The sequence below is a fragment of the Lygodium microphyllum genome, chromosome 20, assembly GCF_053477565.2.
Source record: "Lygodium microphyllum isolate KBCC chromosome 20, Lygodium_microphyllum_v1.1.10, whole genome shotgun sequence".
In the NCBI taxonomy this organism is placed as follows: Eukaryota; Viridiplantae; Streptophyta; class Polypodiopsida; order Schizaeales; family Lygodiaceae; genus Lygodium; species Lygodium microphyllum.
The window spans coordinates 129,701,628-129,845,806 of NC_141154.1; the positions used below are offsets into that span (position 1 = coordinate 129,701,628).

The following is a 144,179-nucleotide window of genomic DNA, read 5'->3' on the forward strand; positions in this document are numbered from 1 at the left end:
CGGTCATTCCCTTTTTCCCTTTTTTACATGGCCGGTCATAGCCCAGGCCCTGTTTCCCATTGTTATTTTCTCTTCCTTGCTTTCTTTTCACTACCCTTCTATCTTTACAAATAGCACGGGTGAGAGCCCGGCACTCTTTTACAAGATTTTAGAGTGCGCTTTTTATGCGTCTTTCCTTTTTATGGTTGCCTTGGTCTTTGACGGTTGTCCTTGCGCTTTTGGGCTTTTCTCCTTCTTTTCATTCCGTCGGGCTACCTTCTTTTCGCCTTTGCACTGCGTCTTCTCTGTCTTCTTTCGCTCTTGTCGTATTTGAGGTTAACATTGCCCCCCTCCTAGACGAGTGCCAGTCCCATAGCACTTACTGGCGGAGGGAGCAAGTGGTGGTAGGCGCTGAGGACTTCGGGGGGACCGGGGCTTGGGGTCTGCAGTGGCGACTGGGTATGCGGGGGTCGGTTGGGGATGCCACGTTGGTTGAGTTTGCCAGCTCGCTGGATGCCGGGTGGGCAATTAGCATGGGAGGTTGATGAAGAGTGAATGCCACTTGGGTTGTGGGTGTCGATACCTACAATTGAAAAACCTGTCAGGTGGTCTCTCCCTAGGGGGGGTGCTAGTCTCTGTATTGTGCGCAAGACTTAGTTTGGGAGACAGGTCGAACTCTGACCAAGCTGAGAGTGTTGTCCTGCACTTGAGGACCCAAACTGTGAATTAGTTCTGTGTAGGTATTATATGAGTGTCGTGCGTGTGCATACTTAATTATTACGTAGTTAGGAGACTGGGTGACGGGGGCCGCGTGGAGCAGGAGGGTGGTAATGGGGAGACAAAGTACACCCCAGTTTTTTTTTTTTTCTATGGTTACATGGGAGCAACAATACAAGGGATAATGGGAGTTCTACCCCTCATCATCCGAATTATGGGGGAGTGTGGGTGGAGGCCGGGGGGCCTTGTTGAGGAACTTCCGGCTTAGCAAGTAGCCTTTAGTATGGAGGCGGGTTTTAAGGGTGGTGGTGGAGAGAAAGGGGTGATTGCACTATGTGAACTTGCTGTCATTCATCTCCTCCAGCAGTGCAACACAAAAGGATGGCAAAAGGACAGCGCGCATCATGAAACGAGTCATGGTGGTGCTATCTATGGCATTGGGATCAAAATAAAGGGGCGGAAGATGGCGCTCTTGGGGTGCAGGTTCTTGGTGTACTAGTATTCTAATTAATCTGAGGTAGTTACAGGTGGTGATGAAGGCTGGGTCAGGACAAGAAGAGAATTCAGTAAGGAATTTATTTATGGAGCTGTACAAATCAGGCAGGGTGAAGAGAAGGGCGCTCCTATGGGAAGTGGAGTTGACATTGTAAATAATGGGAAAGTCAAACCTGCCGTGGATGGACGGGTTAAAATCCACTCCTACCCTTCGAGGAAACGGCATAAAGGTGGGATCGTTCCTTTCCGAAGGGAGGGTGTTGCAAAATGCCATCCACGCATCCAGGTTGACGTCAAAAATGTGCTGCCTCCAGGTAGGTTGGGAACTATATCCTTCCACGGTGCGGGGTACCTGGAGGACTTTGTCCTGCCAAAATTCGCGGTCCTCGGTCCCCCAAGCAGTTGGGTGGGCCTCACGCTCTTCTAACCATCTAGCCTTGAGCCGGGCCCCCATGGCGATGACATCCTCCACCAACTGAATGGGCAGCACCCTATTCAGAGCAGTGGGCAACTCGAAGCGTAGGTCGAAGGGGTCCCGGCTATACTCCTGCTGCTCCAAGATGATCATCTCAGCACGATACTCAGCGGGTGAGTCTTGGGTGCGCAGCGGGAACGGCACGGGCTGTTTCAGGGCGGGTCTGGCGTTGAGTTTTCTTCTTGCCTTCTCCACTAGTTCCTTCCTTCGAGTGGTGTGGGCGGCTCTTCGTTCGGCGGGTGCGTCATGGGGTGGCACTTCGGTTTGTTGGGGTTGAGGGGGTGGCGGGGCATATTCCTCGTCCTGAGGCCCTAATTCAAGCTCGGGCTCACCCCCTTCCGCTTGCTCCTCCTCCTGTGTTTTTTCTTCAGTGAACCCCAGATCATCCATTTCCTGTGTTGTGAGTCCTGCTTGTGCCAGACATTTCCTTTGTTCCTCCAGGCTCTGCGGAGGGCCTCCCAGTTGCAGTGGTACGTGCAGGCCTGCCGTAAGGGCCTTGCGTGCAGTGGTTAGCTTTCTCTGCAACTGATCATTGGTCTCTCCTGTTTTTGAGTGGGTGGTGTGGAGTAGCGTGTTGATGAAAGTGTGCTGCTGAGCCATCATAGCAAGTTGGGCTGCCTATGCTTGGTTTTCAGCCATCACTTTGTCGCCCTCAGCCTTGGCCAGCCGGCGCGCTAGGTCTCGCACTCTCTGCTCGTTGTGAATTGCCCACTCCTTTGCCCGCTTCTCCATGTCTTCCAGGCTCTCTCCTTATCGGAGGGTCATTGCCCTGAGCTATTGTTGTTGGGCTTCGAGCTCCTGGTGCAAACGGGACTGCTCTCGGTGCTATTCTCCAATCTGCTCGTTGAGTTGGTCCCGCATCGCCTGTAACCGGCGCACCTGTTCTGCCCGCAATTAATCCAGCTCTGCAACGTCTTCTCTGATTTTTTCGAGTTGGCTCTGCGCTTCCAAGTTAGTTGCAAATAGCTGGTCATTTCTGTGCTGAAGGTGGGCATTTGTCTCCCTTTCCCTGGTGAGACGTTCCATCAGAATTTTCCTTCGTCCTTCCCAAGTAGCATCGCGCTCCTTCAGGGTTTTCAGCTCCTCCACCTCCTTGGTGCTGGCTTCCTCCTTAAGCACAGCAATTTCTTTTTGATATTCTGTTATTTGTCTTACTCTGTCTAGTTGGAGGGCAGCTTGCAATTCACGCTCCGCTGCCAGCTCTTCCACCGCTACCCTCCTTTCCTGCCTGGCTGTTTGCAACTGCGTGAGCAGCTCCTTTACATAGTCATCATAGTGGCCTGCTGGGGGTGGAGAGTAGGGCCTGATCGTAGTAGTGGCAATCTCCTCCACCTTTAGTCTTTTCTTATCTGGCCCCTGCTCTAGCTCGGTCGCCGCTGCCCTTTTGGCCCCTGAGACTGGGGTGGCCTTGGCTGCTTCCTTTGACAATTCTTGTTCCACTAAGAATTGTAGCCAGGTAACTATATTGCTTTCATCTACCTTTGCGGTGTGCACCAGGGCGGCCGTGTCAGGGGGCGTCACCTTGAGGGGAGTGGCTTGTGCGGCTGGTGTGGGGGAAGGGGAGGCGGGTCTGATCGGTTCTTTTCCCTTCCCTTCTGTAGGAGGCGGCGGCACGGGTTCCGGTGCACCAGTGCTGAGGCTGGGCGTTTCAGATTCGGATTGGTATGCCCTGCCCGCTCCCTCTAGTTCTTCCCTACGCTGTTCCTCGATGGAGCGACGCGTTGCCAGCTCCAATTCTTCTTCTTCTCTCCTCCTTAGCTCTTCCTCAACTCTTTTTCTTCTTTCCTCTTCTTCTCTCACCGACTCTCTTCGGGCCCATTCGAGCTCCTCATGCTCTTTCCTCCTTCACTCCTCCTCTCTCTTTCCATGTAGGGCTTTGGTTCGTTGCTCCGCTTCCCTTTCTGGTGCCGCCTGGTGCTCTTCCTCCTTGTCGGTGTCCGTCTCTGTTTCATCCGACTGTTCGTCCGGCCGGGGCTGGGACTGCGACGGCGATTCGCCTCCTTTTCGCCGCCTCCCTGTTTGTCCTCTTCAGCACGTCCCTGCCCTATTGCCTCGTGGAGGATTGCAGTGAGGACACCTCCAAACCCTACGGTGGAGGCCTTGGAGGACGAGGCCTTGTGGGTCAATCGAGGCGAGAGGGATTCTCCTGCCCCGGCCCTTCCTCCTGTTGCCAGGGCCTTTGCTGAGGCCTCGATCGTCCTTCTCACGAAGCCATTGAGGTTTACCTCATCCAGTGCCTGAGCTGCGATGCTTTCGAGTAAAGGTACATTTATCCTGGACATGATGCTATTGTACCGTTGACTCGAAAATAGGGCATGCATCATTTTTGCCTGCAGCTGGATCTCTGGATCAGGGATGTCTGCCAAGTTGACTCCGTCGTTGGTGTGGACTTTCACCTTGTCCATTCCCAACATGGCGTAGACGTCCCTTTTCTGCTTCTTCTCCACCTTGTTCGGAAGTTCCAGAGCTCGTTCTACCAGTTCCAGGGTCAGCTCAACCTGCACCTGTTTGGTGGCTCCTGCGTCCCGTACTGTGATGGTGCCTCTGTTTTTGTTGAAGGTGCATAGGAACTCTGCGCACAGGGCATAGTCTATTCTCCGACCTACTGCTTCCAGGTACCGTTGCAAGTGGCATTGCTCCATGATCCGTCGCACTGCTGGCTCCTCAATAACCACATCTTTCAAATTGAATATATGGCGGAACTTCAGCTGATTGAATGCTCTGGTTTCCACTGTGAGGCCATATCGTGCCTGTTCCTCCTCCGAAAAAGGGAGTTTGCCCACTTTGTCTTGGCCTGCCATGGTCGCTACCTGTACATCCAGTCAACTCGCTCCTTAGTATTTTTGGCAACCAATTTGTGGGACAACCATAACAGATTTCATAATTTATAATCATGATTTAATTTTTTAAAATTATTATTATTATTATTTATTAATATTAATTATTAATTTTTTTTTCAACTTCTATCACCTGTTCCTGCATGGCATTTTAATTTGGAGCTTTTTCATGCGTGGTTCACTTTTAGTTTTAACTTTCATGCTTGGTTTGCTTTTTAGATTTGTTGATTTACTGCCCCACTATTCCTGCCCTTTCCCTGGAGGAAAAGAAAAATCCGTCCCAGGATTGGGGTGTGGGCTGCAGGTGGTCAGGTTGTTTTGAGGAGGAGCCAATGGTAGAAGTTGGGGTTATATTCGAGGTGTGCAGCGTGGTCCAGGTCACAGGGTCGGATGCCTACGTGGGTGATGTATGTGAGGACATCGGTAAGGAAATCTCCAGAGTTGATCCGACTTGCGATGTGGAGCTCTTCTTCCGTCAGGATACGATCGAGATAGGGGTGTCCTAAGATATGATCGTCCATGGTTCGACCTCGAAGAGTGGTTAACACTCGATACGAGGTGGGCGCGACGTATGTGGGATCATACTCGGCCGTCTTGATGGCTCGGCGTTGTTCGGCGTTGGTCATTGTGCGGCATCCTTCTGTTGCCCACTTTAATCGAAGAGTGTACCATTGCTTCAAGAAGGGAGATTTGGTGTCCACGAGGTGGGACAACCTTGCTGTTTCTTGGTTGATGAGGCTGGACACTGTGCGCGGGTCAAACGATGGGATGAGGCGTTGCCTAATGGCTTGCTCTTCGGAGACCTCGCGAGCGAGTAGCTCAGTGGCAGAGCGTGAAGCTTGTGCGAAGGCGAATTCGAAAGTCTCCCAAGAGCAAGGCATAGTGCGTACGTCCGTTGCAAGGGGTTCTGCTAACAGTCCCAAGTCTAGGTGGTCATAGTTAAGGGCCAGTGCCACAAAAGTGGCGTCGAGTTGTTTGATGCAGTCCACAACGTCAATCCATGTGTCCTCGGCGAGGTCCGCGGCCAGCGTTAGGAATGACTTCCGTTCATAGGAAGGCTTAAGGCCGTCGGGTGGTTGAGGTTTGTTGGGGCTAGAGGTTCGGTCGGCACAGAGCTGCCGGTGGGGGCCTGTTTAAGTCAGCGGCTCGGCCAACAATTGAATGGACGGGTCGAGGTTGGTCAGAGGGACTGTGCTAGGGCGGTCGGCAGGGCTGCTGGGCTGCGGGCCAGGGTGGTTGGGTGAGACCGCCGGCAGTAGTGGCCGGTGCTTGGGCCGTTGGGCGTGTATGACACCTGTGGAATGACTCTCAAGGGAGTCGGATGACTGGGATGGATTGCACGATTCATGGTCTTGAAGTGTCTGAGGACCGGACTTTGTGATTGGCGTAGGAGCAGGACCTGTGTCAATTGGGATCTTGGGGATCCACAGCAAGGCATTCCCTTCATAGTAGCCTTGTGCACGCAGCAGGGTTTTAGGGACCCATATTTTCTTAACCACGCGGCACTTGTGATGATGGCGTTTTGGTCTTCTAGGTTTAGGTTTGTATGTGTTTCGCGGATCTGCACGTCTAGTTGTAGAGACTGATCCCGCGGCTTTTTCGGCACCCAGTGCAAGCGAGTCTGTTGGGGTTTTGCCTTAGGTTTGGTGGGTTGCGGTGCATGGGGATCTGGGTGTAGTAGATATGCACGGCCTTCTTTCTTAGTCCTTTGTGCAACTATTTCTAACGGTGGTTCGTTGAGCAAGGCTGGGGTTACGAGGCGCTGGTTGAAAGTCGTGGTAATTGCCACATTTCCGATTGTTAGGTGGATGCGTTGTAACTCATAATCAACATTGTAGCGGGTCTGCTTTTTAAAAGTTCGCCCGAGCAGTGACTCTGCCCCTGCCTCCCTGGCATCGGGTAGGACATAGAACAACATGGGGATAGTTTCAGTCTCGATAGAAACTACAATCCTGCATGTGCCAAGGAGCGGGTAGGATTGGGCCCCATATGGGTTCAATCTGGCTGTTGTGGGGTGAAGTGTTGGAGCGCCCAGTTGGGTCCAATGCTCGTGTGTTAAGATGTTAAAATCCGCCCCCTCGTCGATTAGGGCGTTGAAGGAGCACGTTTGCTTGGCCGTGATCGTGATGCGGAGGTAGGCGGGTTCGACAAGCTCGTCCTCATCCTCTTCGATTTCTGTAAGTGTGGCTACTCGTATTTTAACGAGCGGTTCCACCATTGGTTGTTCATGCAGTGGGTGCATGGGCGGATAATACTTTTTGATTCGACTGCCGTTAAAGAAGCCGATGCCCTCTCCATCCAGGGTTTCCAGCTCGACATTACTAGTATGGCTGATTGCGTGGACCTTAAAGGGCCCAAGACCTCTGAATTTCATCTTCTGTTTGTGTCCTTTAACTGAATAGAGGAGTACTAGGTCACCCTGCTCAAACTCTCGTTGCTTGACGTGCTTGTTAAACCAGGTTTTGCGTCTAGCTTTCTCACAAATAAGCACATGGGTGGCTAGCAGACGTACCTCCGACAGGCGTTCTAGCTCTACTAAGCATTGCGTCCATGCCTCCCTACCCTCCCATCTTTCTTGTAGTACTATCCGCAGGCTGGGGACAAAGAATTCTAGGGGGAGAATAGCTTCGGTCCCATAGGTTAGCCTGAAAGGCGTTTGTCCGACGGCCATCTTATAAGCTGTTCGGTAGGCCCACAGGGCCGCCATCAACTTGTTATCCCAGTCACTTCGTGAGGTTGAGACAACCTTGGTCAGGACGGTGATGAGAATTTTGTTGGTTGACTCAGCCTGGCCATTAGCCTGAGGGTAATATGGTGAGGATTTGCGATGGATGATGAGGAATGTGGATAGGAGATAGGCTATCACTTCATTGATGAAGTGTGTTCCCTGGTCGCTGACCAATTCGATGGGGCACCCAAAACGCGAGATCACTTGTTCCCATAAAAACTTGGTAGTTGTCCTAGCGTCGTTTTTCCGCGTGGCTCTCGCCTCCGCCCATTTGGTGAGGTAGTCGGTGGCTACCACTATATATCTAGCCTGTGAATATTGTGCTGCAGGGCTGATGGGTCCTATGAAGTCAATACCCCACTTTTCGAAAGGTTGGCGAGCGATGACCGGGGTTAACTCCATCTGATCTTTACGGATTGGGACCCTCGTTCGTTAGCACGCATCGCAGTGTTTGACAAATTGTGAGGCATCCCGAAAGAGCGTGGGCCACCATAGCTGGGACTGCAACACCTTCCGTGCTGTCGTATCCCCGCTAAAGTGTCCTCCTACAATGCCGCTGTGCGCCTCTGAGAGCACATCGTGCATCTCATGCTCACATATGCATCTACGTAGTAGACCGTCTTGCCCCAGCCTATAGAGCTGGCCTGCAATCAACTGATAAGGCTAGATTTTCAGGATTAATCGCCTAAGTCGTGCCCGTTCCATTGGTCGTTCGGGCAGCCCATGCTCGAGTACTTGGACTATGTCGTCTGCCCAATATGGTGTCAGGTCGGCCCTGAATAGGTCTTTTTCGCTGGATATGCGGAATAAGTGGCTGTCTGTTAAATCGTCCACTATGCCTTGTCCAGCAGCTTCTCCTGTGGGTATTCGGGACAAATGGTCAGCCATATAGTGTTGCTTTCCCTTCCGTACTACCATTGAGAAGTCGAACTCTAGGAGCAGGAGAAGCCATCGTGCTATACACCCGGTAGCGCAAGGTTTGTTGACTAGGTAGAGCAGGGCTTGATGGTCGACAAAGAAGGTGAAGGGGGTGGCAAGCAGGTAATGCCGGAACTTCTTCACGGCGAACACCATAGCTAATCCTTCCCTTTCCGTTGTTGAATAGTTCATCTCTGTTTCGGTGAGCTGCCTACTTGCAAAACTTACTGGGTAATCTAAGTTATGCTCACTTGGTTGGCACAGCACCGCCCCCACGGCGAACTTAGAAGCGTCGATGTGTACGTGGAATGGCATGGTCCAATCTGGGGGTCGTAGGACAGGTGCTGTCATTAGGGCTTTTTTCAGTTCCTCGTAGGCTCGCTGGCAGGTCTCGGTCCACTCGAAGGCAACTAGCAGTTTGTACAATGGCCTAGCGATCAACGCGTAGTTTAGTACAAACCGCCTGTAGTATCCTGTGTGACCTAAGAAGCATTGAACCCCCTATAATTGCTTGGCGGTGGGAGGTCCACGATAACCCTGACCTTTGAGAAGTCTGTGGCAATGCCGTTCTTGGACACCACGTGTCCCAGGATGCAACCGTGTTTTACCCAAAATTGACATTTCAGGGGGTTGAGGGAGAGACGGTATAAACGGCACCATTCAAAGACCGCGAGGAGTTTTTCAAGATGCTGGTTCCAAGCTGAATGGACACACAGGTCATCGACGAAGACCTCCAACTCCTTGCGAAGCATGTCCTTGAATATGGTGCACATGAGGCGCTGAAAGGTGGCGGGGGCATTGGTTAGCCCGAATGGCATGACTACATAGGCAAAGACGCCCGCTTTAGTGGCGAAGGCGGTCTTGTGCCTATCTGCAGGGTGCACTTGCACCTGATTGTATCCCGAGAAGCCATCCAGGAAATTGTAGGCTTCCTCACCGGCCACCCTCTCAAGCATGTGCTCGGTGTATGGTAAGGGGTAGTTGTCTCTCTTTGTCGCTGCGTTTACTTTCTTATAATTGACGCACACTCGAATCTTGCCGTTTTTCTTCATCACAATGACTATGGGTGATACCCAGTCCGTGTGCTCAATTTCGTAAATGAACCCGGCTCGCATTAACTTGTCAATTTCCTCCTTGACAGCATGGGCGTGCTTGGGATTCATGGGGTATGGTCGCTGCTTGACCGGCATTGCATCCGTCGTCATGGGTATGTTGTGAGTCACAACGCTCGGGTCCACCCCTCATAGCTCGTCTAGGGACCAAGCAAACACATCCCAGTACTCCCGCAAAAGAGTGATGAGGTTGGATTCCTCCTCCGTGGTCAGGTCCTCGGCAATGAACACCGGTCGGGGTGTTTCCCGTTCCAGGGCTAGGTTTATCTCCTTGACCTTGGCTGGCCCTTCGATGGGCTCGTGGACTTGCCCTTGGCGTTTGGCACTTAGCAGAACCACCACCCTATCCCCTTTTTTGAATTTCGAAAAGCGCTTAGGGAGGTCCCGCGGCTTTCGTTGTTCTTCCGATCGCACGCCGTTGGAGCGCTCTGTTTTATCCTGTCGTAGTCGTCGACGCCTCAGGTGGATGGGCAAATCTCCCCTGGTGCGTCTGGCCGTGGGTGGCCTAGGGATTTTCGGGTCATCCTCCGAAGTAACTTCAGATTCAGAGTCGAATTCCTCATTTTCACTAGGGGAGGTGGTCTCTCCTGGCGGCCTTAGTTCGGAGGGCGACTCGATTCTAAGCAGGGCTGCCGCTCTTGGTTGGGTCAGGCCGGCCTGCTTAAAATCCACACCCCCATTTGTTCCAACCACGCACGATCGCATTTCGCACACATGACCCCTTGGTCCATCCAAATGGCCGGCCTCGGCTGTGGTTTTGCATCCGCTCGGATTTGTTCAATCTCTTGCCCTTCGGTATCATATTCTACCGTGTCCATCTCACCCTCACTTTCTTCATCGAAGGATTGGCAGTCTTCGTATTCATCGCTGGAATTCGCCTCGCTGGACTGCGCATCATTCTCCAGGGCCTGTTTTGCCTCATTTCGTTGGTCGGAGACCAATGCCCAGTTGTATCTGAGATTTAGTTCGTGCACTCTGGTCCACTTCCATTCGGGTTGTTCCAAGAGGTCTTGGAGCGGCTTGAGATTGACGGCTGCGTTGCACTCCAGTCGGTTCGTTAGGTGTCCCAGTATCCCTTGAAGTTGTCTCCTATTGGTTGGCACTTGGAAGGCGACAGGTTTAGGTCCGTCATGGAGGCTTGCTGCCATCATGTAGACAGGCGCGGGCTGTGTTTCTCTTGCCTTGCCAACTGTTTGGACAGCCTGCTTGTACACTTCCTGATCTGAGAATGGCAAATCAAGCGTAGCGAGAACGTGCATCCAATCCCGCTCGTCCTCCGGGCAAGGGATATACCTCATCAAGGACCCACGGGATTCCTTGTTCTGGTCGGTTCCTTTGAGTAGAGTGGAGATGGTATCTAGGTCGACTGGTGAGGTCTTCCAAGTGTCCATCTCTATTCTCACAGCGTCAGCTCGGTTGCCCAAGAAGATCAGGTTGTTACCCCAGTCTTCGATAACTCTGGCATTGCGCATCCAGGGTCGGCCCAATATGATGTCATAGTCTACTCCCTTCATGATGATGAAGTCGACAGAGAACGGGATTCCTGCAATCTTCACTGGCCAATTCTTCAAGACCCCGAATGGTCTCACTCGCATGCCATTTGCTAGTGTGACGTTAAACCGGGCAGTTTCGACGGGTGGGTTTTCCCACTTCTGTAGCACTGCATGGTTGAGCACACTGACCCCTACGCCTGTGTCCACGATCCCCCTTCTCATTGTGTCCCCTAGGGCTAGGACTGGCAAGACTGCGTGCATTTCTGAGCCCTCCCAGAAGGCGTTGATGTGCAAGGACTTAGGGCTTGAGTGTAGCGTCAAACTTGGCAAATGCGTTTCCGCATCCTGGTCTTGAGCATTTCCTGGCGCTTGCTCGTGCGGTCTGTTGATCCATCGCTTGAGATCCTGCCACAGGGTCGAGTGCTGCCTGAGCAGTTCTCCCAGCGCAACCGTTACAGGGGTGGTTACTAATGTGGTTAGGAGATTGCTAAACCCCTGTCCTGGTCCATGTTCAAACTGTCCGGGCCAACGGCCAAGGCTGTCCTGTGGTTCTGTTACGTCCAGGCCTGGCCTTGCCCTCGTCGGTATTGCTTGTGGCGTAGCCGCCTCGGCAGACTTAGGGTGGGGTAGCGATGAGGGTGCACTCATGCTGGAGAGGTCCTCAATCTCATCCTCCGTGATAGGCTCGACGTCCTTGAGGTGCTGTTGAGCCTCCCTCACCCATTCCTTTACCTTTTCCATGGCTTCCAATTGCCGCTGGGGTGTGGGTATTCCCCCACCTTAGCGCTCTCCAGTTGCACAGTTCTAGGGGCTGAAGTTTCTGCCTCTGCGTCTGAGACCTTCTTGCCGTGGGGCAAGGTTGTGATGCTGTCGATTTTTAGTGCGACCTTAGCCTCTGACCTCTTCTTTTTCCGCCTACGGCTTTTCTTTCCTACAGAGACAGCGTCGAGGTTGCTAGGTCCTGGCAGAGAGACGTCGGCCTGCTTCGTTTATGCTCGGGTCATCACTCGTAGAGGGATAGGTGTGGCCTCCCCATCGGGGTTTTCAACCCCAAACAGTCCCAGCGGGATGGACGGCAAATTGGCCCATCCCAGAAGGTGGCTTCCGCTTTAGGCAATCTATAAAAAGATGAGTGATTCCGCACTCCGCACACCTTTGGTCGGCTTTGTCCCTATTTTGCTGCTCTCTTTCTGGGCACCTTGACGAGACGTGGCCGGGATGCCCACATGTCCAACAAGTGACTGGATCCGGTGGCTGCCCTCCCAGGCCTCTACCCCGTCCTCGTCCTAGTGCCATCACCGGTACTGGTCGATAATCCATGAGGATTGCATTGCCCTCATCGTCGTGCGAGACGTACGGGTACATGTAGGTTTCTTCGTCACTGGGCTCCTCTACGTAATGCACAGGAGCATCGCTCGACAGGTGGGTCACATAGGGACTAGGCGGCCTAGGGATACCGGTAGGGTTTATGTCGAGCCTAGGGACCGCTGGCTTCGCATCGTTAGGTGCTGGTAGGGCAAGAGGAGCTCCCCTTCCGTAGAATGGCTGTGGCCTGTTAGCCGGATAGAGCTGGCCATAGGGCTGCGTGTACGGCAGTCGCCGTGGTAGTCTGCAGTGTGCGGCATCATGGCCGAACCTTCCACAGTTGGTGCAGGGTCTCGACCTAGGGTCCTGACATTCTGCTGGCAGGTGGTTTCCTCCGCAGTACACGCACTGGGTATGCTGTCGCGCAGGTCGCCTTAACATGTCCTATATTTTGGCCAGTTCTGTCTTGACGTCGGCCAAGCCATGGTCTGCCTCGGCGGACTTCCCCTTATCGTGGGATGACGTGTTGGGTCGTTCGCTAGAGGTTGGTGTTCGTTCTAAACTCCATGGGTTGAGTTCTTCCGGGTTCGAGCTCCTGGAGCTCCGCTCCCTCAACTAGTCATCGACCCTAATGGCCTCCTCGAAAACTCTAGCCACCACGTCCCTTTGCAAGCTCGAGTTGCCCGCTAGTGCTTTGTACAATTCTTCATCCCGAATCCCGCTGATGAACACGGTTGACACCGCCCTGTCGGTCGGTCTTTCGCCCAAGGGAATTCTCTTAAGGAGACTTCTAACATGGGTGACGTAGTCGCGGATGCCCTCCTTCTCCTTCTGCTTGACGTTCATCAGACGCACTAGCAAGTTGTCAGAGTATCCGGGTTCGGCAAATCTCTTAACGAAGAGATCCTTGAGGTTATTGAAATTGGCCCGTTCTACATTATCTAGACTTGTATACCACGTCCTACCCTTATCGCTTAAGCAAAGTCCGAATGCTTGCGAACGCTGGGTTTGGTCATTGAGGCCATTGGCTTCGCAGACCTGCTCGAACTGCTCGACAAAGCTGTACGGGTCGTTCGGTGGTTGGTACTTGTCGAGTTGCTTAGCGACAATAGGTATTTTGGCCTGGCTCTTTGAGCCTTGGGTTGCCCCTAGTCCTGCAAGTAGCGAGGTTGCTAGCACAACGGCATTTTGCTCCGCCGTGGTGTTATCGAACAGCCGTTTCATGAGGAGCTCGCCTAGCGTTAGGTCTCCCTCGAGTGCTCTCTCCTGGTCTGTTCAGTTTCGGCCAGCCAAGTTCAGCACTCGCTGCACCTCATGCAGCTCCATGCTTTGCCTTAGGCTCCTGGCTTGTTGGTCCCTATTATAGTCTGCTATGCCCTGCAATGCCTTGCGGGCTAGCCTCCTCTCCTCCTCTAGGTCTGCAATAATTGCCTCCGCTGTCCTGCCATGGTGTTCGTACCGGGCGTGTGCATCGTAACTGCTCAACATTTGCTGTATGGCTTCCGGAAACGTGCTAACGTCTAGCTCCCCCGCAAACCAATGATCTGGAACTCCCTCTGTCATGGTGAAATCCTCACGCCTGGTTGTCCGTCAAATCCTTGTCGTTGTTGCTCCTTGCTTGATCCTACCTTGCGCTCTGTGCGTCTATCACGCTTGGGTTTTCTCCTAGTGGTAGGTTTTTTTGGCAATTTATCTGAGTGAGTTCCTTTTTAATTTTTGAATGCAGCGCTCAACTTAGGGCCACTCGTAATTGTGTTATCCTTGTGCACTTGTGCTCAAACAGGCTTTCGACTTTCCTAAGTGTTCTTCAAGTGCGGAAATTCAATCAAAGTGCTGTGAGTGCTCTCCCTGTGTCTTGCCCACTCTTGTTCGTTTTGGGCCTATCAGGCTTTACTACTCTATTCCTAGCCGCCTCATGGGTTGCAGGGCCTCATGCTGCTTCCTGTTGCGCACATGGGGGGGTCGACCACCGGGGGAGTGCCCCAGTGTGCTCCTAAATGGGTCAGGTTTTGTTCTGGGTTGACTCTGGGAATCGGACGTCCGATTTACCAGTGGTCCGATTGTGGGGATCGGACCATGTATGTCAGGGCGAAGAGGGGGTCTTAGGGTCCGCGTGTCCGATTCTCAAGAATCGAACGGGCAGGTGTACGAGGAATCGGTCTGATTCTAGGAGGTCCGAGTGGTGACGTGTATTACTCCGTCCGATCGGACCGGTGGGTCCGAGTCGGGGCGTCCGAGTGGTCCGAGCGGTTGAGTCGGACGAGTTGGTCCGAGCGTCCGATTTTAACAAAAGGGACTGGTCGGTCCGAGTGCCACGTGGCACGTCCGATCGGACTAGTTAGTCCGAGTTAGTGATTGAGTGGGAGGTCCGATCGGACGATTGTCCGAATGTCCGATTCTGGGAATCGGACACTAGGCCGGCCGTCCGATTCCGCGGTCCAATGGGTCGCGCACACCGATTTGCTCGATTTTCACTAGGTGTATTATCCTATTGGTTGTGCGATTACCCCGCGGCAGAGTTGGAGTGGGGTGGACAAGATCGATTACCTGAAGTCGCCGAATGCAATGTCCTCCTAGCTCCAGTCGATCGGACAGGTGCCCAACTTGCTCACTCTCTCCCTCTCTGTCTCTTTCGCTCTCTATTGGTTGAAAATGGGGTTCTCCTGCCCCCCCCCCCCCCCCCCCCCAAGAGTTTTATACTCTGCTAGTTCTGCCCTACACCCTCCAGGTTCTTCCCTTGGTGTTCCTTATGCCGTTACCTTGCATCTACTCCATTTTTTCCCTTTGTTCCTGTGATTTCTCCCTTGTTTCACAGCAGCAGCCCTCAGCCTCTTCGTGTGTGATTTCCTACTACTAATCTATCCTAAACACATCCTGAATCGAAAACATAACACTAAACCAATTTCTCCATGTTTTCCAGTCATTATTAACTAGATTGTTCAAAAACACTTACCTGTTCTGAAGATCAAAAACGCCAGATTTCCTGCCTATCTCAAGCTCCGTTTCAGGGTGAATGCCCTACTTCAGTGCTCGATATGGGGCGCGCGAGTGCTCGAGCTTGAATCCGTTGGTCCCGGCAACGGAACCAAAATGTGGGAGCTTTCGCTCAACCTCCAAGACCCACGGACCGCTTATTGTTCAAGCGTTCCAAGCGAGCTCTCATGGCCATCTCTCACCTAGCCGACGCGCCGTCGATCCTACGAATGCAGTGAACTTACCTTGATGCTTGATCGAGTGCCCTCCTCTCTCTCACACTTTGGTAGCTCCACGATTCTTGATGCTAGCTCAAGCATCCTCAAGCTTCCTCCTTCTCCATGCCTCATCCTCCATAGCCGCGCGCGCAAGAGGAAAGAAGGAAGGAGAAGAGGAAAAGGTGGAGGAGATGGTGGAGAGCTTCACCCTCTCGATTCCTCACTCTCTCACGTGCTCACTCCCTCACACTCTCACACTCCCTCTCTCAAGAGCACACACAAGCAAGAAGAAGGAGAGAAGAAGAAGACTAGTTTTGCCACACCAAAGAATGAGCTCTTCATTCACTTTTCAACTTTTTATACAAAACCCTACTTCCCTTTTGGGTGGTCATTCCCTTTTTCCCTTTTTTACATGGCCGGTCATAGCCCAGGCCCTGTTTCCCATTGTTCTTTTCTCTTCCTTGCTTTCTTTTCACTACCCTTTTATCTTTACAAATAGCACGGGTGAGAGCCCGGCACTCTTTTACAAGATTTTAGAGTGCGCTTTTTATGCGCCTTTCCTTTTTATGGTTGCCTTGGTCTTTGACGGTTGTCCTTGCGCTTTTGGGCTTTTCTCCTTCTTTTCGTTCCATCGGGCTACCTTCTTTTCGCCTTTGCCCTGCGTCTTCTCTGCCTTCTTTCGCTCTTGTCGTGTTTGAGGTTAACAATGTTGATGATTTGATTATCACAGGTGATAGTGATGAAGATATCCTTCATGTGAAAATGCTATTGAAGCAGAAGTTTAAGATGAAGGATTTGGGAGAGCTGCGTTATTTCTTGGGCATTGAGGTGATTAGATCACCAAGTGGGATATGGCTCTTGCAAAGGCAGTATGGATTGGACATGCTGTCCAAATATGGGATGACAGGCTGTAAGCCTATTTCAATTCCTTTGGAGCAGAATGTGAAGCTGAGCACAGATGCAGGTGAGCTTCTAGAAGACCCTACTATGTACAGACGCATAGTAGAAAGTTTGATTTATATGACTATTACCAGGCCAGATTTGAGCTATGCTGTTGGATTGGTAAGTCAGTTTATGCAGGCTCTAAGGAAACCGCATTTGGATGCGGCTAGACACATACTCAGGTATGTGAAGTCCACATTGCAGTATGGACTACTTTATGAGATTGGGGTTCAGATACAGTTGTATGGATACACTGATGCTGATTGGGCTGGTAGTATTTCTGATAGACGATCTACCAGTGGATATGTGTTCTCTTTTGGAAGTGTTACAGTCACTTGGAGCAACAAGAAACAGCCTACAGTTGCCTTGTCAAGCACAGAGGCTGAGTACAGGGGTGCAGCAATGGCTGCATGTGAGGTAGCTTGGTTGCATAAGCTACTTTATGATATGCATCAACCTACAGATGGGCAGGTTGTCATTTATTGTGACAACATGAGTAGTATACACTTGGCAAATAACCCAGTCTATCATGCTAGAACAAAGCACATTGAGGTGCATTATCACTATGTGCGAGAGAGGGTTTTACTAGGTCTTATTGATCTAGTTTATGTCAGCACAGAGGATCAGGTAGCTGACATATTCACGAAGGCATTGGGCGCAGAGAAGCTGCGCAAGTTCAGAGACCTGCTTGGTGTGCAGGAATTGGGATTGAGCTCGAGGGGGAGTGTTGAAATATCGAGCTCCACTCGTGATATGCCAGGGTGACCGTTGTGCGTTTATGTCACCGACTTGTTAGTTGCAGATGTGGTTGGTACACTGCCCATGAATAATAGCTAGATGACAGCAATCCTTATCTACTCTAGTTCGTGGTTCAATTAGTACGCTACCTTAGTTAGTTGAGTTTGGTTTGAGACCCATATATAGGGTTCTTCTATTTCTTTGTATGTGAGTTCTTTTTGGCTTACACAACTAAGAAGAGGAAAACTGTTTTCAGCCTCCACCTTTGTGTGTATTCCCCCATTGTGCAAGCAAGAAAGCTACAAGTGAGACTCCTTCCTTCTCTCCCACAATCTTGACAGTAAATCAGGTGGTAAGGATGTTGAATGCCATCATTGTGGTAAGAAGGATCACTTCAAACGTGATTGCTATAAATGGAAGAAAGAGAAACGGAAGGGCAAGAAGACAGATGACAATAAGGAAGAGAAGAAAGAGAGTCAGCCTACTAAGAAGAGTAATGTAAAGATCGAAGTGGTGAATGTAGTTAGCCATGAGAGCAACAGTGGGAATGAGGTACTCTTTGTCTCTTCATGTTTCAATGCACATGCTTTGATAGTCGATATGGATTATGACATGCACACTTGGATTTGGGATTCAGGTGCCTCCTTTCATGTCACCCCTCACCGTGAGTGGTTTACAAACTATACAGGAGGTCGAGATGGTGTTGTCCTTATGCATGTGACATTGCAGGCATTGGTAGTGTGGGACTACAGTTTCAACATGGATCCGTCTTCACTCTTTAGAATGTACGGCATGTACCTTAGCTCAAGAAGAACTTGATTAGTACTGGACAGCTAGATGATGATGGATTTCATACCACCTTTGGCGATGGAAAATGGGAGATATGCAGAGGATCTAGGGTTATTGCTAGAGGCTCAAAGAGCGATACTTTGTATCCTCTCCATGTATCTTGTGTGTGTGACCATGTTGTTACTGTGACTGAGGAGCCAAGTGTTTCCTTGTGGCATGGCCGGTTGGGACACGTGAATCAATCATCAATGAAAGCACTTTCTTGTTTGGGTTACTTACCTAGTCTTCGTTATGCTGATTTTGAGCACTGTGATAATTGGGTTTATGGTAAGCATTCGCATACATCTCATAAAAAGTCTATTTCACTGAAATCTTTGCCTCTAGAATTAGTACATTCCGATGTATGTCAGATGCTAGGGTTATCTCTAGGAGAAAATAAATACTTTGTCACATTTATCGATGATGCTACTTGGAAGGTATGGCTTTACCCTATTCATAGAAAGGACGAAGTGCTTGACAAGTTTCAGAAATTTGTGGCATTGGGTTGAGAACCAGAGTGATAAGACACTTAAGTGTCTTCGCTTTGACAACGGTGGGGAGTATGTGTCCAAAGCCTTTCAGGCATTTTGTGACAGCAAGGGGATAAAGAGGGAGCTCACTGCCCCTCATAATCCACCCCAAAATGGAATTGCAAAGCACATGAATCAGACCATATAAGATAAGGTCCGTACGATGCTATCTCATGCTGAATTACCCCATGGCTTTTAGGCAGAGGCTGTTATGACAGTTGTTCGTCTGATTAACAGGTCACCAAACAAGTCTTTGGGGGGGAGAGTCCATTACGAAGAGTGGTTTGGCAAGCCACCTACTTATGCTCATTTGCAAGTGTTTGGCTACAAGGCTTTGTGCACATATGGAAAGAAGAACGCAGCAAATAGGAACCAAAGTCCTGTAAATGCATATTTCTAGGATACGGTGATGAGGGTGAGATGGGGTATAGACTTTGGGATCTCGAGAAAAGAAAGATAGTACGCATCAATGATGTCATCTTCCATGATTGAAGATCGTATGCATAAGCAGGCCAAGAAGACTAAGGAAGTCAAGAGGGTTGTTTTCAAGAGGATGTACCTTTTAGACAAGCATTTGCACCCAGTGGAGACATCAGCATATACTTGTTGTAAATACTCTTGAATTGTAAGAAATGGTGCTGAAAATGACTAGCAAGGTATTGCCCATGATACACCACAGTTTCAGCCTGAAAACATGTAGTTAGGACAACCTGAACGGTCAAGACAGCATGCTGGAATTTTAGGACAGCAACCTCTACATGCAAAATTGCAGGCCCGTATTTCAGGACAACAACTTGTACATGTAGAATTACATGCCCATATTTCAGGACAACAAGCTGTAAATACAGATTTGCAAGCCCAATAGCCAAAGAATACAGAACCTTTGCTATGTATGTTAACTTGACCTTCAAGGCAGTCAAATAGGTTTATTCCTAGCACGCAGTATGCTGCAAACTATGTCATGGTTAGTGACTGTGGTGAGCCGTCATGCTTCAAGGAAGCAATGACTAGACTGGATAGCAAAAAGTGGTTCAAGGCCATGCTATTGGAAATGGAATCACTTGATCATAATGGTACTTGGGACTTGGTGCCGCTGTCTAAAGGGCAGAAAATTCTTCCATGCAAGTGGGTTTACAAGATGAAGGTCACTTTTGGTTCTTTGCCAAAGTACAAAGCACAGTTAGTGCAAAGAGATACAAGTAGGAACATGGAATTGACTTTGACAAGATCTTCTCTCGCGTAGTTAAGATGACTACTCTAAGAACCATTTTGGGCTTGGTTGTAGCTGAAGATATGGAGCTCATAGAGATGGATGTAAAGACTACATTCTTACATGGTGATCTGCATGAGGACATATATATGCAGCAGCTTGAAGGTTTTGTTACTAGAGGCAAAGAGACGATGATCTGTAAACTGAAACAGAGTTTGTATGGGCTGCTGAAACAGGCATTGAGGGAATGGTATCATAAGTTTGATACTTTCATGCAATCTCATGGATTTTAGCTTTCAGAGAAGTCAAGTTGATCACTGCTTGTACACTAAGAAGGCAGGAGATGGCAGTCTGATTATCTTGGTTCTGTATGTTGATGACATGTTGATTGCTAGTAGGGATACTTATGCCTTGGATTCATTAAAGCAAAGTCTTTATGGCAACTTTGACATGAAGGATCTTGGTGATGCTAATCATATTCTTGGGATGTGGATACTCAAAGATAGATTGAAGGGGTTACTCTATTTATCTTAGCAGGAGTATGTATCCGAGATTTTGTAGCATTTCAATATGGAGGGGGGGGGGGGGGGGGGGAAAGCAATCGAAGTTCCATTGCCTCCATATGTGAAACTTAGTGCAAAGGATAGCCCTGCATCTGATCATGAGAAGGCTGAAATGGCCAAGATTTTGTATGCTTCAACCGTTAGCAGTTTGATGTATGCTATGGTTGCTACACGTCCTGACATTGCCTTTGCAGTGGGAGTGGTTAGCGAGTACATGGCAAACCCTAGCAAGAAGCATTGGGAAGTAGTGAAAGGTATTATGAGATAGCTCAAGGGCACAAAGGATTTGTGCATCTACTTTGGTAAGTAGAAGACCTCTGTCATTAGCTAAATAAATATAGTTTTACGGAATCCACCACAAAACCTCACGAAATCCACCGTGGAATATGCCTCCTGGCATCAATTTGAGATTGCAAGCTCTTCATCTTTTGCTCATAGTAGTTTTTCATTAATAATGATGAAGCTCAATGACCACTTAGTAACATGATTTATGTTATAGAGTAAGCATAATGACTTTGAGCCCAATGGCCCCAATGATCCATATGTAAGTGTGCTCTATGATCACACACACACCCATACACACACAGAAGTAGCAAGGTTGAAGCAAAAGTAAAGCATTGTTTATTTAAAAAGAAAGGCATGCCTTATCAAAGAAACTATAAAGGTGGTTTGTGCAAGTGGATTTGAGGGGTGTATTGCACCTAATGGTGAGTAGGCAAATCTCCTAAACTTGGATTAAGTGGTTGGTGCTAAGCTGTATTCTTACATGTGTAGATTTATACAAGAGGAGACTCCCTTTATTGATGAACACAAAATAAGGATAGGAATAAAATAGTCCTAACTTAGTGTGCCTCTTGTATAAGTCCCCAATACATATGTTATATAAGTTAATAACTTCTACTTAATCTATGCCTCTCTCTTATTAAGTTCCAAAATAGCTTTATGCAAATATTGTTGTGTTAGTGGCACGAGTCTTTGCAAATTTAGCATTATTCAAGTAAGGGAGAAAATCTTATGGTATAGGTCTAACATGGAAACCTTGCTTGGATATGCCATAATGAATTGATTATACTAAATATTCGTCGAGAAAGGGAGAGAATCTAGCTTGTATAATTAACTTCAATACCATTGACATCAAATAGCTCCACCACAGTATGCAATTGCTTACAATAATCTCATAGGACACATGCCCATGTTTCCAATGCTTCCATGACCTCAAGCACTTCTTATAGCAATCCCATAGGATACATGCTCCAATGATTGCTTAAGTGATGTGGATACATATAAGCCACCTAATCACTTTTGCAAAACTATTAAAAATTTCCACTTAGTTAAAATATATATTGTTGAGAATACATGGCTTGTCTATTCTATATATTATTAGAGGCTTGCCTATTTATTATTATTATTATTATTCTCTCTCTATCTCTCTCAATTAATAATTAATAGCATATATGCATAATTTTATATAATACATTAATTAAAATATAATTATACATCTTTTATTAATAATTAATTGATGTATTAGTAATCAGTTATTAATACCTAATCAATTATATTGTTGTAAATTTACACATATTAATTATTATACATGTAAATAAGTATATATATATATCAAGTATAATTAATATGGATAATACATAAAATATAATTAAAAATAACATTAATTAGTTAAAATAATAGTATATTATTTAACATTATAAATTATAGTTATATATTAACATATATACATGATATGCTCGCCATTGTAACATTTAACCAAAAAGTCAAAAGTACAAATGCACAGACTATGTAAAGTGTTTAGCTCTTGTCTACAGAAATAAGTTCTATCTCGTTTTTAACAATCCTAAGATATTTAAAGCACTCTCTATTACTATAAACACATTTGAGTTACGCTTAGGCCTCGTGAGTTCACTGAAAGCACATTCTGTCTATAGATGTATTGGTTGAGAAGTTAAATAACATGTATGTTGTCAAATTAATATATAATTATATCATAATAATTATTAAATATTATATGTATTAAATATAATAATACATTACTTATAATCATATATGTTATTATGATATATTTTATAGATAGCATGACAACATATTCTAATGGGGTGGATGTGTGTGTGTGTGTAAATGAATGACACACACATTTTTTTCTTTTTTTCTCTTCTTGTTTTTTATATGTGATGTGTGTGTGTGTGTGTATGTATGTAATATGTGTGCATCTATTTGTGTGGTCTCATAAATGTATATCTCCTCTCTTGCTCTCATCATTTTTATTTTTCTCTCATTTCATTTTTTCCTCTTATACACATATGTGTATATATACATACACATGTATGTACACATCACATGTATATACTTCTGCGTAGACGTGTGTGCGTCTTATTAGAGTGTCGGAGATTTCTTAACTTACTTAAAAAATAAAAAAAGGCAACTATACTAAAGCAAAGAGGTAATGGGGCCATGGTGAGTTCAATTGATGGGTTTAGAGCGATTTTTTTTTTACAACAAAGATTGCTATGGCGCAACCCGTTTGGATTGTGCTTTGAAATCTCGATAGATTTCAAACTTAAAGAATCTATCCAAGTACGTTATCTCTTCCTCTTTTTGTTCATAACTTTAAATATACAAAATAATGCATGTCTACATATATGAGTGTGTGCATATTTGCAAGTGTGTATTTTACAAATGCGTATCTATTCTCTCTTTTGCTCTTTTTCTCTCTCATATATATGTTTAGATGCACTAGTGCGTGTCTTATACATGAATGTCCATTTGTGTGGTCTCATAAGAATGTGTACTCTCCTCTTTTTAGTTTCTCTATCTTGTCTCTCCTTTCTTTTCCCCTCTCTTACCTCTCATTTTCTTCTTCTTCTCCTCCTCTCTCTCGTTTTCTTTCTTCATTTTTATTTTCTCTCCTTTCTTTTTCCTTGTCTTTCATATTTCTTCCCTTCAAATGTGTGCATGGTTATATATGTGTATACATTGCATGCATATGTACATAATATATATTTATGTGTAGATGTGCATATTTGCATATGTGAGTGTGTGGATGTTTTATAAGCGTGTATCCATTGTCTTCTCTCTCTCTCTCTCTCATCAATGCAAGACCGTCCATTAAAATTGTATGTATATTTGTGGATGTTTTTAGAATATATACACATTGCAAGAACGTGTTATGTCATATGACTAATTAAAAAAGAAATAAAAAAGAGAGACAAAGAAAGAGACAGAGCCAAAGCTACATACAATCTTTCAAAGACTCACCTTTCTCCTTTCCATGATCATAACCTATGTTCAATTAAAACACACACACACACACACACACACACACACACACACACACACACACACACACACACACACACACACACACGTGTGTGAAACTAATTATAACCCCCACTCACCCTTCAAGAAAAAGCCCTCTCTATTCCTTGAATACCAAACTTTTCCTCCTGGTGCCACATAGGCTTGGGAGCGTTCTCACCATTAAATATTTATATATTTGAGAAATGGCTACAAGGGTTTTTTGGCGATATAGTTTAGGTTTGATCCTATTAACATTGGTGTTCCACTCCCTATATATCATTGAATGCCACATCCTCACATACTACATTTTTGTGTATTCAACATTATATTTGTCTAAGTTGCCAAAGCTTTCATATTTCAGATTATGTTGCTTATATCAACCTTACAATGTAGCTATGTGAAACATGCTTTCAAACCCTGTATGAAGCATTGAAATAACATTGAAGTGAAGCGCCAAGAAAATGTATGTGCAGAGTGCCTAGTTTTAACTAAAAAACACTCATCGACTGAACACAAGGATTGCAAAGGTCAAGATGGAGGGCATGAGCTTGAGTACCTTTAGCTAGTGTTTACGAAAAACATTTCAATAGTAGACATAAAAATCTTTAACTCAATAGTAGATATAAAAACGTTAAACTTAATTTTTTTTTGGGAGAAATCTTTAAATTAAATTACATATATTTTCCATTTTGGTAATTAAAATTTTTGTAAAGTTCAAGGTCTTCAATCGTCTCTTGAAAAATTTGAAGGTTTTTTTCTTGAAATTTGTGTTGCTCTTTTCTCAATAAACCTTGGTTTCTTGTGATCAATGGCTTTGGCACTCTATTTGTGAAAAATATTTTTTGGTAGTAGATACGAAAACCTTTAACTCGAAAATTTATAGGGATTTTGGAATAAAATTATACTTTTTTTTTTTTGGCAAATAAATTTGTAATGTGCCTCAAGAGATGCGAGGTGCAGTGATTAAACATCGGCCGTCGGTTATTTTTGTGAGCTCTGCTTCAGCAGAGCTTGGAGGCTGGCATGGCGTTGAGGTGCAGTTCCAGGCTGGTGTTTACGGGCTCGGCGGCTTCCCTGCCTCCTCTGCCGACGTTGGGAGCATCACTGCCCTCTCTTCCTTCTCGTTCTCGCCGCTGGTGTTGCTTCTCCTCTTCCTCCTCGTCGACTACTTCTGCACGCGCTCTTCCGTCCAACATTGAACCTCCCGACGTGCTTCAGCTTGCCGAAAAAGCTCGCATCATTCTTACGCCCGAAGAGGTACCTGACCAGAACTTGTCTTCCCGAGACGAAGATTTCAAACTTTTATCAATGAAATTTTTTTCTATCGGGCCGAAAAGTATTTGTTGATAGCACAGATATACAGAAGGAAATACATTTTGATGCTCTTTACTGGAGTTATGAGCCAACGAACGTACAAGAAGTCAATGTCCCCAGTCACACCTAAACACTCTGAAGGAATTAGCTCCGATTAAATGCTTCTCGTGTCAGTCTGCTCCCTAACTACCATGCACACATGCAGACATAGTATCGAACTGGATACCAAAATAGTAGTGCAAGTGGCTAAAATCTCTCATGGCAAATGCTTGCTGTAAATTGGCCTTCAATTCTGAAATTATCTGCTCATCAGCCCTAGGCCTAGGGCACACAAGTAAGAATGAATCTCCTCTCACCATGCCTTTGGTGCTTGCTTCAGCCCATATGAGGCTTTCTGCAATCGGTAGACTTTCTTTCTAGTAGTTGGCTAACATAGACTTCCTCATTCAAGTCATCATGTAAGAAAGTAGTCATGATGTCAAACTGATGTGCATTGCAGCTATGATGTGTAGCCAAAGCAATGACTGAATGGATGGTTGTCATACATGACATCGGTGCAAAGGTCTCCTTATAATCAATGCCTCGTCTGTGAGCATAACCCTTTGCTACAAGTCTAGCTCTGTAGCGATCAATGCTACCATCTGCATGACGTTTAAGCTTAAAGACCCTCTTGGTGCTATTGGTATGCTTGCCTTTAGACAAGTCACATAACTCCCGAGTATTCATCTTCAATGCTTTGTAACTCTGATTGCATAGCATCTAGTCAATGTGTATCCTCCAAAGCATCCTCAACACAAAGAGGCTCTTCACCACGAGGAGTGGCCAATAAAGCGCAGCATGTAAAGTTCCTTGATGCTTGATGAGAGCCTGTTCTAGTATGTTCCGGAAGAGGGACAGCTTGTCTATTGTCTCATAAGGTATCCAACTGCCATCTAGGCAGTATCTTTGCTTCTCGAATAGCAGCTTTCTCTACGGTCCTTGCATCATCATGATTTGTTACCTCAATGGATGGAAAATTAGGCTGAAAATCAGCGTGGACAGGTTGCTGAATTTGCTGCAATGGTACATGAGATGGAGTGGGTGCATGCTCAATAATCTTTGGCAATGACCTCAATAATGACATATTTCAATTAAACATATCTTCAGGTGAATACTTGGCTGATTTTTGCAATCACCCAAGGTATTTCTGAATTATCAGCAAAGACAATGTCTCTATTGGCATCCAAAAGTATACATGTGTGCAATCATTGGCTTTCTGCCATTCCATGCCTCATAAGTTGTGATAGCCTTTAATGCTTAAGTAGGGTGAATTATTCAGTACATAGCAAGCTATATTAATAAAGATTGATATCCTAAGGCTCCTCTTGCTTGTTCGGTATCAACCTCGAGGTTGAGAGGGGGATCCTACCCTTGTTGGTATTCTACAAGTTTCGGCACTTATCTTTGACATTGGACTTTCCCACCTTGTTGTACCTTTCCCCATGCATTGCATGATTACATCATCTTTGTACTTGGGTGTTTAGGTAAGTGAACAATTTTCCCACGAGAGACACTTTTCAAGTGACACTTGTTGCATGAACATTCTTCAACATGTAGCATACTATGTATCCCATTGTGCAAAGTACCACTAGACAAGTCCTAAGCTATTTCCACTAGCGGATTACACCACCTTTTTTCTTCACATGATACTTCGTTACCTTTCCCTTATCCTCGAGTGGTTGGATAAGCTTGTATATTTTTGTGATGTGTTGGGTGTACCATCCCTACTCCTGTCTTTTGGGTCACTGTTACTTAATCGGTTGCTACCGCTAAAATTAACCTTCTACCACCCCTCTTCTCCTAAAAAAAAAAGAAGTTTAATGTGGTTCCATTTGCCTTTGTAGGGCTTGATAGGCCACTGTGTAGTCGACAAGCACCCTTTGTCCGATGCCTTGTTCTCTCTGGGGTGACTACTTGGACTTCCTTGGTAAGATAACCATCCCCTTTGTAGTCTTGGTAGACCACTGGGCAGCTGACGTGCACCCTTTGTCTGATACCCTTGGTTGCTTTGGGGTGGGATGCCTTAGGGTAAACATTGCAGGCATTTCCTTTGAGGATGAATTTTGGGCCTGAGAGGGTGTCTTGAGCTAAAACACAATTTACAGTTAACTAACATTTTTAAACAACCCCAAAACACACTTAGTTAATGAAAAATGCAAAGTTGGTGCGCCGTTCGAGAGAGTTTCAGTGGTCCCACAAAACCTTAATTTTTGGGGACACCCTTCAATATTTATAAATAAACAAGTTGCCTACCATTCAGCCTTATCCTTTTGTGCAAGTTTCTCAGTTGACTGAGCAAATTTCAGCAATTAGCCATCTATCATCTGCTATCCACAGCCATCATCGACCGTAGCCCATCACTATCTAGCCCTAGGTACCTTGTTGTTTTCAATTATCACCTTGCTGTTTGGAGGTCTCCATTTGTTGCGTTATCATAGCACTTGATCGGCCTATGTTTTCAGCATCTTCTGCCAGGCGACAAGCTGCTATAATCTCTCTCTCGCAATAGGCGATTGCTGTGGTACTTGCGTTTTTACCGTGCAGCAGGCCATCTACATCAGTAAACACCTCTCCTATTATCGCCTTAGTTCCTTGACACTTTGGTGATTGGTGTTTGGTGTTTTCCGCACTCCGATACTTCGATTGGTAGTCACAGTACTTGGGATTCGTCTTCGGTGGATATCACTCTTCGAAGCTACATTGCTCTATCCTTGGGTATACTTTTTTTTTTTTGCAAAGTAAAATGTGGCTAATTATGTTACTCTAAAGATTGATTACAACAGAGTGCTCATGCTCAACAAACTAGCTGGAGTTGATGCAAAGTCACAAATATATTATGTATACAAGTCTCTCAAGGCGGCTTGGGGAGAATGGGGACAAGAAGCCATGGAGAGGGGGTGTATCGATCTGGGGCTGCCTGCCTGCATCATGAAGAACAGGTCCTAGCCGCCCTAGGTGTGCAGAAAGTGAAAATGGAGCTCCTGACGAGCTCGAGACTTGCCTTGCACCTGGTTCCATCGGCCATGGAGGGAGTGGATGATGGAAGTTCAAAGCTCTGCTAAGGTCACATGTACTGAAAGACACTCCCTGCCAAAAACCTCATGACAGCGTGCCTTCTAGATGTGCCATCCTATAAGACTCCCTACGATCTCCCATACCTAAGAGTGGTCTGCTGTGGGCTCTAGTACTTGGTGGCTGGGTAAAGCTTTCAAGCTGACTACTGCGCAAGACCCAGCCTCAATGATGAAAATCGTGTCTTGCATCCCGGCCTCATATAAAAGGTGATGGCCTCGACTGACTGTCTGCCAGCAGAAAGCTCTCCACGAGATATATCCAAGGCTGGGTGCCACGCGGAGGAGAATGCGGCAGACCCCTCTCCACACGAGCTGTGTCGCCTCGCAAGACCAAAGGCAGTGCTTTAGAGTTTCCAAAAGCTATTGTGGGCAACGTTTACACCCTCCATCCTACTGCGTCTGGGCTAGCCAACTCCCAACCGCCAGCCCTCCATGTGCCAAAAGCTATAGCAAATACGACACTCTCCTCAACTTCCAGTTGTCCCATAGGCGGCGCCAAAAAGTCCGACGGAAGGCATCTGTGATGTTGTGCTCCGCCCAATATCTGCTACGCGAAGGCGCCTAGTCCATGTCATCCTGCATGAGTACATGTCTACTGATCCTGGCTATGTACTCCAAGAACCTCAGTGGGTTCTTGGTGACCGTAGTAGCTGGCCATAGCCACTCTCCAGGGTTCCACTCTAGCTCATTAAGTGGCCTGCTCTCCCATATCCAGAGGCGACACTCTCGGAATTCCTCCCAGAACACATAAGGGTCCAGACGCCAGGTCTTCCCCTGGAGACCAACCACACGAATTCTCCTCCAATGAAGGACAACAATCTTCTCGTCTTGCTCCCCTCTGTCAAGGACCATACGCCCCCTATCGTGCACGGTGAAGAAAATCCCGTAGGGGGCGCCGCCCACTCTACTTGTCACCTGTAGGGGGATACCTGCTGATGAGAATCTGGCGGCCCATACCTCGCTAGGCTCCATTGGCTCTCAGATCGGGGGGTCAAGCCACTCTTGAGGGGTCACTGTGCCAATCTCCCTTCTCCTCAACTTAGCTCCTCGTTGACAACTTGATGCCTGCTGCAACATCTCCTGATCCACCATCCTGTATACCTCTTGCCACGTCCTGATAATATGAGCAGGGCCAATCTTCCATCCAACCCACTGGATGTGGGGGCACTCGCCAATTTGTATCCCGTCCCGATCTCTGACCTAGGGGTTCGAGACCACCGGCTAGCGGTCCATCTTCTCTTGGCATCTTGGAGGCTTTGAATTAGGGCCTTGCGAAGGCCTTGCCACACACGAAGTAGGCTGCGGAGAAAGAAGGATTTAGGTGGTGTGATTTGGGCCATCGTGAAGAACCATCTCAAGGATGGCCTCTAATCACCACCAAGCCTCGGTCTATACTCTTGGAGACCCTCTTGTAGAAGGGCCTTCCAAGTTTGCCCTCCTTGTGTGAGCCCATGGACTACTAGCTTGCCCAAAAGGGCCAGGCTCTGGAACTCTGGGTCTATGATCCCAAGCCCTCTCTCAGATTGATGTCGAATTTTGGTTGTCCACGCCACCTTGGCTTGAGAATCCCTTGAACCGTTTGAGCCGGCCTAGAGAAAATTCCGCACTAGGTGGCGAAGTTGAACTACGTAAGATGAGGAGAAGCACCAACACGAGACAATTTACCAAGCTGTCGCTAGGAGGACCTAGTTGACCACCAGGGCTCGGCCCGCTAAGGAGAGGTAGGCAGTACTCTAGTAGGTCAGCTTCTGCCTGCTAGAGTTGAGAATTGGAAGAAACCGCAGGGCAGGAGTGATGTCGAGTTCCACCTGGAACCCTAGGTATCGGACAATTTGCCCTTTGCACACCCATCTGAATCCCACGTGTACGCCTCACTCAGTGCTAGAGTCGGGGTCCATAAGAAAACCAACCGACTTTTGCCAATTGATTTTTGCTCCAGCTACAGTGCAAAACATCTTCAAAGCTAGTCTTACTCTCTTCAACATCAACTCATCATCCTCTATATAAAGGGCGGTATCATCTGCATACTCTGAATCTAAGAGCTTCGTCTCCTCCCTCATCGGAAGTTGAAGGCCACGTTCTTGGGGTGCGATGGCAGGGCAACAGTGCAACGGGCAGGAGCTAGGAGCGAGCAGACACTCTGTAGTCTACTAGTGGATATAGGCATACCCCTTGGGCATTCTTTGCACTCTTATATTCATTCACAGCATTCATTCACTTCAGAGTTTCTTCTCTCTGTGTTTATCTATGTGTTTGAGTTTTGAGTTTTTGGGTTTTGCGTTTTGCATTTAGGGTTTGTGTATTACTTGTTTATGTTTGAGTCTTTGTGTTTCAGTCTTGGTCGTACATGTGTTTTCTTAGTACAAACCCTTGCATATCTTCGCATGGGTCTCGTGTGACATAGATAAATCAAGCATTCAATAGCTTGCTGATATGAAGTGTTAGAAGTGGAGTAGCAATGGAGGCCTAAACATATGTTGTAATAAACTGCTGAAACACAAGACAAAAGAGAAAGGGAAAGAAAGAATACAATACAGGGAGAACTCAGATGTATGCTCGGGAAATGGAATCCATATATCAGACACGAGACTGTCACATACAATAGTGAGTCATTGGCTGCGTGGGCACTGGCACCGGCTTCTCTCTCCACGAGATCTCCAAGTGGTGAACTGACTGATTGAGGGGGAGGAGCGTGAATAAATAGGACAAAAATATGTCCTCAATATGATCAGGTTGGCTAGCAATAAATGCCCAATATGACCATAAAATGACACATAAAAAATGCCTAAATATCCGAAATAATCTCCCTAGCCTTTGCATGCATAGACTCACACATGAGCTAACATATCTACTAACACCCTCTCTCAGATCATGGGTGATCTGATACAATACAATGATACAATGATAAATGACTCATCATAGTCCATACAACATAGAACCACCATGCATACCCAAGCAGTGGGTGATCAAGCCACCACTAAGGTGCCTTGAAGAGAACCTGATGTCAATGTCGATTGTACCAGCTCTTGAAGATAGAGAAGATTATAGCAGCTCTCAATGTTTGTCAACAATGCCTCTGATGTAGCACACGTGACCATCTTGTCTCTAATGCCGTAGCGCATGAATGACCATGGATTCCCCTCCTTTGGCCAGACTGTCAAAATGTCCCCTTGTGAGCTCTAGACGAAAGCCACCCGCTCTTTGTCTAGTAACCAACCCATCATGAACATGGATGTCAATCCCAACTCAAGGATTTGAACTTGCAGACTTCGGTCGATGCGGGCATGGCTGCCCTATCTCACCACCCTCTCACACTCTTTCTAGCATTGGAGAGTCCTGAGGGATGACCTCATAACCACCACTAGAGAGTAGTTGAGGAAGGGGCCACCAAGCCCTTTCCACGATTCGAAGAAGAGGATCCCTTCTATGCCTTGGACTTCGCCTTGGCCGGAGGATTTGAGTCGGAATGAGGCAGATGATGACTCATTGGAGGAGTCTGCATCCCGCTTCATCTTCTGCTCCTTTTTCTTCTTGGAAGTTGCTAACTCTTTGCAGTCCTTCCGTAAACGGCCCTTCTTGCCACAATGGTAACACTGGGCCTTCGACTTCTTCGTATTCGAACCCCTCTCTGAAGCAACAAGAGCCTCACTTGAACCTCCAGAATGTGACGGAAGGTGCCTCGGTAGTCGCATGTGCATAAACAAAGACTTCATCACAGCACTCCATGTAAGATAATCAGGTCCATGGAGCTTGTCATCAGTGGATGTGCATGGAGTCGTCGTTTGTAGAGGATTAGAAGAGAAGTAGGGAAAAGAAGGTATTTGGAGAGGGAATGCAGCTAAAACATGAGCACAGATTGCAAAAAACGAGAGTTCACATATAGTATAACCCAAAATCTCACCAAAATAAGATAAAAGCTGCTGCAAAAAGTCAAAAAATCAGTTAAAAACTGCCGAAAATAGAAAAAACAGCTTGAAGTTACAGTTGCCCAGTCAGGAAGGAGTCAGGAATACCAAAACGCAGGCTGAGTACTGACACAAATAGGCTGAAAGACTTGCAGCAAACTGAAAACCTAAAATGCAGGCAATAGAGGGGAAGTAGACAGTAGGCGATGACAAATCTACAGGAAACGCAAGTAAAATAGGTCACCTGGTTGGAGCAGTAGTCACCTGATCAGCAAGGGTGGAAACAGTCCTGAAATCAGCAAGAAAACATAGCAAGAGCACAAATCGTGAAATCTGATACCATGTCAGAAGTGGAGCAACAATGGAAGTGTAAATATATGCTGTAATAAACTGTTGAAACACAAGACAAAAGAGAAAGGGAAAGAAATAACACAATATAGATGAGAACTCAGATGTATGCTCGGGAAATGGAGTCCATATATCAGACACGAGATTGTCGCATACAACAGTGAATCACTGGCTGCATGGGCACTGGCACCGGCTCCTCTCTCCATGGAATCTCTAGGTGGTGAACTGACTGACTGAGGAGCAGTAGGCTGAATAAATAGGACAAAAATATGTCCTCAATACGATTAGGTCGGCTAGCATTTAATGCTGGTCGACCAGCAATAAATGCCCAATATGACCCTAAAATGACACAAATAAAAAATGCCTAAATATCCAAAATAATCTCCCTAGCCTCTACATGCACAGACTCTCACATGAGCTGACCTATTTGCTAACAGAAGGTGTATCAAAGGATTTGCTACCATCACCAAAAGTGAGTCTGAATCTAGGCACCAGAATGAAACTAGGCTCCAAGGGAGTAGACATGGGCTTGTAATCCTCAAATTGAAAGCGTTGAAGAAGCTGTCCAATCAACTTGGATTGTGTCATAATGATGCCCCCTCAATGGTGGCAAATTGGATACCCAAATAATAGTGAAGTAGACTAAGATCTGTCATCTCAAAGGGTTACTATAAATCAGCCTTAAAATGCTGCAATTTGATCAGCATTGGTCCCAGTGACAAGCATGTCTTTAACATAAAGCACAATAATAAAAAAATTAGATCCTTTGATGTCGAATGTAAAGAGTAGCCTTGGTAGGGCTATTTTGAAACCCTAGATGCAATAAATGAGAATGTATGCGGGTATACCAAGCTTGTGGAGCTTGCTTTAAACCATACAAAGCCTTCTTGAGATGATAGACTTTGTGCTTAGAGCCTTTGACTACAAATCTTGGAGGTTGAGAAATATATACCTCTTTAGTGAGATATTTATGGAGAAGTGCTGTCTTGATGCCCAGCTAATGCACCTCGCAATGAAAGTGGGCATCAAGGGCGATAATAATACTCCTAATGGTAGTAATGCGAGAGGTAGGGGCAAACGTCTCCCCAAAGGCGATTCCTTGCTGTTAGGCGTAGCCCTTGGCAATAGGGCAGCGGGCTTTGTACTTGTCAATAGAACCATTTGACTTTCTCTTAATTTTATAAACTAATTTGGTACCTATTGCACGCTTGCCGTGAGGCAAGTCACATAGCTCCCAAGTGTCATTTTGATGGATGGAATCAATCTCTCCCTTCATTGCTTCCACCCAACAATCATATGAAAAAGCATCTTAATAACATAGAGGTTATTCATTGCATGTTGTAGCCCTTCAATGCACATGCAAGAAGATTACCTTGTTCCTTACAAGTGGAGGCCCAGGTGCAGTCAGCCAAAGAAAGAGGTTGGTTGCTATTTTGAAGAGTGTCTAGCAGTCAGCAAGGGACTCTTTTAGGCTGCTGAATTTCAGCCCTTGTATGCTCCAACTTATCAAGAATAGGGGATTGCTCTTCGGACAAGGTATCATGATGTTGTTGTGGCTGTAAATTAGGTTGAATAGGCTATTGTAATGTATTTGAATATGGTGGAAATAAAGGTTGAGATCGGCCATAGAACCATTATGGAAAAGTCGTAGTAGGTTGTCAAAGATACTGAAAATTCACCCAATAATACGTTAAAATAATAAAATTTTTCTTCAATGTTAGGAAAAAACAGGGCTAGCAGCCAAATAATATGATTTTTGAGCACATTGAGGACCAAGAAAATGAATTGAGGCGAAAGCTCTAAATTTCAGGTGCCTTTGTGGTGCAATTGGGTAAAAGCCCCAATTGGGACATCCTCTTGATGAGGGGATTATTCGTTATGATTTTTGGTTTATGAGCAATGAAGAAGACATATGTTTCTTTCTAAACTCAAACAAAGGTAAGAAATTGTAGCACCTTCCTTTGAGTCTCCATTAAGTGCACCATGTGTTTCACCACATACCATCTTCGGGGGTTTTGCACCCTTAGGCATAGCCTTTAGGATATATCCTTGCACCTATTTGGGTAGCGTATCGGTGATGGAGGCTTGGCCTTCCTCACACACTTTTGGACTATCCATTTGGGAGTGTATTGCAAACACACCGAAGTGTGTCCTAGTTGGTACTGCAATTTGTCTCCATGGCATTACCTAGTGGACTGATTGGTCTTTCTTCTATTCCCCAACTGACATTTAGATAGGTTTAACATGTCCAGTGTTGAGAAACCCTTCACCCTTCACCTGTAGTTTGCGTTTTTGCGTTTTTGCGTTTTGCGTTTAGGGTTTGCAGCCCCAAAAAGAGGTGCCATCCTAGACTGACTGTGCCTATTTATAGGCCGCTCTCTCATTCATTCCTCACGGCTGATTCATTCAGTCCGGTCACCTCCTCTCTAGTCTCTCCACTACCCTCACACCCCTTTAGGAGGGAATTGCGGTTCATGGTTCGTGGCTGTCTTCATCATCTTCCTTGTGCTACGGCACCCTTGTTTCTTTGTATCACATTCACTCCATGATTCAGAACTCATCATTCCATTCATCAGAGTTTCTTCTCTCTTCTCTTCTCTACATGTTTATCGAGTTTACTTTGTGTTCCTCCTCGCCAACCCTACTGTCTTGCTGGTATGCCATCTTTTGATATCTAGTTCCTTCACCTCGTTCATGGGCACCTTATGGAAAGATTTATATTTTAGTGTCTTTGCATCAATTGGTACTTCTTTTGCACTCAAGGCCTATTTTTGCCTACCCACCTACTTCATTTCTCTTATCCACCACTACGAAATCCACCTTATCTACCTCCATATCCTACACCACTTGCCTATCCCCTTGCAGCATCCCATTTATCCACATTAGCCAAGTATATGTTTTCAGACAAGACTTGTTTTAATAGGTCGAATTTTACCACTTGGTCCAATTTGATGAGGTATGTTTTGGATTCCCAAGGTTTGTGGGAACTTGTTCTTGGACAAGAAACCTAGCTTGATCCCCGTTGGTTTCCATATGAGGTTTGTAGCTCTTGGAAGAGTTGATATCAGGGAGACGTGAAATTTTAAGATACTTTAATCTTGCTGATAACATTTGAAAAAGAGTTTAATCAATGTGCAAGGTTGTTTAGCACATGTGATACACATGGTAGTCATTTCATGGTAAATAGGCTAAGGATCTCAAGGATGTAGTAGGTGTCAAAGACAAAAGTTGTGATAAGTTATACTAGTTGGGCTTTGGGGGTCAGTTGGTGTTAGTTTTAACCCTATCATAGTTGTTTGGCTAATAAGTGTCAGTGGGTGGCCAATAAGTGTCAGTGGTGGTGACACTAGGGATTAGTATTGATTAATTAATTAATGCCAGTCTAAGGGTCAATAGAGGCTGGGGACCACTCCAAGTTGCAAATGGCTTGGCCAATTTAATTATGGACGGACACATTTAATTTTGGGTAGGGTCAGAAGGGCTGAAATTAATTTTCAGGATGATTTAATTCTGAAAATTAATTAAATAGCTGGATAATGCCGAAAAATGGCTTTAGAAGGTTGCCCTTGCCAAAAATGCCCATGTAAACTGAGAAAACGTTTTTTGGGGCTAGGTCTCAACCATTCAGTTAGTTTATAACCCGGGGGAGAGAGAAAGAGAGGGAGCTTCTAGCTCAGTTTCTGATCAGAGAACAGCAATTTGCTGCAGAAGACAGCCATTTGAGGGCCTTAGTAGGTAGTGGATAGCATGGAGACACCTTCTAGGGGCTGGCAACAACATTACTGATTAGGTGGCAGCATTTTGGAGGTGCTTTCCAATAGGCGAGTGGAGCAGACATTAGGCAGATTTTGGGTGAAGAAAATCAAACTTCTCGCTCATCTTGGCTTTCTCTCACCTTCTCTAGTAATTTCTCAAAATATCTTAGCATTCTTAGCCATTTAGAGACCCTAAATTTATGCAAAAATTTGGATTTGACAGCCACCTCAGGACTCGTGCCAATAGGCAAAGGCATCGTATATTGAATTCAGCACTTGAAATTTGTGTAATTGTCATGGAATTTAGATGCCAGTCCATTCATTGTAAATTGGGGCAACATTTGGCCAGTTTGTGGTTCCAATTGTGCAAGTCCTGGGTGAAAAGTCAAGGGGCAAATGGCCCAAATTGCTCGTCAATTGTTATTACAGCAAGGGTCTTTTGGAATAGCAAAGGAAATTGTGGAACCTCAGCTTGTACTTATTCCATTGGCAATTAAAGTTAAAGAAATACCGAAAGGGGCATCGGTTTTGGGGTCAATAGGGTGTTCAATGTCCAAGATCATTAAGGCAAATTGTGCATTTCAATTTATGTTTATCTGTTGATTGCTGTAGTTAAGTGCTTAATCAGGGAATTATCACCCTCTCTAATAAGGAATGTTGGTTTTAGTCGAAATATTATAGCCATAGTAGAGTTGATGCAAGGTCTCCTTCTTGAATTCCTTTCTTAGCTCCAGCACTTTGACCTTGCCTTTGAGTGTTGGGTCCATCTCCTTGAGCGCTATGTGGTGTAGGATCAGAATCGTTGCATCAATTTAGACCATGAGATGTGAAATTTCACAATCACTGATAAGGATGACTTGAAAGTCAAGTTGGCTAAGTATTGTTGTCTCCTTGCTGCTGAGTTTTCAACCATTGGGGTCCCTAAGTCCCCCAATGATCAGGTTATATTGTTCATTACTAAGCTATTGGGGAAATATTTCCATTTAGTGCAGCAAGTGATCTCATAGCCTTAGATGCCTAGAGTCTATGAATTTGAGTGTCAACTATTGTGCTACGATGAACTCTTCGATCAATTTTATGGGACACCCTCCACAAAGGGGGTCTTTGTTGCATCTTCTTAAAAGGGGCAGCAAAGGAATGGCAAGGAAACTCAAACTTTCAATCAAAATCCAAATCAAACCCAAGCTAGTGAGTCACAAGGAACCTCTTAGCCAAAACTCAAACGCAGGTAGTAGAATGTACCAAAAGAAAATTGGTAGTGTCAATATTGTCAAAAGATCGATGATGAGTGTCGTTTAAAGGCTAAGGGTAGTCCGCCCAAGACTCGCATCTCGAACACATTTGGTAAGGGCACTCCTGCCTCATGTCCACAATCAAGACAGTAGGGTAGACCCATTGTTCACATGGCAATTGGTTCTTTTGCTCCCTCTTCACTTGAGTTATTAGAAATGTTTGCTTATCCTATTGCCGTGGACTTAAGTTATTCTCAGGCATGTGCTGTTTCTCTTGAGGATAGACTTGATGAGTCCCCTTCCCACTCTTTGAATACACAGCCAGAAGCACTTGAGTCCACTTTCTCTAGAGATCCTTTGTCCCAATAGATTGTGGAGCCTTCTTCGGGGTTTAGCTCTTTGTGATGGTGCTCGCGATCCCTTTTTACTTCCCACCTATACATCCCTTGATCCTTGTAGGGCACGCTCTCGCTTGTCTTCTCTTTTTCACTGTACATTTCTCCTTTACTTTCTTACATTCTTAATGTGCCTACCCTTTGGTAGTGGGAGTCTTTTTACATTTCTACATCACACCCACTTGCACTTTCTATTGAAGTTGAGGTCTGCATGTTTTATGATCTTATATCATTGTTTTTGCTTTCTTTTACAGGTTGACATTTGCTTTCGCAAGGTCTACCCTCTAGCTTGGAGCGAAGACTTGGATCGTTTGGCACTTCTTCTATTGGTTGCACCTTTTGGTGACGCTTTTTTCCCAGGATTTGTCATTGCCTCTTTGGAGGCCACCTTGGAAGCTATTCATTTCACAAGTTTTCAGCTGGACATGTATCTAACTCTTCTTTGGATGCTACTCCTTTTCCTTATTGACATCAATATCTTGGGGATAGAGGGGGTGCTTACTTCTCCTTTCACTGTCTAATGGTGAGGAGTGGTCTACAACTTTGCCTTTCACTTTGAGAGGAGGCGGCTTCTTCTCTCGATAGTGACAGTGATGATGCTTACAGATTTTTATTTAGACATTGTATTTATTGTACATTTTTGAATATTGTATCTTTATTTGCATTGTCAAGATGACCTAATTGTAAAAGGGCACTTTCCTTGTGAGGGCACTGTCCAAGTGGCACCATTGCACAATATTTTGCATAAGCATGATATCTTGTATCTCCCTTTGCATAATTCCAATGCATTGGTATTATGTTCATGTAAACATGCATCTGTGCGTATTTATCCCTTTTTGGTCACCTTGTAATGGTTGACTCTAGATCCACTATATTTGTGGTATTCCCATGGTAGTCTCCAAAGGCAGTTTCCTTTGCTTGCTTGCTTGCTTGCTTTGCTTATCTTACTAGCTTACAGTCCTCTTTTTTATCTTTCCACATATCCCCCCATATTTGCTATAGACTACACTAGCATATTCCTTTGTCATCACCATCCAGTTGTAGTAGGGATTGCTTATTTTATGAAAGTCTTTGGGTCTAGCTACTAATCTCCCGTCGTTACTTAATCGACTGCTACCTCCCTTTTTGAAACAATCCTTACCACCCAAAAAAAAGAAAAAGGAGTTCATTGTGGTTCATTGGGCAACCGATGTGTATCCTTTATTTGATGGCGTGGTCTCTCTGTGGTGACCACTGTGGTTTCATCTGGCTTTATAGGACTTAGTAGGCCATTGGGCAGCCGACGTGTATCCTTTGTTTGATTGTGTAGCCTCTTTGGGGTGACCATTGGGACTCTCTTGGTAAGATAACCATCGCCTTTGTAGCCTTGGTAGGCCATTGGATAGCCACTATGCATCCTTTGTTCAATGCCTTGGCTGCTTTGAGGTGGGACGCCTTGGGGTAAAACATATCAAAACTGAAAATACTCAAAATTTGGATTGGCTTTCCTTTCTAGCTCAGTTTTTGGCTTGAAAGGGGGTGTTGAGCTAACATAAGCATTACATGTTGAAGTAGTGACTTAAACAACCCAAAAAATGCTTAATTAATCAAAAGCCTAAATTGGCGCGTTGTTTGAGAGAGTTTTAAAATGGTGTGCAATACAAGGTTACAAAACTGTCTATAAATAGGTAGGATGCTCTCCATTCAATCCCAATGTTGTTTTTGCAAGTTTTAGGTGCTGTAGCTTTGCTGCCTATGCTTTGTTCACAGAGGACATCTTAGTTCAAGCTATCCCTTGCGGATTGTATCCATTTGGCACTTGTTTTTAGCCTCCATCTCCTTCATCTAGCTATTGTTTGTTGATCTTGTCACCTTCCACACTGCGTTTGTTACCAGGTCATCTCCAACTGTCTGGTGTTAGTATCTATGTTGTGTTTGTATCATCTGGGCCATTTGAGTAGTTGCTTTCAACCAAGAGCTGCGTTTGATCTTCTCTCTTCTCCTAGAGCTGTTCTACATTGTCATCCTTCATCCTAATACTTGTGTTTGCATTCCACTCAGTTGCCTAGTTTTTCTCTCTCCTTAGGTACTTGCATTTTTCAGTCTTTTTTTCTTCTCATTGCGTGTCCGCATTAGATCCAACTTCCATAGCTGCATTTGCTAGTGTTTAACCCTTGGAGGTTGCCTTGCTGCATTTTGGGATTCGTTCAGAGTATGATACACTCTCTGGCTCATTATCTTTGCCTTGGTCCTTGGAGCACAGGAGTTTGAGGTTCAGTATTCATTCACTGCATAGTGTGTTTGTTATACGAGCACTATATTTTTAGTAGATGTTCACTTCAGTATTCTCTGTGTTCTTTGTCTTTGAGTTGCCCTAACCCTAATTGTGTTGTATCAGTTTGTGCTTTGTCATACGATTGGTCTTGTGCTTTTTGTATTTAGAGCATTGCTTCACTTGGTTTTGGAGCTAAGTTCTCTTTGAGATACCTAGTACTTTGATTGGAAAGCTCATTTGCAGAAGTAGGAATGATAGAAGGGTTAGATGACTTGGAATACTCTCACACTGCATTAGTCTCCACAGCCAAACATGTCTAGAAACAATCAAGAGTGGGCCTCCCAGCTTACCACTCGTAGATTTGGCATGATTGGAGAGATTTCAAACTACCATGGAGTCCATTGACTATACAAGATTTCAGCTACAGAGTATGATCTATCCTTATGCATATGGTTCATCAACAGATTGGAGGTAAGATTGAGTTTTTCCTTTCAGATTCGATGCATAGAACTAGTGATCATGTAGGAAAGATGGAATCTCCATCACGAACTTGCCATCTGCCAGTGGAAACTGGCACAGACTATACACCACTTCCATCATTCATCTTTACTCTAGTGTCAGGTACGAACACATGTTTCTGATTCTATTCAAGTTGATTCCTCTTTTTCTCAATGGTTGGAACATCCTCTTGATGAAGGGATTATTCGTAAAGATTTTTGGTCTATGAGCAACGAAGAAGATAGATTTTTCTTTCTAAACTCAAACAAAGGTAAGAAATTGAAGCAAGAAGTTATAATTATCTCTTCACTTTCTTTTCCTTCAAATGATTTCGTTTCTCATGGTCAAGTGGAGTAGATGCATCCACATCAGGATTATCTTTTTAATTTAATGCATTTAATGGACAAAAGGAAACCCTATCATTTTCCATTTCCACACTAATCACAAATCCTTTTGGGCTCCCATCCATCCGACCCTCATATTCTAGTATATTCCTTTTAGCCTCCATTAAGTGCACTATATGTTTCATTGCACACCACCTTGGGGGGTTTCACACCCTTAGGCTTTGTCTCTGGATAGAGTGGATTGCGAAGCCGAAGGAGAGGAAGGATTTGAACAATCACACTGTCGCTCGACGAAGCGGACTGACGAGACGATATCCAACAACGATTGTCTGTTGCTAGAGCAGACTATAAAGCCGGCGGCCGGGAAAGCTACTACACTTGAAAATGGGTGAAAAACCTTTGTAGAGCATCGTGGCGGTCTCCAAGAGGGCTTATCACCTTGTGGGATCTTAGAGCCTCTATTTGCTTGCAAGGGCTTAGTGCATATCAGATGCATCTTATTTTTGGCAATGTATATATGCAGCTCACTATGTTTGGGACTCCTGGTATTATTGCTAGTCATACAAATGCTTCGTATAGTGCTAGTCATGAGGAAAAATGCAGCTACTAATGTATGCAATGTATGGGAAAATGTATCTTGGTATGATTGGTAGTATGCAAATTTCCATGCACAGTCTCATTGCAATGGTCCAAAGTATGCAAACAAGAATGTAGCATTTCCAAACAAGAATGTAGCATTTCCACTTCGCTAGTTGTGGACATCTCTCGTATGTAGTGGATCTTAGATGTATTTAGCATGCATCCAAAGTATTGTGCTAATAGTATTTTTGCCATGAGCCCACTACTCAGTGTACTAGTGATTGTGAGATGTATACAGATGAGCATGGTTGTACTGTGGCTCTGAGACTATACTTTTGCGTCAGTTCATGATCAGTTGGGCATGAGTTTTTACCTCGGTTTTGAGACAAAACTTCTGATCAGTTTCAGCTCAGTTTTTGATCAGTTTGAGAACTGTTCATGGTTACCTTTGGGATTAGTTTTGCATCAATTTTTGGCATCAATTGTTGATCAGTTTTTGCTATAAGTTTGTGGTCAGTTTGCGTCACATTTGCAGTAGTTTGTGATCAGTTCTTAGATTAGCAAATGATCAGTTTATGCTTAGATTATGCTCAGTTTTCAATAGTTTACAGCTGGTTTCATGGACAGTAGCATGCTAGTAAATGCTATTGACAATTTCAGCCATGGTTTATGCTGAGAATATACTTTCCTATGGTTTTGAAGTCAGAGCAGTTGAGAAACATGCGTTATGAATGTATCCAATGGGTTTCTAGCAATAGTTTTGGACTGATTTTTAGTTTTATGTTATATATATGTTGGCTGGAAATTTTCAGTAGGTTTGGGGCATATGGCATGGTTGGACAACAATGGCCAATGATATGGCTATGATGCCTTATGGAAATTCTAGTGCAGTATGCTTTTCCTTTGGCACAATGCATGCAATCGAGGATGATTGCAAAGATTTCAAGGGGATGATTTGTCATGAGAACGTGGAATTTTATTACTTTGCTTAGCATTTGATTAAAAGTTAATCAAATGTGCTAATGTGACTTGCAAATGTGAAGTGTAAGTCAATTATTTCACAGTGTGGGACCTAGGACCCCAAGATATTAGTTGGTATCAAAGGCAAAAGTTGAAGTTATTAGGTGATACTCAAGTGTTAGATTTTGGCCTAGACCAATTGATTGGGCATTAATATTAGTGGGTAACATTAGAGACTAGGTTTTAATTAATTAATTAATGCTGGTGTAAGGGCTAATAACTGCTCAATGATACTTGGAAGACAAATTGACGTAGCCAATTTTATTATTGGTTGGTAAAATTAATTTTTAAATCACTAGAAGAACTATTAAATTGCTTTTTAAAATTAATATTGTAAAAACTAATTTCATAAGCTGAAAAATGGGATTATAAGATTGCCACTTGGCAAAACTTGCCCATGCAAGTGGGAAAACGTTTTTAGGGGTTGGTGGAAATCTATTTCAGTCATTGTGAGACAGAAAGAGGTTGTTAGAGAGTAAGGAGAGGTTGCTGATGTGATTTATAGCCAGTGGGGATTAATTCTATAGCATGTGACTGTAGTTTGGAGTCCTCTAAGAATAGATGACAGTAGCCCAAGGTCCTTTTGGTGCAGGTGACAACACACAAGAGGGGACAAGAGTGTTTCTAGTGGCCCTAAGTTATAGGTGATAGTTTCCATGGCTGTTTGAACAAGGTAACAATAGTTTTTTCAGTGTTTCTCGTGATGGAACTCTGAAATTTCTCTCTCCATAGCATTCTCTCTCGTCCCTTAACTATCTCTCAAGTCATCTTAGCATTTTCTAACAATTTGTGTCATCAAAGGAAGAGATTTCAGTCAATCTCTATTGTAAACCCTAATTTACAGTAGAAATTAGGGTTTCACAGCCAAATGCATACTTAGAATTGAGGGCGTAGGACTTGAATTCCAATAGCTGAAATTGAGGAATTTTAGGAAGATTCAAGAGGCCAATCAATCAGTATCAGATTTGGGGTTGAATTTGTATTTCAAGGAGCAGGGTGAAGGCCAATCCTCGAGCAAACCAAGGAGTAAATTAGTTTGGAGGTTTGGTGGTTAGTTTTGAGAGCAAGAGGCACTTAGATTAGTGGAGGAGATTGGAGGATCTCAATTACACTCTTTTCATTTGCAATATAAGATAAGGAAATACCGCAAGGGTGCTAGTTTTGGGGCCAACAAGGTGTTCAATGTCCAAGTGGAAAGTGATAAATTGTGCATTTTCAGTTTACGTGAATATGCTTGTTGTAATTTGTGCTCAATTAGGTTGTTTACCACCCTATACGAGGAGGAAGGTTGGTTTCAATTACCACATTTGGCAGATAATGATGCTTGCTATCCTAGAGTCATATGATTTGGTGGAGCTCGTGACCAAGGCTATAGACCATCCTACAGCCCGTGATGCCTCTAAGCTTCTATTGATGAGAAAGCTGAGTTGATTAAGGTGCAGGCAAATCGGGACAAGTTGAATGCTTGTATTAGTTCTCTCTCTTTCACTTTGGCATTCTAGCTATTATTACTCACATTGAGCACTTGATCGTGGCTCAAGAGATATGGTTGGAGCTAGATCAAGTGTACAATTGGATGACTGTAATGAAGCGGGTGTCTTTGGAGGTTCAAATGAGGACTTTGAATCCCAAGAGGTCTTGTTCTATGTGGGAGCATGTCAATAGGCTTCGGCAATCGCAAATGTAGGTTCAAAGTGTAGGGAAGGTGATTACCTCAGAGGACATGATAGTAACTCTTCTTTCATGGTTACCATCTGATTCTTTGTAGCTGGTTGCCTTGATTGAGATGCACCTTCCTCCGGCCTTGACTCAGGTGTGTGGACAGGGATGGGCATTGTAGCTGAAAATCCATTTGATGGTGATAACTAGCCTAACATAAATGATGATAACCGTTCAGATGTATAATCATGCATCCCAAAAGGTCTTCTTTCCTTGAAGCTGCATGCTTCAGATGCATAATCCTCTATCCAGTCCCAACACTTGGTCATAGGCTAACCACACTTCTTGTGTATCCATTGGATGAAGGTCCATCAATACTCATCCTTATGATCAAACATACTGAATACTAAAAGGCTCATGCATAAATGCACTAGAGTGATCGAGAAAAACAAACACATGCTTCATTTACAAGAAGATAAATATGCATATGCAAGGGTGATCTATGGATAGGTAGACACACTACAAGAAACCGATGGAGGTGTTCCACATGATCCAGTCTTTGCCACTAAAACCACCTAGGTCATGAGCATGCTCAAATACTTGTCCATTCAATTGGCTCCAGCTCCTTGTCCATTCAATTGGCTCCAGCTCCTTCACTGATATTTGGTCTTCATTCACTGTTGTTGCATTCCAGCTGTGCCAGCTCTCACATGTTATCCGTATGGCAGCAGCAGGAAATGCATGATGCAAAAATGCAAGGCTGACATAAAGATCAAGGTCTTGCTACTAGTTAACTCACATTAACATTATCTATATACATCTCCTTTTGTTATATACGTCCAATTTAGCTCATTAGGTGCAGTTATATTCCAAATTGTAATGTTTGTGGTTTCTTCTTAAGTGAAGGGTAAGCAGAATATATTCATAGTCCTTTGATTATCTATTTGTTGGTTTGGTAGATGTCTTCAGATGCATTTATGTTGTTCTGTAGCTCAATCAATCAGAATTCACTTTTGCTTGTGTCTTTTGGCTTTGGTTTTCTTGTTGTTGGGAAGGTAGAGGATTTTCAGCCGAAGTTAGAGCAACTTGGTGTGTGGTAAGTTAAATGTCCCCCATTTCTTGAGAAGACTGATTCTGGTTTTATTTTCTGATGAACAAATCATTAATGCACATGCATCTCTTATTTCATGGTTTTCCTGCATTCTATGTTGTGGTAAGTTAAATGTCCCCCATTTCTTGAGAAGACTGATTCTGGTTTTATTTTCTGATGAACAAATCATTAATGCACATGCATCTCTTATTTCATGGTTTTCCTGCATTCTATGTTGTGAATGCAGCTGTATTTTGATACACGTATTCAATAAGTTTTGTTTTGAGCTTTGGGAAAAATGTCAATATTACCAATGTAATTGAAATATGTGCCATTCATCACATCGGTAGTTTCCAATACATGATTAGGTGTACAGATTTATTGTGGGCCTAAGCCGCATATGACACCTGTTATTGCATTTTGAGTGATGGGAAGCTAGCGAGAGTTTATTTGTGTATTAGTCTTGACATTTAGATTTGTCAATTTGGCCTGATCTCCAAGTTCTCTGCTACTACGTACAAGTAGACTTGTGCATGTCTACTTTGGCTGCCATGCTTCTTAAGGAGTCGAAGGGATTGAGATGTGACATAGGTGTAGCATTGTTTTGGAGACCAGGTGCCTACGGACTAGGGTTACTGCTGGAAACAAACAAGAGCGACACAGTAAGAATTGTGGAGGCAAATCATATGCATATGAAAAACTGACCATTTGACTAGATGTTTGGATGATTCAATAAGTTGCTGATCAATTTATTTATCATTGCAAGATTGTACATTTTTCTGGGGCTGGTATGAAATGTGAGTGCACAATACAGAAGCAAGAATACACACAGAGAGAGAGAGAGAGAGAGAGAGAGAGAGAGAGAGAGAGAGAGAGAGAGAGAGATCCTTTCGGAATCGCATCGAGCTGAGCTCCTGTCCAAGTTGCCACTATTCTTTGATCGCCGCTTAGTCCATGTGGTACCATGGCGCCCTATGGCTGACTTCCAGCGTCTGCTTCAACGAGAATGCCCGGTGTGGGTGGAAGTGGAAAACTGTCCAGCGGTATACTGGCCATTGTTGAAGGACGCGATGGCGGTTGTGGGCACAGTGCTGGTTCCCCCGAGCCTCAGGGCCATGAACCGCAACCGTTTATGCATGCTATGGGATACGGCCAGGGAAAGGCCTGCGTGGCTTCGCCTCAATTGTTCAGGCATGCATCCTTTGCATTTTCGCCTGAAATGGGGCAATTTTGCCGGACACTGCTTTTCATGTGGTAAACTAGGGCATTTTGTGGCCGAATGCCCGGAACGGCAACCGTCTTCTGAGGAGGCGCAGGTTGTGCAGCCCAAGGATGACATGGTGCTCGATGCCCCGGCACAGGAGACCCTTCAGCCACCTACTGTCATGGCTAAAGGCAAACAACAGGTCCGGGGTTTGGATTCTCCTAACACTGACTGGATTGAGGCACGACAAAAAAAAGGTAAACAGTTGGACGCAGGCCTGGCTGATGCTGGGCCTAATGCTTCTCTGGATTCTGTGCGCACGTACACGCGCAGGAAAGACATGGTCACCCCACAGCAGGATGCGCGTACTATGGCCCCGTCCGCCCCCCGTTATCCGTCTTCAAGGAAAGGCTATTCAGCAGGCCCCAAGGGCCCACCTGCTAAGCTGGCATTTGATGCAAAAGGTAATGTGATTACACCTTGGGATAGGCGTTATCCCCGCCCTACTCCCAAGGCAGTGGATTTCCCTTCTACCTCTAAAGCAGGTCGCCCGAATTCGTTTGCAGTATTGGCTGATTTTCTGGATGAGGGTGTCCTGGATGCCCTTGCGGAAAAGGTGCAATCGAGGCAACAGGCGTCTCGTTCTTGACTTCCTTTTTTGAAAATATATGAAGATTGCCACGTGGAATGTGCGAGACATTTGCTCTCGCCATAAGCAACATACCATGTGGTCTGTCTTGCATGAGAACCAGTGGGATGTATTGTGTGCAGTGGAGCACAAAAGTCATGGTGAGGCAGGTAAAGTTGTGGATTGCCATGGATTCCGTCTGTTTTATGCAGGGACACCTGCTAAGCACTACTCGGGCGTGCTGATGATTGTCCATGAGAAATACCAGCCTGTTCTTGTTAAAAACGATGTGCACGGGCGATTTCTGGTGATTGAAGTCTTATTTGAAGGAGAAATTTTCTGGTTGCTGGGGCTCTATGCTCCGAATGATCCCGCATCCCGACGGGATCTATGGTCGACTTTGCAGGGCTCCATGGCACTTGGTCGCAGGGGATTTTTGATGGGAGATTTCAATATGTGTATTGACTCTTCTCAGTCCACCTCAGGGCATTCGGTTATGGATACGCCAGAAAGCCGGGTGTGGAACTCCTTTGCTTTGCACGTACTTAAGCAAGATCTTTGGTCGTGGCTTCACCCTTCTGTTTCAGGTTTCACTTTTCATTCTGCACAATATGCGACCACCTGGTCGCGACTGGACAGAATGTATATCATGCAGGGGGATGATTTTCTTCCCGAGATGCTGGAGATGAAGGTCTTGCAGCAGTATGTGTTGTCAGATCATTTCCCCCTCCAGCTTGAGATGCGGGCTCAACCCATTGCACCTTTTAGGCAGTTGCTGAATAAGCTCCCTTTACGCTTCAATTCCTCTTATTTGAAGCATCCAATCTTTCAGGGTTATATGCAGCAATTGATTGAGAGGTTCTTATTGGACTTCGCCTCTGAGGGCTTGGCTTTGTTCGCACGCCTGCTCTCTAATGTGCAGCGGGTTGCTCGGCAGTATGGGATTCATAATGCCTCTCTTTGTCGCCGTCGTCGACATGCAGCAGAGGACTTATTGGCCTTGGTCCATTCCTTGCTCCTGAGCTCCCCAGATGATGATTTTCTACTGTCCCTGGAGAGGCGTTTGGCCCATCTTATTCAAGTATTTAGCTTGAAATCTTATCAGCAAGCCAAGCTGCAAAACTTGACTGACACATTGCAAGATAGTGCCTGCCAGTCTCATAAGTTCTTTCGCGCCTTGCATGCTTCTCCGGCCCGCGAAAATATGACGCGACTCCAGGATTCGGAAGGTCGTATGGTCACTGATCCACAGACCATTATCGATATGTGCAGAAATTATTTTATGGATCTTTTTGGTTCCTCTTCCTTGCCGTCCAGCCAGGTTATGTATGCCCGCTCGGTCTTCTACCATCTGGTCCACCAGCAGGTCCCATTTGATATGCAAGCTACTTTGGAGGCGGATATTTGCGAAGAGGAGGTTATGGATGTCTTGTTGCACCTGCCTAAGGATAAAAGTCCTGGTTGGGATGGTCTCACTAATGAATTTTTTGAGCACTCGGCCACGCAGTTGGTAAAGCCTTTGGTGGTCATGTTTCAGCAGGTTTGGGAAACAGGGGTCATGCCTTCTTCATGGAAAGAAGGCCTTATCAAACTGATTCCCAAGGTCCCTTCGCCGTCAAAGCTGCAACACTGGAGACCAATTTCGTTGATGGGCGCGATGTATAAAATCTTTTCCAAAGTACTGGCAAATAGGCTTCACAAGCACCTTCCAGCTATTGTGCACCCTCTCCAGTATGGGTTCATTAAGGGCCGCAATATTTTGCATAATATCTTAAATGTGCAAATGGCTATTGACTATGCGCGGCACTCCAATCAGCAAGTGGTCTTGATTCAATTGGACCTGGAAAAGGCGTTTGATTGTGTGGACTGGTCTTTCCTTGCCGATCTTATGTCTGCTATGGGCTTTGGTATCCGGATGTCTCGATTGATTTACACCATCAGTACTGAGGCTTCTTCAAGAGTTATGCTTAATGGTGGGGTTACAGAGCCATTTGTCCTTGCACGCTTGGTCAGACAGGGTTGCCCTTTGAGCCCTCTCTTCTTTGCCCTCGCGACTCACCCGGTCCTTTCAATGCTATCCTCCATGGCGGCTTCTGCCCAGCTGGCAGGGTTATCTCTTCCTTTGGGGCAGCACTTCATTAGCCAATCTTTGGCTGACGACTCCTTTATGATTTTGCAGGCGGACAGGGACAACATTCGCAAGGCATTAGATGTTTGGACGCTCTTTGGTCAAGCCTCTGGTCTTCGCATCAATGCCTTTAAGTCGGCCATTCTCAGTTGCACGGAGCCGGATTTACAGTCGTTAGGCTGGCAGGGCCAGGTGGTTTCCCGTGGCTCCATTGTCAGGCATCTTGGATACCCATTGGGGGTGGATGTACGGCCAAAGGACCTGTTGGAGTGGATTTCACAAAAACTGGTCGCGAAGTTTATGTATTGGAAGTCGCAAGTCTGGCCGTTCCATGTCCGCCTCAAAGTGGCTCAGACAATTATGCTACCAATGCTGACGTATTTCCTGCCATCACTGCCATGGATGCCCACTACTTTGAAGGCTCTCACCCATCCCATTCGTTTCATGCTATGGAAGAAAGATTCACTACAGGCAGGCATTTCTTGGATTTCATGGTCACATGCATGTACCCCTAAGCGCATGGGTGGTGGAGCTATTTTGGATGCAGAAACTCATATGCTGGCTCTTCGTTGGTCTCTTTTTCGTGCCATGTGTGCGGATCATCACCCGTGGACCATCATCGCCCGTTATTTTCTTGAGGATAGCGGTCTCCGCCAGGGCAATACACGGCTTCGGGCCTCATGGTGGCATGTCCTTAATGCTGACTCTCGATTTTCCAGTCCCTCTTCCTCTTTGTTACAGCACTTGGTCGGATCTTGGAAAGTGGTGCTCCAAAAGACCCGTTGGCATCCAGTAGGGGATCGCTTGCAGACTAATTCTTTCCAGCTGGAATTGTTGGCAGTATCCAGATTACTTTCATGGGAAGATAAACATCAGCTCAGACCAAGATTTAATCGCATGGCCCGTTTGGGTGTGACTTCGATTGCGGATGCTACCCTTGCTACTCGCAATGTCCTCGCATCGTTTCGGACCGCTAGGAGACTTTTCAGGATCCCGCGCGGATACCGTGATTTATGGGAGAAGCTTTCGTCGGAACTTCAGGGTAGGCAACCCTTTCCTGCCCTGACTATGGATCGCCCTTGGCAGGATTGGGACCTTGCAGGCCGGTTGACTCTGGAAAAGGCCTCTACTAATCAGGTGTATCATCTTCTTATTAAAGATCACCAATGGCTGGGTGAGAAAGCTAATACTGTTTGGGGCCTGCGGAAATCCTTGTCATGGTGGCAGGCAACGCTGATGGAGGGGTGGCAGAATAGGGCACCTTTCAAATGCAAGGTCTTCCTGTGGCGGGTAATGATTGGTGGTCTTCCTCTTGCCTCGGCCCTTTCCAAGCGTCGAATCTCGAATGGCAATTGTTTCTTTTGTACCACTACGGAGGAATCGGCTAGACATCGTTTTCTTTCTTGCCCGCTCGCCAAGAATATCTGGTCTCTCTTGTCCCAAATTTGGCGCACAGTGGTGGGGCCCTCACTGACTCCTTTTGATTGGGTTTTTGTGCGCCCAAAGTATCCCATGCCGCCACAGTTACATATGAAGATCTTATTTCCCTTTTTCAGATACTGGGGATGCTGGCACATTTGGACCACCCGAAATGCTTTTCTCTTTGATTCGGCCTCGAATGTACCGCGACATATTGCAAGGCTTAAAGGGCTCTTGCATTGGCAGCTAGATCTCATCAGGCACTCTGACTTGCTCCCTCGGGAGGATTTGCATTCCTGGCATTTGGCAATTGCCTCTGGGTCCTTGCCATGATTGGTGTAGCTTTTCTAGTATACTAGTTTGGGGATTTCCCACACGTTGGCCTACGGCCCTCGTGTCTCTTGTACTCGTGTAATCATGTAATCTTGTACTTTTTCGTAATTAATACAATTACCTTTTACGAAAAAAAGAAGAAGAGAGAGAGATCCATTTTTTACGAAAAAAAAAAGAGAGATCCATTACGTTTACGAAAAAAAAAGAGAGATCCATTACGAAAGAGAGAGAGAGAGAGAGAGAGAGAGAGAGAGAGAGAGAAAGAGAGAGAGAGAGAGATGATGATGATGATGACCTGTGCTGCACATTCCCTTGTGCAATGCCTGTGGGGTGCCCAGCCCTAACCCATGTGCTTGGTGCTGTGATATCCTTGCACACTGCTTCCCTGTGCTGCGCACCCTGTTTTTCACGCCCCCATTTTTCTGTGCAGCGTGCCCTGCCCTGCACGCAGCCTGCCCTGCCTTGTACACGAATGGGCTTTTCTTTTGTTTCAGATGATGCCTTTCCACACTGCCAGGAGGCTTTTTGGCATTCCTCAAGGTTATAGGGACTTGTGGGACCACCTTTTGACAATATTGCAACCAAGAGAGCCCTTCCTTGCCCTCGTTTCTCATCGTCCCTGGTAGGATTGGGACCTTGTAGGTCAACTCCATGTGGAAAAGGCTTTGGCTAATCAAGTGCACCAACTTATGATTAAGGACCACCATTGGCTGTTTGCTAAGGCCAATATTGTTTGGGGCTTGCACAAATCTTGGGATTGGTGGAAAATGATGGTCATGGAGGGTTGGTTCAATAAGACACCGTACAAAAGTAAGATCTTCTTTTGGTGTGTCATGGTTGCTGGGCTGCCTCTTGCTGCGACACTTGCAAAACGCCGCATTTCCAATGGCTCTTGTTTTTTCCGCCTCACAATTGCGAAATCTTCTCGCCATTGGTTTCTTTCGTATCCTTTGGTGTGGAAAATTTGGTCTTTGTTGTCTGCTATTTGGAGGGTTGTGGTTGGCATGCCATTGCATCCCTTTGATTGGGTCTTTTCTTGGCCCAAGTATCCTCTATAGTGGAAGCACGGAGCGGAAGCAAGAGCTATGGTGGAAGGAGCAAGAGCAAGAGAGAGAGAGACAAAAGATGTGGAAACTCCAACAGTCACAATGTGTGACCGGCCTTCCCTTTATTCAAATGTCACTGAAAGAATAAAGAATAAAGTGACAGTGATAGGTGCCTGCTACCCGCAGTGTACAGGTGTGTGGGTAACTAATACACGGTACAGGTACTGTCAATGTAACTAATACATAGGCAGCTAGGCACAAGCACCTTTATCCCCAATACAAAGGAGTGAGTGGACAACATAGGATCATTGCTAATCCACGAGTAGATTTTAAACTAGTACATCAGACATTTGTAAACCATATGTTATCTCCTATCAAAATGACCATTTTAATCGTACTATCTCAAAAAATTCGGTACAACCACATATCAAGATTCTATTTTCATTCCTCCGTTTTGGGGATGTTGGCACAATTGGACAACTCAAAATGCTTTTGTTTTTGATTCTATGTTCGGGGTGTAGAAGCACCTTGCTATGTTGAAAGATCTTCTACATTAGCAGTTGGACTTTATTCAACACATCAATCTCCTTTAGGGGCATAGTAACCAAAAATTGCGTTTTGTATTGGCGAAACGCGAAACTCCGAAACTAGTAAAACATTTTTGTTCGTTTTGTGAAACGAGGTTGCAAAATGGAACTTTTAAGTGAGTTTTTTAATTTAAAAAAAAGTTTGTGGGGCATGTTTTGTCTTGAACGATCCTACAGCTCTATCCAAAGAGTTTTTTTCACGAACTTGGAACTACATAGCTATTTCGTCTCAACTCTCCACCTATCATTCATGCTCCCATTGTCCGCAGCCATTGCCTCCTCCTCCATTGGTTCGTCCTTCAATTGCTGCTACCTCCATCATTTCTTCTTTCTTCTTCAGCTGCCTCCTCCTCCATCGCACTCTCCTTCTTCCACTTCATCGCTTTCTACTTCTCCTCGGTCTCTTTCGACTTCTCTTTCTACTCTTTCTTCTCCATCTCTTTCTACTTCTCCTCTATCTCTCTCTCCTCTTCTATCTCTTTCTCTTCCAAGTTCTACCTCATCCCCTTTCTCATTCTTCTCCACCTTAAGGCTTCAAAGTTTGAGTTGGATTTTCATGGTTCGTCACAAGGATTTTACTCGAGATTTTTTGGAAGATACCTTTTGCCCACCTCTATGGAACATTTGGAATCAAAATTGTGGTTTGTAAGTTTTGTGGAGACACATTGTGGGGGGTTCCACCCGAACAAGAGTATATTTCACATGGACTGGGATCAAGGGTGGACATGGCTGCAAGAGAGTATCCGAGGGTATTTTCTTAGCACATGTAGTACACGAAAAATTGGCTAAGCTGCAATCACTCTTAAAAAGGCCATTGACCTTGCAAACAAATTGAAGAAGAATGAAAAGAAGCAAAGAGAAATCACTTGAGTGGAGATGGGAACTCAAGTCAAGCTAGACAGAATGACGAGGAACACACTTTAAGCGCTTCCAATATGGCAATAAGTATACAAGCATCATGACCATTCGATGGTGCGATTATGATTATGAGGTAACATGTACCCTTGTTGGTGCTAGTTCTTCTCTTGCATGCAAGGGTACTTCTCTTGTTAGTGACGGCGCATCTTTGCATACCAAGCCCTTGCAAGGCTTGGCAAGCCAATCAAGAAAGAGTGGTAGAGAAGGTAACCAAAGCACCTTGCAAGCATGCTTTGCTTTAAGTCTAAAGCAAGTGGCTCAATTGACAGAGCATAGGTTCTTCTATCAATACAACCTTCCATTCAACAGTACTCGAGTGCCAGCTTATATTAAGTTCTATAATGATTGGCCGCCATAGTTGCAGTGGGAGCTATTGGCTAACATCTAGCTAGCTCAGTGTCTCTAAGGATCGTTCTCTTGAATGCTTAAGTGACTTACATTCATAATGAATTGACTGGATTAAAGTCATGTTGGCATCGATATGGGTGCAACATTGTATCTGATGGATGGAGTGATAGGATAAGTGTTAAATTATACTAACTCAATGCTTTGTTCTAATGATTTACATGTTGCTCATTTTATTTTTAATTTTTAAGTATATAAAGTCAATAATTAATAGCTACTAATGACAATTGTTGACTCTTAACACTTGTAGAGATATCGACACATGATTAATATCTTAGTATCATGTTGTGTTGGTACCACATTGTTGTGTGCGATAGATGCTTCAGCCCTTGATTTAAGCATTTTTGGGGAGTGGATTTACTCTCATATCAAGAGAGCCACAGATGAGATGGGGGCACAACATGTGATGCAAGTCATCACAAATAATGACTCAAATTGTGCCAAGATGGGTGAGTATGTTGAGAGGGACTATCTCACTATTGTGTGGACTCTATGCACCTCACACTCACTTGATCTCATGATGGAGTGTGGCATCTTTTCCTTGGGTGGAGCCAACCTTGGAGAAAGCCTTGTGCATAATCAATTTCATTACTTGCAATTTCTTGGCTTTGGCTCTATTTAGAGGTATTTGTCACTATGACTTTGTGAAGCTGGCAAAGTCGCGTTTTGGCTATTTATTTCTTGTGCTCCATTGGTAAGCTATAATTATGCTTTTTATTGTGCATATAAAACAAATGTTTCAACTTTTAAGTATTTTGAGTCTTGTGTCTTGACTTATGTGTCTAGGATGGTTTGGACAAAAGATTCTCTTTGTTGACTTGTATATAGTGAGGAGTGGAATGCATGGAGTGGGAGTTAGACGGTCCAAGCATGAGAGATAACAACTTACATTTGAGTAATGGGTTTTGGGATGAGGTAGACACTATTAAAGAAGTCATCTTATCCCTTGATTTTATGTTACGCCTCTTTGATCATGAGGGGTATACCATGAGCTTACTTTATCATTATATGTACGAGCTCCATAAGGTCATGTTCTCATGTCATGCATTGTCCATGGAGAGGTAAATGCTAAATATTAATTTATATATTCACTTTGTGAAATTGCTAATGGTAAACTACTAATGAGAGATACCATGCAACTTGTAGGGTTGGTGATTTAACCCACATATGGAATGAGAGATAGGATTGATTTCATAAAGTAATCCACATTGCTTCATACGTACTCCATTCTTTGTATAAGGATACGAAGCACTAGATTGACAAAAAGATTATGTTAGGATGGACTAATATCTTGATCGGGTCTTTGAGTGAGAGCCAAGAGATCAATAATCTCTCTTTCTAGCTTATGAGTTATAATTTGTTGCTTTGTGTATTTGATCATTAGTAACCAATATATACAAACTAATTTTTTAAATTAATGTTGAATTATGATTCATGAATAGGATTGAGGATGAGGTGATTCTTTTCATGCATGATCGTGATCATTTTGCACGAGAGTTGCCTTTCGATAAGAGAGAAGATGTCTTGCTATCTCTTGGTGGGAAATAAATGGGCTTCTTACACCCAATGTGCAGTCCTTGGTTCTTTGTGTGCTCTCCCAAGAGTGCACTCGTGGTGCAATAGAGTGCATTTGGAGCATATGCACAGATATCCATATAAGGAAAAGGAATAAGTAAATGCTTTTAATTTGTTGCTTTGTGTATTTGATCATTAGTAACCAATATATACAAACTAATTTTTTAAATTAATGTTGAATTATGATTCATGAATAGGATTGAGGATGAGGTGATTCTTTTCATGCATGATCGTGATCATTTTGCACGAGAGTTGCCTTTCGATAAGAGAGAAGATGTCTTGCTATCTCTTGGTGGGAAATAAATGGGCTTCTTACACCCAATGTGCAGTCCTTGGTTCTTTGTGTGCTCTCCCAAGAGTGCACTCGTGGTGCAATAGAGTGCATTTGGAGCATATGCACAGATATCCATATAAGGAAAAGGAATAAGTAAATGCTTTTGTTTTTCAACGTCTTATATGTGCATTGGTAATTCTGAATGCATTTTCTTGTAGATACTAATTTCTCACAAACCCTCTCTAACATGTTGAGCACAAGCCAACTAGAGAAGTTGGTCTATGTGAATGCCAATTTGCGCTTGTTGGAGAAGCTACAAGATCAGGATCTTGAGGGAGGAGGAGTGCTTTAGTGGAAGGTGTAAGAGGTGGATAGCGAGGTCATTGCTAAGCTAGAGGCAAGCTTACAATGAGGAGAGGCAGTTGACCTTGCTTTCATCGAGAGAGACACTGATGAGGACATTGCTTATGATTTCCTTCGAGAGCATGAGTTGTGCTTTCGGCGTGTGACTCGTGCCCTAGACATGTGCCATGGCTGCTATGGTAGAGGAGTTACATTTACATGACATTGGACAGAGCTTCTCCTTATGTAGCAGATGATATGCAAGTCTCTACTACCATTGCCTACAAAGGCAAGGAGGTTCCTCGACACGGTCATGTTTGTGGCTGTGGCCATGGTCATACCACTTCATACATACAACATGAGATGTTACCATCATCAGAGTCTTCAGATGAGATGGGTTGAGCTAGTTCATCTACTAGTGGCAGTGGCTCTTTTGATAGCCAAGAGTAATTACTAGCTACATACTTCATGAATCACGATTGATGTGTTTTGTGGCTGGATTTTGGCTATAGTTTGTACCAACTAGGAGCTTTAAGTTTAGACTCTTTTATCACATTTTCTATGTTTATGTTATTTTCTATCATCTATCATCTATGCAAAAGTATGCTAATGTTATCATAAGTCCTTAACATTAGTTTAATCTTTTAGTTTACTTTGAAGTTTGCATTATGCTAATAGTTAAATGTTTTATACATGTGCATGTTATGATTCACAAATCATGGTATAGTATGTACATTGTAATCTATGATTTGTGAATCATGAATGCTGATTTGTGATTTCTAAATGAGCAGAATGAAGAATCTAGAATCTAGATGAAATGGATATTCATACTCTAGGCTTTGAACTTTCAACTCTACAGTCTAGGATCTCCAATCTAGGACCTAGGTTACAAGTATTACTAATTTATATATATAATTATTAATATTGTGAATTATTATAATTAATATTTTTTGAAATCTCAAAACCTCGAGGTGGCAAACAACCTTGAAACACGAAACAGGGCGAAACGTTTCTGTTGACTATGTTCCAGGGAGGACTTTGGTGCCTTGGCATACGGCAATCTTTGCTGCTTCTTTGCTATGACTTTTGTACTCTTTTAGTCATTCGACCTTCTGTAAAAGAGAGCTGAGGTTTTGCACAATGGCTAGAGCCATCCTGCATCTTGTAATCTTGTACCTTTTTTCATAATTAATACAATTACCTATTAGAGAGAGAGAGAGAGAGAGAGAGAGTATATTATGAAAAAAAAAAAGAGAGAGAGAGAGTATACAAAACTTTGTTGTTGGCATTAGAGAGAGAGAGAGAGAGGATGGTGCCTGCTCGTATTGACTTGACCTTCATTCCTCTGTCTTTGATTGTGTTTGCATATTCTTCTGTTCACCAAGTGTGTGTGTGAGTGTCCCATTCTGCAGCACTGGCAGTAGGTCTGTGATCCTCCATCGTCTCAACATTAGTGAGATACAAGAGAAGCCTCGACTGTTAACTGTTTCAAGGCCCTGTTTCGTTGGGGCTGTGGCAGTCACAAATCAAGAGCAACTGAGTTTCAGGAGGGTCGCGAGCAGTCTTCCTTCCTGCAGTCTTCCTTCCTCCTTTCATTTTTGCAAAGGGTCACATGTGCCCTGCCTGCTAAACACGACCTACCCCCGAATATACTGGACGACCTGTACATTGTCCTTCTTCCTTCCCGTGGCATCTGACTGAACGACAGAGAGAGTGAGAAGGTGAGAGATCAAGCAGGCCTGTGGCTTGCCAATCTGCAACAGGTGACAGTCTACCTGTAGAACAGACTGTTCACAGAGAGTTTTCACGCAGGGAGTTACCTTACATCTGGTTGGACTTACCTAGTCAGGGTTTAGAAAGACGTTCGTGATCAGCATCTAGTTCTACCATGGCAGATCTGCAGGAATCAAATGGTATTGACATGGCCTTCCTTGATTAGCATATAGGTCAAGGGAATGACCAAGATTTGGAGGGTTTGGATGGTGATTCGTCGGCTGAAGACCCCAGGCCGTTGATGGACGGGGATGAGATGGGCAAACATTGTAGGATGTCGATTGAAGAACCAGTCTTAAGCAGCACCCCTGCGCCCCCTCCCCCCAAAATTGCCTTAGCCAGAGGTCCATGTTTCTTGCTCACAGACTGATGGGTCTCTTCAGTTCATGCTGGCCATTGCCAATCATCTTATGTTCGATTATGTCCATGCTAATGAGGGTAAAGCTAATTCTTTACCGGATGGGGATCATGTAGTTGCAGTCATGGGAACGGATCTGGTCTTACAGAAGATTGCTGCTTTCCATGAGAGGGCAGCCATCTTTTACTTTACTGGAAGGACTCCCTTGATCACCAGAATTCGTGCTTGGCTGTAGTCCATGCTAGTCAGTGTTGAACAATGCCATGATGATGTTTCAGGGCATATGCAAGCCCCTCTTGTTGAAGAGATTTGTTGGGTATCTCACACGCCTTACTTACGCCTACGCTCATATGGGAGTGTGCGGGTGATCACTAGGACACTGGGGCACTTTTTACTCTCGGTAGGAGAGGTTTTTTTCCCCCAGATTATGTGTACTATTTTGTATGTGCTTGTGGTGCACACTTACGGGCACTTACTGTGTTCGGGTGTGAACAGCCCCTTATAACCCTAAGGTATAAGGGTTGTCATTTGTACTTTCATCTTACACTCTATTCAGTACTATTGCATTGGGTGTCGTGCTCAACTCTGTCTCTCACTCTCACACTGTCTACTGCACTTCAGCTGCACCTCGATCCTCTCCCATCTGACATTTGGTATCAGAGCTCAGCTCTGAGCTCAGCTTCTGCTTGCAACGTGCAGTCCTGACCGCACTCGAGCCACCTCTGTTCTGCATCTGCCCTGCGCGCAGCTCCAACAGACGGCGTGCAACACTGCCCTGCCCAGACGCCACCTGTACCTGCACTCGCCCTGCCCAGGCGCTGTTCCTCTGTGCGTCGCCTTTACTCGAGTGTCCGCCTGCAGTTCGCCCGCCACACGATTCGACTGTCCTGAGTCGTTTGTAGTCCACGTCAGCAACACTAAGTCAAACGACGCCCGCCAGACGACGCAGCCCGTCAGCCCGCCGTTTTGAAAAGTCCACGTCAGCAGCTCGCGATTGAAAAACAGTCCGCTCGTCAACGGACCCGTCACACGCGACTGTCCTGCGCTGCCAAACTGCCCGTTGTCCTGCGCTGCCAAACTGCCCGTTGATCTGCGCCGCCAAACTGCCCGCCAAACTCCACGTCAGCTCTGCTCGCCACCTTAGCCGCCTGTCTAACCAGCACACGCCAGTCTGCTTCACGCTCAGGTAACATTTTGAAAATTATTGTTATTCCAGCCCAGAATAAAATTCTGGAAGCGGCGGTTCACACGCAATTGGCACAGATCTACTGGAAAGAAAATTTCATGCAAATTTCTGACTGAATGGTCAGAAAATTTTGGGGCTTTTGTGTATTTGGAGGACAGATGCATTTAAACTGCTGATACAGTCACAGACCGACTGTTTTTGACAGAGATTTTGGCAAAATTTTGGGGATTTATTCATAACAGTGTTGCACTGCACTGTTTGCACATTGGGAAACGTGCTGTGTCTGTCTGTGACACATTGAATGCACATTTTGGGGCTTTTGTAACAGACATTTGTGACAGAAATTTTGGGCAGAAAATTTTGGGGCTTTTGATGTTTTAGTGCTGCTGAGCACTAATTGCACCTTGGAAAGCGTGCATCAGTGACAGTTTTTGTGACAGAGTACCCTTTGCACATTAATTGCAGACTTGTGTTTGCTGCAATTTCTGGAAATTTGCAGATTTCCAGCCCGTACTGCATTGACATTGCTCAATTGCCTTTTGGGAAATAATGGCAAATCAGGGAGGAGATGTATTCACCTATGTGTCCAAGGAAGACCGATTGGATGGGAACAATTATTCCCTTTGGTCTTTTATGATGAAGAATGTATTAGTGGCAAAAAATTTGTGGGATTATGTCAGTGGAGAGGAAGCACGACCGGGAGTTGTGGCTCCCGCTACTCCTCCTCCAGGAGGACGTGCAAGAGGGCAACCTCAGCCCCCTCCACCTCACCCCGCTCAGCCACTTCCCCCAAGAACTGCAGCTCAGAAAACTTGGGATACACGGGATGCACAGGCTATGTCGCTGATTGCATTGGCAGTTCAGCGTTCTATCATTCCTCATATTCGTTCAGCAGCTTCTTCACAAGAAGCTTGGTTGATATTGGAGCAGATGTTTGCAGGAAAGAATGAGACTCGCATCTCTTTCTTGAAGAAAGAGCTAGAGACTCTAAAGATGAATGACGGTGATTCTATGCAGGATCATCTCAACAAAATTCAGGACTTGCGGGAGCAACTCATGAATGTGGATGAGTACTACTCAGATGCGCAGCTGATTTCTACGACATTGAATTCACTGGCTCCCTCTTACTTGGCTTTTCATACTGCCTTGAACCTCACTATGAGGATTTCGAAAGAGCCCATCACTTTCATTCAGCTTGTCAGTTTGCTTCTAGAGGAAGAGCAAACTAGACGGAACAGTGGTGTGGATGGTATAGCCTCTGAGCAGGCTTTTATGTCAAGGCAAAAGGGTAAAAACAGCCAAGGGAAAAATGCTTCGCAGAGTTCTGGTAGTAGTAACACTTCACAGACAAGTCAGAAACAGGGGGGCACGCAAGCCAAGAAAGGAAAATGCCATTACTGCAAGAAGCCTGGCCACTACATCACTGAGTGCAGGAAGCGCATCGCCAAAGAGAAGAAGAAGGAGTCAGGGATGTCTGTTTCTGCAGCTCCTTCCACTGCTAGTGAGTCCGCGTCCTTTGTTGCAGACAGGGACTATTGTTTTTACACTTGCAGTTATGATGTCTCTTGGGCTGATAGAGCATTTAGCTCTACAGAAGATGCTGACACTTGGTTCTTTGACAGTGGTGCTTCACGGCATATCACATCTCGTAGAGATTTGTTTGCTTCTCTTGGTGCACCTCCCGTTGGGAAGTCTGTTCAGTGTGCTAATAATGCATCATACCCTGTTCGTGGTATTGGGGAGATTCAGCTTACAGCCATTGATGGCTCTATTCTCTGCCTACAGGATGCTTTGTATGTGCCTGGCATTAAGAAGAATCTGCTTTCCATTTCTTCTATGGCACGTTGTGGCTTGCAGGTCACCTTTGATGATGACCGTTGCATGGTCCGTGACAAGGAACACATGACATTGGTCTTGACAGGTTCTCTGTGTCATGGGTTATATGAGTTGGATGCTCTTTCGGTAGATCAGTCTGCATATTTGACATCCACTCTTACTCCTGCTATGTTAAAGGCAGAGTTATGGCATGCTCGTTTGGGGCATGTAAACTATGGCAGCTTGATGCTATTACAGCGTACTCAGATGTTGGATGGATTACCTCTCTTGGAGAGACCTCCTGAGCATTTATGCGAGGGTTGCATTTTGGGGAAAATGCATCGTTTCTCTTTTCCCCGTGATGTTGCTTTTAGAGCAACAGCCAGATTGCAGCTTGTGCATTCGGATGTTTGTGGGCCCATGCAGACACAGTCATTGGGTGGTTGTTACTATTTTGTAACATTTATTGATGACTTTACACGTTTGTGCTGGGTCTATTGCTTGAAAAAGAAGTCAGAAGTGTATGATGCATTTTTGGCTTTCAGTGCACTTGTGGAAACTCAGTCTGGTTGCAAGATTAAGACTCTCCGTTCGGACCGAGGGGGGGAATACATGTCCTCTATGCTGAATTCTTATTTGCAGCAGAAGGGCATTATCCATCAGTACACTACTGCATATACTCCACAGCAGAATGGGGTAGCAGAGAGGAAAAATCGGTCACTCATGGAGATGGCCAGATGTATGCTGAAGGCAAAGAGTTTGCCTCATAGTTTTTGGATGGAAGCCGTCATGTGCGCTTGCCACATTTTGAACAGATGCCCTACCAAGGCCTTGAAAACCGTCACACCTTTTGAGGCTTGGCACAGCCGCAAACCTTCTGTTGGCCACTTCCGTACTTTTGGGTGTCTTGCATATGCCCATATTCCACAGGTACTTCGAAAGAAGTTGGACAACAAGGCTGTAAAATGCATCTTTATGGGATATAGCAGCGAAAGCAAAGGCTACAGACTCTATGATCCCGTGACCAAGAAGGTTTTTGTCAGCAGGGATGTTGTATTTGATGAAAAATCAGAATTATCCTTGGCTGGTTTTGATACATATCAGGCTGCCCGTGATGTCTTTGAAGGGCTGCTGCCCATCACATTTGGTGATTCAGCTGGTACTTCAGCAAATGAACCTAATGTTCAGCCAGCTGCTCCTATGGAACATGCAGTAAATCAGCACATTGCTGAAACTGAAATTCAGCAGGAACTTGTACACAGTCAGGAAGCAAGACAGGTGCCTAGATGGTACACGCAGACTATGAGAGATAGTCATTTGGAAACACCCTTGGCTGGTCGTACTCGAAGGCAAACTCAACTGCATGATTCAGCACATTCCATGGAGTTGGTTATGGCAGCATGTACTCATGATAATGAGGAGCCTGAATGTTTTGAGGATGCACGACATAGTGTGCATTGGATGGCAGCCATGCAAGCTGAATTGGATTCTATTCATAAGAATCATACTTGGGATTTGGTGTCTTTGCCAGTTGGCAAGCGTGCCATTGGTACGAAATGGGTCTACAAATTGAAAAGGAATGCAGATGGATCCATAGATAAGTACAAGGCACGGCTGGTAGCTAAAGGCTACGCACAGAAAAAGGGCATTGACTATGAGGAGACCTTTGCTCCTACCTCCCGTATGACGACCATTCGGTCTATGATTGCCTTGGCTGCACATTTTGGTTGGAAAGTGCATCAGCTGGATATAAAGACTGCATTCTTACATGGGGAACTTCAGGAAGAAGTGTATGTACAGCAGCCCATTGGTTTTGCAGTTGAAGGCTCAGAAAATTTAGTATGCAAGCTGAAAAAAGCTCTATATGGTTTGAAACAAGCTCCACGAGCTTGGTACGCAAAGATAGATGCTTTCTTGCTTAGTCAGGGGTTTGTAAACAGCCCATCTGAGTCTACCCTTTATGTACATAAAGAGGGGGGATCCATGCTGATTTTGTGTCTATATGTAGACGACCTTTTGCTCACTGGAACACGTGCTGATCAGATTTCAGCATTCAAAAATAATTTACAGCAAACTTTTGACATGTCTGACTTGGGTATTTTGCACTATTACTTGGGCATCCAGTTTGTACATGATGCTAGAGGCATTGGATTATGTCAGTCAAGGTACATTGGGCAACTTCTTGAGAAGTTTGGCTTACAGGATTGCAAGCCAGTTTGTACACCCATGGAACCTGGGCTCAAACTGTCATTACATGATGACAGTGATTTGTTTGATATCCATACTTATGCTCCAGCAGTGGGATGTCTCATCTATCTATGCCACACTCGGCCAGACATACAGTTTGCCGTTTCAGTTTTGAGCAGGTACATGCATCAGCCTCGTATGTCGCATTGGCAAGCTGTGAAGCGTGTGTTTCGTTACTTGCAGGGTACTAGAGCTCTTGGATTGCTTTATGCCAAGGGGAAACCACTGCAGTTACATGCTTACAGTGACTCTGATTGGGCTGGTGATTTTGATACTCGTCACTCCACTAGTGGCAATTGTTTCTTTCTTGGCTCGTCATGCATTTCTTGGCTTAGCAAGAAACAATCCACTGTTGCCACGTCGTCATGTGAAGCTGAGTACAAGGTAGCCTTCACTACTGCAGTTGAGTGCGTATGGCTTAGACGCTTACTTGCTGATTTGGATGTATCTGTTACGGAGCCTACTCCTTTATATACTGACAGTCAGAGTGCCATTGCAGTGGCACGGAACCCTGTGTTTCATGCTCGCACGAAACACATAGAGATTCACTACCACTTTGTAAGAGAGAGGCTACATGCAGGTGATATCAGCCTTGTCTACTGTCCTACCACCAGCAATGTGGCAGACATCTTCACCAAAGCTCTTCCACGAGACAAATTTGAAGCATTTCGCGATGCTTTGAATTTGACGCCCTTTGGTGGCGGATGATCCTTGTACACTTGATCACTCTTCACTCCAGGGGGGTTTGTTGGGTATCTCACACGCCTTACTTACGCCTACGCTCATATGGGAGTGTGCGGGTGATCACTAGGACACTGGGGCACTTTTTACTCTCGGTAGGAGAGGTTTTTTTCCCCCAGATTATGTGTACTATTTTGTATGTGCTTGTGGTGCACACTTACGGGCACTTACTGTGTTCGGGTGTGAACAGCCCCTTATAACCCTAAGGTATAAGGGTTGTCATTTGTACTTTCATCTTACACTCTATTCAGTACTATTGCATTGGGTGTCGTGCTCAACTCTGTCTCTCACTCTCACACTGTCTACTGCACTTCAGCTGCACCTCGATCCTCTCCCATCTGACAAGATTTACGATGGACTGAGGGGGTTCTTTGAGGTTCTCTTTTGTTCGTTGGAAGTGCGGGCTCTCATTATGCAACACATTCCTTTGTTTATGGATGGGCAGCTAGTTCATATGGTCCCTTGGAGGCCTATGGCGGAGTTCTAGGGGGTGCTGAGGCAGGCATGCCCAATTTGGGTGGTGGTGGTTGATTTTCCTTCACATCTTTGGAGACTCCTCCCTTTGGTCTTGAGAACCCGTGGTGAGGTTTTGGTGGAATCTCGGTTAGTTTTCCACAATAGGAATAGGGCATGTATGCTTTGGGATACAGGGAAACCTCGCTCGACCAAAATTCGCTTTGAGGTTCCAGGGTTGCAAAAGTTGGTGTATTAGTTAAAATGGGGTACTTTTGCTAGACACTGCTTCAGATGTGGCCAATTGGGCCATTTCATTTTTGAATGCAACAAAAATTCTGAGGTATTGCAGCGCTCTATGGATCCTGATATGGTTATGCAAGACCACCATTCTCAGCAGATGTTGCAACAGCTAGAAGTTGATCTTGAGCAGCTTCCCCAACATGGTCACGATGATGGGAAAAAGGATGTTTCCCAAGTTGGTGTGGAGCGTGTGTCGCTTGCGGTCGGGCGGAATTTGTCCCTTCAGGAGGATTCCTGGGTCACTGTGGTTAGACATAAGGCCAGACAGGATTCTCGTTCGACTCTTTCCCATCCACCGCCACATCCAATCACTCAGACCTTTCAACGCAGAGGCAGGGAGTTTCATATGAAACCTCGATCTTCGCGTATACCGGCAGTGGATGATAAAAGGTCTTCTGATCCTGCTTTGCGCTTTGATGTGCGTGGGAGGCTTGTGCCTCCTCGAGATATTCTCCGTTCACAGCAACAACAGTTTCCTTCCTGTGCTTTGATTATTGGTTTACAGAGGGCAGATCTTGTAGATGTAATTCGAAGTGAAGTGGAAAGATTCCAAGCAACTAAAGCCATTGATGTAAAAGGGAAAGGGAAAGCGGTGGTTCAATAGTTCGTCTTATTTGCGATTTATCATGTGAATTACCTTGTGGAATGTGAAAGGTATTTCTTCGGGCAGTAAGCAGTATCGGTTGTGGAAAGTTGTGTTAGCTGGAAATTGGGATATCTTTTGTGCTGTGGAGCATAAACAACACGCTTTGGCTGGCTCTTCTTATGTTTACAAGGATTATACAGTCTTTTTTAGTGGTCGAGCTCCACATAAATTTGGAGTTATGTTGGTTGTCAAATTTTCCTTGCAACCATCGTTGGTTTCTCAGGACCCTCGCAGCCGATTTCTGATTCTGGAAATACTTTACGAGGGAGAGGTTTTGTGGCTGGTGGGCGTATATGCATCTTCTATTGCAAGGGAACATCGTCAGCTTTGGGATGACTTGCACTGCCTTGCCATGGCTCGTCAAGGCTTTGTCATGGGTGATTTTAATGCATGTGTTTATGGGGATTAGGCGACTTCTCCGCATTCATTCATGGATGCTCTTGAGAGACAGGCTTGGGATGCTCTTGCAGCTGTGTCTTTGAAACAGGACGTGTGGTCTTGGATGTATCCATCATAATTAGGATATAATTATCGTTCTTTTCAGCATCCAAATACTTGGGCCAGATTGGATAGGATCTACATTTGCCAGTCTAATTCTTTTCTTCCTGCAGTCATTGACATGTGGGTGGAAAGAGAGCACGTCTTGTTGGATCATTACCCTTTGGTCTTGGAAATGAGTCACATACCTGTTAATGCTTTTAAGGCTCTCCTTGCTTGTTTGCCTCTTCGTTTTAACCAATCTTTTCTGCAACAAAATCAGTTTTCGGACGGTGTCCAACAATTGATCGCTTCTTTTAGCTTGAGGGTCCTATTTGGAGAGAAGGATGCATGAATGGTTTTTAGGGACAATGCTTGAGTGTTTTCCAGACAATATGGTATTCAGCATGCTTTCTCTCTATGAGCTGAATTGCAGCATGCTCAATCTTTATTGGCTCATTCATTGTCACTATGTCAGGCAGGAGATTACAATGACATGCATTGAATGGTTGAAAGGTAGGGTTCAATCTCTTCAGGAAGAGGAATATGCAAAATACAAATTGCTGGCTAGGACTGAAGCTTTACATAACAATTACTGTCAATCCCATCAAATTTTTGCTCATCTGCACCAGAAATATGCCCGGGAAAATATAATGCATCTAATGGATGGACAAGTTGTTATGGTGACTGATCTTGCTTCCATCATTTGGATGAGTATTGAATTTTATAGATTCTTATTGGGTCCGCAAGAGATTCTTTCTGATGCTGTTCATTCTGCTTGACGATATATTTGCAGGTTGGTTAGTAATTAGGTCAAACCCGAATGGGTGGATTTAATGGAGGTTGACATTTCAAAAGATGAACAGCTTAAGGACCCATTGACTCGCCTGTGTTAGCAAGTGTGGAATTTTGGTATGATGCCTTCAGACTAGAATATTACTTTTATTAGATTGTTGCCCAAGGTTCCCTCTCCAACCTCTTTGAAACAATGGAGACATATTTCTGTTATGGATTCTTTATATAAAATCTTTTTCAAAATCATTGCTAATAGATTGCATAAGGTATTTCCACACCTGGTTCATCCACGTCAATACGGCTTCATTAAAGGCCGGAATATAATGCACAACATTTTGAATGTTCAACTGGGAATTGACTATGCCAAAGCTTCAGGCCAATAGGTGGTTATTCTTCAGCTTGCAGCACCTGGTTCAGCCGGTTAGACAAGTTGATTGGTGTAGAACCCTTGAATGCAGGTGGATGAGGCATGCAATAAACAGACCTCCAGCCCCGAGCATGCATTTTGAATCCTATGAGAATGTCTTCAGTTACTGATCCATAGTTCGGTCCTCGCATGATTTCTCTGGTAGATACCATTAGTCAGGGTGCTGTGGCTTGTATTGCACTTAATGGAGGGATCATGGAGGAAATTGCCTTATCCCTGTCTCTTCAGCAAGGTTGCCCTCTCAACCCTTTGTTGTTTGCTTTAGTTACTCACCCGATGCTCTCATTGTTGGATAAGTTGGCTGATTAAGGTGAGATAGTTGCCTTCTCTCTTCCTTGTATACCCAACTTGTGGGTCAATCTTTGCTAGATGATTCTTTTATGTTTCTTAAGGCGGATCGCACTAATGTTAATCGGGCAATGGTGGCATGGAATCTTTTTACTTTGGCATTGGGTCTTCATATTGATACTCAGAAATCTACTCTTCTCTCTTGTACAGAGAATGATCTGCAGGCATTGGGGTGGCATGGTATTGTGATCTTAGAGGGAAATATAACCAGACACTTGGGATATTCTATTGGTGTGGATGTAACCCCTTGTGCGTTGTTGGATTGGATGGGGGATTCATGATAGGTTAACGTACTGGAAATCTCAAGGCTGGTCTCTCTACATGTCAGATTTAAAGTTGCTCAATGTATTATGATTAGTATGATTTTGTTTTTTTTGCCACTACTTCCTTGGACTAAGAAGTCCCTTTTGGAATTGGTTTAGCTTGTCAGATTCATGTTGTGGAAAAAGAAAGGCAATTGTTTGGGATAGGTGTGGATTTCGTGGTGGCATGTGACTACTCCGAAAAGGATGGGGGGTGCAGCTTTGTTGGATGTTAACTTGCATATGGTTGCTTTGAGGCTAACCCTTTTGTAGGTCCTATGTGTACAGAGTTATCCTTGGTTAGATATTACTAATTTTTTCATAGAAAAGAGTGGCATATCTCATGGTAGCACGGTTATTCGTGCCTCCTAGTGGCATGTGCTCAATTCCTAGAGGCCTATTAAGGTCTCTCAGTCTTTTCTCCTTTCTCATTTGATTGCATCTTGGTAGGAGATGCTATGTTTTGCAGTTTGGCGCCCTCTTGATATTCGTAAGGAGGAGAATTCGTTGCAAGCAAAAGTACTGGCCTCCTCTAGGTTGTTGGATTGGCCGGATAAAGATTTGCAGAGAGACAAGTTTAATCGGATTGCTCGTTTGGGGTTGCAGACTGTCCTTGATGGTGTTATTCCTGGGCAGCCCCGTCTTTATTCTTTTAAGTGTATTTGTCAGTACTTCCATGTGCCTCGCGGATATAGTGACATTTGGTCATCCATACAGGACATACTTCAGAGGTTCTCTCCCTTGCCTGCATTATAGCCATTGCAACCATGGCGTGATTGGATGTTTGTGCTTCCTGATGATTTCGAGAAGAGGTCAGCTAATTAGATATATCATTAGATGGTGGAGGCCAAGAAATGGGTTATTGGGAAGGTTAATAAATTATGGCATATTTGGGATAGTAAAAAAAAAAGGCAGGAAAGATTTATCTAACTTTGGAAATCTAAGGTTCCATATCAAGGTAAAGTGTTCATATGGAGGCTACTCATTGGGGGTCTTCCAACTGGGGATGCGTTGCGTGCTTGAAAGATTTCTGATGGTTGTTGTGTATTCTGCACTACATGCGATGAGACATTGCTTCATCTCATTGTCTCTTGCCCTGTTACTCGATAGATTCGGAGTTTTATTTCTCGCGTGTGGTCTTTGGCGACTCAGCATCGGATGCTTGCTCATTCGTGGATTATGGGAAACATGCCCTCTATGTCTTTTTTGCATTCAGATTATTCCTGCCTTTCCCATTTCCTTAAATGGACAGCTCTGTGGCATATTTGGCGTACTCGTAATGCCTTTATTTTTGATTTGGTATCGGGCATCCATGGTCATGTGGCCCGTGTTCATGGTTTAGTGCTATGGCAGATCTCTTCTATGATATCAGCTGATGTAGTTCTTCCCGACATTGCTGCTCCGTGGCTAGCTATTGTTCGCTACTCCTGCTGTCCTTTCTGTGTGATCTCTTTGTGGTACTCATGTAGCAGGTTGTTCTGATAGCCTTATGGCTTCATTACAGTTGTTTCCTTCCTGTTTGGTTGGCCTGAAGGCCTGATGTAAATATTTCCATACATTATTATACTCTTAAGAGAGTATATACAAAAATGAGCGAAGGAACAAAACTGTGATATGAAGAAGGCTGAATATAACACGTGTGATCTGGCCACACCAGTGAGGGTGCCAAGCTGCCAACCAGGCAGAAGAGAATGCAAGCGATGATAAGGAGATGAAAACGAAGAAGAAGAGAGTGATGAGCACGATGATGTGGGGAGGCACAATAGAAAAGCTGCCTATATAGGAAAAGCAAGAAAACCTGGCCAACCTGCAGCCCTATTGAGGTGACCTGAAAATTCTGCCTAGCTGCCATGTGTGAAATGCACCTGAAAATGCCGAAACTGGCTGGAAATACAAGAATGACAACACACAGCCAATGCGAGAAAAGGACATAGTTTCAGAGCTCCAATGTCTCTGTCAGAGACAATGACAGCTCAGAAACAGGAGGTGACTACAGAAATACAATGAATGCCAACATGCCCCCTCAGATCCTAGGAGTGCCTGAAGGCCAAGAAGATACGAGGCCAATGGGAGGGCCTCTATGAAGGTGTCTGCAACATTGTCCTTCGTAGGATAGTCGACCAGCTCGAACTATCCATCCAAAAACACACTCTTAAACATACTGATACTGGACCTCAATGTATTTTGTGCCAGCATGAAACATTGGGATATTGGATCTTGATGTATTTCATGCAAGTGTGAAATGCCAGGTTCTTTGCAATGCCAAGTCACTTTGGTTGTTGCACCGAAGAAGAATAGGTCCCTAGCAGGACACTCCCTCGTAGCTAGAATGCCCCTTGAGCGGAGAGGCATTGTGCACGATATTGTGCCTATGTCAAAGAAAGTGTGAAAGGCAGGCTGCTTCTTAGTGCTCTAAGAGATTGCATTGGTGAAAATGCATAGCTTGTGGTAGATCTGTGGATGTCAACATCAGCTGCCCACTGACCAATGTGAAGGAGTGACCCCCTCTTCATGGAGAATCATGTGTGAACATGTGCAGATAAACTAGTGTTCCTTGAGAAAAATAGAGCATACAAACATGACTAACACACATTGAACTTAGACAAGTATGCAAAAGAAAAAGAGATTGAAGAATGAATGTATGCTATAATGAATGAATGATGCAAGGAAGAGATTCTCATTGCCAGCATCTCCACCATCATCTCTCTTCTGCGTTTGCATCTCCACTATGTAGGCGACAACTGATAGCCCATCTCCTTCATCAGGCTACCTTCTATTGCTGTGTTTGGACCTCTCCATCACCTGGCAGTAGCTGGCGAGATCACTTCTCTTGGCAACACTCCTATTGCTACATTTTCAGCTTTTTGTTGTCACTTTCATCATCAAGCATCATCCTTTGTAGTCGCGTACCTCTTGGTGATTAGCATTTGGTATTCTTTCTCACTCCCACACTTTGATTGGTGGTCATAGACTTCGGATCCGTCTCTGGTGGACATTCACTTTAGAGTTGTGCTTTTTCTCTTCCTTCTTTTGTTTGTGTTTGAGTTTTGACTTTTGCGTTTAGGGTCTGAGTTTTATTTTTTGTGTCTATGTTTGTCTCGTTGTGCTTTTGTCGTGGTCGTACACTTTGTGTTTCCTTAGTGCAAACCCTAGCGGTGCCTCAACAGTCTTTTTCACATGCTATCAATGCTGGTGCTCTTATAAATAGTATCCTGTGGATATTGTGGAGTGCTAGTCTTTGCACGAGGCACACAATACGACTCGTAACTGAATCATAATGTCACAGACATATTCTTCTCGTGACCCCATGATGTCTTATCAGGCTTCTCCATCATCGGAGGCCCTGAGGAGGCATTATGGACTTGGCGAGGGAGATGACACTCCATATTCACCCTCACTATCACCCTCTATGTTTACACCTATGTCAGATATTCCAGATTTCATTAACCTCATAGTGGAGGAGTTTGAGGAGTACCTATGCAACAAGTATGGACAAGAAGATATCCCTTCTTCTAGTTTTGCTACTCCTTCCGGACCGGTTGGTGAGGCTAGCCACCTTTTTGATCATGGAGGCAATACGACATTTGGGACAATCGGCGATCCATCTTCATCATCTTTGCTAGCCCTTATGTCAGGTTCGTACAACCCTTTTGAGTCCTTCGAATCAAAACCCTCTTCTGTTTTGCCTTTCGATGTGGAGGATTTGGATGGTCAAATGTATGTAAATCTTAATAGAGGGGGCTCAAGAAGTAGACATTCATCATCAGGTATACCTATATTTTTTGTTTCATTTGAGCAAGTCAATTACTCTTCTTCTAGTTCTTCCATCCCACCCTCTTCTCTTGAAGCCATATCACACTCATTTCAAAACCTCGGCTTACATTCCACATCCGCCTCTACTACACTTGGATTTGGACCTTTTGTCTCCTCTCCTACATTCTCATTCTCTATTCCATATTCACACTTTCCTACCACTTCACATCACGGCCTCGTCAGAGGGCATCCCGCCTCTTAACACTGTCACCAACCCTTTTCCATAAGCCACTCTGCACTATGGAGCTTCGTTGCACGGAATGACACCCTCTAACAGAGTTCCCTCTACCTTTCCTCATGTAGGCATCTCTTTTCCCCCTGGGATGGCTGTGATGGGCATTCCCCTCACTACCCCCAGCCACATACACCCCATGACCTCTCAGATGTAGGGATTTCTATCCTCTGCTTATGGTTCATCATCACACTTTTCATGGGTCACTCTTACGCAGGGATTTCCATCCTTTGCTTTTGGTGCATCAGCACACTTTCCATGGGGCACTCCTACGTAGGGATTTTCATCCTCTACTTCACGTGTTCCTCTCTCTCCACCATGGGGTCCTCATGTGGTGACCTTGCCCATGCCTAGTCATCCCATGCAAACATTTGGATCCATTGTTCAAATTTCTTGTATGCCTGGTGGGCACTCTAGGACCCATTTCCAAGTGTGCTTCTTTCCACTGCACTACACACCCTATCTAGCTTATCAAAGTACTATGACTCCTATTGCATTGGCCAAGAATGCCTTCTCGGACAAGACTCGTTTCAATGAGTCGAATTTCACCACTTGGTCAAACTATCTGCAGCAAGTGCTTGAGTCTCAGAGTCTTTGGGACCTCATTGTTGGCCTTGAGCCTATGCCTTACCCTCACCTAGCCCACCTTGATTACATTCGTCAATGGCGAGCTCGTAATGTCACAAACAATGTCGAGCTGATGCAAGGTTTGCTTCCTGAGTTTCACTCTCAGTTACAACACTTCTCTCTTGCATTGGAATGTTGGAGTCATCTCCTCGATTGCTATGCAGCGAGAGATCGTACTTGGTGTATAAACATCAACATTGAGCTTTAGGAGTTTTCCATTAAGGAAGGGGACGATCTGAAAGTCAAGTTGATCGAATATTGGAGGTTACCAGTCGAGTTTGCCACTATTGGCGCTCTTGGAAGTTAGACAACGATTAGGTTACGTTCTTCTTGAACAAGTTGCTCGATAAATACTTCCATTTTATGCAGCACATTATTTCATTGCCTAGATTGCTGACCTTCTATGAGTTTGACTGTTAGGCCTTGTGTTACATGAGGCTGCATGACAAGTCCATAAGAAGTCCTCCACTCACATCTATTTCAAGGGGCGAGGGTTGATTGCCTCTTCTTCGGGAGCGAAAACCAACAGTGGCAAAAACTTACGCCATGCGAAGGCAAGCCAAAACAAGGGTGACACCACTTCCTTTGACAGAAACAAAGAAACATGAATTCTTTGGTAGCAAATTCCTTAGAAAAATGTGGATGAGGAGTGTTGTATCAAGGCCCAAGGTTTACCACCTAGAAAACCATAGCAGACTACTATGACTACACAGTCTAGTGGGGCTCCGCCTCTTGCTGTTGCCCCATTTTCTCCTTCAACCCTTGCGGCTGTTGGACATGTGGCACTCGGACAACCTTAGCGGCTATCCTTCACTACTTTTGAGGGGTTGACTGATTGGTTTGCTAGCAGTGATCCCATTGCACTTTATGCATCCACATCACATTTGCTTTCTTCTAAGATTACTTGCTAGTGGGGATATGCGATGATAGCCGCCCTCTTAGCTTTTTCTCATTGTTGCTCTTGTAGGACTTCAGGCTATAGAGTCGGGCCCATAGGAATCGTCTTTTCCCTTTCCTCTTCTGCTGCATTTATACACAAATATACATTTGCATTCTTGCACTTGTTTCATCTAGTTAATTCTCTATTTCAATTTTGATTTTAGAGCATCTCACTATTGACCTTTGTGATTGCAGATCTTGCTCTCTTTTGCAGACTTTGTTTTCAGTTCAGGGCTAACATGCAGATTTGTCTAGTCCTACTTGGGCTGCTGGAGACATGGGATGCGTGCCATTCCCTTCATGGTTTCATCTTCCTAGGAGTTTTGGTCTTCTATTAGCATGGAGGCTTTCTCTCTCGAGGCGGATCATACAACATCTCTCTTGATGCTATCATGGCGGTGATTTCTACCTCGCTCTTCCAGTCCCGATGCTTCTTCTCATCATGGTTCTCTACACCACACAAAGACTGGCATTTGGCTCGTCTTTCTCGTTCGACATCGACATTTAAGGTTGAGAGGGGGTTTCTACTCTTCTTGGTATTCTATAGGTTTCGGCACTTGTCTTCGACATCGGCTTCTCCCCTCCTATTGTACCTTCACCCTCCTTTACATTGCATGATTTCATCATCTTTGTACTAGGGCGCTTGGGCAAGTGAACAATTTCCTCACGAGGAACACTGTCCAAGTGACACATACTACATGAGCATTTCACAACGTGTAACATACTCATTGTGCAGAGTACCACTAGATGGATCCTAAGCTGGTTCCACCGGTGGTTTGTACGTCACACCACCATTACTTCATTACCATTCCCTTATCATCGACATCCTCGAGTGGATGGGTAGCTTGTTTGTTTTATAATGGGATGGATCTAACCATCCCTTCTTATTCTCCAGTCTTCTCCTCAATTGACCCAAATCTCTCACGTAAAAAATAAAATAAAATTAAAGTTCATTGTAGTTCCATCCGTGTTTGTAGGGCTCGATAGGCCACTAGGCAGTTGACAAGCACCCTTTGTCCGATGCCCTGTCCTCTTTGGGGTGACTACTTGGACTTTGTTGGTAAGATAACCATCGCCGCTATAGTCTTGTTAGGCCACTAGGTAGCCATTGTGCACCCTTTGCTCGATGCCCTGGGTACTTTAGTATGGGACGCCTTGGGCAAAAACGAGTTGGCATTTTCTTCTCACCTTGTTTTAGGCCCGAGAGGGGGTGTTGAGTTAAGAAATGCATTCCATGCTGATTAGCCACTTGAAAAGCCCCAAAACAAGCTTAATTTAATGAAAACCTTAAAATGAGGAGTGGTTTGAGAGAGTTCAGTGAAACCCTAATTTGGGAGGGTCCATCCTCATCTATAAATAGATAGGCTGCCCCCATTTAGTTTCAATCCCTTTTGTGTAGATTTCTCACCCTTAAGTGCAGATTTCAGCCATTAGTCTACACACGTGGCTGTCTAGCCTTCGTGACTGTTGCCACTCTCTCTCCATCAGCCCTTGCAATGCCTTGGTGCCTTCCTCTTGGTTGCTGCACACTGTCTGGCGCCTTCCCTCTGCTGCATTTGATCCTATTCTTCATTGCCAGCATCTCCACCATCCTCTCTCTTTTGCGTTTGCACCTTAGCGTGTAGGTGATAGCTAACAACCCACCTCTCTCATCAGGCAATTTTCTGTTGCTACTTTTGAACCTCTCCATCAGTTGGCAGAAGTTGGCGAGATCACTCCTCCTTGCAGCACTTCTACTACGTTTTCAGCTTTCTGCTGTGACTTTCATCATCAAGCATCATCCTCTGAAGTCGCGTACCTCCTCGTGATTAGCGTTTGGTATTTTTCCTCACTCCCACACTTTGACTGGCGGTCACAGACTTGGGATGCATCTCTGGTGGATGTCACTCTCCGTCATTGCTCTGCTCTTGGGCACACTGTATACTCTTATATTCATTTATATGATTCATCCACTTCAAAGTTTTCTCTCTCCCTCTTCTTTTTGTGTTTGAGTATTGAGTTTTGCGTTTAGGGTTTGAGTTTTACTTTTTGTGTCTGTGTTTGTCTCGTTGTGCTTTTGTAATGGCTATACACTCTATGTTTCCCTTAGTGCAAACCCTAGCGGTGCCTCCACAGTCTTCTTCACACCCCGACTAGACAACTCAGTAGTTGCTACCTCTAACATTGTTGCCACCTCAGCCCAAGAACTGCCGTGTGCAGTGCTGCCATCTTGGAAAGGCCAGCTGCGCCTCCCCCTAGTCAAGTTGTCGCCACCTTGTTCTGCGCCGCCTCCCTATTCACCAGCACTTGTCACCTATGGTGTTGCTTGTGCAACACCTCCTTCTGCTTGTGCTACCTGTTTGCCACCAGCTCTACCAGCTCTAGCGTCAGCTTGAACTGCTCCTCTAGTTCACCACTAGTCTGGGCAGCTCGAGCATTCACCTGTCTCGCGTCTCGGAGGTGACACATATATTTTATTATTTTATTCGAAAAATTAGAGCTACAACAAGGGGCTTTTGCAGGAAAGGTACATATTTGCTCGAGAAAGTGCTTTTGGGCACACATTGTAGAAATTTCTTGTAATTCGGGTTAGAAAGTTTGGGGGTTTTGCATGTTTGGCAAACATTGGCACATGTATTGAAGATTCAGTATGAAATTGAGTGAAGTTGTGCACTTTGGATAGTTAAATTTGGAGCTTTTGTATATTTTGTGCTGCTAAGCATTGTTCGTGCATTGGACAATGTGCTATTTGCTGAAATCTGAGGAAATTTCAGCACATTGGACAGTAGTGATCAAGTGTGACACTTTGGTTCTTGCTCTAGTGCCTTTCAGAAGAGTGACATTTATCATGGCCAATCAAGGATAGAGTGATGTATTCACTTATGTATCTAAAGAGGATAGATTGGATGACAATAACTATTCTTTGTGGTCCTTCATGATGAAGAATATGCTCATTGCTAAAAATCTTTGGGAGTATGTTTGTGGTGAAGAAGTCCGCGTCCTAGAGTTGTGGCTCTTGCAACTCCTCCCCAAGGACAATGTGGTCAACGGCCAGCTCCAGCTTGGTCACTTTCCCAAAGAACAATTGCACAAAAGGCTTGGGATACTTAGGATGCCCAAGAATTGTTACTTATTGCATTGGTAGTTCAGTGGTGCATAATCTCGTGTATACAATCTGCTACTTCTTCAAGAGTAGCATGGCTTACGCTTGAGCAAATGTTTGCTGGAAAAAATGAGACACACATTTTTTCCTTGAAAAAGGAGCTGGAAAATGTGAAGATGGATAAAGATGATGCTATTTAGGATCATCTTAACAAAATTCAAGACTTGCATGAGCAGTTGATGAATGTAGATGAGTATTATATTGATGCACTGATGATCTCTACTACATTGAATTCCTTGCTATCTTCTTATTTGGCCTTTCACATGGCATTGAATCTTAGAATGAGAATTTCTCCGTAGCGACTTATCTTTCTTTAGCTGGTTAGTTTGTTACTGGAAAAAGAGCAAACAAAGAAGAATAGTGGGGTGGATGTTGTAGCCTCTGAACAGGCTTTTATGGCAAGACAGAAGGGAAAGGGCAATTAGTCTAGGAATGCTCCGTAGAGTTTTGGAAGTTCAGGCACTTCACAGAAGAACAAGAAGCAAAGGGGCACACAAGTCAAGAAGGGCAAGTGCCATTGTTGTAAAAAGCTAGGTCATTGCATCACAGAATGCAAGAAACACATTGCCAAGGAGAAAAAGAGTGGGATGTCTGTTTCCAATGTACCTTCTACTGCTATTGCTACAAAGTCTGCATCGTTTGTTATTGACTGTGACTATTGTTTAATGCTTCTAAGCACATTACATCCCACATGGATTTGTTCATCTCTCTTGTTGTAGTTCTTGTTGGCAAATTTGTGCAATGTGCCAATAATGCATCTTATCGTGTTAGAGGTATTGGAGAGATTGTCTTGAAAGCCACTGATGGCTCTACTCTCCGTTTGTAGGATGCATTATATGTGCCAGGGATGAAGAATTTGTCATCCATTTCTTCTTTAGCAAAGTGTGGAACGCAAGTCACATTTGATGATGACAAATGCACGGTTAGGGATAAGGAATTCTTGACTTTGGTTTTGATTGGCACATTATGTCATGGACTCTATCGTTGAGCTAAGAGATTCATTCCATGTTGATTTGCCACTTAAACAGTCCCAAAATAAGCTTTATTTAATGTGTGGAGTTGTTCGAGAGAGTCCAGTGAAACCCTAATTTGGGAGGGTCCATCCTCATTTATAAATAGATAGGCTGCCCCTATTTAGTCTCATCTCTTCCATGTAGGTTTCTCACCCTTGTGTGTAGATCTCAACTATCAGTCTCCCACCACGTGGCGGTCCAACCTTTGCGACTGCTGCCATCACCTCGTTCTATTGCAGCGTTTTATTGTGGCGTTCTATTGCCGCGTTTTACTGCTGCGTTTTAGTGTCATGTTTTACTGCGGTGTTCTGCTGTGGCGTTTTACTGTGGCATTCTATTGTTGCGTTTTATTGACGCGTTTTCGTGCGGCGTTCTATTGCAGCATTTTACTGCGTTATTCTATTGCTACATTTTGTTGCTTCGTCCACATCATCGAGCATCATTCTTTGCAGTTGCCTCAATCTCCTTACACTCTGGTGATCAGCGTTCGGTGTCACTCTAGCTGGTGGTCACAACACTTGGGATCCGTCTTCGGTGGACATCACTCTCCGACACACTGCTCTCCCCTTGGGCACATTGTATACTCTTACATTCATTTACAACATTCATTCGCTTTAGAGTTGTCTTTTTTCTATCTCTTTTTTTGTTTGTGTTTGAGTTTTTGCATTTGAGTTTTGAGTTTTGCGTTTAGGGTTTGAGTTTTTCTTTTTGTGTCTGTGTTTGTCTTGTTGTGCTTCTGTTGTGGTCATACACTCTGTGTTTTCTCAATGCAAACCCTAGCAGTGTCTCCACACTTTTCTTAACATGGTATCAAAGCTGGTGCTCTTATAAAGAGTATCTTGCGGATATTGTGGAGTGCTAGTCTTTGCACAAGGCACACAATACGGCTTGTAATTGAATCATAATGTCATAGACACCTTCTTCTCGTGACTCCATGATGTCTTATCAAGCTTCTCCATCACTGGAGGCCTTGAGGAGGCCATATGGACTCGGCAAGGAAGATGACACTCCATATTCATCCTCACCATGACCCTTTATGTTTACACCCATGCCAGATATTTCAAATTTCATTAACCTCACAGAGGAGGAGTTTGAGGAGAACCTACGTAACAAGTATGGACTAGAAGACATCCCTTCTAGTTTTGCTACCCTTTTCGGACCGGTTGGTGAGGTTGGCCATCTTTTTGATCATGGAGGCAATACGATATTTGGGACGATTGGCGATCCATCTTCATCATCTTTGCCAAGCCTTGTGTCAGGTTCGTACAACCCTTTTGAGTCGTTCGAATCAAAATTATTTCTTGTTTTGCCTTTTGGTGTGCAGGATCTGGATGGTCAAATGTATGCAAATCTTAATGGAGGGGGCTCAAGAAACAGACATTCATCATCAAGTATACCTATATCTTCTGTTTCATTTGAGCAAGTCAATTACTCTTCTTCTCTCCCTCCCATCCCACCCTTTTCTCTTGAAGCCATATCACACTCATTTCAAAACCTCGGCTTACATTCCACATTTGTCTCTACTACACTTGGAGTTGGACCTTTTGTCTTCGCTCCTAGCACATTTTCATTCTCTATTCCATGTTCGCATCACGATGCCTCGTTAGGGGGCATTTCACCTCTTAACATTGTCACCTACCCTTTCCCACAAACCATTCCGCACTATGGAACTTCGCTACAGGAAATGCCACCCTCTAACACAGTTTGCTCTATCCTCATGTAGGCACATCTTTTCCTATTGGGACGACTGTGATGGCTATCCCCCTCACTACCCCCAGCTACACATATTCCATGACCTCTCTGATGCAAGGATTTTCTTCCTCTACTTATGGTGCATCATCTCACTTTCCATGTGTCACTCCTGCGTAGGGATCTCCATCCTCTGCTTCACATGTCCCTATCCCTCCACCATGGGGTTCTTATGCGGCAACAATGCCCATGCCTAGTCATCCCTTGCACACATTCGGATTCACCTTGCACAGAATGCCTTGTGGGCACTATGGGACCCATTTCCAAGTGTACTCCTTTTCACCACAATACCCACCCTATCCACCTTATTCGAGCACTACCACTCCTATTGCATCTGCCAAGAATTCCTTCACGGATAAGACTCGTTTGAACGGGTTGACTTGGTTGAACTATGTAGAGCAAGTGCTTGAGTCTCAAGGTCTTTGGGACCTTGTTGTTGGTCTTGAGCCTATGCATGACCCTTACCTAGTCCACCCTGATTACATCCGTCTATCTAGAGCTCGCAATGCAACTGCCAATGTGGAGTTGATGCAAGGTTTCCTTCCTGAGTTTCACTCTCAATTATAGTACTTGTCTCTTTTATCAGAACATTGGAGTCATCTCATCGACTGCTATGTGACCAAAGATTGTACTCGGCGTATAAACATCGACTTTGAGCTTCAAGAAATTTCCATTATGGAAGGGGATGATTTGAAAGTCAAGTTGGTGGCCGAATATCGAAGGTTACTATTCGAGTTCGGCATTACTGGCTCTGCGAAGTCAGACGACGATCAGGTCACGTTCTTCTTGAACAAGTTGCCTGCCAAATATTTCCATTTTATCCAGCACATGATCAAGTCTAGATTGCCTAGATATCCAATCTTCTACGAGTTTGAGTGTCAGTTTCAGCGTTAGGCGAGGCTGCATGATCAAGTCCACAAGAAATCTTCCACTTACATCTATTCAGAGGGGTGTGGGTTGATTACCTCTCCTTTGGGAGGGAAAACCAACAGTGTTAAGAACTCGCAAGATGCAAAGGCAAGCCAAAACAAGGGCGACACCACTTCCTTTGCTAGAAACAAAGACAATCGACCCCTTTGGCAACAAATTTCTTAGGAAAATAGATTTTGCACTCATTGCCAGAGATCGGGCCATATGGGCAAGGAGTGTCGTACCAAGGCCCAAGGTTTTTCTCCTAGAAAACCACAGCAGACTACTACGATTACACAGTCTAGTGGGGCTATGCTTCCCGTAGCTGCCCCATCTACTCCTTGAGCCTCCACGACTGTTGGACATGTGGCACACAGACAACCTCATCAGCCATCCTACTCTACTCTTGAGAGATTGATTGATTGGTTTGCTAGAACTGATCCTATTGCACTTTTCGCATCCCTTCCTAGAAACTCCATTGCACTTTTTTCTTCCCCACCTAGCCGTCTGCAATGGTGGCTATACACTTAGCCTTTCATTTTTAAGTCTTCTACTGCATTTACACACACACACACACACACACACACATTTGCATTATTGCACTTGTTCATTCAGTTCATTCTTCATTTCAATCTTGTTTTTCTTTTTAGAGCATCTCACTATTGCCCTTTGTGATTGTATATCTTTACTCTCTTTTGCAGACTTTGTTTTTAGTGTAGGGCTAACATATAGGTTTGTCTAGTCCTACCTAGGATGGAGAAATCGGATGCAAACGTGGCACTGTTCCCTTCATGGTTTCATCTTCTAGGAGTTTTGCTCTTCTACCAGCATGGATAATTTCCCTCCTGAGGCGGATCATATAGTATCTCTCTTGATGCTATAATGGTGGTGACTTCTATCTCGCTCTTCTAGTCGGGATACTTTTTCTCGTCATGGTTCTCGGCACCACATAAAGACTGACATTTGGCTCCTCTTTCTCCTTCAGCGTCGCCATTCCAGGTTAAGAGGGGGTTCCTACCCTTCTTGGTATTCTACAGGTTTCGGCACTTGTCTTTGACGTGCCCCTCTGGGCCCCCTGCCCCCCTGTTGTACCTTCACCCTTTTCGTTGCATGATTTCATCATCTTTGTACTAGGGCGCTTAGGCAAGTGAACAATTTTCCCATGAGGGGCACTGTTCAAGTGGCATCTGCTGCATGAGCATTTCACAGCATCTAGCATACTCATTGTGTAGAGCACCACTAGATGGCTCCTAAGTTGTTTCCATTGGCGGTTTGTACACCACATCACCATTACTTCCTCACCATTCCCTCATCATTGATATCCTGGAGTGGATGGGTAGCTTGTTTGTTTTGTGATGGGTTGAACCTAACCATCCCTTTTCATTCTCTTGTTTCTACTCAATTGAGACCGCAAACCATCTCTCACTTAAAAGAAAAAAAACAAGTTCATTGTAGTTTCATGTGCCTTTGTATGGCTTGGTAGGCCATTGGGCTGCCAACGAGCACTCTTTGTCAAATCCCCTGTCTTGTTTGGGGTGACTACTTGGACTCCCTTAGTAAGATAACCATTGCCTCTGTAGTCTTGGTAGGCCATTGGGCAGCCATCGTGTATCCTTTGTCCGATGCCTTGGTTGCTTTGGGATGGGACACCTTGGGCAAATTGGGTTGGCCTTCTTTTCTCACCTTGTTTTGGGATTGAGAGGGATTGTTGAGCTAAACAATGCATTCTATGTTGATTAGGTACTTAAACAGTCCCAAAATAAGCTTAATTTAATGAAAAACCCTAAAATAAGGAGTTGTTCGAGAGAGTTCAGTTAAACCCTAATTTAGGAGGGTCCATCCTCATCTATAAATAGATAGGCTGCCCCCATTCAGTCTCATCTCTTTCGTGCATGTTTCTCACCCGTGTGTGCAGATCTCAATCATTAGTCCCTCACCACTTGGTGGTCCATCCTTCACGACTGCTGCCATCACCTCGTTCTACTGCAGTGTTGTACTGTGGCATTTTACTGTTGCATTTTATTGTAGCATTCTACTGCTGTGTTTTACTACGACGTTGTACTGCGGCGTTCTACTGTGGCATTCTATTGCTACGTTTTGTTGCTTTGTCCACATCATCAGGCATCATCCTTCGCAGTCGTCTCAGTCTCCACACACTCTGGTGATCAACGTTTGGTGTTTCTCTCACTCTATCACTCCGATTGGTGGTCATAGTACTTGGGATCCATCTCTGGTGGATGTCACTCTCCAACACACTACTCTCCCCTTGGGCACACTGTATACTCTTGCATTTATTTATAGCATTCATTCATTTAGAGTTGTGTTTTGTCTATCCTTTCTTCTGTTTGTGTTTGAGTTTTACTTTTTGTATCTATGTTTGTCTCGTTGTGCTTTTGTCGTTGTGGTCATACACTCTTGTGTTTCCTCAATGCAAACCCTAACAGTGTCTCTATACTCTTCTTAACATCTATGAGCTAGATGCTCATTCAATTGATCAGTTAGTCTATTGGGCATCTACTATTACTCCTACTATGTCACAGGTAGAGTTCTGGTATGCTCGCATGGGGCATGTTAACTTTGGCAATTTGATGCTTATGCAGGGTACTCGGATGTTAGATGGTTTACCTCTCTTGGAGAGACCTCGTGAGCATATGTGTAAGGGATGCATTTTGGGAAAAATGCATTGGTTTTCTTTTTCTCGTGATGTTACTTTTAAGGCAAGGGATAGATTGTAGATTGTGCATTTGGATGTATGTGGACCTAATACCTATGCAGATAAAGGCCTTGGTTGGATGTTATTATTTCGTCACCTTGATTGATGACTTTACTTGCTTTTGTTTGGTCTATTCATTAGTGAAAAAGTCAGAAGTATATGATGCATTTTTGGCTTGTATTGCACTTTTGGAAAATCAATCTGGTTATCAGATTAAGACTCTCCGTTTGGACCGGGGAGGGGGAATACATGTCTTCTTTCCTGAATAAAATTTTGAAGCAAAAAAGCATTGCACATCAATGTACTATTGCATATACTCCATAGCAGAATGGGATTGCAAAAAGCATTGCACATCAATGTACTATTGCATATACTCCATAGCAGAATGGGATTGCAAAAAGGAGGAATCTATCACTCGTGGAGATGGCCAGATGTATGTTGAAAGCTAAAAATCTACCACATGGTTTTTGGATGGAAGGAGTTATGTTTGCTTGCTATGTTTTGAATAGGTGCCCTACCAAGGTATTGAAAAATGTCACGCCTTTTGAGGCTTGGAACAACTGTAAACCTTCAATTGGTCACTTTTGTACTTTTGGATGTCTTGCATATACTTATATTCCCCAAGTATTGAGAAAGAAGTCGGACAACAAGGCTATCAAGTGCATATTTGTGGGGTACAACAGTGAAAGCAAAGGGTACAGATTGTATGATCCTGTTTCCAAGAAAGTCTTTGTCAATAGGGATGTGATTTTTGATGAAAAATTAGAATTCTCTCTTATTGGTTCTTCTTGCAAAATCATTTGATTGGTGCATTGAATTTAAAGGGGAAAACTTAAATTTACCTTCAATTTGCTATTGAGCTTGGTACATGAGGATGAGATTGTATTCGGCTTGTGAGTTCTTGTATGGTCTATGGACTCCATGGTAGTTTGAAGACGCTTGGGCCATGTTAGAAGGAGGAGCAAGTTGTGTGAAGTCCACTCCGTCTCATGTCTCGATGTGCTAGGCTCAGGAGCATCATGATGATGTGGTGAAGATATGTTTGAAGTCATCTCGCCTTCCTATTGTTCTTACTTCTTGCGAAGGGCTTTTAGATCAAAGGCCAAGGTTTCATAAAAGAGAATCTTGCTATGATACCATGTGAAGAAAATACCCTAAAACAAAAACATAAATGAAAGCGTATGACAAAGCATAGATTCAACAGAACACAGTTAGGGTTAGGGTAACTCAGAGACAATGAACACAATGAAAGATTTGAATAAATGAATAAATACTAATATACAATGCTCATATAACAAACAAACCTTGCAGGGAATGAAATCTATATTCCAAACTCTTGTGTCTTGAGGACCGAGGCAGAGGTAATGAGCTAGAGAGTGTGTCGTACTCTTGACGGATCTTGAAATGCAGCAAGGCAACCTCCAAGATGTCTGACAGCGGCAAGTGCAGCAAAGGTGATACCGAATCAGTGCCAAAGATGCAAAGGAGAGAGAAAACTGCAAATGCAGCAGGCGGATGATATGTGGCAGGCTGATGGTGGCAAAAACGCTGGTATAATGATGTGGCAGTTTGTATAGCAGCTGCATATCACAAACGCAGCAATAGAACAGGTTGCCAGTTGTAGATGATGTAGTAGATGCAGTAAACACAGCAAAAATTGTGTAGACTGCTCGATGGGGTTTGGCAATAGGTGCGAGATGGATGTAGAAAATGTCGGGCAACCTCAGGCTGAGATGTCCTCCATGAACGGGGTGTGGGTAGTGTAGCTAGATTACCTAGAACTTGCAAAAGTGAGATTGGGATGAAATTTGAATGGAGGGAAGCCTATCTATTTATAGAAAGTTTGGAGACCTCAAACCTCTCCCTATTTTGAACTCTCTCAAACCATGCTCTGTTTTAGGGTTTTCATTAATTAAGCATTTTTAGCTATTCAAGAGGCTAATTCAGCATGTAATGCTTAATTTAGCTCAACAGCAGCAACCAGGGCAGGGGCAGCAGGAGCCAGGTAGAGAGCAGCAGCTGATGGGGAGAGAAGATGATGGAGATGGTGGAGAGCTGGCACCAAAGGTGAAGGAAGTGGGATGATAGTGGGAGTGTGAATTCAGTCCCATTTTATAGAACATTCTGAGCCAGTTCTGATACTGCTTAATAGTTAGCATTGATTGTATTTCTTGAGTGCATTAATTGGCAGAAATTGGCTGATTTTTTGTGCAATTGGACTCATCTTACTTGTGGGGTATGTGTTTGGGGTGGGCTATCAAGAACAGATAGCCATATAACCTAACCATTGAATTCCTCAGGGCAGCAATTCCTTTTTGATATCTGACATCTTCAGAAGAAGCTCATATTTTGGAGTGCTGCCATGCTCTCCCTTGCAATAGGAAGAACTTTGGTGCTCCATGCTGCTCATGAGCACAATGTTTGTTGCCACTTCCTAGTGTCTTCCCCTAGGTGGGATAAAGGGGCACTGCTGTCTGGACAAGTTGCTTGTGAGAGGCTTGACGTAGGTGATCAGAACTGGAAGTAGTGTTTCAAATAAGTGCAAGGGTGCACCGTTGTCTGGAAGTTGCTAGTGAGAGGCTTGATGTAGGTGATCAGAACTGGAAGCAGTGTTTTAAAAAAGTGCAATGTACCCCTAAGTTGGGAGTTCATAGCTGTCCTTTTCTCAGAAGGTTGGTTGTAAATTCTTTGCACCTCTCTACGATCTTCTTTTTGATGATGAATCTCTAGCTAGTTGGTGAGTGATCACTTTGAGCCTGTTTATGACAGCTCTGCTGTACATCAACAAGACAGATGGACAGCCTATCATACTGAACTCAGTAGTCAGTGATAAGGAAGGTTGATGATTGATCACTGTCGCATATGGAATGATTGACTCGTAGGAGCATGCTGGACAAGAGAGAGGTGGGGGAGGATGTCTTGAGGTTTGGATTTGGTAGCTCTTGCTGAGACTGCAGAGTTGTGGTGATCTAGAGACTAGAGATCATGAAAGACTGGCATTCTGAATATGGCCGAGCTTACAAGATTGGAGCTCCATTGGCGCACCTTTGGCTTTGGGAAGGGTAGCCCCTTTCTAGAGGTTTGAGGGGAACCCTAGTCAATGGTATCCGCTGCCACTGCTCTCCTGACAAATTCTGATGGAATTGACAAAGAAAGGAGCATGATTAGAGGAGTTTCAGATCGATGGGAGCCTTAGAGAGACCCTTGCTGCTGGCATCCTCACAAGAGTCGAGTTTATGATTCATGGCTTCCAGTCATTTCAGATTGATGGGAGCCTTAGAGAGACTCTTGCTGCTGGCATCCTCACAAGAGTCGAGTTTATGATTCATGGCTTCCAGTCATCTCAGATGGGCAAGGGCAGGTCATAGTAGTTCCAGCAGACACAGTGAGACCAACCAGCACTAGTTTTGGAGCTGTCAGGTGGCTCATATGATTTGGTGACATTGCACATTGGGGGTTAACCCCAGCCTGATACTGCAAAATGTTGCAGGCAGTGTGATGCCATTTCGGCAGCAAGCTGGGTCTTGACTTAGGGTTCTCAGCAGAGGCCCTAGTGTATCATGCAGTCAGTGGTCAGGCTTCAGCTTTTTCACGAAAGGTGTGGCAGGTGAAGGCATTCAGAGTGAGACTGGTGGGTTATGATTCCCAGCATCATTGCATAGCATTAAATGAGGCCATCCATAGACTCAAGAGGGGAAGAGACAGCATGCGGATGAAACCGGCCTGTTCACTGGAAAGGGTGGTAGTGTACAACCAAAATATATAAATGCTTTCACCCAATTCATAGTTGCCCACTTAACCTGAACTTAAAGACACAGAACCAAGAAGAAATACAGGAAGCTAGAATGCTCCTGTTGCGACACATACACCCTGTTGGCCCCTAAGTCAGGCGCCCCTTGTGGTATTTCTTTATTCATTAACAAAGGGATAATCCCACAATAACCTGCCTACAAGCTGTCCCTGTACAAAGTGGAGAAGGAAACACAGTTCCAACCCGATTTCGACACCATAACAGTAGTACAACTTGACCTGGTCATTATCCCTACTCAATAGGTGCCTCCATACACCTAAACACACTCAATGAAGTGCCTGGTAAGAAATTCAGCACGCTGAATTTTCTGGTTTTTGTCTTTAAACTGTTCTTCCAAAATACATGTACAGTGTCCCTGGAGCTTCCTCGAAGCTTCTGGAGCAAATAGACACCAAAAATGTCCAAAAACCTAAACCTGCAAAAATATACAGCAGGCTGTAATTTCCTGTTTTGGGCCCTGTTTTACCTGCCAATCACTTGTTTGCGTAGCCAGCGGGCTCCCGCACCTTATGGGCCACTTGCCCTTTGAATCCTGCGAGATTTCACACGAGAAATCTCAGGAAAACAGCGTTTTTCACACAAGTATGTGCTTGGGAATGCAATTAGCAAACCCTGTACTTGTTCAAGGGGCTCTTGCCTTGTCAATTATGCATAAACCCACAACACTGTACATGATCCATCTGATCAGCCCACAACACTGTACATAATCCATCTGCTCAGATAAGGAGAGAGTGACCTAGGAGGAGCAAGCTCAACCTCTGTACATGAGTCAGAGATGAAGAAGTATCCTCCATAGCTGATGTATTTGCAGCAATCTGCCCTCAGCCCCATGAGTTCCATGCTCCAATCTGCCCCTCATGCATTGAAACTCGTTTTTGTGCTGCTCTCTCTCTCTCTCTCTCTCTCTCTCTCTCTCTCTCTCGGGAATTTATGCCCAAATTGTGACACATGGCATACACGTAACAATTTTCTTGTTTAAACCTTTCGGTCTAAAATTCTCTATGATCGGTGCAAAATTTGACCTCGGCACAGACCAGAGAATTAATCCTCGTGCAAAAACGAAGATAATGACGCGAACAGATTCTGGGGTCCAAAAATAGTAAGTCCCTAAATTTTAGGAGTTGCTTCCATTGCATCCCCACTAGTCTTCTGACCATCTTTGCAAACTATGACTACATCCAAATTTGCAATGTAGCTCAACTGAAAGTGAATTTTCACTGATGACTCCACATGGACTAATCTCTTGCAGTTTTGTCCATCTTCACTTTGAGCTAGTCTCTTCCAGGCTAGTTCTTCAACACACTTGTCCATATATACTTTCACAAGTCTCTTCCAGGCTTGTCAATCTACAGTGCCATCAGTCTCTTCCAGACTTGTACTGGACCTTAACTGTCCATTCTTGACTCACTGGACATTCCTGTCCGTTTCACATACTGGCCATGCAGCTCAGGCGTATGGATTTCAAGAGGGATCCTTCCAAAAAGAAAAACCAAATAAAGTAGTAATAAAGAAATCAACAAAAAGGTAATAGTTGTCACAGTTTTGTGACATGCGGCATATCTTTCAAAATTAGAAGCAGCAGGGGACATTCTCTAGAGTAGGGCACTGGCAATTGTTCTCTTAGCTTTGACACGAGTTCCAGAAAGGAACTACACCTTGCTTAGTATCTATAGGCTTAGGGGGATGAGAGGAGATGGTTGCTTCTGGGTTGCATTTCTTGTAAATCTTTTCTCAGCAAAGGACATGCTAATTCCAAATCTTAGTCGTGTTGGAGCCTTCATGTGATCTCCCAGCTTACCTCACGGACTTCGACTGCACTGTAAGTCTTATTACATAATTAAACATAAATTACAAACAATAGTGGTTTTCTAAGATAACCAGCACATCAAATGTTTGGAATTCAGGCATCTTAATAAGTCAATGAAAGACACATTGTGCCTCAGACTCAATAGCAAGGCACATCAGGGTTTGTTGAGATTCAATGCCTTTCGTAAGTCTTTAAATGCTCTTATTTGTTTTGTTCCTCTTCCATTGATGACAGCACAAACACAAGGTAGAGCAGTGTTTTGTTCAGTATGTATAGACACCTATGCTGATGGTGAATTACAGCTGCATTTTCGTGTGTTTGGGTGCTTTAGAACTTGCTGGAAAATCTGCACATATTTATGCAACCATGTTAGAGGCTTTTCTAAACCTGTAAGTGTACTAGTTGAAGTGCTACTCTCAAAAGATATTAGCCACCAAGCAACTGATTTCACGTGACATTGTAAAGACTTCATCTGCTTGGTGATGACATATCAAATTTGACTAATGCAGATGCTTTTCCTGTCTGAATTGTGTCCAAGAGTCTATTGTAGGAATCTAAAACAGGGTCTTTGTCTCAGGTTCAGCCAGCTACAGGAACTGGACCTGGAAAATGTTTCACCTGCTCTTCGTGTAGGTAGGTAACAGCCTTCTCACTTTGCCATATGGAACAGTGGGGAAGTATAGGGCAGAGGAATGGGTATGGTGGATATGAATGTTCTGCACGAAACTTGATGCTATTAAGACAAAATTATATGCTTCTAAAATCTTTTTGCTCAATCGTATCAAGGTTTGTACTCATCATTGTCATTGTGTAGTATAGGCAACTTTTCATTATCCTTGTTTGTATTGTAAGGACGTCCATGGAATTTCAAGATCATCAGTAAAAGACCACCTTAAGTTTTCTTCATATACATTTCTAATTCAAAAAATGTTTTTGTTCTACCAGATGTTGGGTGTGAAAAAAAGCTGCGTGCAGATGTTCCTGTAGTTTTCCAAGACAGGTTTGTCTTGATTCCTTGCCTGCTACTTGTAGTCTCTTTGGGGGAAATGGATGTGGCTTGAGTATGTAGAACAACTTCATGATTTGGTGAAATTACATTGTTGCCTCCTTAAGAAGGGGAAAATAAAGGTTTTGTCAAAGGAACGTCTTAGTGGGACGTATGATCTTCAATTGGTGCCTAATAATGTTACTTTGAACTGTTGCCTAATATTGTTGCCTAGTAAAGTGTGTTACAAATATAATGTGTTATGAGTACAGAGTGTCCAAATGCATATAGACAAAGACAAGGTGGCATTATCTTTAGACTGTTGTTAGAATTGTAAACAGTTGTTCTGAAAGCCTCTGAAATGGATGTAATTTTGAGAGATTTGCAATTATTGTTGTTTGTGTGTGGAATAGTGATGGTGTTTCTTCATCATCTTTCTATTGGTGCAATATCTACTTCACCTGCATTATAGTTAACTTCTATGCATATGCAGATGGAATCACCTACATGCATGCATACACAGCACACATGCAGTGATATAAGAGTTCTGCAACATGAAGCATGCATGCAAACAGCTCATACCCCTAAATGTTTGTTTTCTGTCCAGTTCCCTTGTGATGTCCATCAGTTCCTACCTTCTCCCTCCAAGTGTGGCCCTCCCTGCTCTCATCCTTCCCTCTCCTATTCACCTTGGCCAGCCTTTGTTTGCTCCTCTCTTTGCCCTACGCATGTTTCCCCCCCCTCTCTTTCCTTGCCATCCTCTCCCCCTTTTCCTATTTTCCACCTCCCCTTCTTGCACTCCCTTACTTTCCCCTTTCCCTTTGCCTAGTTCCCTCTCCTTCTTTCCACTTGCCAACTGTATCTTCTCTTCTTTGCCTTTCACCTAAGCCTCCTCCCATCCTTTTCAGTCATCCTCAGTGTGAACAGTGTGAACACAACTAAAACTAACTGATAGGATGGAAAATGAAATGCAGTGACTGTTAGAGCTCCAATGTCTTCGTTAGAGTCAGCTAGCAGATGAACAACATGAAATACATGAAGTGCTAAAACTTGTTCTTTGATCCTAAGAGTGAATGAAGGCCTAAAATGCGCATATGATGGAGCATAGAAGCCTGACACAAAGGCTTTGTGAAGATGTTTGCTGCATTGTCACCCATGGGACAGTAAGCCACTGCCAACTTTGACTCCAAGTTGCACTCTTGAACATAATGGTACCAAACCTCAATGTGCTCACACGAAACATGGGGTTCTTCATGATAGCAAGACCGCTTTGGTTGTCAACCCGTAGCAAGATAGGACATGAATGTAAACCAATCACCGCAAGCATACGGCGGAGCTGCATTGCCTCTTGAGTGATGGATTACAATGTGCAATACTTAGCCTTTGTGCCATGCGAAGTCAAGTTCTTGAGAATAGCATGGAACTGGCTCAAATGAGCAGACATTGTCATATTCTCCTTTATGTGTAGGTCCATAAGCTGCTTTAGCCAATACATCTGACTTGTTGGACTTTTCTTGCCATAGAGGTTCTTAATTTTATTCCAAAGCTGCCAAGCACTCTTTGCTTTCTCAACCACATTGTAATGCACCTGTTCAGTGAGAGACAAGATGAGGGTGGACTTGCATAAGTGATCAAGCTCATCCCATTCATCATCAGTCATAGTTTCAAGCTGCTCGCCATGTATCCTTAGTGGCTTGATCTGAGATTTTTGCACCAATACCTGCCAAACTTGGCTCTTCCAATAGGTATAATTCGTACCATCAAGCTTAGTGATGTTGAAGATAGCACTGTCAGTGGAAGAAGATGCGACACTTCAGTCCAAAATGGTGCAGACAGTTCAAAACTGCTTACTGTTTTTTGCTGTAAAGAGCAAAAATACCACCAAAACCAAGGCAAAATAACTATGAACTGATAGCTAATGATGCTGCCTACCAAGTACACTACCAAAAGTACATAAAATTAGGATAATTCAGTATGAAAATTCCACGTTAGTCCATACATAATTGCTTGCTGTAATAAATTACAGCCAGGTAACAATGAGAACAAACTGTAGGCAAAATAAATGCACCAAGGCAACCACTGACTGTCAAAGCATAACCAGCATCAAGTGGGCATAAATCAGTATGTGGCCGTCATACAGACATCGAGCTAACACCCAAGCATGTCAAACGAATCCGTCAGTAAGCCGGTACATCCCCTGTGTAATAGGGCAAAGTGTACACAACACTAGCAAGACTTGACACAAGGAGGTGTATGCCTAGGGAGTGCAAAGCCCAAATCAGCCTAAGTACATGTATGCGGACCACGGCAGATCAACCATGCAACATCCAAGTGAAGAAGATCCTAGTCTCAGAAGACTCAAAGCTCAATATCATAAACCACTTGCTCAATGTCTGCCAAGCATCCAAAGATGCTCCCACTGGCACAAAATCTGTATAGATCAAGCCAAGAAGCTTAAGAAAGGCATATGATAGCACCAGTGACGAAAGGTCCAAGACCAAGCATCAATAAGACATCGTGAGCATATAGGCTTTGTAGCCTCCAATTATAGCATCCATAGACATCAACTGTATCCCAAATGTAACTCTGGCAAGCCAAGAAAATATCCCAAGTAAGTTCCGAGAATCCAAACGCAAGCCAAGACAAGGCTCTAGTAGCAATTGGCTCCAAATAATGTAACTAGCATATGGTAGTGGCATAGGCCAAGCATGTCAAGACCGGTCACACATAGGTAACATACATGCCATATGTACATCTAAGACCGTGCATCAAATGTATTCCAAAGCCGAGCTCAAGCTCAAATGAAGAGCCAGAACCAAAAAAAAGCTTGATGTTGTACCCCGAAGGTCAATACTTCATTGTATATCCCAAAGACATAGCTCGAAACCAATTGGCATAACCAAAGGCATGTAAGATAGCTTCAGCCCACTCTATTACAGCAAAGATTTACTGTTAAAACTGAGTATTTTTAGCAAGCAAATCAGTTCAAAATGATGGCATAATATGTGCCTTGCATCCCCTAAACAATTGGGCATCAATAGGTACCAAACCGGTTAAGTAGAAGTGCCCAAACAAGCATAGCATTAGATGCCCATGTTACTTCTGCATAACATGACTGTGGGATTGCTGTAAATAGTCTTGGGAATGTAGAGATCAGACCCAAATCTGATGCCAATGATCAAGGAGGTTTCAACACATGTTAGAGACCATAGTCAAGTGCATTGCCAAGCCCAAAGAAGCATGACATAGCCATCACTAAGGAGTAGGTGTGTTGCTGTGTTATATTGTCCATGAATCAGCTAAAAATGGCGCAAATTTGTTGATGTGTTCTTCTGTTGCTGTACATCCACGTGGCCTCAATGGCAATGATTAGAGGCTCCAAGGGGTGCCCAAGGAGGCACACAACAAGCCTCAAGTGCCCAAATGCAAGGGGAAGCAAGATACAAGCTCCAAGGGTTTGAGCTATGGCTGCCTTGATTGACTGCAACCTGAGAAGTGAATAAAAGCATTGAAAGAACACTTCAATACCTTTGTAGCAATGCCTTGAGGGTGCCTCAATAGGTCGGGAAGGTGCTCGGGAAGCCGGGGAGTGACGGGAGCTCAGGAATGTCGGCTATGGCTGCCGGGAAGGAGACCCACTGCTGTAGGTATTTGAATAGAAGCTGAGAATGCCATGAACCAAGCTCAGGAAGTCGGGAAGCCAAGCTTTGATGCCAGTTAAAAGGTGAGAAGGATCGAAGCTTGCTTGGAAGTGAGTTATGGCGGAGAGCAAGAGCAAGAAGAGAGAGAGACACAAATGGGAACTCCAACAGTCACAACGTGTGACCGGGCTTTCCTTTATTCAAACTGTCACTAAAAGAATAAAGAATAAAGTGACGGCGATGGGCGCCTATCACCTGCAGTGTGCAGTGGCGGGTACTGTGAGTGTAGTAATACACGGGCGGCTAGGTGGAGGCGCCTTTACCCCCAACAATAGCACACTAATGGTCATGTTGAGTTGATACCGCCTAGTCTCACCTGCCTTGTGATGCGACCCACAAACTTGTATGCCACATTTGGTCAGTACCTTCAACTAGCTGACATGCTCAAGTGCTTGCCTCGTCACCTGGGTTGCCAATGGCCACACTGATATAGCCATTGACGTGTCTATCCTTGTCGAGTCTGTAGTCACCACCCTTGGCACACCAACTTGCTGACATGAACACAACGACCATCTATTTACAGCGATGTCAACTAGGCATTTTTGCTGTCTTGGGCCTCACACACCCAATTTGAATAAAATTTATTCAAAAGGATTATTATTCAGTTCTACTTACTTCAGCCACCAAAGAAGTCTCAATTCACCAGCATGCCCGCTAACAAGCACAAATTTGGGGTTTTTCCCCTAATCTCATACAATTTGTGGCCAATCTTCATGAAAATTTGGGGCTTTTCATCAATTTTCCCAAATTCATCATCCAATTGAAGAAATTTGTTGTTGGTTATCATCAACTTGGGGCTTTTCATCACATGCCTTCAATTTCACTCCAAGTTCACTGCCAAATTTGGGGCTTTTCTAAAATTCGGCGTTCTTCATCAAAATTGAGGCCCAATTCATAAACATCCACATAATTTGGCATCATGTGGGTAAAATTCCATAAAAATTCTTCAAATTTCTCTTCAATTTCTTGATAAAACTTGAGTTTTTTTGCCATTTGAGCCCAATTTCACTTAAATCTCTTTGAAAAATTTGGGGCTTTTTTGAAATTCACCATATTTTATCAAAATCACGGTTCACTTCAGCTTGAGGTGCACCATTTGACACCAATTGGGTAATTCTTTTATCTATATTTTTCTATTTCTCATTTAATTTTTAGGTAAAATTTGGGGCTTTTGTCCAATCTCAACTCTGAGGCACACAACATTTGGGGTTTTTCCTCAAATTGCTTTCTTTGGTCTTGTGGTGCTGAAAAATCATACTATTTGGCTGCTGGTCCTGTTTTCTCCCAACATTGAAGACACATTTTCTTATTTTGGCACATTTATTCGGTGAATCTACTCATATTCTGCTGCTGTTTGGATCATCGGAGCATTTTCAGTTATTAATATCTGATTTCAGCATATTGCTGATTGCTGCTTCATTTGGGTAAATTTTTATTTCTGAAAATTATATTTTCAGCATATTTTTCTCTCTCCTTAACAGGAAGACGTAAGCAACAACCATTATCTTGGAAAAGCACACATTGCTTACCTACGTAAGCAACTGGAAGATGTTTGCATGGAAGAAGGATGTAATATGGATGTTTATCTTACAAGCATCAAAGATTTTATTGAGTAATTATTAAATATTATGAAGTGGTCCCAGATAATTAGCTTGTTTTTATCACTCTTAATGGCATGCTGGAATTATATCAAGATTTTGCTCCCATTTTGTGGTTGGTAACTATGGGCAACCAAGTTACCTATAGTTTCAATGAGTATCTCTCTCTCTTATTGTAGGAAGAACAAAGTCGTCTCAACTGCAATGCTAAAATGGCAATTGAACATGCCTTTTCCACCCATCATTGTGGAAAAGCGAAACCTAAAGTAAAGAACAAGCTTGCTGGTAGAAAATCAGCAAACTTTCATGTTGGTCATCTCTCTACTTTCATCCCTTTTCCATCGAAGACATCCTTCCATGCTGGTCCATCTACTTCCAACCTTCAAAGGTTATAGCCAACAAATCCAAGAGGTGTAATTATTACTAAAAGACAGGGCATGACATCATTGAATGTTGTAAGCTCATTGCATTGGAGAAGGAGAAGAAGCAGTTTGGTCTTGCTCTTACACATGAGACCAAAAACTATACTCAACCTAAGATTTATACTTTTTTCATTCAATGTCATTATAATTCTTTTATTCATGATACTCAACCTAAGATTTATACTTTTTTCATTCAAAGTCATTATAATTCTTCTATTCATGATACTTGTTTTTCTATCACTGATGCGGCTTCCACTTGGTATGTCGACAGTGGTGTATCTAAGCACCTCACCTCTTGCCAAGTTATTTTTCTCTCTCATGTACCTAAGGTGGGCACAATCATGTGTGCTAGCAATGCCTCTTATGTAATTAAAGGCATTGGTCATGTGCAGCTTGTTTGTGCTTTGGGCACTCCTTTGACATTGCATGATGTTCTCTATGTGTGCAGCATCAAGAAGAATCTTATTTGTATCTTAGTCATTGCAACTTGAGGGTTTCACATAAATTTCGATGGCTCCTAATGTGTGGTATATCATGAAGTTTCTTCTTTCATTGTCTTGATATGTACTCTCATTGAAGGCCTCTATCATCTTCATATATATGATCAACAGCTTGTTGAAAATCATGTTGATCGTGCCTTATTAACAAAGGAATCCTTCCATGATGCACATTTATGGCATCAGAAACTTGGTGACATTAACTATCAAGCATTGATAAAGCTTCAGTCAAAGGACATGGTTAAAGCTCTTTCAAAATTTCACTTGCTATTGAATCGCATTTGTGAAGGCGGTTTAGTTGGTAAGATGGATCGATTTTCCTTTCCTAAAGGCTCATGTTCATTCTCCATCTATTTTGCATCTCTTGCATAGTGATGTTTATGGTTCTATGTGAAAAATTTATTGTTGGATTCCTATATTTTGTCACATTTATTGATGACAAATCTTGATTTATTTGGGTATATGGGCTGAAGTCTAAATGTGAAGTCTTGTCTTGCTTTAAGACTTTTATTGCCATGGTGGAGAACCAAAGCGGCTTTGTATTCAAACCCTTTTTATCGATAGGGGGACGGACTCCGGAGTATCTTTCCAAATAGTTTTCATAGTATCTTGCATCTTGAGCTTTTCATCATTAATGCAATGTCTCTTACTCCCCATAACAAAATGGAGTAGTGGAAGAGAAGAATAGGTCCCTTAGATGCATGCTGAAGAGTAAGGATGTACCAAATTCTTTTTGGTTTGATGCTATTCTACTTGCTGTTTATGTTTTGTATAGGTGTTCCATACTCCATGGTTTGAAGCCTACATCTAAGACAACCACCATTAGATGTGTGATTGCTATGGCTGCACATTGGGATGTACATCAATTGGAAATAAAGACAACGTTTTTAAATGGAGATTTGGAAGAGGATGTATATGTTGCACAACCTCCAGGCTTTGTTGTGCAAGGCCAAGAGTACAATGTCTACAAGCTAATTAGAGCCTTGTATGGCTTAAAATAGGGTCCCCGTGCTCCATGTGCTTGATACTCCAAGATAGATGCATCTTTGACTGATAGGGGTTTCAAAACAGCCCAATTGAACCCACCCTCTACGTCAAGAACAAAAGGGGGGAGGGGGGGATTTGATCATCATTCTTTACGTAGATGATATGTTGCTCACTGGACCAAATGAGAGAACAATTGTAGATTTCAAGGCTGAATTGCAGTCTACTTTTAATATATGAGATATGGTGCTGCTTAGCTATTTTTTGGGGATTATTGCTCCCAAAACCAGCATGGTATTGTTATGTCTCAGTCACAGTATGTTTGGAAGTTGCTACTAAGGTTTAACATGCAACATTGTAAACCTATGGGCACACCTATGGAAATAGGGCTGAAACTTTCAATGCACGATGACAGTGATCCATTAGATGTTTTGCTATTTATAGCCCAGTTGTTGGTTGTCTCATCTATTTGTGCAACACTTCACATACAATATGTAGTATCATTGGTGAGCAAATACATGCACAATCCAAGGACACTACACTGGCAAGATGCTAAGCATATTTTTTGCTATTTGCAAGGAAAACAATTATATGGTTTGCTATTTCCCAAGGTGGGAGACTTGCAAATGCATGCTTAGAGTGATTTAGATTGGGCTGGTTATTACGATACAAGGCTATCTACTAGTGGACTTTGTTACTTTCTAGGCCAGTCACACATTTTTTGGCTAAGAAAAAAGTAGCCTATTGTGGCTACCTTACCTTGTGAAACTGAGTATATAGGGCAACTTTCCCAATGACAATCAAATGTGTTTGGTTACACCTTGTATTGGCTAATTTTAACGTTCATTTGGAGGGACCCACTCCTATTTTTTTTGATAGTCAAAGTGCTATTGTAGTAGCATGGTATCTAGTGTTTCATGCTCATACAAAATACATTGAACTATGTCGAAGGCAATTAGTCCTTCTAGAGGCTTATCTTGTGGGGACTATACTCTATAAGCTCCCTTTGAAGTTTGATGGGATAGTCAATGCTCTATGGGCCTTGATGTCATCGATACTAGTTAGTTTTACTTATATGTCCTCCATGCTACTTGAGCATGAGGCATCTTTGAGGTTTCAAGGGAGACTCACATCTTGGCATCGTGGCTAGGAGGAGTGTTTTGCAGCTTCTTTGAGGGGTGATTGAAAGAAGAAGACAAAGGCCTTGTGTTATCATTGTGGCAAGAAGAGGCATCTTCGTAAGGATTGCAAGGAACTAGTGGCATCACAAAAGAAGAAGGAGAAAAGTACAAACTCTTCTGACAAGTTGTTATTCTCATTGTCTTCCAATTCAGATTTAGTCCCTACGGCAAAAGAAAAGGCCAAGTTGTGGAAGGGCACATCTTCTATTGAGAAGGGGAAGGGCATGACTGTCCCTTCCTCTACTGCTTTCTAGTGCTAGTGATGTAGTCATCCCCCATGGCTCCCTCGTGCTAGAGAGGGATTGTGAGAGCCTAGAGCCTAGAGGGTGGTGAGGTGGGATAGTTGGGCCTTATCCATACATGAATGTAGGTGCAAAGGACTCAAAGAGAGACTTACCTTACACATCGATGGAAGTTTGATAGGTTTTGAAATATTAGAGATTGGATTGACATTGAAGTTCATGATGTGTTATTTCTTGATAGAGGGTGGGATTTGCTCCTAGTGTGAGCTCTCATGAGAGGACATATTTGCGATTTGGCCGAAGGCGGGGAATTGATGGCCATTTATGCTACTATAGAGGCATTGTTGATAAGCACAGAGAGCTCCTATGACTACTACTTGTTTCTAAGAGCTAGTGTGATCGACATCAACATTAGGTTCTTTTTGAGGCACCTTGGTGGTGGCTTGATCATCCACTGCTTGGGTGTCCACGGTCCATTTTGATAGTCATCCAAGTTCATGATGGGTTATTTCTTGATAGAGAGTGGAATGTGCTCCTAGTTTGAGGTCACATGAGAGGACAATTTGGCGATTTGGCCAAAGGCGGGGAATCCTTGGTCATTTATGCTACTACAGAGGCATCGTTGACAAGCATAGAGAGCTCCTATGACTATTTCTTGTTTTTAATAGCTTGTGTGATCAACATCAACATTAGGTTCTTTCTAAGGCACCTTGGTGGTGGCTTGATCACCCACTGCTTGGGTATCCATGGTCCATTTTGATAGTTATTGTTGTACTATGATGAGTCATTATCATTGTATATTGTATTGTACTAGGTCACCCATGATCTAAGATAGGGTGTTAGTAGATTAGTTAGTTCATGTGTGAGTCTAGGCATGTGATTGTAGGCTAAGCATTCTATTTTCCATTTGTGATGCAATCACTTGATTTATTAGGGCCAAGTTGTAGCTAACTATCATTTTTATGAGGGGCCGACTTTATTTTGGGGCCTCCAACAGCTGGCTGACTTTTTCATGATAGTGGGCTATTTATTGTAAGGTGCCCTCCTCCTTAGTCACATCTTCAGTATACTCCATCACTTGTAGGTTGTGCTGGAGAGAGGAAGCCAGTGCCAATACCTCCTCAGCCAGTGATTCACTGTTGTATCTATGCAGTGTCTCTTTTGTTGGTATATGGATGCCATTTCCCAAGCATGCTTTTTTTGAGTTCTTTTGCAATCCTCATCTTTTCTTTGCAATCTCTCACTTCTCTCTTGTATTGTGGAGTCTATCATGGCAAATTCTCATGCTTCCATCCTTGCACCCACTTCTGACGTTGGTGAGTCTTGTGGGAGTGGGATGAGGGAGATGTTTGACTGTGACATCCACTAGAGATGGGCCTGGAGTGCTGTAACCACTGACTGGAGTTGAGATAATGCTGTAAATGATAGGGTAGCAGGCTGGAAACCAAAACACAATAGTCTTTGGGGCTGGAGTAAATGGAACAGTGTATTGCATCAAGAAATGATGGCAGCGGATCACACACAGTAGAGATGAGCTGGGAGAGGTAAGGTGGATGTTGGGTGGCTTGTAAAACAACGAAGCACAGGCTTGGACAGATTGTGGATGAGCTGAATGCTGTTGCTAGGCAGTAGGGCTGGGCTGGATGCTGTTGCGAGGTGGTAGGGCAGCCAACACAGCAGCTGGTACACCTCCTGTAGACTAAGCAGCAGTTGGAAAGAGGGCAGCAGAGGTTGGAAAGACTGGTAGGAGTCAGAGAAGAGTTGGATAGCCGCGTGCTGATGTTGACTTGATGATTGGCATGGAAGGGATACTGAGTGACTGAGCACACCATCTATTTGTAGATGAGGAACCAACCAAACTGTGGGAGTTTGCTAATGTGAAATGCTTCTTTTTTAGCCTAACCTAGCATTGCTCAAAAAGTCATTTGTCGAAGGCTCCTATATTACATGGGAGGATCCTCATAGGATGCGTTTGAGTCTCTACGACTGTTGTGGCTCTACAGTCCACACCTATCTTTGTAGTCTCCTAGGGTACATTCTATCAGACCTCCTTGCAAGCTCTGCTGTTTCAAAAAAGTGAGGAAAGTCCTTGGAGTATTGCATCCAACAACTATTGCTCCTTCTTGGGGCAACCACACCTCCCATCCGCCGAGTATAAGGGAATGGAATCATCAATGTGGCAACATCTGAGGTCCCCACAAGCCACTATGCTGAGTTAACCAAATCTTTAGACTGCAATGATTTCAGCCTTTGTACATTGACATGACTAGATTTCAGTATTTGCAACCACACCTTTGCCTTTAGCATAGATAACAACATCAGTGGCAGGAATACCAACATCCAAAGCAAACATATGATGAACTTTACTTCCTTTTGCAACCAGCCTTTAATTGTCATTAAAGTCTTCTATATAGCAGGCCTTCGGATGAAATCTAACTTGCAGCCCTTGCTCAACTATTTGCCCAATAAAAACTGAATTCTTTGTGATATTTGGTACATGCAAGACATTTAACAAACATTTAGTTTGTCCATGATGCAAAGACACAGTAACTTTCCCAATATGAGAAATAGGGTGGCATGAATCATCACCTATCATGCCTTCAGGGTTGTCACTTTGTTCGTGAGGGCAAGCTCTGTGTCAGCAAAATGAATTGACGAGAAGGTATCAGATGAGGTAAGTGGGAGGCAGCATTGGAGTCCTTTGATGATGATGGTGGACCGGCTGTGATGAGATATCAGAATAGAGCTGGGGCACAGGAGCATTGGTGCTGAAAGGGGATGCCTGAAGGTCATGAAAGTTGGGGGGGAAGGATTTGTTCTTTTGGGGGGAGGCATTCTAAAGGTGCAGAGGGTGGCGTCGTCTTGGGGCGGCAGGCTAGGCGTGCAGTTCAGCTCAATTGCGAAATTCCAAACCAGCTGCCTCATCACATGCCCAAAGACAATGCTTTGGATCTCCAAGGACTGCCCAGGGCATCTTTGGCATGCATCATGTAGATATGGAGCTGACAAGAATGAAATTGCCTCTGTAGAAAGAATGAAGATGTATGGAGCAAATGGAAAACCTTGTCTGACAATCTCTATAGCAGAAACTCCTCTCCTATCCTCCTCCAATTGTTACTTTGCTTGGCTGACTGATACATTGCTTATTCTTACACTGAGCCTCGATGAGCCATGGTTTCATGGTCTTTTGTTGACTCTATTGTACACCTACTCAAATTCCAAGAGGACAGCTATCCCCATTTTCTGCTCTGAGCCCACTCGTAGATAGCTATCCCTGTTTCAGTCATGCCGAACCCAGTCTATAACTTCAAAAAAGAGTAAAGTTGTTTTTCAGAGTGCTCCTAACTTCTATGACCTGTCTACTTGTTGTGGATCATACATCGTAGGAGCTCGAGTATTCTGCTGCTGCTGATCTTTGCCAGTGCCTTTTATGCCTCTGACAAGAGGGTGATAAATTGCCCCTGGCTTAGCTTGTACCTGATCTTCCCTGTTGAGTAGGCAAATTATTCATACTGAAAGGCTGGCTGGCATCGTGCCTGTGCTCCAAATCTCATTGAACCAGGAGTACTGCCAGCAGAACGATACATGTGAACAATGATAGATAGGAATGAAAATGATATAACCAATGATCAAGAGTAACAAGTTGATATGGTTTGATGCTACTATCTGCACTCTTGCACATGATATATGGTATCACCAACTCAACATTTCTTACTTGTGGGTTGATATGGAGTCTTGGCTTTGACAGCAAGTAAGGTAGTTCTTTTTTGATGTTGTAATGAAGGGAAAAAAATTGGAATTGGAATTTCCTTTTAACAAAAATGAACATCACTATGCTGTCTGAAATGTTTTGTGACGAGTTATTTTGATAGCATGGTGCAAGAATCAGATTAACAGTAATTGCTCGTAGTCACAGTGGGCATCATTTTATTAGAGAAAGAGATACGAAATTTATTAGAACAACTTTGAGATAGTATTATATGGTTACTGTGACTGCAGAGATGCTATGTTTGCTGCTGTTCCTGAGGCAGAAGGCCCTTATGTCAAAGTTCCAAAAATTTTAACTGAGAACATGGAATAGTACACAGGTTGATTCAAGGGCCATCTGCTACTGATTGTCAGTTCTTGACTAAAGGCTTTTAAAATCACTGATGGTAATGAGAAAAATAGTGAAGCTTATCAATGGGCAACTTTTCATTGACAGATTTAGGGAATTGTTCCTTGAAAATTCTTGATTTACCAGGATTGCCAAAGCCATTATGAATGGATATTTGCAGCTTTTTTCCTCAAAGAAGTGCCCTTCAAGATTGTGGAGTGACAGAAACAAGCCATGAAGTTGAAGCAGCTCGAAACAAAGTAAGATGCTACTGGACTAATATAATTGAGAATGTGTGAATTCAATCGTACTTGTACACCTGTGTAACTCTCCCATGTTCTGGCAACATTCTGCCATCTGTTTTGAGTTGTGTATTTCATTTCCCCCTTCAGAAGTGGTTGGGAAAATGATTAAAAAATGTCTAGTGGATACAGTTGTTTTGATTGATGGCTGTCCTAGAGGCTTGCCTTTACGAAGTTAGTGCGGACATATGTATATTCAAAATATTGTTGTTCAGAAAGATCCCCAGTTCACTATGGCAAACACATGGTGCCTGTTATACCTTAAACACACCAAGCATTACTAGTTGTGGGTGCCCGCTGTGGGTATAAGTGGTTAGTTTCCTAGATGCTCATGTAAAGGTTCTGAAAGTAGTTAGCTCAATGCTTTTCTTCGTCAATATAGATGATGGGCAATTGCATCAAGTTCAACCCTCCAAAATCTATGTATTGAGATAACTGAAAACAATGTTTCTGCAATGTGAAAAAATCATTTGAATTGGGTTGGGAAGGATTTGGACACATTTCTTTCGAATATTTGCTGCTTGAGTTCAACCCTTTAATATGCATATTCCGGCAGTTTGCTATGCAAGCTATTATTTAACCCTTAATCGACTCTATTTCACCGACTCAAATGCCTGCATATCTAACAAAGTGCAAGCTATGGTACAAATAACTTAATTATCAGTGCATTTCAAACGAGGGAAAGGAGATAGCAGGTGGGAATTGGTGGCAAAGCCTAAACCTTTGAATTCAGAAATGTTTTTGCACTCTTCCACTTGGATAAAAATGGAGAGATGCATCTACTGATGGTTGATGGGCAACTAGATTAGGAGATGAAACAATAATAGTAGCACTTATCATGGTTGCAAATGTAGAGCTGTATTTAAGTCTCTCTATCATGATGATGAATAGATCAATCAAGTCGAGGTTGGAATATTCAAGCATAAGGCAGTTCTGTGAGACCATAAGTAGAAATTGTGGTTTGTGCAAGGGACTCCATGCGTTTCTTCTTGGTGAAGATACTTTCACAACACTTGAAAGGGGCGTTGCCCCCCCCAAAAAGCTTTGGCTGGGGTCAAGCAAGAGTTGCCCAACGGGTAACACATGCATGTGATAACAAGAGTGGGACTATTGACTCTTATCTCAAGAAGCTTGCCAAAGACTATTGACATGTTGTTGGTTTGGTGATGGCAAGCATGTTTACAAGGTGCTTATGGTGATAAATGTATATTTCTTTCTCACTTCAGGTTCTATTTTCATTTCTTGATAGTGTCAAAAGGTGTTGCAAAACCAACCCATGTAATCCTTTGTTAAGAAAAGGCTATCTTATATCAAAACAAGGGTTTTTCTTTGCAATTGTGGCCCCTTCATTATACATGCTTGGATCCTTAATGCTTTGATGGGCTATATGAAGGGGTCTTGGTAAATGTTGTTCCATGACCAACAAACCATGGTTACTATTCAATGCTCCGTTAGGATACTTTTTCCTCCTTACCAAATAGGTTGGGGAGGTGATATTTGTAGAAGTGCTTGGAGGACTTATATGTACCAACACTATTTATGGCGTCATCATAACGTGTCATTGATATTAGAAAGTCATTGGTATTGTTGGAAGAAGTCATTCGTTTCTTGGATGTATTAGAAATGTGAATGTATCCTATGGGTTTGCCATAAAGAACTACATGAAGTGATGGATGTATTTCGTGCCAATGGTTATCAATGTTAGTTACACAAGTTAGCTTGTTCCTCCTTTCTTACTCTATATTTGCGTAGACTCATGCCACTTATGACAAAAAAGAGAGGCATAGATCGTGCAAAAGTTGTTGAAATATCAAACCTGTGAAGTATATTGGGGCATACACAAGACACACTAGCTCAATATTATTTCATTTCCATCCTTATTTTGTCTTCATAAAAAAAAGGGAGGTCTCTCAATATATAGCTACATACCTAAGAACACATGTTAGCACCAATCACTTAGCACAAGCTTAGTAGATCCACCCACTTATCGGTGTACCTCTCAAATCGTTTGCAAAAACCACCTTTGTATTTAGCTCACTCTCTTTTTGAGCAAACAGTTTGTTGTCTTTTTGCTTCAACCTTGGTTGCTTCGTACTAGATATCACGAGTTTTGATATCTTAGGCAAGTGAATTGGCTTAGTGCGCATTCTTGCCATCTTAACCTCCAAAGTGGCACGTGGTCATGTACAAGAGGTATAATCATATATACCTATCTTGAGCTTCAAAGTGACATGTGGTCGTGTACAAGAGATGTAATTACATATACCTTGGTTTTCTTGTTATGTATTTATGGAGGCAACCTCACATGCATACATTATTATAGTTCGAAACTCATTGATGGTGTTAGGTTGCAAAGTCCATTGGATGAGTTCAAGAGACATATGGTTGAAATATTATGTACATTAGTAGCCCATGCCTCCTCACATGGTGCCATTTGCGATGCCACCAGGATGCTTATTATATTTTCAATAGAGTAATTTGTGAGGGATTTCAACTAGTAGGTTAGACCATAGGATTGTAATGCTTTTTAAGAGTGGAGACATTATGATACCAAGTAATTGTAGGACAATTATGATTGGCCACATGTTGGCTAAGATATATGAGAGCAAGCCTTGAGTGGTTGATTGAGATGCATGGCATGAGATTGGCATGTCAAGTTCATTTTAGATAGGGATATACCACACTTTAACATATTTTTACTCAAGGGCTATTATTGAGGAAGGTCAAGCATGCAAGAAAAAGATATATTATTGCTTTGTAGATTTGTGTAAGGAATTTGATACGATACCACTTGCCAGAGTTGTGAAGAGGCTATAGGATATTGGTGTCCCCAATGAGATACATAGAATATTTATGCTATATACTAGATATTGATAGGGAGGGTATGAGGTAGAGTATGGGTGCCATGAGGTATCTCAAAATTCAATCTGCAACATTATTGAAGTGAAAGAGGGATGCCCACTCTCACCCACTTTTGTATGGGTTCTATGTAGATGAGGTCTTAGACTATATTGATAGAGGAGGGATTGGATTGATTTAGCTAGAGTGCTGGTATCAATACTGCTTTATGGAGATGACATTGCACTTATATTTGACTCACCCATGGGACTACAAAGACACTTGGATGCACTATTTCCTTTTCTAGAGATAGAGACCCTAATGTGAACCTTGAGAAAACCAAGGTCATGGTATTCAACACCAGCTACTTGGGTGATCAGATCTAAGCATGAGTTTACTTTTGATGGAGAGCTAGTGGAGTGTGTTAGACAATGTCTACTGGGAGTCACTTTCAAAGGGCCACAATTTTTTTGGAGAGAGACATTGAAGACTCCACTCATATAAGTTTATGCAATATTGGGCATATTGGAGAGAGAGTGTGGACACATATAGTTATATGAACCATGCACCAAATTATGGCTATTTGATACACTATTTATACCCACACTCCTTTATGGGGTAGCCATTTGGGGCCCAAGCCTCTATAACAAAGAAGACAATCATTGACACATTATGGACTAGAGAGGGAGTTTATGATGGATAAGAGCATATGGAGTGACCATTGATCATGATGATATCACGTATGATACGAGCAAAGAGGTAAATCCTGTAGAAGATCATTGGAGCAAAAATAGGGGTAGCATCTATGATAATTGAGGCCATGCTCTAGGCAATGAACAGACTTAGATTAAACCCCTTTCCCCACATGGGACGAGGATGGCATCCTAACGAAGCTATTTCGTTTAGCTCTTTTGAGGATGGTTTTGTTACTTGACAGATCTATATGGATACTAAGCTACCACATGGTTACATATAGCTATTGGGAAGATTTGTACCTCAATGCATCTCTTAAGGATTGAGACAGGCAAATGGGTAAGTATGGAGACTAACCATTGCATATTAGAGCCATCATTGAGTGCTACAGAAGATAAATGCCAAGGCACCTTAACATATAGTCTCATAGGCATATATTTTATCTTTTACCTTTTAAGATGAGAGATATGATTCTTTTTATGTATTGATGTGGTCTCATAGACCACATTAGCCTCTTAGAGACATTAATATACTCTGTTGTGCGCACTCGCGCGTGTGAGTGTGACTTCCCTCTCCTTGCCTACCCTCTTGCCTCCCGCGGGCCCTTCTCTCTCTCTCTCTCTCTCTCTCTCTCTCTCATTAGCTAGTCAGTTTTGTTTGTCAATTTACACATAGTATGTTCCATCTGTTAGCTCAAACGTTTGGTTCCATTTGTCTTACACAACCTCTCTCTCTTTTTTTTTTCGTAAAAGGACACAACCTCTCTCTCTCTCTCTCTCTCTCTCTCTCTCTCTCTCTCTCTCTCTCTCTCTCTCTAGTGAATCACAATCCTCTCATAGTCTATGTAGTTCGGCTCCTTATCCTATCAGACATTTTGTAAATTAGTTGATAGGTCGCTCAATAGTTTGTAGGATACCTCAGTATTCACTTCATAGTTCACCTTTGTTATATTCCTTCCCTTTTTTCTTTCTATTTTTTTTCTTTTCCATTCACATATTCTTGCCCCTATTACACAAAGATTTGTTCAGGTACATGGGTTGATTGATATGCAATCTCCCTCATCACCTCCCCCTAGGATGCACCTCGGGGTGAGGGCTAGGCCCAAGCTCTTTCCTTAACAACGAGATGAATCCAAAGACTTTGTCAATGGTCTTGGCATCATTGCCCAAGCCAAACAAAGAGATGAGCTCATGAGTGAGTATTTACATCAACGAGTTTGCAACTTGGAAGCAAAGAATCTAGTTTTGAAAGACCCACTTGCCAAAGTGCTTACATGCTTAGTGGAATTAGAGGGAGAGTCAACAACACAAGTGGGTATGTACAACCAATAAAAAGATTGGAGATGAAGTCAAGGAAATAACCACCAAAGTGCAATAGGAAGTACAAAAGGAAATTGAACCAAGAAAGGAGGCAGATCAACAAGTAGAGTAGGAAATTGAAACAAAGAAGAAGACAATTCAACAAGGTATAACGAAGACCATCTTTCTTTAGTTATGATTTGCAATCCATGCACGTATAGGAGGCCTCCTTGAGGGATGGCATGAAGAAGCACAAGAGGAACTGGTTTTGTTGAAGTGTGCCAGGAATGCTTATAGTCATTCGTGTTAGAGACCAAAGTGAGATCAATACTCGAAGAAAAAAGCTTCAAGTGGATGATACCATAGCAATTAAAGAATATGTGGAGTTTGGAAACCTAGAATATAAGGTCGAAGTATGAAAGCAATAGAAATGTTTTAAGGAAGCAAACTATAAATCATGGATGAAGCATAACTCAAAGCATGTCTAGGTGAAATCACTTAGAGCAACAACTAGAAAGGAGAGCAAATGGAAAGTCTATCGAGATGATAGTCATCATAGAGGAGTTGAGAAAGCCCAAGTAGTGAGCTACTTTTGGGGAAAATGGGTAGTTTATAGAGGTGGAAAAGTCATCATAGAAGCACCAAGTTACATTTGGCTCATAATATATTAAGTAACTTTGATAATTTTAGTGATTGGTTTTATTTTTGGTCCTAATGGTGCCTTGCCGTGAGTTTGTTTTTGTGCCAATGGCTCTTGGAAGTGAATTGTAACTAAAGACTTTGATTTTTGTGCTATATGCCTTTAAGGTGTCTAAAAGGACATTAATACCACACACACACACACACACACACACACACACACTCTCTCTCTCTCTCTCTCTCTCACAATGTGGAATCTTAAGAGTAACTTATTTATGGAACATTGGGGCCATTAGGCTTGACTTCACTAAGTACTCTTTACCCTAATGCATGTTGCTTACTAGTAGTCATTGAGCTCCATTATTGCTAATGACGGACTATTGTGAGTAGGAAAGGAAGAGCTTTCTTCCTTGAGTAGTTCCATTATTGCTTTAGATGTAGTCTTTTTAGTATTGATCATGTAGTCAAGAGTTGTCGCATTTCCTACGCTTGCAAGTTGACATTACTACTTGCTATTAGTAGAGGATGTCTAGAACAAAATGGTGGAAAACTCTCTTCAAGCCATCATCAAAGGAGTTGTTACCCACTAAAGGTGGACTTACCAATCACTATATTGGAGCCATTTGACCTAGTTATGGTTGAGTAATTTATAGCTCACCTTGAAGTCCATTCCATGGTGCATCTTTGTTGAAGGGGTTTTGGGCACATATATTTCTCTTATGGAGAAATGAGGGGAGCATTATAACAAAATGATAGATATATAGATACAAATTTGGAGGAATCCATACTTTTCATCCACAAGAGCATTCTTTGAGGTATCATAGTCCATTCGTAGTCTATCAAGTCAAGGTCATGTAGCTAAGAGTTCTTGTTGAAATGTTATCCTCTTGTGAGCTAGAGGTTAGATAGTCACCTCATACTCTTGCCATTTCAATGCCATTGTTGGAGACCACTCTTTGTAGCACTTTTGTGTCAACTATTGTATTGCTACTACATCAAAAGTCATATTTCATGTGCATTACATGTTTTGTTGCTAGAAAATACTTGAATGATGTACTCTAGAATTGGACTTATTTTAGCAAGCATGTCATCTAATAATATTGAAGGTACTTCCATTAACATCCTTCTCCCAAGTTGGTAGTGGTTGTGGCTTCTCTCTTGGTAGAGTTGAAGTTTAAGCAAGACCATTGTGCTTCTCCTAAGTTGGTTTAGGCTTTTCTCTTGGTATAGATTGAAGTTTAAGAAAGATTCTAGTGTGATATGTCAACATGAGGTAGTCTACCACAAGTCCAAGTTTCAGAACAAGATTAATCACAATGAAATGGATCTGTGTGACTTTTGTCACAAATTAGCCCACAAGGAGAAAGATTATTTCCATAGGAAAAGAGCTTAAAAGACGTGAAACAAACGAAAGGAAGTGATGAAGAGGATGATGATAATAAAGTAGGGCAAGAAGGAGAAAAGCACCACAAAGCTCTTACCATATCATTAAAGAAAATGAAGTTAAAAAGGTTCCTCCTATTATTCAATTCAAGGCTCCTTCCATTCTTTAGTGTGATGGTTATATTCTTTTAAGTGTGCATCTCTTTTGCAATAGCCCTAAAATCATGCTATAAAACTTGTAACTAAAAATATTACAAGGTTCATAGCCTTGGTTAAATGCATTGTTCACATCAAGGCCCAAGTTTGTGTAACCACTAGAATTCCTTGCCCACATAGAGTGAACCCAAGAGTGCCTTTTCCTATGTTGAGTTGATAAGGCCTTTGTGGCTTCTAATCTATCCAAGGGTGGAAAAGTCTTTGACAGAGACATGTGGTGTCCAAACAACTGCAAGAAGGTGCTCATGCCTAAGATTTTTACATCATGAGTTTGAAAGGGATGTTTAAATATGAATATGTTTTAGGGATTATGCAAGGGGCATACTAGCTCATGCCTATTTTATTGGGGCTTATACAAAGGGCACATGAGCCTAGGACTATTTTATTCATATCCTTATTTTTTATCCAACAATGAAGGGAGAGTCTCTCTAAATACACCCAGGACTTGAATGGTAGAGCCTGAGTGGAAGTACACAAGTGGAAGCAAGAGCAAAGCTAGAGCTATAGTAGATGGCGCAAGAGAGCAACAGAGAGAGGGACACTATATTTGGAAACTCAAACAGTTACAATGTGTGATCGGCCTTTCCTTATTGAATAGTCATGGAAAGAATAAATAATAAAGTATCAGTGATGGGTGCCCATCAACTACAGTGTACATGTATGTGGGTATTGTGTATAGTGGGTAAATGTGGGTGGCTAGCCACAAGTGTCTTTACCCTCAACAACCTCCCACCACTCAAAGATGAATGTGTCTTAGTGGAGGAGTAGAAGGAAAAAGAGAAAAGTATGTATGTAAAGTACAATAGGAAGATGAAATACATCATCTCATCCTATACCCATCAACCTCCTAAGAAAGGAAAAATGTTCGGTTGAGAAACTTTCAGTGAGAAGATTTATAGGATTCTCGTTAGTCGAGGTCTTGACAAACAAAGCTCAATAGAATTGTCCTCTACCACCCCTCTCATGAAGTGAGTGTGCATCTCAATGTGCTTACTCTTTGCATGGAAGATTGGATGACATGCCAAGTGAATGGTACTCAGAATCTAAATGCAATGGTAAGAGTAACGCTAGTACAAGAATCTACCACCAGACAACCTAACCATAGGGCCTCCTTATATTGCAAGCCTTAGTGGCTGCAATATACTTTGCCTTAGTATTAGATAAGGCCGTGCATTTATGCACCCTAGACATCCAAGATAAGGCTACCATCATGGGCCTTATTTGTAAATCCATATTACTACGGGAATACCCTTGTGAATGCAAAAAGGCATTAAACTTATGGCACCACTCCCTAGGTACCTACTTAAGCCTATAAGGACAAATTTTCAACTTACATACTAGGTGCCCCCTATCTTTTTCTGCAAAGCCCTTAAGTTGCTACATATAAATCTCATCAGGTAGGTCCCCATGTAAGAAATCTGTTTTAACATCCATCTGATAAAGCTTCAAATCTAATAGAGCCACGAAGGACAACTAAACAAAAGGTGGTCATCTTGACTATAGGAGAAAAGACTTCATCAAAGTCAACACCACACTTTTGCTTAAAATCCTTTGCAACAATAACCAATCTAGTATTATGTATTGGCTAGGGTGACCACGGGTGCTTGTACACCCACTTGCATGTCAATGCATTTTTCATGTGCGGTTCTTCTATAGTGAATCAAACTTAAGATTGCATAGCCCTCTCCCAAGAATGAGAATCACCTCTGCACATAGCCTTGTCAGAGGTAAGCCAATAGAGTGTGTCACCATGATATAATCCATAGTATGCTCATAGCGATCAAGAGGACATGAAGCTCTAATAAAGCACCTTAAAGATAGATATGGGGCCTATATGACATGCCCTTTTTGTTTAGAGCATGATCGTGCACAATGAGGATATCATGGACCACTACATCATCAATAAGTGTAGGAAGTTGTCCGGTAACAAGAGGCTCCTCTTGAAAGATCAGTGTGCACACCTCAATCACTTGCTACGGTCTCATATGCATCTTATCCTCATGGAAGATAACATCATGGCTATGGATAACCTTTCAAGTCTATGTATCCCAAAGACAATAGCCCATCTCACTTGGATCCCCATATCCAAGAAAGATGCATTTGATAAACTTCAGATGTAACTTGTTCTGCTTGTTCTTGGGAATATGCTAGAAAGCCTCGTGTACAAAGACCCTCAAATGAGCATATGACAAAGGTTTTCAAAACCATACCTCCTCTACAACCTAGCAACCAAGAGCAGTGCATAGGGAGCTAGTAATGAGATGTATGGTAGTAGTAACTACCTCAACCCAAAGTACTTTGGTAAATGTGCGTGACTAATACTCTTTCTTGAATAGTTTTTTTCATGCACTCTGTAATTCCATTCTTTTGTGGGGTGTATGGGGTGGTCAACTAATGTCTAATATCCCATTTATCACAAAATTGCTCAAATGTCTTGGAGACATATTCACCCCCATTGTTATGACCTAGGCATTTTAGCCTATATGCAGACTAGTTCTCAATAAGAGCAACAAAGTGCTTAAATGTAGCCAAAATATTCAATTTGGCTTAATAGGATAAGTGTAGATCTTACGCGAATAATCATCAATAAATGTCACAAAGTACTTTGTGCCATCCAATGATTGATAGGGCATGGGACCATATACATTAGAATGCACAAGAGCTAGAGGCTCATCTATGCATGTAGAACTAGCCTTGGCACCTTGAGAAAAAATAAGGTGACCACCAATAATTTTCCATGCAAAATCACCCAAAGAGACATGATATCATGCATCATCTAACTATCGCACAAAGTAGGCTTTTGGTCAAGGCTGGTATATGACGTACATATTTCACCTCACCTAGATCCTTTATCTCAAACTTTTGTTTCAAAAGGTCCTTGATATTACCAAATCCCACTATTATTATCACCCATAATAATCAAATCATTCACATAATGATGACCAAACCTACATCATCCTTACAATGAGTGATTTGCATTATAACCATAAAGGCATATGTTGACAAGATACTCTTCGATATTGTCAAATCATGCTCTAGGTACTTGTTTTAGCACCTTCTTTAACATACACACATATATAGAATGCTCCAAATCCATGCTCCAAATCCATATAACCTAATGGTTTCTCCATATACACCTCTTCTTACAAATCACCATGGAAGAATGCATTCTTCACATCCGTTTGATGTAAAATCCAACCTTTGGCTACTGCCAAAGCAATCCCATATATGACAATTGCCATCCTAGCAATATGACTCAATGTCTCTTCATAATCTATGCCATATGTAAATGCATAGCCTTGGCAACTAGTATGGCCTTATATTTGCTAATAGAACCATATGTATTATGCTTTACTTTATAGATCCACTTACAACCAATAGCCTTCTTCCCCTTGGGCAATGGTACTAGATCCAAAGTCTTGTTGGCCTCTAATGTATCCATCTCCTTATCCATTGCTGCATCCCAATGAGCATGACCAACAACCTTCTCAAAAAAAGTGGGCTCAACATCCTCAACTACCTTTACCATAGAAGCATAATGGTGAATTGTATAACCCTCAAAACCACATATTCTAATCGGGTATCTCACTCTACTAGACCCCCATGGAGATAAATCATAAATATATCATATGGATTCAACATAAGAGATTTTTAAAATATTATTTTTTACATACAAAATGGTCCCATATAAAGGGGTTACTTACAGAATTGAATAGAAAAGAGTATACATATAGTGAATTACCACCTGTGTATAATTGGATCACTTAATGGAGCCTTTACATTATTATGGATTCTCTGTACACCAAGTGTCCTAACTAAAGGAATATCAAGCTCATAATCCAAACTCTTTAAGCTTGTAGGGTCTCCATGAAGAACTGTACAACTTGTAGATACATTATTCCTATCAAGCTCTTTGTCATCACCTCAACACTACAGATGCATTTAAAGATGTGGGATTGATCCTTAGTGATGGGAGCTCAAGCTTGACAGCCAAGACTTGCAATCCGCTTATTCTTTCAAGCGTTTCAAGCCGAGCACTAATGACTATCTCTCACATAGCCGATGCACACACACACACACACACACACACACACATCTCTCTCTCTCTCTCTCTCTCTCTCTCTCTCTCTCTCTCTCTCTCTCTCTCTGTGAGTGTAGTGAGCTTACCTCGATGCCTAATTGAGTACTCTCCTCCCTCGTGCACATCGGTAGCTCCATGATTTGTGATGCGAGCTCGAGCAACCTCAATCCCTCTCTTTCAAGCTCCATTCTCCATAGCTGCGCGATACAAGAGAAGAGAATAAGAAGAGAGGAGATGATGGAAGCTTCTCCACCTTGGTCCCTCACCTTGAAACACTCACTCCCTCATTCACTCACTCACACTCCCTCACTCAAGCACAAGCAAGAAGAAGAAGAAGAAGAAGAAGAAGAGATTTCGCCACACACCAAAGAATGAGCTTCTCATTCAATTTTTGAGTATACAAAACCCTTATCTCTTTAGGCACCCATCCCCTTTTTTACATGACCGTCCATTGTAGCAAGGTTCTCTTTTTCCATTTCCTTCTAGTTGCCTTTTCTCTTTACCTACGCCTATCTACTCTTTACAATTTGCACAGGAGAGAGCGTGGTGCTCTTTTACAAAAGTTTTATAGGCGCCTTGCATTTAAAAATGTGCTTTTGCCTTTGACTTAGCTTTTGAGGCTGCCCTTGTGCTTCTGGCCGTTTCTCTTCCTGCTTCTTCCTTTGTGTCCGCATTTGGAGTTTTCTTAGACTTCTTTTTCTTCGTCTTGAACTTGGGTTAACATTACCCCCCTCCTAGACGAGTGCCATTGCCATGGTACTTGTGTGTGTGTTGATGAGGGCTTGGTGATTTGAAGGGTGGTTGGTGAGTTGATGATGATGGGGCCTCGTAGAGATTAGTCGTTGGAGAGAAGCTGATCAAAACATTGAGGTGGTGGGGAGACTGAGAATGGTTGGAGTGGAGGATGGGGCCTCCAAAGTTGGTGGTTTGCCAACTTTTTTTGTACCTGAAAAGAAAAGAAGTGCGCTACCTAGGGGGAGTGTCTATCTTGCCATGTGGTGCATTGTGCTCGTGCTAGTGGAACTGGGAGTTGGGTTGACGAGAACCTCAGGCATGCCTATGATGTTGTTCCATTTTTGAGGACCTAGTTCATGTATCATTGTAGGTGCAGTGTGCGGCTTAGGGAGACAGGTTTGGAAGTCCTGCCCTTGAGGTGCCCTAAGCGTGAAGTGGGGGATGGGGCTAGGTAAAAAATTCTAGGTGTAGTGATTGTGGCACTCGAATGATTTTAGGGGCTTAGTCATTCCCTTTTCTTTCTTTTCTTCTTTTCTTTCCTTTTTCCTTTATTTTCTTTTTCTTTTTTTTTTCTCTTTAAAAAAAGAGATAATCAATATCATAGATACATGGTTGTTCTTAGGGTGTACCATGGTCCTCTTTTGATGATGCATCACGAGGTAAGGGATTTGCTCAAAAAGACATGGCTTTGCATGTAGCTCTTGAGATTAGCCCTGACATTTAGAGGTGTGGTTGACAAAAAGGGGTGTCCACACCTCGTAAACTGGCTATCGTTCATGTCTTCGAGTACCTTCATACAAAAAGAGGGTGATAACATAGCCCTCATCATTAGCCGTGGGCCATGGCACAACTATCTATTCCTAGGTTGAGATAAAAAAAGAGTGTAGGGAGGTGGGCCTCCTCAGTGGATGGCTTTTGCTTTAGTAGAAACTTAATAGTCCTAAGATAATTACAAGAGTTGTGATGAAAGCAGGGTCTGGATAGGATGAGAAATCCTTGAGGAAGCGCGTGATTGACGGAGGGATGTCTCCTGCCTTGAAAGTTAGGCACTCCTCAAGATTGTCTACATTGGCATTGGAGAACTTGGAAAAGTCATACCTACCATGCTCCTCTCTATTGTAATCCACTTCGTGTCTGCAAGGGTAAGGCATGTAAATAGGATCATTCCTTTTTTCAGGGAGTGTGCCATAGAATGCCATCCATGCATCAAGGTTTGTATCCCAAATCCTTCTCCACTACTTGGGTTGTGCTTCGTGGCCTTAGACCGTCTTGGGAATCTGGTACACCTTGTCATGCTAGTAGTCTGGGACCTCTCGCCTCCATCGAGTGATAACTATGCTCCGCTCCTCGACCCATCAATTCGCCAAGTTGTTGGCCATTTGAATTATGCTATCCACTACTTCCACAGGTAGGACTCGGTCCAGGGTCCGTGGGTAAAGGAATGATAGCTCGAAGGGCTGGGCTTGGAGTTCTCCTTACTCCCAAATAATGAGTTCCTTGGGCCAGTTGACGGGATAGCAATCCTCATGTTGTGGCACGGGATCTGCAGGAAACTGTTGGGATTGCACTACTTTAGCTCTCTGCTGTGCTTGCTCCACCAATTCTCGTCTTCTTCTCTTAGCTACAATCATGTGCTCAGGTACTTGGCTGCCTTCTAGATCTTCCTGAGGCACATCTGGTAGTGGTGGGCTAAGCTCTGGAGCTTGTTGCTCTTCTTCTAGCTCATGCTCGAAGTCCGGCCCTTCCTTTGGCATGGTTGCTCTTGTGGGCTCGGAGGAGTTGGGGGTGGACGCGAATGCTCTTGCTCCTTAAAACCTAGCTCCTTTAGCTCATCGGTGGAGAGGCCGGCTTGCCTCAAATACTCGCATTGTTCTTTTCTTGTTAGGTCGTTGTCGGTTGGAAGAGCATGCTCTTGTAGGCCGTACTTAAGGGCTATAGTGGTCATCTCTAACTTCCTTCTCATCCTCTCCATAGAAGCCTCGCTATCCACTTGCGTTACATGGAGCATTATGCTTAAGAAGACTTGCCACTACACATTTGAACTTGCTTTTGCGTATTCGGTTATGGCCTTTGCCAACACCCGCTCGCATTTTGCTATGGCCAAGTGCTCGGCATGTCCTCGCACCCGTTTGAAGTTGTGCACTTCCACTGTTTGGGTCTCTCTTCCAATTCCTTCTTGCCCTTCTCCATGCTTTGAGAAAACATATTTACCACTTGCTGTTGTTCATTCCATACTTCTAGCATGTATGTTTTTTCTTTGTTTCGGCAGCTACTCGGCTATTTTCTGGGCTTGTTGCGCCACGATGAGTTGCATGGAAGTTTCTGAGAGCCTTTTAGATAGATCTTCATTCTTTTGCATGTGGGCTTCTCGCCTTCTTTCATGCCATTGTATTTCAGATTTAGCCATGGTTTTTATCTTATCCACCTCTTGCTCTAGGTTCTCTAGCTCTTCCTGTAGCCCTTGGTTTGCTTCTTCGATGGCTTCTTCTTTCTCTTTCTCCAAGCATTCGATTTCCCTTTCCAGTCTCTCATGTTCCTCCAACTCTAGGGCAATCCTTTTCTTCAAGTTTTTAATTTCTTCTTGATGTCTTCGTGTCCTCTCTTCTCTTGTTGCCTCTAGCTCCTCCGTGGCATCTAGGACATTTTTCATATCTCCTTGCAGCTCTTCATACAATCGTGCTAGCTCCTTGATGCATTGCTTCATCCTCACCAGGTTTTGTGTCTCTTCACTTAGTTTTTCTTGCCAACTTGCTTCTGCCTCTTCCTTAGCTTTGATCTACTATTTTAGCTCTCGGATTTCTCGTTGATGCTTTGCTGCCTAGTGGGTTATTTTCAACCTGAGTGCTGCTGAGGCTTCTCTTTTAGTCTCCAATTTGGCTGTTGTCGCTCTCTTCTCTTCCTTGTCGTTTTCTAGCTGTGCTAGAAGTTCTTTGACAACATGCTCATCATATGTTGTGGCCATGGGTGTTGTGGGAGGTGTTGTAGTCGTAGAGGCCTCTAGCTTCTACCTCTTGGGATCCTGCCTCGACTTGGCGTCGACTGTGGCCGGTGTTTTAGCTCTTGCAGTGGGGACCCTTGCTTCCGAATCTTGAGCTATCTTGTGCATCTTTGTTACCAAAAAATGCATGATGAATAGTAACTCACTAGTGTTCATGATAGTTGTAGTGTCTTGGGAAATCGAGGTGGTCGTGGCATGGGGCATGAAGATTGATGGGAGGGGGTGCATTGGGGCCTTTCCCTTGCCTGATACTATCGGGGGATTGCTTTAACCTCTGAGGCCCTAGCATTATTGCTTGGCTCTCCTTCCCTTCGGGGGACTCATCGTGGCTAGCTCTTCTGCGCAGCTAAAAGTCTCCTCCACTGACTTTTTCATGCCCTTGGCCATGTCTTCATCTTCCTTTCTCCTCAACTCTTTCGCCTCTTCCTCTGCTTTTCTTTTTCACTCTTTTTCAGCCCTTCTCAACTCCTCTTCCACTCTCTTTAGCTGTGTTGCTTCCTTCTCCCTTCTCTCCTCTTCGGTCCTCTTGGACTCTCTTTGGGCCCTCTTCAACGCGGCTCGTTCCTCCTTGGCCATTCTTTCTTTTGTTTCTCTCTGTGGCTTCGATGGGGTTTTCTTCTTTGGTGCCTTGGGATCTCTCTGTGCAGACTGTGTCTCTTGTCCTTCCCTATCACTTATAGTCCTCTCAGTGGACTGCTCCTGCTTGAGGTGTGGCAATCGGTCAAGGGTCTCCCTTACTTCCTCTTCACCTCCTTCTACGTCCTTTAGGGCCTCTTGGATGATGGCCATCAATACTTCATTGAACCTGATGGTGGATGCCTTGGAGGAGGACTTTTTCCTATAGCTGACCTCAATGTGGAGGCCAGGGACTCCCACCTGTTGCTATTGCGCATGTGGCCAAGGCTTTTGCTGAGTTTTCGATGGTATTGCACATGAAGGCATTCTAGTCCACCTCATTTGGGGATCCAGCTGCAATGCTTTCTAGCAATGGTACCCTGATTTTGATCATAAGGGCATTGTATCTTTTACTGGAGAAGAGAGAATGAACCATCTTTGCGTGGATTTTAATTTTAGGGTTAGGGATATCTGCCTGGCTTATCCCATCAACTATGTGCATGACAGCCTTGCTCACCCCCACCAGCATGTTGTACACATCCCTCCTTGGGCATTTCTTAGTCTTGTTGGCTAAACCTAGGGCCTTCTCTACCATTATAGGGATCAACTCCACCTCTACTTGGTGGGCTTCTTCTCCTCTTTTTACCATCACCGTGCCACAGTTTCTTTCGGCATCGAAGCTCCTCAAAAATTCTGTGCACTTAGTGTAATCAACAACCTGCCTGTGAAATACGCGGGATCTAGAGCATGGCAGATGCGGAAGCTATGGAGGTTGAAAGAGGAAAAAGAAACTCATGAAGACGTTGACCCTGACTAGGACAAATTGTTACATAAGTGAATTAGGTTCAAAGATTGAGACTTGGACTCATAAACACAATCTTGTGTATTGACAGTGACATGGCACTTTACTGGAAAGAAAAGAGTACTATCATTGCATTAGAAAAAGAGTGCAAGTACAATGCTTTATAGGATTTGAGTGGTGGTACTTTCTCCTACTGTACATATGGGATTCTGGTCTTGAGCCCTCACTGCTCCTCACAAAGGGACTGAAGTAGGTGTGATTGCAAATATCTCAATACCCCTCCTCAATCACAACCAAAAGTACAAAGTGTGTAGAGGCTTTAGTGAAAGCAACACCTGCAAAGTGTGGGCACACCATAATCATGGAAAAACACTAGAGGCTGTCAACATAAAAGGCTAAGTGTGGGTACCACAAACATGATGGACATCCAGAGGCTGTAGCAGGGGCCTCACAAAGTGTATAGAGGCTGTAATAAGGATAACTGAGGAGTTTACAAGTTTATATCTAAGGCATTAGGGCTAGGAAATACACAGCTAAAAAAGGTCTATTTGAATAGAAGGACTGATGAGGTTTGTCCTTCTCCTAGTGGTCTTCTTCTTCTTCTTCTTCCTTTTCTCTGTTTTCTTCTTCTTCTTTGACTGCAACTAGATAGGACTTTTGGGACCTCTTTCTAGCGTGGCAAAACTTCTCGGTGTGTCCGGTCCTTCTGTAGAAATCACAGAAGAGCTGATCCTTCTTGCCTTTGTACCTGTTGCTAACATATAATACATGCTCATCTCTAGAGGTACTTGGTTCTTCCTTAGTTTTTAGCTTCTTTTCCTCCTCTAATAGTGATGCCTGGATATCAACAAGTTCAAGGTTTGGCATATTAATTAGAGTTGTTGATACATTATTATATTGAGGAGGCAAACTCTTAAGTAGAACACCGATGCAAACATCTTCTTCCATTTTAATGTTGATTCTTGCAAGTTGGGTTAGAAGTCCTTCCATGTAATTTAGATGTGTGGAAAGTGATGTGCTGGACTTCATTTTCAAGCCTGAAAAAACTCAATCAAGAGACCATACTTTGATGATTTAGGCTGTGCACTAAACAAAGTGTCAAGTCTCTTCCATGTATCATATGAAGTCTCACAGTTATCCACATGGTGGATATAGCTGTCGTCTAGCTCTAGTTTGATAATGGCATGAGCCTTATCATCATTCTTTTGCCAAGTGATAGCAAGATCCGCATCACGAGGCTTCTTTTCTTTTCGAGTGGTAATGGCCTAGAGGCCCTTCTTCATCAGGATCAGTTTGATACAGGTCTGCTAGGTATGAAACCTGACTCCTTTGAAACGGGCAGTTGGAGAATCTTTGCCCATGTTCAACTTGAGTGACCAGCAGCAAATCAGCTTCAGACTTATCAAATTTAAGCAGCAGAAGAGTTGGTTGAGATGTGTTAAGAGACACAAGTGTTTAGATCACTAAAAATGAGTGTCAATAGACACTATTTTTTTCGCTGAGTTTTTCAAACCTACAAAAATCCTTCAAGTTCTTTCAGATCCAGATCTTCCCCTTCTTGATTTGATGCTGGGACCTTCAGGTCTAAGTGGCAGTGGGTTGTTCCAGTGGCAAAACAGAGAAAATGATGAGATTTTTAAGCTTGGTGAAGTTTGGCTATGGCTGTCCTGTCAAAATAGAGACTAGTGAACTGAAAAAGCTCCCACGAGCTCCACAGGTTGAATCTGCTCAAACCCTTTGAGATGGAGGACCCTTAGTAATGGGTCTAACTCGCCTTAAGAGGGTTTGTACTCATTTTTCCCGAGTTGAGAGATCTAAGCCTTCAAAGTGGTCGCTGTCAAAACTGTGCCCAGATTTGGAAAAATGCAAATGCCGGGCATGGTGTGCATCAATCTCCTTGATTTTTGTGCCAAGAAGTTGCACCTTGACCCAAAGAACAACTCTCGAGAAGAAAGCTTGAAGAGATATGGCTGCTCCAACAGAGGTAGGTAGGTGCTGTCCATAGACACAATTATGGCAGCAACTCTAAAAAGAGGCAATGCTGAAGCTATAGTTGCCCAATCTCAATGATTGAGGTGCCAAGGAGGAGCTCTAAAAGTACAGAAACACTTCTCTAGAAGGAAGTTCAAAGAGATTTGGCCTGTGAAGAGAGATATGAAAGCTTCAAGCTAACAGGGTGCTGTTGGCTATGGTTGCCATGGAAGCTTCATTGAAGGTAGGAATACAAATGAAGTTGGAGATAGGGTCCAGTACTCAAAATGAGCTGAACATAGATGGAAAGGAGCTAAGAGGAGTGAAAGGAGAGTTGGGCCATGCTCAACTAAGCTTTGATACCATGTGAAACACGCGGGATCTAGAGCATGGCAGATGCAGAAGCTACGGAGGTTGAAAGAGGAAAAAGAAACTCATGAAGACATTGACCCTGACTAGGACAAATTGTTACACAAGTGAATTAGGTTCCAAGATTGAGACTTGGACTCATAAACACAATATTGTGTATTGACAGTGACATGACACTTTACTGGAAAGAAAAGAGTACTATCATTGCATTAGAAAAAGAGTGCAAGTACAATGCTTTATAGGATTTGAGTGGTGGTACTTTCTCCTACTGTGCATATGGATTCTGGTCGTGAGCCCTCACTGCTCCTCACAAAGGGACTGAAGTAGGTGTGATTACAAATATCTCAACACTGCTCAACCTTCTCTACATACTTTTGTAGACTGCACTGGTTAATGAGTTGTTTTACGACTGGCTCCTCCATGATGGAGTCTTCTAGGTTTAGGATATGCTTGAACGTGAACTGGCTAAAACCCCTCGTTTCTATCGTCAATCCGTACTTTGCTTGCTCTTCCTTCGTAAACGGGAGCTTGCCACCTTTATCTTGCCCTACCATTTTAGGTTCCTGTCATATATCATAGCTTACCATTAGTTTTCTTGAGTCAACTTGCACAAGGAGGTAGATAAACATACACGAAAGCTCTTAAGAATGTGAAATGCTTAAGTATAGATTAAAATTTTTGTTTCAAGCAATCCACATGATTCAAAAATATCCATGATAATTACTGGCCGATCCTCAAGTGGGTCCTTAGGAGTAATGGCATCCTTAGGGACCATGGGTTAGGCTTGTGGCTCAGAGGATGTGCTACACTCAGCTTGAGAAGTAGCTGGGTCACTAGGATCCTTGGGGGTGGTCGAGTCAATGGGAGTCGGCTACAGTTTTGGTCGATGGACTTGCTGTAGTGCCGGCAACTTAGTGATCTTGGGCTCTATGGGTTTAATAGCTATGGGCTTTGTAGGCTTGGGTATGAGGGTCTCTAGGGGCCTTGCTTTCTTAACTGTTGTTCGATCTTGTGTAGATGGGTTTGAGGGTGGCACTTGAGTAGTGCCCTTGACAATTTTGGATTTAGGCACCCATATCCATGCATTGCCCTCGTAATAGCCCTATGCTTGCAACAAGGTTTTGGGAACCCATCGTGGCTTAACTATTCTTCTTCACCTATATCGCCTATTCTGCAGCCTCCTAGCTTATGGGTGTGAGTTTCTAGTGTTGCGAGGTCATGTGTGTCTGCTTCTAGGAGGTGGGCCTTAGCTTTGATTTCAGGGGTTTTCAGTCTTTGAGGTTTGGCAGGTTGTGACAAGTTATGACTCCCCTCCTTAGGCTTGGTGGTGGATTGCTCTACCGGTGGTTTTGCAGGTTTTGATGAAGCAATGGTGCCCTTGTTGAAAGTTGTGACTATACGTACGTTGCCAATGGATAGATGAATGCAATGTGACTGGTAGTTGACATTACAAAGTGTTTGCTTTTTAAATGTACGTCCTAACAACAATTCCATAGCTGCATCCTTCGCATTCGGTAACACATAAAAGATCATTTGTATGCTTTCAAACTTGATAGAGAAAGCAAACCTTACACTTTCCCAGAAGTAAATATGATCAACCCCCAAATGGGATGAGTTTGGTGTTAGTGGACTGCAATTGTGGTCTACCAATTTGTATTCCAATGATTGTGAGTCAAGATATTAAAGTCAACACCCTCATCGATCAATGCATCAAATGTATGTGTTTGCTTAGAAGTGACAGTCATGCATAGGTAAGCCTGAGCTACAGCTTCCTCATCTTCATCTTCAATTTCCATGATAGTGGCCAATCGTACCTTGATAGGGGATTCTAGCATTGGAGGCTCATGTAGTGGGTGTGGGCAGGTAGTACATCTTTATGCAACTGCCTTTGAAGAAGCCTATGCCCTCACCCTCTAGGGTTTCGAGTTCTACATTATCAGTTTGGTTGATGATGCGAACTCTGAAAGGTCCTAGCCCTCTAAACTTCATCTTCTGTTTATGACCTTTGACTAAGTACAACGATACTAAGTCTCCCTGTTCGAAATCTCACTGCTAGACATGCTTGTTAAACCATCTCTTATGTCATGCCTTTTCACAAATCAGCGCATGGGTGTCTAGAAGTCGAGTCTTCAACAAGCGTTCTAGCATGATTAGGCACTCGATCCATGCCTCCCTTCTGTCCCATCTCTCTTGAAGAGCTATTCTCAAGCTCGGAACAAAGAACTCTATGGGTAGGATTGCTTCAGTTTCGTACATCAACCTGAAGGGAGTCTGTCCTGTAGTTGTTTTATATGCTGTCTGATAGGCCCATAAGGCTGCCATTAGTTTGTTATCCCAGTCACTGCATGAAGCAGAGACTACTTTCGTTAGGAAATTTACTAAGATTTTATTAGTAGAATCATCCTGGCCATTCGCCTGAGGGTAGTAAGGTGAGGATTTTCGATGGATGATCAAGAAGGTGGATAAGAGGTGAGCGATCACTTCATTGATGAAGTGTATGCCTTGATCACTAACTAGTTTAATGGGGTAGCTGAATCGTGAGAGGAACTTAGTTATGGTCCTAGCGTCATTTTTCCTTGTCGCTTGTGCTCTGCCCATTTAGATAATTGATGGCAATGATAATGTACTTGTGGCTTGAGTACTGTGTTGTAGAACTGATTCGCCCAATGAAGTTAATTTTCCATTTCTCGAATGGTTTTCTTGCAATGATTCGACTTAACTCCATTTTTTCCTTGCAAATAGGTACCTTGGTCGGTTGGCACTTGTTGTAATGTTTTACGAATCGTGCTACATCTCGAAAAAGATTAGGCCATCACAGTTGAGACTACAGCATTTTGCAAGCTATCATATCTCCACTGAAGTGTCCTCTTGCAATTTTGTGTGTGCCTCTACAAGTGCATCATGCATTTCATGCTCTCACATGTACCTTCGCAGCAACCTATCTTGCCCCAGCCTATAGAGTTGGCATGCTATCAACTGATAGGGTTGGACTTTAAGAATGAATCGCCTAAGTCGGGTCTTTTTGATGGGTTGTCTAGGCAGTCTGTGTTCAAGCACTTAGACTATGTCTATACCCAATATGGCATCAAATCAGCTCTAAACAATTCTCGTTCGCTAGACAAGTTGAATAGATGTGCGCTTGGCAATTCGTCTGTAATGCCCTGTCCAGCGACTTCTCTTGTGGGTATGTGAGACATATGGTCAACCATGTAATGTTGCTTCCCTTTGTGTACAACCAGGAGAAGTCAAATTCTAAAAGCACAAGTAACCATCAAGCAATGTGTCATGTAGCACAAGGTTTGTTAACGAGATACATCAAGGCTTGATGATCAGCAAAGAAGGTAAAAGGCGTAGCCAAAAGATAATGCCGAAATTTCTTTACAACAAACACCATGGTTAAACCCTCTCTCTCTTTGTTGTTGAGTAGTTCATTTCCGTATCCGTGAGTTGTCTGCTAGTAAAGCTCACTAAATTGTCTAGATTGTGTTCACCAGGCTAGCACAACACAGCTCCTACGACAAACTTCGAAGCGTCAATGTGAATGTGGAAGGTTATGGTCCAGTCAGGGGCTCGTAGGATTGGTGTTGTGGTTAGAGCCTTCTTCAACTCCTCGTATGCACATTGGCATTCCTCGGTCCATTCGAATATTATCAGCAACTTGTATAGAAGTCTAGTAATCAATGCATAGTTGTATTCAAATCTTTGATAATACCCCGTATGGCCTATGAAGCACTGAGCTCCCTTGTAATAAGATGGTGGTGGTAGATCGACAATAACCATGACTTTCAAAAAGTCCATGGCAATGCCGTTCTTTAACACCACATGCCCTAGGATGCATCCATGTTTTACCTAGAATTGGCATTTCAAGGGGTTCAACGAGAGATGATACAATCAACATCGTTCAAAGACCGCGCTCCGAGTTTATTTAGGTGTTCATTCCAATTAGAGTGAACACATAGATCATCAATGAATGCTTCTAACTCTTTCCTAAGCATGTCTTTAAATATGATACACATAAGCCTTTGGAATGTGGGTAGTGGGTTTGTCAACCCAAAGGGCATGACTATGTAGACAAAGACCCCTCACTTAGTGGCAAATGTAGTATTGTGCCTATCATCAGGATGCACTTCCACCTACTTGTACCCTGAAAAGCTGTCCGAAAAACTATAGGCCTCTTTACGAGCTATGTGCTTGAGCATATGCTCAGTGTATGGAAATGGGTAATTGTCTCTCTTAGTAGCAGCGTTGACTTTCTTGTAGTTGATGCACACTCTGATCTTTTTGTTTTTCTTCAGTACGATCACTATGGGTGAGACCCAGTCTGTGTGCTTCAATCTCATAAACGAATCCTAATCTTAACAATTTATCAATTTCTTCTTTGACAGTGTGAGCATGCTTGGGATTCATGGGATACAGTTGCTACTTCACCAACATTGCATTGGGCGTCAGGGGTATGTTGTGAGTCACTACACTCAGATCTACCCCTTTTAGCTCATCGAGGGACCAAGCAAAGACTTCTATATGCTCCCATAAGAGAGCAATAAAATTGGCTTCCTCCTCCTCAGTCAAGTCATCGGCTATAAAGACAGATCGAGGCATCTCCCCTTCCTCAGCTAGATTAACCTCCTTGACTTTGACTAGCCCTTCTATTGGTTCACTCACTTGCCCTTGTCATTTTGCTCCTAGCAAGATCACTACCTTATCACCTTTCTTAAACTTTGTGAATCATTTTGGCAGGTCATGTGGCTTTCTTTGTTCCTCAGCCTTGCAGTTCCTTAGGTTGTTTCTGCCATTCTTCCTTCAACCTTTGGTGCCTTAAGTGCACTGGTAAGTCTCCTTTGGTGCGCTTGGTCCTAGGCGGTTGAGGTATTTCATGATCACTGTCTGAGCTTATTTTCGATTGAGAATCGGAACTCTCCGCCTTCACTAGAAGAGGGGGTCTCTCTTGGTGGTCATATCTTCATGGGTGTCTCCGTTTGGAATAGAGGCGCTACCGCCTATGGCTGGGCTACTCCTGCATGCTCATAGTCTATCACTCCTACATGTTTCAACCTCGTGCGATCACACTCCATCCTCATGACTCCTCTTTCAATCCTAAAGGTATTCCCCTTTCGTGGTTTGGAGTCTAGTCATATTTGTTCTATCAAGCGTCCCTCGGTATCATACTCTATCATGTCAATTTTCCCTTCAGTTTCCTCACTGGTAGAACAACAATCTTCATACTCATCATTCAAACTATCTCCCTTTGACTACTCATCATCTCATAGGTTCTCGTCTCTATTCCCACTCTCATAAGTGATGACTAGGGTCCAATTATACATCAAGTTTAGGTCGTGCACCTTAGTCCACTTCCACTTAGGTTCATTCATGAGATCCTTGAGAGGTTTCAAGTTAGCGGCAGGTTTGCCGACTAACTTGCTTGTCATGTACTCCAAGACCTCATGGAGTTCTAGCCTATTTCTAGGGACATGGAACGTGACAGATTTAAATCGATTGCAAGAGCTTTTGGCCATCATGCAGAGTGGCATTGTAGGCTCCTTCTTGGGAACTCTCACTTTCTCTACAACTTGCTAGTATTTCTCTTCCTCATTTGAGAATGGCAGATCAATTGTAGCAAGTACATGCATCCAATCTCACTCATCCTCTAGGCAAGGGATATACTTTGTGATTGGCCCGTAAGAGTTCCTTACTTGCGCATTGCCCTTCAACATGGAAGAGATGGCATCCAAGTCAAATGAAGTGGTCTTCCAGGTGTCCATCTCCATTCTCACTGTTTCCGTTCGGTTACTTAAGAAGATCGGACCATTGCCCCAGTCCTCTATGACTCACACATTCCTTGTAGGATGTCATAGTCCACTCCCTTCATGACAATGAAGTTTAGAGAAAACTGGACACCTGTGATTTTCAATGGCCATTTCTTCAACACTTCGAATGGCCTAACCTTCATTCCATTGGCCAAAGTGTAACATTAAACTTGGTATTCTCGAGACATGTGGGTTACCCCAATCCTGGAGTATTGCATGGCTAAGTACACTGACTCTTGCCCCCGTGTCCAGGGTCCCTTTTTGTGTGGCATCTCCTAATGCTAGGACTAGTAGGACTGCATGCATCTACCTCCCCAAAAGCATTCATATGTAATGATTTGAGCATTAAGTGCAGCGTTAGACTAGGTATCTGAGTGACCGCATCATGATCATGTATGTCAGTTGCCCCTTGCTCCATTGGTCCTTCAACCCTTGTAACAGTGTCGGTGCTACCTACGCAGATCTCCCCAAGGCAAAGTCACAGGGGTTGTCACTAACATAGTGAGGAGGTTATCAATTGCATGCATCTCTCCTAATTCAGCACTCCTTGGCCATTGGTCATGGCTAGTTCATTGGCTCGTAGCGTCTAAGCTTCATCTCTACAGTATCACCTGTGGTGCCGATACGTCTCTCGATTTTACCTTTGTAGGTGAAACTGGTATGCTCACGCTAGAGAGCTCATCGATTTCATCCTCTAGGATGGACTCAGTGTCTTTTAAGTGTTCTTGGGCCTCTTTCACCCACTCCTTGACCTTCTCTATGGCTTCAAGCTGGCGTTTTGGGTTGGGGTACTCCCCTACCTTGCCACTCCCCTTCTTTGTCGTCTTTGGAGTGGATGTCGTTGCCTCTGTGTCGGTGACTTTCTTTCCTGTGGGTAGTGTTGTAGCACTCTCCATTTTAAGCATGACCTTGGATTCCGTCCTCTTCTTCTTTCACTTACGGCTCTTTTTCCCTATCAAGGCTACGTCTAGATTGTTGGGTCTAGGCAATGGTATGATGGCCTGCCGCACGAGTCATGACATGTAACGGGATAGGTGTGTTCTCTCCGTCAAATGTCTCAACTCTCCAAACAACCCCAATGGTATTGATGGTTCGTTCACTAGACTAGAGGGTGGCTTCCGTCTAGGGCATTCGGCAAACAAGTGAGTGATTCCACACTGCTTGCACCTAAGATTGGCCTTTTCTCGTTAGCTTGCTCCCATTCGGAGCAGTGTGAGGAGATATACCATGGGTAATCGTAAGTCCAACAAGAAACCAGTTCTTGGGTCTACCCCCCTAAGCCTCTACCCCTACCTCTTTCGAATTCCATCATCGACATTGGCCGGTAGTCCATGAGGATTTGATTGCCCTCTTCATCATATGAGACATAAGGGTTCATGTACGTATCCTTGTCGTTTAGCTCCTCCATGTAGTGGACTAGAGCATCGCTTGGTGGGTGGGTTATGAAGGGTCTTGGTGGCCTAGGTATGCATGCTGGGTTTATTTCCATCCTATGAATAGGTGGTTTCGCATCATTGGGCATTGGGAGAGCTAATGGGGCTCCCCTTCCAAAGAAATTTAGCAACCTATTCCCTAAGTATGGTGGGTTATATTACTGGGCATACAGAACCAGTGCTTTGTGCTTTGCTTGGTGGCTATATTGTCTATGAGTTGCTTGATAACAAGCTCGCTCAACATTAGTTCAGCTTCTAGCACTCGCTCAACGTTAGTTCAGCTTCTAGTGCTCGCTCCCTCTCTGTGTGAGGTCCTATCCTATTTCTACTGGCTAGAGTGAGGACGCACTGGAGTTCTTGCACTTCTGTGTCTTGCTGCAACTTCCTAGCCCTCTACTCGTGGTTATAGGTCGTTATGCTCTATAGCGCCTTCCTAACTAATCTTCTCTCCTCCTCAAGGTCTTTGATGATCTCCTCTGCTAGCCTACCGTGGTGCATTGTACTAGCTAATGCATTGTATTGTCCTACAATCTACTGGATTTCAACCAAGAATTCTCCCAAGTCCAACTAGTCGTCTCCTTGATTTGCAGTAGCTCTTAACATATTGGTGACTTCAAGCTCCACGAGACTGCCAATAATCCTGATCAAATCTGATAGCTTTGTGTCTCTAATGATACTGGCATGGAGTCCCTTCTGCTGTCTTTGAAGGTCCTAGAATTGGGGCTCTCTTGGGCACGCGTCTATGTCTTGGGTCTTCTCCTACTCGTGGGTTCCTTTAGCTTATTAAGTCTAGGTGCATTCCTTCTTACTGCTACCAATTCTCAAATTATTTACACTCATTACATGGTGCTCTTTAGTGCATGGTGCAAATCAGGCTTTCCACTTTTAAGTGCACTTCAAGTTATGGAATCAATGTGGGGTGGGAATGCATAATGGAAAATGCAGCTCATGCTATTCCCCTTTCCCTTCGCGGCCTAATGTGGCTCTAAACGCATTCTCTAGTTGTTCCTAAAAATTGTCTAGGGTCTTTACTCCTCTTCTCTACTCAGCCAAGGTGGAATTGAGGTCTTTGAGTTGGTTTTGGCTCTAAGTGGTGGGGTTGGACTCTCGACTAGGCTATTAGAGGTTGCCTCTAGGCCATACGTCACAATTTCCTGTGTTCTCGGCTTCTGTAAGCCGGGTCATTTATTTAGGGGGGTTTCGAGGAGTGGTTTAGTTGGTTTTGGTCATAGACTAGGTGATTTTTCACTATTTTTATGTTCTACCCTATTGATCCGATTCCTAGAATCGGACAGTTCCTAGAGTTGGACGGTTCGACTCTAGGAGTCGAACGGTTCGAGTCCAATTGGTTGTGTCAAATTGGATATCAGACCAAGGTGGTATGATTCCTAAGTTTGGTTCGATTGGGGGTTGTCCGACTTAGACAAAAAGATGGTTTGAATGGGGTGTCCAATTGGATAGAAAGTCATTTGATGGTTGAATCAGATGGTCCGATCAGATGGTGGTCCGCCGATTGGGCCTAGTCCGATTGACCAGTCAGATAGTTTGATTCTACTGGTTGGATTGTCCGATTGGTTCAACTCTAGGAGTCGCACATTGATGGAGTGGTCCAATCGCGAGGCACAAACATAGATGCTAGTGCAATCGATGCCAGGGGTCCCTATGGTTTATGGCATAACTTGTAACCTTTCAGAACAAGCAAATAGAGCACAAGGAAGGCTTGGAGGTACTTGAAATGGAAGATGGAATTGAAATCAACATGCTCAATTCGTTCTGTGCCTACAACTCTCTCTCTCTCTCTCTCTCTCTCTCTCAAGCTCTCTCTCTCACATTGAAGTGCATAAATGAGCTCTCCCTTATTGGTTTTGGGCTTTTAGGGTCATGTCCAGCCATCTTTAACCTTCCAACTCCATGTCTTGCATGTATTAAACCCCAAAACTCATTTTTTTCCCCTTTTCTTCTCCTTCTTCTGCATGTTTCACAATAGCAACACCCTACTGTTTCCCTGCAAGTTCTTAGTCCTAATCTACCTAAATGCAACCAAAAATCACAAAGTAATCCCTGGGATGCTGAAGTAATCTACTTGCCTACTCATTAAAAAAATCCAAACACTTACTTGTTTCAAAGATCAAAGTGCCTATATCTCCTACCTATATCAAGCACCGGTTCAGGGGTGAACCCCTACTTCAATGAAGTACACAAGCACTCAAGGCTTAAATCCTTGGTCACGTCGGCAACGGAACCAAAATGATGGGAGCTCACGCTCGATCGGTAAGACCCATGGACCGCTTATTCTTTCAAGCGTTTCAAGCTGATGAGCACTAATGGCTACCTCTCACATAGTTGATGTGCTATCCCTCTCTACGAGTGTAGTGAGCTTACCTTGATGCCTGATTGAGTACCCTCCTCCCTCATACACACCGATAGCTCCATGATTTGTAATGCAAGATCGAGCAGCTTCAATCCCTCTCCTTCAAGCTCCATCCTCCATAGCCGCGCAAAACAAGAGAAGAGAAGAAGAAGAGAAGAGATGGTGGGAGCTTCTCCACAGTCCCTCACCCTCACACACTCACTCTCTCTCTCACTCACTCACACCCCCTCACTCAAGCACAAGCAAGAAGGCAAGAAGAAGAAGAAGAGCATTTGCCACACACCAAATAATGAGCATCTCATTCACTTTTTGAGTTTATATACATAACCCTTATCCCTTTGGACACCCATTCTCTTTTTTACACGATCGGCCATTGTGGTAAGGTCTTCTTTTCCCATTCCTTTCTAGTTTCCCTTTCTCTTTACCTACTCTTGTCTACCCTTTACAATAATTTGTATAGGAGGGAGTCTGGCACTCTTGTACAAAAGTTTTATGGGTGCCTTGCATTTAAAAATGCACTTTTGCCTTTGACTTAGCTTTTGAGGCCACCCTTGCACTTTTGGTCGTTTCCCTTCCTACTTCTTTCTTTGTATCTGCATTCGGAGTTTTCTTGGACTTCTTTTTCTCAGTCTCGAATTGGGTTAACACTTAGTCTCCCAGACCAATGGTTGGCTGCAGATCTACTATTAGATGATGTCTCTGGTTCACTAGAGTCTATGATTCATGTTTTTCTATCTACGGGATGACTATCATTATCATTAAAATCATCCAAAATGTATCCCCACTAGATGTATATCAACTATTCATATCATTAAAAAAAAATCCCTGCTCATTCGAAGCTCACCAATAACAAGGTTATAATAATGATACACTTTCTATTCATTAGAGTATCCAATGAAAATGCACTTTTCAACCTTTGGGTCCAATTTCTTCCTTAATTCATTAGGCACATGAACATATGTAATATAATCAAACACTTTCAAGTGTGATACATCAGGTTTCTTGCCTATAAAATATTCTTTAGGAGTCATACTATGAACTGTAGTTGTGGGAGACATATTCATAATTTAGATATTGCAATATGTATGTTTCTCCTTTCTATAACCCCATTTTGTTGTGGGATATATTTGTATATAAATTGTCATTTATCCCATGAGACCTCAAAAAATCACTGAACTCATGAGAAAGATATTCTCCCTCTCCATCTAACTTCAAGTACTTAACTTTCAAGCTTACTTCTATTTCCAGAATAGCCTTGAAAGTTTTGAAGTGCTGAAATACTTTACTTTTTTCCTTCAAGAAATACACCCAAAGTTTCCTGGAGCAGTCGTCAACGAGTTTAACAAATACTTACTACTACGAAGAGATACATTCTAGGTAGGCCCCCAAATATCTCTATGTACAATATTAAGTATGTTCTTACTTACATCTCTCTCATGTTAAAATGGTTGCCTTGCCTACTTCTCAAACTAACATGCTTCACAAACTTTTTGTAATTTTGCAACTCTCAATATGAGCAAACCTATAACCAACCCTTTTGATTGTATTAGCCTCAACCATTGTAGATTTGCATGTCGAATGTGTTTATGTGATATTTCAATGTATGTAACCACACCTCTGTCTTTAGCATATATAGTAGCATTTATAACAATAATTTTAGCATCCAAAGTAGACATGTGGCCAACTTTGCTTCCTTTTGCAACCAACAACCCTTCACATTAAAACTAACATGTAGCCCTTATTCTACCATTTGACCAACAAATATCAAATTATTTGTGATGGATGTCACATGTAAAATATCTAGCAAACACTTTGTCTAACAATCATGCAAGGACAAATAAAATTTTTCAATATGTGAAATTGAATGACAAAGGTCATCACTCATCTCTACATAATTGAGAGTTTCTAAATCCTACATCTCTCCAAACCATTCAACAACTAAAGTACCTTTCCATAAGAAGACACCATCTTATTAGAATTCTCATTTTTTCTTCTTCTTCTATCTTTTCCCATGTGAAGGCTCAATAATAACCTTTCTAGTTACTAGACCCTTCCTTCTGCACACTATAATAGCCGCCTTGCTTCGTCCTTGTTTCGGCACATTTCACTCTTTTTTTGTTGATGGGTGGTATTTTTGTCACTTTTTTGACCAAATAATAATAATATAAAATCCTATATAGCAATATATGGTTTTTCTTGCCAAGGAAAATAACCCTAAAAGTTACTTCACACATTTTACTTAGAACCACCTTAATGCATGCATAAATGGGAGTTCCAATCCAAATTTTGATACCATGCTTTACTTATTACTTGGGTCCTGCATGTACTACATTCACTTCTCCTAGAAGGAGTTTCCAACTTATTTAGAGTAGATAGGGTTTTGTTGAAAAACATGTAACAACATCAAGGGACACAAGACAAAAGGACAACCATATGGTAAATCAACATGCATGAAATTAAGCCAATTTAGAGAAGATAGCAGTTCATATAATTAGATTTGAGATAAAGTGTCTTGTGGAAAATGAAGTGGTAGCAGTGTTCTATGAATTTGGCTTGGAAGGAATAACTACTTGCATTATATGAAATAGTAGTCGCTTCTTCAAAAACTCAAATAGAAGTTTGCACTTTAGATGTTAGATAGAATCAAATGACATTGCACCTTCCCAAGCACTTTGCTAGGAATCTTACCCTCGAGCCAATTTTTATCGCTACCCAAAATACTTGACCAACATTCAAGTAGGAGGACACATGCAAAAGGTTCCATAATATGACAAAGTGATAACCAGGCAGCTCTATTCAATTTTGGTAATGCTCAATGTTGGTCCTACAATAGGAAAGAAATTCACAACAATATGATATCATGGACTTTGGGAGCCTAGGACTACAGACAAGGTGGTAGCTCTCTAGTAGGGTGGATCTTGTTGTACTTATGGCTCTTTATGAGCAAAACATGATTGTAAATATCCTCATGGAGTTCAGTCATACATATATGTGTATATCATGTAGGTTCAATATAAAAGCTTTTTAAAATATCATTTTTACATTTTATATATATATATATATATATAAGGGTCCCATATAAAGGGGTTACTTACAGATTGAATAGAAGTGGGTTATGTTTTATTAAGGAAAAATTCACAGATAAAGATATTTACAAATAGGCCTTGAATGCATGTGATATAGAGGATATACATATAGTGAATTCCTTGGGTAAATATCCTAGATTTATCATATTAATTATTTAGATAAAAATTTTATATATGTGTGCACCTAATGGAACACTATGGTGAATCGTGTAAGATATAATTATTGAAGCTGATTGTTGTAAATGCCACATAGTCTTTGTAGTATGCTCTACTTGGAAAACTAAAATACACCAAATGTATGCATAGAAAACATGTGAGAATCTCTCTCAATGTGAGTGCTTGATGGTTGGGTGGACCTCAATTTGTCAAGTGATTTCCAATTGTTGAAAAATAGGTTCAGGCCTTATCAAATACTTCCAAGGGTCATAGTCGTAAAATCAACTACATGCCATTTTAGGGGGCTAGATTTGAGATTCTGCCTTATGGGAAAAGGGGTCAAGCTTAGCTCCCCCTTTTCTCTCACTATCTTTGAACCAAGTATGGTGATTAGTCCACTCTTATCCTTGCCTAATTAAATTGTTATATCCTTGGCTAGGTGCTAGAATGCTATTAGAGGTGCTATTAGAGACTATTAGGTCAATAGGATCCCTCAAGCTGATCCTTGTGGGTTGAGGCCAAGGCACGTTGTTGGGAGGTAGACCTAGGGCCACCCAATTGGCAAAGTCCAAGAATTCTACTAAAGTCTAGATAGTGACAATGATTGGGATAGGACCCTAATCAACTACTAAATGTTGCCACTAGGCTACAAAGCAATGGGTACATCACACAAAAACTCCAACTTTAGCTAGACAAGGAGAAGGCAATACATCATGAGTTCATTCAAGTCTTTACTCAAGAAATCATGACAACACAAGGGAAGCTAGATCCAATGACTAAATCCATGGTGAAAATAAGGGAAAATATGGAGGAAATGAAAGAGGTCAAAATTAAAATGAAGAAGCAAGTAATTCAATGGTTGAGCTCACAATTTTGAAAAGATTCCCAATATACATGGTGCCACAAAATGTGAAAATGTTTATCTATTCCAACTAGGAGATCTAAATGAGCCCTTGTCCAACTTCATCACAAAATTCAACAAATGCCCAAATCTAGTCTTTATCACCACCTACAATTGCTCAAGGCTTTTAATCAAGTTGTTGAAGAAAAAAATGAACCATGTGTAAAGATAGACTAGCACACTCTTCTTTGATGTCAATGTTGGGATCAAACCATTTACAAGGGTATGATCTCACCTTCAAGCACTTCCATTCCCATCTTATCTTTTTTGTATTCAAAAATATAAAATGAAAAAAATGAAAAAGAGAGAGAGAAAAAACTTCAACTTAGAATAGGTGCACCAACAAACACTACACCCAGGGATCTTCATGTTAGAGATGCTTGGTGGCTTGCTCGGTTGGCTCCATCTCTAAGCCTCAAGCCCTCTTCTCTCACTACACAAATTGAAGGCACCTCAAGTGTAGCATATATATTATTAATTTAAAAACTTGAGCTTTTAAAGCAATTAAATTAATGCACAAAGATATCAATTAAGTGTTTCCATTGAATAGATGTGAATTATTAGCATATGTGTGCATTTGCAAATTGTTAAATGCATGTTTAATTAGTAAATTTAATCCATACATCTAAATCATGTGAAAGTATTTAAAAATGGAATGTTTAATGTTAAATCCAAGTAAAACTATTTGCGTGGGTTCATTTATTTCAAATACTTAGTCATTCTAAAATTTTACAACACCTTAATCTAATAATATGAGCTCATTTGGCTAAAGTTGCAAGTAGGTAGTAAGAACAAACTATTCATACAATAAATTAATGTAAGGAAGAAAAGAAATTGAATGGGGAAAATTTTCCTAAATCTATTTTGTGAAAAATAAGGAGAGATAGAACAGCTTTTCAATAAAAGGCATAACTCACAAAAATTAGAACACAAAATAGTCTACGTTTTAGCATTAAAAAAGAGAAAAAGTATGCCGTGCTCTCTTCTTTTCCCTTCCTTCCACAGCATCTCTTTAAATTTTTCACTTTGGGCAAGGAATCCATGTCCATCGGTGGTGATTCGAATGCTTAATCATAGAATGCTTAAGAATATATCCAATTTTGCACCTACATGCTAATACTTTCCTCCTCTTTTACCCAAGCATCTAATATTAAGTCTGCTCTAAGGTCTATTTACAGTCAAACTACCTCAAACTCACTTACTCTAGCCCCTATTTCTATATAAAACCTTTGAGAGCTAATTCAAGTGACCAAATGACTATAGCCTAAGTTAGTGTTTGGAGGTTTTTCTCTTATATACAAGCAAAAGGCATCCTGAAGGCTGGTTTCCATGACCTCAAAATGATGTGAAGAGATCATGCATGAATCATTGTCAATGATTCCATGGCTCAAGATGAGGTGCATCTTGAGGGTGAAGTGCAACATGAGGTGCATCTTGAGGGTAGGCTCATGCATGACATGGCTAGTAATGTTTTTTTGTGATATTATTCATTTTAGATGCGTGGATGTGATGGTTATCTCACCCTAACTCTATACTTATGATAGGGGGATTAAAAAGAGGATATATTGATAAAGTTTATTGGGATACCTATAATGAGCCTTGAGCATCTTGTGGGATATCACAAAAACTCACATTACAAGATGAGGATCTTACACTCTTGCAAGAGTGGTCGGTGTTTCTCTCGAGTACATGATGGAGCAAAGGATTGAGTGGTAAGTACCCCCCATAATGTAGGACCCTTTGGAGACTCATGAGAGCTTAGGGAGGATTTGAGTTGTATTAATCCCTTGTGACCATGGAAGGAGCACAATCACATATGGCATGACCTTGTGGGATTAGAAGGTTCCATACTAGTTGGGACAATTTTGGCCACTCTTGTAGGAGTTATGGTTTTGTAATAATTTTTTTAGTTAATATATTATCATTTTTTGAAGTATTTCTTCATGTTCTTTTAAAGGATGTGTTGTGTTTGCATAGTATGGCAATACACTTTGCTTAATCAGATAACTAAAAGAGATCTTTCCAAAAAAATGAGAGGCCTCAATCCCAAAAGTTGAGAGTCTATGGTTGGATAGAGTTAATAAGTTGGATAACTTTCCTAGAAAGTAGATAGAGTTGTTAGAGCATGACTCCCAATTTGATAAGATAGCTTAATACTATTTTATAGGACCATTAGTATTAGTCCTAAGAGCTGTGTAGAAGTTTAAAAGATATCTCTACTCTCTTTGAACTAAGTGCAACATTAGCCCACTCAAACCTTTGATTGGTTGTAAAGTGACCCTTCTTAGTATTGAAATGTAGCTCTTCAAACAAGCTCATATGAATCCTCCCTTATTTGATGGAAAAGAAGAGATGCATTTATACCCATGTAATGTGTTAGTTGGACCTAACCCCATGTGACCATGATGTCACTAATGATGTAAGTAATCTATATATGCCTATATAAGATGCACTTATTCTCATTATAACACCACTCTAAGACACTCTCAATCAATATGAAGATCACTCCATTAATTGTGTCCATCTTGCTCTCTTTTTCTCTCCACACACACATCATGAGCATTTTAAGGTACCATCCTTCATATCTAACCTCTCAAGCTCATGAACATGTCTGGCAAATTATCCAACATGGTATTAGAGTAGGCTATATTCTTGCATCTAAAGCTTGTATGACTCTGAGTACATTGTTTTAAACCACCATGTAAGTTGCATATTCAATCTCATTAATGCCTTCTATTTCCTTGCTTTTGTGACTTTCTAAAAATACTTCTTGACCTTTAGCATTCAAAATGGCAAATCCCAAACCTCCCTTTTTCAACAGTCTCCTATAGTTGCTAGCAAAAAACAAAGTGGCATATTTATTCTTCATTTTCTCATGAATTCAAGGATATAAGATCAACTTTCATCTTATAATAGCTATAGTTTTAGTTGGCTCTTTATAGGTCAAAATGTGATATCCCGACTTTGAATTAAAATCTTCATGGCTTCTCGCAAAATGGACTTGAAGAACTCTAAAATAATTAAATAGAGAAGATCTCGAGCAAAAAATAAATAAATCGAGGATCGTAACCTAACATTTTTTTTCGGATTGACAGGGACTATAGCCACCTGTCAACGGAAGTTACCGCGTGAACAAGAGTTATGAGCCATATAAGTCATTAGTGTTAGTGTCTATAGTATGGATGGTCCATAAATACTAGATTTTTGGACAAAACTAGCATGTTTTTATATTATTTATTGTAAACATCCTAAAAAGCTATGAAAACCTCTAGAACATGGTGTCACGTAAAAAAAACAGGTGGTTATTTCAACTAGTTTTGGAGATTTATTGCAAAAAAAAAGATTAGTGAAATTGTGCGCATCACGATTGCAATTTACAAGCAGCAACAAACAACACTCCGAATGGGGAGAAGAAGAAGGAGTGATCTAGAAGTATAGAGCAAGAGGGAGAAAAAGAAAGGAAAGTAGAAGGATAACCCCCCCTCCCCCCTCAAGAGGCTGTGAGAGGGAGCTAAAAAGGGGGAGAATTAGAAAGAGAGAGAGAGAGAGGGAAGAAGATCCCGAGAGGCTGCCAGAGAGGGAATTAGAGAGGGGATTAGAGAGGAAATGAATTAACTCAACCTCCCCCTGTCTCGGTCTTAAACTCGGCAAGCTGCTCTCATGCTCTCCCATCCTGAATTCATCCCACCTTCTCTATCTCTCGAACCCACTCGCAAACGATGGCTCCAAATCAACGGGGCGGAAAGACCATGAAATCCACGGCAATCGGTTAAAGAACGGATATTTCTAGAGATATGGAAATGCCCGAGGTTTCTAGAATTGCCACTACCAATGGAACATCGGGTGTGGCAAAGGCAAGCAAAAGCAAAGACAAAATTCCCAATGACGTCGTGCCAAACTAGGTTGTTCACAACTCAGAAATAGACTATTATTTTCATATCGCCACATAAAATAATAATATTTTTTTTTCAAAATTAAGTACATAAAATGTTAGATTTTGCATTTACACTTACATGAGATGTCAGTTTCATCTAGAGAGCACATTAATACACACATAAACGGTTACCTGCTGCCTATGATTTGTAGATAGATTAATCAAGATTATAATTTGTAGAATCATGATGGAAATAGTTGTAGGAGGCTATTACACGAAATGAGTAAAGGATGTTGCACTCGAGATTAGTAAAATAACTCGATATATTTATTGTCAAACACGACAATGGTTAAGAGTTGATTAATGCTTAAAAAGTGAAAGTCTATTCAAAGAATATTGTAAATCGTCTCATTAAATTATTGTTGCAATATTTTTCTAAGTACCAACTAAAGGAAATTCGCTTATGTTGGGTAAGTTATCCCTAAATAGAAAATTTGTGTCTTGCAGGGTTTGTACTCAACCCTTCTTTATGGGAAGCTGTACCTGGGTTACCTGGGTTAAGGATCTACCTTGGCTATGTGAAGCTGTGAACCGCATAATTGTGTGATTGTCATTGTTTGAAAGGATTGTTTGTGTTTGCTAGAATCTAGATCTTTGATTAAAAACATTGACAAACAAGATAAAAAGAAAGATCACACTAGGCTACCTCTAAGCTAGTTGCGAGACCCTACTCCAAGGGGGTCATGATTATTGCTTCAAGAGGCTTAGACCGACTCCATAGCAAAAATGTTTGTCTGTAGGGAAAATCTCGAGCAGTGGAAAATGTGGATGCTAGGGGGGGGTCTACCTATAAATTCTACATTACTTCTAGAATCTGATGAGCCCATTTGTTCCATGATAGTATGTTGAAACCCTAATACTAGTTACAAGGAAGGAATATTAGTGGATAGAATACCCTCATGGAATTCTGTATATCTTTTATAGGATTGGAAAGATGGAAATTGTAATAAACTTTCAATATAATAAAGGATTTTTTAAAAAAATTCAAGGGTTGTTTGAATTGCATGCGTGACCGTGAAATAAATTACGTGAAGGAACCTGTGATATAACGGACTAATTAAGGAAGCTGGTTGTATATGTTTCAATAAATGTGCTATAGGTAATTAAAAAACTAAAGATGATACCGTCATCAAAGGATAGCAGGTGGGCGTGATCCCCGATGGGTTCATCCAAAGGTAGGGTGGTCCCAGTTAGCTGGGAGCTTTTCTAAATCGATGATAGAAATAGGAAGACTTGACTAACTAGTCATTAGGTAGAACTAACATGCATTGTTTTAGGGGGTCGGAATGGAATTTTGCCTTATGGGAAGGAGGGTTGATGTACCTCACTCCCCTTCGTCTCCCTTTCTCTTTGAACCATGTGCAATTGCAAGTCCGCTTCAATTCAAGTAATCTTGTAGGAAGTGGGAACTCGAAATTATTGACACTATAGCTGACTGTTAGGAGACCTGTTTGATTTTAGGAACCCGAAAATTCAAGTCAATCCGAGTGGGTTTGGCCGGAACTCTTCCGTTGCGATGTAGACTCAGTAGGGCCTAAGTGGTAAACACCGTGATACTCCAAGGGAGCGCCGGGCTGTGTCATTTTGGAAAACCCACAAATAGACTACTAAAAACTGCGCCTTGGATTGAGACTGGCGGATACCTCAGAGTTGGTATCAGAGCGCTCGTTAGAATAGAATAGGATGTAAGCTTAAGAAAAAAAAAGGATTCTTGATCTTCCGAGTAATGTTTATGTCGGCTATGCATTCATCCAGTCTTGCCTGGAGGAATCAGATGATGCGGATACTAGATCAGTTGTACAAGCCCTCGCCTCTATATCGTAAAAGATGGTGGATGATTAGCAGAGGATACTGTTATATCGATGCAAGCCATCTAGCTTATCTTCAGAATAATCTGACAAGGGTAAATTGGATGGAAGATCTTAAAGTTTTCAAGATCTATCTATTTTGTGAAGCTAGTGTAAACTCAACCCTATATACTAGGGAAAAGAAGATCAAACTAAATCTGTATATCTATGAGGAAGTTACAAAGATCCTTCCAGCCGACAAAATAAAAATCGTAGATCACTCTAGCTACCGCAACTACAAAAAGGATGGATTTCTTAAACTCCCTAAAAAAATATAGATTCCTAGATATCTACTCTTAGAATCCAAGTTACTTCATAAAGGATGTATCAAAGTGTCATGCTTAGATTGTAGTAGGGAATCCTTTTCTTAAAAAAATAAGATGAACCTGTGAGCTATCTGAATAATGTATTTTTTTCCCATTTGATTACCTTGTACATCCATTGTAATAAAGATTGATTGATACTTTATCAATCAGAGAAATAATGGAACCTTATTTTCCCTTGGAACCTCTAAAATTGCAGTTTAACTTTAGCAATGGGGAAAGAGTTTTATTTGAAATTGTTTCAATAAATTAAGTGAGAAATAATTTGAGTATTAACTCTAATATTAACGCTATATAAATTTTGTAAAATTTAACTTGAAAATTATTAAAAATTTCCTAGAATTTTGCATCCACAATAATTCCCAACGAAGCCCAAGAGAAAATGAATCTTTTGAAGCAAGTTAAACCTTCGAAATTTGATGGGAAAGGTGAGAACGTGGAAGCTGATGCAAAAATTTGGATCAAATCCATGGAAGATTATTTTACTACTACTGAAATTGTCCCAGCCAACCAAGCCATGATAACTAAGCTAAAATTAATTGGCGAAGCTCGACTCTAGTGGAAGTGGTGGTGCGAGATCAAGGTGTCTCTGAAAATACCATTACTTGATGGTTATAAATGATTTCTCCAGAGTAGAGACCATACCAAGGCAATCTTTGGTCCATAACATCACATTAGAGGATGGGGTAACCACCAATTGGTTACTCTTCTCATCACCTAAATTATCTTTTGTAGAGGACTCATGCTCTACATAACTAACTAAGTCCATTAGTAAGTTTTGTATAGGGAAAGCTAAGGTTTTCCATCCTTGAACGAACCCCATTTTATTTTACGGGCAGCTTAGCACACTACTAATGGAAATTAAAAACTTAGGTCCCTTTACAACCTAGATTCAAAAACCGCCACTTATAGGAAACTCCCAAAAAATGCACCACCTGTTGGGACCTAAAACGGGCTCGACAGTGGCTCTCTAGCACTAGCCAGACCTCTAAGATACAGAAGACACACCACACGGCCTCATGGGCTAGGAGCGTCTACGTCTCACACTACACTAAACTCTAATATCGATTTTGTGTTTGTAATAGGATACATTCCAACGTTTACCTTCCCTTCCTCCCCAAAGGGAGATCCCATAGCATATGCTGAAAGAAGCTATAAGAGAAAGATATTTACCTCCAACTTATCACACCTAGAAGATGAATGAGTTCTTTAATTTGAAGCAAATGGGACTGACCCTGGAGATGTATTACTCCAAGTTTGTTTTACTTCTTAAATATGCACCCTTCATGGATACTACTCAACAAGTTTCCAAGTTCTGCAATGGGCTAAATTCTTCACTGAACACTCGTTTGGAATCAATGCGTCCAATAGACCTCCAAGATGCTTTGATTTGAGTTGCTCCTATTATGTGAGAAGCACAATCAAAGCCTAAAAATAAGTTCTGGAGCTACAATAACCAGAACAAAGGAGGATTCAAAGGTCAAGCAAAAAGAACCCAAGACCAATTTCACCAAGGTCATAAGAAAAAGGCAAAATCCAATGCAGTTGGAAATTTTGTTCCTACCCAAGGAAACAAAGATAGTCTTAGGTGCTTTCATTGTAATGAGCCATGACATTTCAAGAGAGATTATCCAAAGCTTGGTGGAAACCATTGCCAAAGACAATTTTGAGGTTAAGGAAGAGTTTCCCAAGGCCATGGCCAAGTAGCTGTAGTAAGAGGAAGAACGTCAAATATTACCCTGTTGAATGTTGAATTGACTAGGTTTTTTTGTTGATTTTTGTTATTTTTGAAGGGCTGAGTGGTTGATTTTTGATAGATTTTAAATGACGATTAGTTGTTTTGGAAGTATTTGAAATTTTTTTGGATGACATTGATTATGTTTTGGAAGCTCATGATGATTCTCAGTAGAGATATGAGGTTTTGTGATGTTCTGATAGGTTCTGTTGAGGTTTTGATAGCTTCTGTTTTGTTCTGATTCTCTTTTGTATGAAGTATGGATTGATGATTGATGGAAGTTGAGGTCTTTTTCAAGCTCATTGAATGGTTTTTTGATAGTTTGGAATGGTTTTAGTATGAGTTATGTGGTTTTGATACTTTCTGTTGACCTTCTATGAAACCTTTTGTGAAATCTTCTATTGATATTTTGTGAGCTTCTGTAAACCTTCTATATGATTTTGTAAGTGTTCTTTGGAATGTGTGTGTGATTTTGGGAAATTTTTCTAGCCTTGGAAAGAGGTGAATGTAAGTTCAAAAGAGCTCAAGAAAGTGGAAGAAGCAACTGTTGAATACTTAAGAGAAGCTTGGAGTGAAGTGACAGTGATGAGCTATGAAGAGTCCACGTAGTGGCTCTAGTGACCTTTCATATCAGACATGCCTTTTGGAAGGGGCATCCACGACCAAGGAAGGAGTATTATGAGTAATTATTGAGTATTCTAGTGAGGATATGGTGTAATATTGATTGAGATAGAAAGAGAGAGTCAAAGATAGCCAATTCTATGCCATACAATGTATCTTTCTATGAAAGACTGTGGGAGAAAACTATGAAGACATTGAAGATGAATGCTATGTGATATTTTTCCATTCAAAGTGGTGTTTCTCGTGATTGTCTCTGTGGCTCTCTGTGGCTCTGTAGTGCTCTGTACTGCACTGTTCTGGACTGCATTGTTCTGCTTTTTTCGAGGAAGATTAAAATTCACAGTCTTGGTGGCAGAAGGAATATTCTCTTTTGGAATTACAGGTTCTCCTTTCTTTGCACACGTTATGGCATCCACTTTGAATTCCACCAAATTGGAAGCATGGTCTTGGGTCTTCTGTTGGGTATTAGAAGTAGATTTCATAGGAGCTGGACTTGGATAATCTTTTACAGTGTGGCATTCTCCTTTGCATCGACTGCATAAGGGCTTGTAATCCACAGACCTTCAAGGGTTTGGGCAATTTGGTGAGATATGATCCTTTTCTCCGCATCTATAACACTCCACTTCTGATCTCTGGCCACTATCAACAAACTATCGTCCTCTATAACTTTGAGAGGGAAATCTCCTTGGACTGAAATTAGGACCAAAATCCCTAGACTTTGGTCGAATGTCCTACGTTGTCATTTTGGATTCCAGCAAAGTTGAATCTTGCATCTTCATTTTTCTTTCTTCGTTCATGCATCTCTTTCAAAGAGAATATCCTCTATATGATTCTTCCTCAAATAGTACGAATAGAAGGCTCCAGGAATTGTTGGTTTTTGGGTAAACTCAGTGGCTAAATGTCCTGCTTGATGGCACTTTCCACACCATGTATTAGAATGCATCACATCTCTTCCACCTCTTGT

At 43.0% G+C, this 144,179-nt stretch overlaps 1 protein-coding gene and 1 pseudogene across 6 annotated transcripts; both read left to right on the forward strand.

Annotated features, from left to right (window-relative positions):
* Positions 1-24,322: 24,322 nt before the first annotated feature.
* On the forward strand, positions 24,323-102,841 carry LOC148019386 (glutamyl-tRNA(Gln) amidotransferase subunit C). 6 transcript variants are annotated; one of them, XR_015687591.1, is made up of 6 exons: positions 24,323-24,624; positions 44,839-44,879; positions 88,936-88,991; positions 89,304-89,358; positions 101,968-102,122; positions 102,212-102,841. XR_015687591.1 is itself a non-coding variant. In XM_087661033.1 (6 exons), the coding sequence occupies exons 1-5, from the start codon at positions 24,391-24,393 to the stop codon at positions 102,047-102,049; spliced, it is 468 nt and encodes a 155-aa protein (XP_087517159.1). In that variant the 5' UTR covers positions 24,323-24,390; the 3' UTR covers positions 102,050-102,056; positions 102,173-102,841. The 6 variants fall into 6 exon arrangements, 4 of the variants coding, with proteins under 4 accessions (XP_087517159.1, XP_087517160.1, XP_087517161.1 ...); XR_015687592.1 differs by having other exon boundaries at positions 102,246-102,841; XM_087661033.1 differs by having other exon boundaries at positions 101,968-102,056; positions 102,173-102,841.
* Positions 54,439-55,955, forward strand: LOC148019387 (uncharacterized; annotated as a pseudogene).
* Positions 102,842-144,179: the final 41,338 nt, after the last annotated feature.

Bases quoted from the DNA above. Each gene is read 5' to 3' on its own strand.
- LOC148019386 (XM_087661032.1), top strand. From the start codon at position 24,391: ATGGCGTTGAGGTGCAGTTCCAGGCTGGTGTTTACGGGCTCGGCGGCT. The intron at 44,880-88,935 runs GTAAGTTAAATG...TCTTTGTCTCAG, and splicing joins TTAGAGCAACTTGGTGTGTG to GTTCAGCCAGCTACAGGAAC. The intron at 88,992-89,303 runs GTAGGTAACAGC...TTGTTCTACCAG, and splicing joins TTCACCTGCTCTTCGTGTAG to ATGTTGGGTGTGAAAAAAAG.